This window comes from Lepus europaeus, chromosome 10 (genome assembly GCF_033115175.1).
Source record: "Lepus europaeus isolate LE1 chromosome 10, mLepTim1.pri, whole genome shotgun sequence".
NCBI classification, from domain to species: Eukaryota; Metazoa; Chordata; class Mammalia; order Lagomorpha; family Leporidae; genus Lepus; species Lepus europaeus.
The window spans coordinates 56,524,131-56,651,642 of NC_084836.1; the positions used below are offsets into that span (position 1 = coordinate 56,524,131).

Genomic DNA, 127,512 nt, shown 5'->3' on the forward strand with positions numbered 1-127,512 from the left:
GGATTAGCCTATTGAGCCGCGGCGCCAGCCAAACCTATCTATTTTCTATAATTTACAACAGAGGCAACAATGGTATCCTTCCTGATCCCTTCTCCACACAAACACCCTGAACTGGTCCCAAGAGCCATGTTCCAGCCTGTCACTAGAAGAGGCCTCTGGTCACTGTTTCCATGAAGCAACACTGACATCTAGTGGTCAAGAAAATTCATCACATCCAGGATAACTTCCCAGGTCTTTTCAACTTCTCTTGGTATTTCTTATCCAACCAAACCTGATGGGAATTGTCTGGGAAACATCAAAAGTCCATAAAATAGAGAATTATTAAAGTGATACATGCAATCCTCACAAAACACTTTAACCTAGCTCATGCATCTATCATTGGTTGGTACACAGCCAGGATTTCTTTTCTGAATGTAGATGCTGCATCAGTCAAGCCATTAAATCTCATCTACAATGTCCAGTGTTCATCTAAATGAGTGAGAACCTCAAGACACTTGTGAAATAAGATTTCCTCCACTGACTTTTATGATTTTCCCCTCTGATTGTTGTCTCTCTCACCTTGTGTTCAATGGCATTTTTTCTTAGTAACCCAGCTTTATTGAGTCTTTCAAAAGCTTTCATCTTAGATTTTATAGAAACTTCAACTAGAGACGAAACCTTCTCTTTGTACTCATATTTTATCTCGTTATGAAATACTGATCAAACACAAATGCTCTGAACATAAACTGGAACAAACGAAATGGAAAGATGAGAATCAGGAAAAGCTTACCTACATTCATTTTCTTCCTAAGCTGGGGGAGGAAGCAGGAGGTGTTTTTTTTTAAGATTTTTTATTTATTTATTTGAGAGGTAGAATTACAGACAGTCAGGGGGAGAGACAGAGAGAAAGGTCTTCCGTCCACTGGTTCACTCCCCAGGTGGCCACAACAGCTGGAGCTGCGCCGATCTGAAGCCAGGAGCCAGGTGTTTCTTCCCGGTCTCCCACGTGGGTGCAGGGGCCCAAGGGCTTGGACCATTTTCCACGGCTTTCCCAGGCCACAGCAGAGAGCTGAATCGGAAGAGGAGCAGCCAGGACTAGAACCAGTGCCTATACGGGATGTCGGTGCCACAGGCAGAGGATTAACCCACTGTGCTACACTGCCAGCCCGCAAGCAGGAATTTTCAAAGATCCCTATTTAATACATAAAATACATATGTTTTACACCAGCATTATTAAATATGTTTTAAAATCCTATCTCCTTGTACAGTTTGGCACACGCTCCTTCCGACTTACCCCTAAGGGTAAAGCTAAAAATTTGACATGCAACTCCAAATCCCATTGAATTGCCTGGTACCAATGCCATCTTACTAATTAAAGGGATCAGTTTAAGTTCATAACTGATCATAAAAATAGGATTAAGTATCAAAAGGATCACATAAATAAGACCAGTGTATGCTAATAATAATTGACAGAATTAAAAAGGAGAAAACGAGCCAATATGGGAAGCTGGCCACACAGCAGACTCATAGAATGACAAATGTCCTAAACACTCTGGCCCTAGAATCAGCCCTTAAGGCATTCAGATCTGGCTAAAAAGCCCATGAGAGTATCTCAGGCACTGGAAGCCAAGACACTGTTGCAAAAAATGACCTAAATTAAAGATCTCTGTGAGTGACATCCCTGTGGAAAGAACGGGCCATCAAAGGAGGTAACTTTCTCTGAAGGGAGGAGAGAACTTCCACTTTGATTATGGCCTTGTCTAAATAAGGTCGGAGTTTGTGGACTCAAGAGGCTTCCATAGCCTTGGCAGCTCATGACAAGAGCCTCGGGTGATCACTGACATCATAAATAAGAGTGTCAAGGCCGGCACCGCAGCTCACTCCGCCTGTGGTGCTGGCACCCTGGATTCTAGTCCTGGTTGGGGCGCTGGATTCTGTCCCGGTTGCTCCTCTTCCTGTCCAGCTCTCTGCTATGGCCCAGGAAGGCAGTGGAGGATGACCCAAGTGCTTGGGCCCTGCACCCGCATGAGAGATCAGGAAGAAGCACTTGGCTCCTGGCTTTGGATCAGAACAGTGCACCGGCCATAGCGGCCATTTGTGGGGTGAATCAACAGAAAGACCTTTCTCTCTCTGCCTGTTAAAAAATAAATAAGAATGTCAATTGTTAAATCAACAGGAGTCACTGTGCACTTGCTCCCCTTGTAGGACTTCTGTCTTTAATGTGTTTACTGTCTTTAACAGTAAAACTAGTCTTCAAACAGTACTTTATACTTTGTGTGTCTGTGTGGGTGCAAACTGTTGAAATCTTTACTCAGTATAGAGTTGATCTCCTGTATATAAAGATAATTAAAAATAAATCTTAATGAAGAATGGGATGGGAGAGGGAGTAGGAGATGGGATGGTTTGCATGTGGGAGGGTGGTTATGGGGGGAAGACCCGCTATAATCCAAAAATGTACTTTTGAAATATATATTTATTATATAAAAGTTTTATATTAAAAAATCCTATCTCTTGGGGGCTGGCACGGTGGTGCACTAGGTTAAGCCTCTGCCTGTGGCACCAGCGTCCCATATGGGCACCGGTTCATGTCTCAGCTGCTCTTCTTCCAATCCAGCTCTCTGCTATGGCCTGGGAAAGCAGTGGAAGAAGGCCCAATTGCCTCTGCTACACCTACATGGGAGACCCAGAAGAAGTTCCCGGCTCCTGGCTTCAGATCGGCCCAGCTCCAGCCATTTCAGTCATTTGGGGAGTGAACCAGCAGATGGAAGATCTCTCTCTCTCTCTCTCACCCTCTCTGTCTGCAATTCTGCCTCTCAAATAAAAATAAATCTTTAAAAAATCCTATCTCTTGGAAAGCAGATACTTAGTTTAGCAACTGAGATGCCTGCATCCCATACTGAAGTACCTGAGTTCAAATTCCTGGCCCCACCTCCTGACTCCAGCTTCCTGCCAATAGACCCTGGGAGCAGCGGTGATGGCTCCAGGAATTAGGCTCCTGCCACCCACATGGGAGACCTGGATTGTGTTTCTGGCTCCCAGCTTTGGCCCTGACCCAGCCCCATCCTTTATGGGCATGTGTGAAATGATTCTACAGATGGGATCTCTTTGTCTATCTCTCTGCCTCTCAAATAATTTTTTTTTTTATTTTTAAGGGTTCTATTTAAATATGCGCTCCCACTGTATTCACAATGCCCTTTGTCTCCTTCACCAACAGCACAGGCTTTTGTCTCCTCTTGAACTGGGCAAATTCCTCCACACTCCCTTCTCGACTCACGGCACCTTCCCACAGTGTCTTCCCAACATGCCTATTTCTTCAACCTCCCCTCTTATCTTAAAGAAGTGAAGCTCCAAAATATGCACTAAGCACATGGCATCTGTCTTTTGTCCATACCTCCCTCCTTGCCACACTCTGAGCTCCTGCAGGAATGGATCTGACTTCACTGATGGAAGAAACCCTGCCGGCTTGACCAGCCTGAGAGGGTTGTTCTTGGGGTGAGGAGAACTCTGACAGCACCAAGGAGAACCTTACAAGCTCCTGGAGACCACATGCTGTCACGCACCCTGAGGAGCCAGAAATGTGCTGTCCAACTTCAAGTCAGAGTTTTGGGAACTCAGCTGTAACAAGGTGCTCCAACCCCTAACTATCCTCTCCACCCTGCCACCTCCCATCACGTGGCAGAGCACAGTGCATTCACTCAGGAAGCCAAAAGAGAACACCTCGGAGGTCTCCTCTCATCTTTCCTCTGACAGTCTGCTGCACCCACACACCAATCCAGACCCCCGACCTGCAAGAGCAGCCTGACACCTTCAGAGAACCGAGGCTACCAAATTTTGCATGTAGTTAGGGAAGTCAGGTGCCTTTCACCGGGCCACCAAGTGCTACCAGAGAGAAGGACAAGGCAATAAAAGAGCCATTACAAAGCAGTGGGTTAAGGCAACAGGAGAAATAGAATGACATTATGCCAGTATATGCAAGTGAACAACCATTTAAGTTGAATCAACCTCCCGGAGGTAAGAGCTGATCCCTGGTTTGGAAGAAGAGGGTGTTTAAGCTTTACTGCCCTCCTAGTCAAATTCAAATCTGCAGGAGTCTCCAAGGCCTCTTTAGTATTTGCTTATGAATGTCCCTCAACACACCACTGTCACTTTTCCCTCATATTGAAAACACACTTGAGGCCAGCGCCCTGGCTCACTTGGTTAATCCTCCGCCTGCGGCACCGGCATCCCATATGGGCGCCAGGTTCTAGTCCCAGCTGCTCTTCTTTCAGTCCAGCTCTCTGCTATGGCCCACCAGGGCAGTGGAAGATGACCCAGGTGCTTGGGCCCCTGCACCCGCATGGGAGACCAGGAAGAAACTCCTGGCTTCTGGCTTCGGATCGGCATAGTTCCAGCAGTGGCAGCCATTCGGGGGGTGAACCAACAGAAGGAAGACCTTTCTCTCTCTCTCCCTCTCACTGTCTAACTCTGTCAAATTAAATAATAAATAAATAAACAGAAACATACTTGACTTCTCTTTAGACAAAAGGTGCCATTATTCTGAGGTCCTTTTCAGGTCTTCCCAAGAGGCAACCCTGTTGTTAGTAAAATATTACCAAGAAGTCAGGTGACCAAACGGCCCAGTCACAAGCGTCAGCTCCACCCCCACCCTAACGGGATCTGCTGCTCCCACGTCCTTCCCTCTGCAGAGCTATAGAAGACCTGCTCTCCCAGTACAGGCTGCTGTTCTCTGTGCAAGGGGATGCAACCTGTCAGGCTTCTCCCACCCAACAACAGACCTCCTCCCTTACTCTGGTGTTTGGTGTGTTTTGTGCTGACCTCTCATTGATGCCAAAACCCGGGACTGGGCTCTCTCGTCAACCTTGCTCTCCCCTCAGAGGTGTGTGCTGCTTCGAGATCCTGGACTTCCGCCAACCACAAAACCTACCCCTGGCCCTCCTCCTGCACCACCAAATGCTCTGCAATCTCCATCCACACACCAGCCCTCCAAAATTCTGAGGTAAGAGAGGGAATGGGGAATTCTTTCACGGCGACCTCTACTACGTGTTGTGGTTCCGCTCTGCGTCATCTCAAAATCCTGGTACCAGGCACCTCAACCTCCCATGGGCTTCATGCCTTCCATGGGCTCTATGCCTTCCAAGGGCTCTACACCTTTCCACAGGCTCCTATGCCTTCCGTGGGCTTTAGGCCTCAGGCTCCAGTGGGTGCATGGACGATGACCCCACTCTCTGTTCCTGTACCCTCCCAATATCAGCCAGTCTGACTCCATGGGTCACCATGGGAGCTTCCTTGTCCCATATCTGTCCAACCCTCCTCTCAGTTGTCTCCTACCTTAAAGAGCCATCCAAATGGCTGCTTAACAGCACGTTGACCCTGATCTCTGAGTGTTCTGCAAAGTGGAAGATTCCCTATGTCTACGCTTTCTCCTATCTCAGCTCTAAACCTCTCTGGCTCAAGTGCTCTTAACGTCCTAAACTCTCTAAAAAGCCAAAACCCCTTTCTTCCACGTTCACTGCTCCAGCTCTCACTGTCTCAAGTCACTGTACCTCCCCCTCTCACTTGCCATATCACAAATTCTCTGCTCATCCTTTCCTCAAAACCATACCCTGCCATGTCTACTCCTCCCGTCAACACCTTTTGCCTTATCACAAACCCAATCTTCATTCTAACCTTTGCCCTCTCCTGCTCCCCTGAACAGACATTCCATCCCCACCCTGTCACCACTGCCTCAAGCCCTTCCCCTCCCTTCTGGGCACATCGACCCCCTAGACCTGTCTGGCAGCTGCCTGAACTTTTTGTTTCAGCTGATTGTTGACTAGGGCATCATTGGCCAAAGGTATTCTTTGGGTTAAAAAAAAAAAAAAAAACTAGACTCCTATTCAATTAAAATCTAAAAAGATGACTTTGCTTTGGTAAATAGCAATCTCCTGCATGAAAATTTGGTTCAGCTGTAGCTGGACATTGGGTTTAAAGGAATTTCTCTCTTTTGAATCTAGAAAGACCACTGCCTTTAAAAATATTGCTCTGTAACTTGCCAAACTTATTTTATGATTTGTTTCAACAGGTTTTTGATGATATAGCTATGGGTAATCAGTACTCATGGAGAATTTCAGGAATGGAAAGCCAGGACACTCTGGCAAAAAAAAAAAAAAAGGAAGATCTCTGTGAGTGAAATCCCAGCAGAAAGAACAGGCCATCAAAGAAGGAGGTACCTTTCTCTGAAGGGAGGAGAGAATTCCACTTTGACTATGACCTTGTCTAAATAAGATCAGAGTCGGCGAACTCAAAAGGCTTCCATAGCCTTGGCAACTTATGACAAGAGCCTCAGGTGGTTACTGATGTCATAAACAAGAGTGTCAATTGTTAAATCAACAGGAATCACTGTGCACCTAACTCCCCATGTAGGATCTCTGTCCTTAATGTGTTGTACTATGTGAATTAACGGTATAACTAGTACTCAAACAGTACTTTACACTTTGTGTTTCTGTGTGGGTGCAAACTGTTGAAATCTTTACTTAATATATACTAAACTGATCTTCTGTATATAAAGATAATTGAAAATGAATCTTGATGTGAATGGGATGGGAGAGGGAGCAGGAGATGGGAGGGTTGAGGTGGGAGGGAAGTTATGGGGTGGGGGAGCCACTGTAATCCAAAAGCCGTACTTTGGAAATTTATATTTATTAAATAAAAGTTAAAAAAAATCAGTACTCATGAAAGCTTCTAAGGTGGCTTTTGCATCTCTGGTTTAATGTCACTGATTTATAGTTAGAGTTTTATAAAAAGAAGTAAATTTCCATATAAATGCAATTTTGACCTTAATTCAGAAAGAGGTATAATATAATATCAGCACCTTCAATCATCTAGGTGTAATTGCTAAATGTAAACTGGATAAAGCAAATTATATAAATGTGTCTAAATGTAAACTTCAGTACTCTTAGCACCTTATATTCTATGGAAAAACTATCTGTGTTTGCTAACATGTTTTCATAAATTGTCCATATGAAAATAGTTCAACACCACTTGAAAGTAACTAAGATTGAATTTTGATGTGTTATCTTATTTAGAAAATTTTGTCTTAATTTGGAGATTTCTAAAGGGTTATTTCAAAATGTAAATCAAGGAAATTAGCAGATGGAAAGAAAAGCTATTAGTCTACTTCACATAGAACAAGAATCTGACCCTCTGTTAAAGCAATGAGGTTTTTACAATGCATATATGTTAGTAAATATTTTAAAAGTCTTAAAAATCTGTTTAAAATTTGCAGCATCTCTTCTTTAATAGTTTTGTTTAATTGGCGACTCTGTCAGTTTTCTAGCCAGCTCCAGGAATCTATTTTCTCTTCCCTAGTTCTGACTCTTAAAATTGTTGTAAGCCATGGGATAATTCCATGTGCTAACTAATTTAAGTTTTAATTGGTGATTTTTGGGATGATCAAAGAGACAGATTTTATGTTCTGTTGAAGTGATCTATTGTGTTCTCTTAATGTCTCTGTTAAGTTCTGATTGTTTAAAACAGTTAAGCTTTTATTAAGAATTACGGTTTAAATATATGCTTATTCTAAAGACTCTTCACCAAAAGCTATTCTCCCCACTCCAGCCAAATCCAGCTCCAGAAACTTGAAGAAATAGAAAAAAAAGTATGCTCAAAGTTATCAAAGATCAGAGCTGAGAGAATGAAATAAAGACTAGAAAAGCAATAGAAAAATCAACAAAAGAATTGGCTTTTTTTTTTTTTTTTTTTTTTTTGACAGGCAGAGTGGATAGTGAGAGAGAGAGAGAGAAAGGTCTTCCTTTTTGCCGTTGGTTCACACTCCAATGGCCACTGCGGCCGGCGCATCGCGCTGATCCGAAGCCAGGAGCCAGGTGCTTCTCCTGGTCTCCCATGGGGTGCAGGGCCCAAGCACTTGGGCCATCCTCCACTGCACTCCTGGGGCCACAGCAGAGAGCTGGCCTGGAAGAGGGGCAACTGGGATAGAATCCGGTGCCCCAACCAGGACTAGAACCCGGTGTGCTGGCGCCGCAAGGCGGAGGATTAGCCTGTTAAGCCACGGCGCCAGCAAAAAGAATTGGCTTTCTAAGAGGATATAATCAACAGACTGAAAAAGAGAGAGAAGACTCAATAAGTAATTAAGGAAGATACATTATAACTAATACTACAAGCATGAAAAGTATCATAAGAGATTACTATGAACAATTATATGCCAAAAAACTGGAGAACCTGAAGAAATGGATAAATTCCTACACATACACAATCTACCAAGATGGAAATGTGAAGAAATAGGAAATCTGAACAGTTCAATTAGCCTATTGAGCCGCAGTGTCGGCCCTAAATAAAAATATTTTAAAACTATAGGCATGTTTGCAAGTCTAAAGATAACTGACAAAATGAGGAAAATATCATACCTTATATTGCAGGCAAGGATGGTTTTCTCAATGCTTAAATACCTCACAAATCAATAAGAAAAAAGGTAAGAAGGGGGCATTGTAGCACAGGAGGTTAAGCTGCCATTTGGGACACCCACATCCTATTTGAAGTGTTCAAGTCCTGGCTCCTCCATTTTTGTTTTGTGTGTGTGTGTGTTTTGACAGGCAGAGTGGACAGTGAGAGAGAGAGACAGAAAGATCTTCCTTTTGCCATTGGTTTACCCTCCATTGGCCGCCGCGGCCAGCGCGCTGCGGCCGGCGCATCACGCTGATCCAAAGCCAGGAGCCAGGTGCTTCTCCTGGTCTCCCATGCAGGTGCAAGGCCCAAGCACTTGGGCTATCCTCCACTGCACTCCCGGGCCACAGCAGAGAGCTGGCCTGAAAGAGGGGCAACTGGGACAGAATCCAGCACCCCAACTGGGACTAGAACCCAGTGTGCCGGCGCAGCAGGCGGAGGATTAGCCTATTGAGCCGCGGCACCGGCCCCTCCACTTTCCATTCAGCTCCCTGCTAATGCACCTGGGAAGGTAGCAGATGACAGTCCAAGTGTTTGGTTTCCTGCCACTCATGTAGGAGATCCGGATGGAGTTCCCAGCTCCCAGCTTTGGCCTGGTCTAGCCTCAGATACGGCAGGCATTTGGGGAGTAAATCAGCAGATGGAAGATAGACCTCTTGCCCTGTCTGTCACACTTTCAATAATAAATCTTCCTAAGCAACCAAAAATACATGTCAACCTCATGCATATTTCAGAATATACATTAAACACTTGTCCAATCAGAAAAGATCAGAAAGTTTGATAAGACACTGAGTAATGGGAGGGTAGGATAAATTGGATACTTACTTACATCACCAGTGGAAATAAAAATCTATAGATCATACTTGGAGAGTAATTTGGCAATATTCATCAAAATTTTAAATGCTCATTCTTGACAAGTAATTTTGTATCTTGGAACTTACCCTGCAGCTAAAGTTGCTTGTGGGCAATAAAACAGCAAGCGATAAGATACATGTATTTATAGATGTGGGATTGGAAGCAAACACATTGTGCACGGACTTCAGCTGGAGCTCCACAGTGGAAATCCATGCAGCAGTAAGAGTGAGACAGCTCCACAGGCACCGCTGTGGGATAATCTCTGTGAAATGCTAGGTAAATGAAGAACGGCTCAGAGGCTATTATGCTACGAACTAGGAAAACATGTGCCTATATGAATGTGCTTGGATACGCATAAGTTATCTCTGGAAACATACAAAAGAACACACTAACCATGGCTTTCTGTTGGTAGGGAAATTGGAGAACTGGTGGAGAAGCTTTAGGGGGGACCTAGTTATCATATGTGGTTTTATTTATTTATTTTTTGACAGGCAGAGTGGACAGTGAGAGAGAGAGACAGAGAGAAAGGTCTTCCTTTTTGCCATTGGTACACCCTCCAATGGCCGCCGCAGTAGGCGCGCTGCAGCCGGCGCACCACGCTGATCTGAAGGCAGGAGCCAGGTGCTTCTCCTGGTCTCCCATGGGGTGCAGGGCCCAAGCACTTGGGCCATCCTCCACTGCACTCCCTGGCCACAGCAGAGAGCTGGCCTGGAAGAGGGGCAACTGGGACAGGATCGGTGCCCCGACTGGGACTAGAACCCGGTGTGCTGGTGCCGCAAGGCGGAAGATTAGCCTAGTGAGCCGTGGCGCCGGCCATATGTGGTTTTGGGTGTGCTTTTTAATTAATTAACTGAAAGAGTGATAGAGGGAGAGACAAGGAGATCTTTCATCTTCTGGTTCAGTCCCCAAGTAGCCACAAATGCCAGGGTTGGGCCAAGTCGATGCCAGGTGCCAGGAACATCATTTGAGTCTCCCACATGGGTAACAGGGGCCCAAGTACTTGGGCCATCTTCCACTGCCTTCCCAGACAGATCACCAGGGAGCTGGATCAGAAGCAGAGCAGTCAGGACTTGAATTAGTAGCACTAATTAGTAGTAGCACATGGGATGCTAGCCTCACAACAGCAGCTTAACCCACCGTGCCACAATGCCATCCCCTTGTGTACATTATGTATTTTCATCATGTTCAAATATTATTTAAGTAATCAGTTTTGTAAATTTCTCATTGCTTAAAAAACAGTGAAAACCAGAGTCACATGGTCTCTGGGTCTGACATTTGGTGATTTTCGCTATTCCAATAGAAACACTTCTTATTAAATAACCCCATGGGGCTGGCACCGCAGCTCAATAGGCTAATCCTCCACCTTGCAGCGCCAGCACACCGGGTTCTAGCCCTGGCCGGGGCGCCAGATTCTGTCCCGGTTGCTCCTCTTCCAGTCCAGCTCTCTGCTGTGTAGTGGAGGATGGGCCAAGTGTTTGGGCCCTGCACGCGCATGGGAGACCAGGAGAAGCACCTGGCTCCTGGCTTCAGATCAGCGTGATGCACTGGCTGCAGTGCGCCAGCCACAGCGGCCACTGGAGGGTGAACCAACGGCAAAGGAAGACCTTTCTCTCTCTCTCTCTCACTGTCCACTCTGCCTGTCAAAATAAATAAATAAATAACCCCATGGGTCTGTGATTTCTCACTTGAAAAACTGCACTAGAGGCCGGCGCCGTGGCTCAACAGGCTAATCCTCTGCCTTGCGGCGCCGGCACACCGGGTTCTAGTCCCGGTTGCTCCTCTTCCAGGCCAGCTCTCTGCTGTGGCCCGGGAGTGCAGTGGAGGATGGCCCAAGTGCTTGGGCCCTGCACCTGCATGGGAGACCAAGAGAAGCACCTGGCTCCTGCCTTGGGATCAGCGCGGTGCGCTGGCCGCAGCGCACCGGCCGCGGCAGCCAATGGAGGGTGAACCAACGGCAAAGGAAGACCTTTTTCTCGGTCTTTCTCTCACTGTCCACTCTGTAAAAAAAAAAAAAAAAAAAAAAAAAAAAACTGCACTAGAAATGTTTCTCTGTGGCTGGCCACATGGTGAAACCTTCAAGCTCTTCTCCACCTGCTACGTTCTGAGGCAAGTGCCCTTGCAGGGTTTGTTGCGTCTGTCGTGTGTACTCCAACCTTCCCCAGACCTCAGCGATGTTTCAGTGCAGCAGGGTCCCTGCAGCGGCAGTAACGCCAAACAGTGTCCTCGCAGACAGCATATCTTCAAACAGGACCCATGAAGTCCTCCCTTCTCCTTAATCCAGAGCAAGGTTTCCTTGAAGTCCTCAAGGGGAGCCTCTCACGTGTCCCCAGACAAGCACGCTCCCAGTGGGTGCTGCCACGGCTCTGCTGAACACTGCTGGTCCCCAGGGAGGAGGCCCATCAGCCTCCCTGCAGACCCCATTGGAGACAGGCCAGAGCCTTCCAGTGAGGAAGTTGTGAGGCTGGCAGGGGTACAGAGAATGCTCCTCTCTATCTCCATGACCCTCGTGAGGAGAATCCCACAAAGGTGCTGCCTGGGCTCCCAACCTTTGTGACGCTGGCGAAACGGCCCTTTGTGTTTTGTCTGCAGTCACTGCTCTCCACGGTCCTCAGACAGAAGTGCAGATGGGACCGGAGCGGTAGACAAACCTGGCAAAAGCCAGTGTTGTACTCAGAACCACTTCTCCTGCGACAAGTTGGACAAAGAAGGCTCAAAGGGCTTGAGAGCCCTTCTCATAAAACAAGAGGCCACCTCCCTGCACTGCCTGTTCCACACGAGGAGGACAGAGCTAAGAAACAGGAGAGAGCATCTCAGGAGAGTCTGAGTTACCGTCACCATGGTCTTTGCTATTCACTCACTCTGCCCATTATTCTGCCTTTGTCATCTGTAACCTTTATAACACCACTGTTCCAAAGTAAGGCTTTCACAATACGGAATCAAACAGGCAAAACACAAACACTGGAATGTTAGTTGGTGAAATCAATGGTATAGAGATGTGTCAGCTTCAGGTATGGTTGCATCCAGGGCTCACATGCCATGACAAGGTGCCTGGTTTCTCAGTGTTTTAGCTGCTTACTCAGTGCTGATCCTTCTCCAACAAACTCTCTCTCCTCATGGTTATCAGATGACTGCTAGCAGCAACTCCTGGGTTTTTCCCTCCAGGTTCAAATCCAGTGGAAATAAGTCAGCTTGCTTCCCTGAGAGTTCAAAACAGGAGATCAAGACTTGAACTTCTTTGCCCATGTGCTCATCCATGGCTCACATAGCATGGCCAGGAGAAGAGAAAATACTGAAAGGCTCAGTCAGCCCTGTGCTCCACAACCATCAAGCTTACCAGAACATAGACAGAGGCGGGGCAGGGTAGATCCTCAAGAAAAGTCAGTGCATTGTTGCCAAAGAAAGGCAAGTTTCTGACCCCAAGGAGCACATGTCGACTACAAACCCTATGCAACTGAAATTATCATCCTCCTTATAAAGGAGTGTTTGGCATAGCAGTTGATATGCTGCTTGAGATGCCTGCAACCCACATCAGAATGCCTGGGTTTGGGTACTGGCTTTGCTTCTAATTCCAGCTTCTGCTAATGCAGACACTGGAAGGTAGCTGGTGATGACTCAAGTAGCTGGGTCCCTGCCACCCAACTAGGAAACCTGGATTGAATTCCCAGCTCTAGGCTTCAGCCAGGCTCAGCTCCAACTATTGCAGGCAACTGGGCAGTGAACCAGCAGATTGGAGATCTCTGATTTTCAAATAGATAAATACAGAAGGTCCCAGGTGTTAAGGGATTTGTCTCAAATCCCACAAGTAGAATATGGCATAGATTGGATTTAACGCCATTTGTGTGGGTAACATAAAGGATGAGTAGTTGTTTCCCTGGCAGCTGGAGCTGGGAGCACAAAGCAGAGATTAATGAATACACAGAGGCACTTAGGTACTGGGGGAGTGGGAAGCCTTTGGGAATTTCAAGTCATGTGCCAGGATATAAGACCGGGTACCCAACAAAGAGTTCAGGTTCTTGTGTTGGACAGTTCCAGACTCTGCTATCTACCAGCAAGGTCCAGTGGTCAAGGACATAACTGCACACTCACTTTTATCACCCATGAGAACATGTTCCAGGGGAGGAGGGAGGCTTGGGTAGAAGACATGAGACTAGCTTAGTGTCTAGCACCCAGGAGCTCACCAAATGGCTGCTGTGACTGTGCCAATGACAAGATATCATAGATAACAATGAATGAGGAGTATGGTGGGAGAATAAGATGGAAAGTCAACCGTGGACCCCCATCAAGCTGAGATGAGGATTTGAGCCCTGATTCTCCACAAAAGCATGCGTATGCAATAAATGTTGATGGGAGGGGTGGTCTGATTGATGCTTGGCTTCAGCTTTCTACACCACGGTTGCAATGTGTAGGCACAGCTGCAGAGAGAGGTGGGGTGGGGGAAAAGTCCAAGGTGGATGGCAGGAAGATAGAAGACCACTCAAACAAGTTAGAGGTGCCAAACCCAATACAAGGTCAGAATTACCAAGGGAGGGTTTTGTTTTGTGATTGCTTTTTTTCTGGAGTTAGCACAGATTCCAGGGTTCTTAGGGACTGGAGATGTGTGGGTTGAGGTATGAGCTGATTTCCTCTCAGAAAGTTATGGGCCCCTTAAGGGACTTGGTCCATCTCCCTCCCAGTGATCAGCACTGCCTAAAGGAAAACTAGAATTTTTACAGCAGGAATGCCAATATTTAAAAAAAAAAAAAGAATCAACGTTCTGGTTTTTAAAATCAAAATTTAAAAGTCCTGAAGTTCTTGAGGTGCAGGGTGGAGCAATCAAGTTAGGGTTGCTGGGCTGAAGGAATGAAGAGATGGAGCATGACCTTGTAGGAGGTTGATCAGTGCCTCTCTCCCTCTCTCTCTCCCCTTCCAGATTCCCACCAGCTGTGAGGATGTCACAAGAATGTGGTCATCTGCAAACCTCCCTCACCAGACACCAACCTTGCCAACACCTTGATCTTGGACTTTCCAGCTTCTGGAACAATGAGAAAGCAAGCTCTGTTCCTTTAGCCACTGGTCTACTACATTTTGTTACAGCAGCACAGCTCAGACCCTCAACATGAGGAGAGGCCAGGCAGGGACTACATGGAAGCTGATCCAACACCCAAGTCTAACAGCCCCCATTCAGTCCCCCATTCGTGTAAACACAGGCTGCCTTTGTGGAAAAGCCACGTGCACAGATCTGCCTTCGGCCCCCAGCCAGTAAGCGGCCTCCGTCCACAGCTGTGTCCTGGAGGCTCTGGGACTCCAGGCCTTGCTGACTTAAATCAGAACTGCTGGTGTGAACAAGGGTAACTCCATTTCAGTGCCCACACACTCGTGGGTCATTACATTTCCATCCTGTGAATGAACTATAATTCACTCAACCATTTCCCCCATTCTCAGAGGTTTACATGTTCCAAATTTCACTAGTAAATTCAACCCTTTGATGACCACTTTACGATAAAACTTTTGCTGCTATCACTTCCCACTCTAAAATATCTAACATTCTTTGATGAAACTTGGTAATAGTCACTTTCTTGCATTTAAGATACCATGTCTCAAGGGTGCAATTGGAGCTTTTTGACAAAATTCCACATCTGTTGATAATTTTAAAAACCTCTTACTAGGAATAAAAGGTGCTTTCCTTAATCTGATAAAAGTACCTATCAGAAACTCCAACAAACATCTTACTTAACGGTTCCATTAAAAGACAGGAATGAGATAAGAATGACTGTCATCACTGCCTCTCTCAACCCCTTAATCAACATTTCCACACCAGAAGTTCCACAAAGAAAGAACAAAAAGGAGAAAAACCGCTGCTTCTTCCAGGGTATGGAGAAACATATTCCCATTCACTACTGGTATAATGAATTCATCTCTTAAGGACAGCAATTGGAAGAGAAAAGTGATCTCTAAAGTAGACATATTTCCTGGCTCTGCAACTACAGCTCTAGGAACGTATCTTAAAAATAAGGAAGGCTGGGGCTGGCGCTGTGGCAGAGTCGGTAAGGTTGACACCTGCGACACTGGCATCTAGTAATGGGCACCAGTTTGTGTCCTGGCTGCCCCACTTCCAATCCAACTCCCTGCTAATGGCCTGGGAAAAGCAGCAGAAGTTGGCCCAAGTGCTTGGGCCTATTCCACCCCTGTGGGAGACCCAGAGGAAGCTCCTGGCTGCGGCCCAGCCCAGCCTTGGCTGTTGCAGCCATCTGGAGAGTGAACCAGAGCGTGGAAGACCTCTCTGTCTGCTGCTCCCTCTCTTTGTGTAGCTCTGACTTTCTAATAATTTTTTTTAAAAAATAAGAAAATAATAAAGGCTACACACAAAAATGGAATAAGTACTCACTTGCTCTCTTCAGTCCTAGCTACAATCAGAGACCACCTATGGAACAAGGAACTAGTTATATTATTCTAGTACAAACACAGGATGAAATACTAGTCACTGGAGACAGTGCCAGTGAGGAGTGTTGACTGGAGAGCTTAGTGTGTTCAACAACCGTTTAAGAAGGTTAACAGTGTATGCACACATGTACACGTACACGCACACAGGAAAGACATGCACCAGATTGTCAGTGATTCCTTGGGCTCTGTGGTTTTCCACATTTTCTACATTATGCATTGCTTAGACATAATATATTTAAAATGCTGCTTCCAATGATGGCTGTAGGCAGCAAAGTAGCTTAGAAACCATGTGGAGAGAGATTTTACAAGTGGAGATGGTAGCAACTGTGTGCTTGATCACAGCACGCTATTCATCCACAATCCCAAAACCAGGAAACTGTATTCTTATTTTATTAAAATGGTAGATCCAAAGTTTAATTTTGCGAATGCAAGTGCACGCACACACTTTATGTAAACTCTACTTACTTACACTCATTGCTATTCTGTCACGTTGAAGGCAGGTCATTAGTCACTTTGCAACTCAGTGATCAGACAGGGGTAGATCGAGCTTTGGGGGCTGTTTTGCTGGTTCATGTGACCAAAGAGGGACAGAAGAAGGGGGTCAGGAAGTAGAAAGAAAAGTGACGGCGAGGGCAATGTGACCACAGTTTTCCGTGCACACACTCAGATAGAAAATGGCACAACAGATTCAGTGAGAATCTTTATGCATATATCTGTGTGATCAGAACAATTCTTCAGAACAACAGCGAGACAAAAAGGGAATACAATGTTCCAAACAGTTATAGCCCGGAGGTGGACATTACAAACCAGGGGGAGATCTGGAGGCTTTTGTGAGAGGACTGAGGTGCAGTCCCCTCCCAACCAAAGTGCTCGGAGGGTACCCGCACATTTACAATGAACAGCTACTTGTTTAAGTACTTCTGGTGTTTGCATACGGTGTCCAAGACATAGGGAAGAGAGCAAGTCCGTGGTGGTCTCTGTACATGCTGTATGGTAGAGGCTACTGAAGATTTCTTTGTTTTCTAAAGTAGGCAAGGCTCATAAGTTGACCAATTCACGTTGTGAATATTTGGTACAATGCATGCACATAATTGGTAGAGTGCTTTTCACAGGAATCTGCTGGGTTTTTAAAAATGTGACAAGGTGATTTGGTCTCTCAAATGAACATTATTCAATCAATCAACAAATACTTTTCCCAAACCACGGACCATCTTGGCAGTTCCCTTCTCAAGTCCAGGGAACAGGTGAGGAGAAATGCCTGCAGTGCACAGCATGTGCTACCAACACGGAGACAGCTGCCAGACGGCTCCACCTCGCTGCCCACCCCAATCCCAGACCCTAGGTGAGCTAGTGAGCTGACTCGAGAGAGGAGGGAACAATGTTCCATTCAACCAGACATCCTTCAGGGGAGCTGACCACTCTGATTCACTGGGGATGGGGGAGAAGAAGAAACTGTGAGGTGGAAATATACTTCTGTCAAGTTCAGTAGGTGTAAAGAAATCATGTCATTTACCTAAATTTGAAAAATGCAGTGGGTCTCGTCTCCTGCGGGTGGTACACAAAGTGAGCTCAGCTCTCCACCTACACCTTTCCCAAGAAACAGGCTGTGGTATGGCTGATTTTAAGAAGCTCTATGCTAACTTCACATGGCACAGAACTCCAGACTGGAACTGCTGTGACTTCTTAGTCATATTTTCCATCTTCGGTTTCTTAGGGTTGGTAAAAATACCATGAAGGGAATAAAATAGCTTTACTCGCTGTGGGTGTCATCCTTGCGTTTGCTGTTCAAAAAAGCCCACACAACCACAGCCTCTATTTGATTATAAAATGAGTGCCTCTCACAGCAAAAGCCCTCTCTAAAACAGCGGCTTTGGCTTCAGAATTAGCCATCCAGTGATCCTCAAATTAATAGTGATTGTATCAACACTATTCCTGGCAGCACCGCCGCAGTCTTCCAGGGACAGACAGAGATGCGGATCCACTCTTCCAACGGGGGTGGGCAGGAGGAGACTGATGAGTGAGCTTTTCATTCAGCCAAATGGCAGGTGCGTGCAGCATGTTTAAAGAAGCTACTCTTTCAGGATAAAGAGGGCAGAGCTGGCTTTGTGGATCATTGTCACAGGGCTCTGTGCCATTTGGAGAAAGGTCATTTGAGTCAGGAGGGGGCGTAGTGAGCGGCTTCCCAGGCTTGGTTTGTACCCTGTCTGTAGCCAGGGCATCTGTGCACAAAGAATGTTGAGCTCGCCTATGGTACTAGAGAAAATGTGTCTAAGTCATGTGGAATACCAGAAGTATATACCATGAGTACCATGAGTACCTCTGGGTGGCTCAGAGTTCCCAACTGCATAGTGGAGACAAGAGGTGCTTTCTCTGACCTGCTGGGACCAGGGCAGGAGTTGACAGGGTGAGAAAGAGCTAGAAAGCACTGGGGCCTTCTCTAGAAAAAGGCAGTGTTCAAGTAACAAAGTACTCCATGAAGTACTCCAATCAAAAAAGCACAAAATTCAAGTAACAGAGTCGCAGGTACTGTGTTCTGGCTTCTGAGCAGAGGCCTGGAATGTGGGCTGTGCAGAGCTGGTGGGTTAGTTAGCTGCATGGTTGAGGATGCACAAGCTCCTTGCTGAGCCCATCAGGGCACCTGTACTAGTGAAGACCAAAGGAGAAAACGAACCTGGGGCAAAGCCTAGTGAATTAGCAAGCAGTTCAGAGCAATTGCTTAATGCAGATCCCGTTTGTGTTGTCTGAGTAAGATCTTTAAATTGGTAATCAACCTAAATTTCAACAGATTAAAGGTTGTCTTCATTTCACAGATAGAAAGTGAAAAAAAGGCTGTTGAGCTCTTCCTGCTATGCTTTAGCATAAGAACAAAAAATAATTTTGGAACTCTTACTGAGGGAAAAGTCAAAACACACAAATAACCCCCTGACAGAGCATGGAGAGAAAAATTAGAACTTTTTTTTTTTTTTTTTTTTTTTTTTTGCAACTAAGAAACTCAGTTTCTTTTATAGTTTCTGTTCTAGAAGCTGGTGTGTGCATGCTTACGTATTAGTAACACCCAGGGAACTGGCAGGTTTGGGGGTGTTGTCACAAGGACCCTGAAAAGCCCTCAGCGCAGGAGGGCAGAACCAGGGCTAACAGTCTAGATATAGAGTCTGCTCTAGAAAGTTCATGATGAAAAACTAGAGAGACGTCACCCTTTATAACCACAGCATCTACTCTGCCATCAGTCATCCAGTGGTTGGAGAAACATCCCTATGTTAGCTCCCTTGATAAAACCTGTGGTTCCGTGTTGATGGACTGCTCCCCGTCTCTCTGTTCCTTTACAGTGGACAAACAACTCTCCCGGAGCCATTCAGCTGGAACCCCTGCCACCAGCAGGCCCAGGGGAGTCCCACGCAGAACGTCTGGGAGACATCACCGTTTCTTAGAGCCGCTGGTGCCGCCGCCAGGTCTGCTGAAGCTCCTGCTCATCTGAGGGAAGTGCACGGTTGGGGTTCTTTCTGTGGGGCCGTACAATCCCAAATTCCTGGCCGTGGCTGATTTCCGCAGCGGCTTGACACTGGGAAAAGGGCTAAAGATAGGGGTTTTCGAGTTGCTACGTTGAAGAGGTTTGCTGGTGGCTTTGTTCTCTCCAGGGGCATCAGGCGGTTCTGGGTAATGCCGCTGGCGGGGCAGGGGCACCCGGGGCTCAGCATCCGCCGCAGCATCACTTGCGTCCAGGTCCAAGGCTTCCAACTTCACCTGCACTGCAGACACACCCACCTCGGCGGCGTCCCCAAACACTGGCTCCGGAGAATGCCCTTCGATCGTCCTCCGAGAGCCGCCCTCAGAGCTGCTGCCTTCTCTCCCAGCTGCTGCGGCGCAGCTGGCGGGAAGCTCCTGGGCTGCTCCCCGGCTGCTGGGCTTGCAGCCCTCGGCCTGCTCCTCGATCAGCCCTACGGTGTCCCCGCAGCCAGGGTGACTCTTGGTCCTCGGCACGTTCTTTTTGTGGACTCGGATGTGCGTCCGCCACGGGGAGTTGAGCTTCGTCTTAAGGTCTTCATAGGGGACGGGAGATATTTTGCCTCCTGTGTGACCGGGAATGTGGATGACGGCATTTTTGGCAGCCCTGTTGGTCATTTTCATCTTTTTTCCTAAAAGGAGGTGGTTTATAACTGGAGAACTGTTTACCTGAGATGGGAGAATGCTGGTCACTGGCCCTTTGTCTGAAAGAAATATTGAAAGGTTGTGTGAAATGGACCACAAAGAAACAAACACACCCATCAGGCAGAGCCAACATGGAAGGCAGAGTCATGTGACTGAAGGCAGCACAAACTGAATTCCACCCTACAGCCTGGACTCCAATTCTCTCCTCTCCAGAGAGAAGATAGCAGGCTAGAGAGAGAAGGACAAAAAAAACACACACACACACACACACACACACAAAGGGGCAAGTGTTGCTACACATTGGGGCATTCCAACTGAGCATGTTACAGTCCCAGATCCTCCACTTCCGATCCAGCTTCCTGCTAACGGCATGGGAAAGCAGCAGCAGAGGGCCCCAGGCGCTTGCGTCCTTGCCACCCACACGGGAGACCCAGATGTATTTCTATGCTCCTAGCTTTGGCCCGACCCAGCCGTAACTGTTGAGGCCATTTAGGAAGCGAACCAGTAGAGAGCAGATATTTCTTTCTCTCTCAATCTTTCATCTCCCTTCCTCTCTTTAATGCTGCCTTTAAAATAAATATTTTTAAAATAATAAAACAAAACTCAGAGACTCTGATTCCCTATTACTAATTAAAGCCATGACTCATAATTTTAAAAAAAATTTTTTTTTAATTTGAAAGGGAGACAGAATGAGATAGAGAGAGATCTCTCATTTGCTGTTCACTCCCCAAATGCCCACAATGGCCCTGGGTCAGGCCAAGTGCCAAAACCAAGAACTGGGAACTCAGTCCAGGTCTCCCACATGGGTGGCAGAGATGCAACTACTTGAGCCATCGCCACTGCCTCCAGAGTCCAGGAGTGGAGGTTGGGGATCGAACCCATACACTAAGTAGCTTAAGTGCTGCTAACTGCATTCCCCGCTCCCACTAATGTTTTTTTACAGTTTTTGTCTCTGCGTAGCAACCTCAGAGGTCTTTAAAATGCATTAAAGTTTTTTTAAATACCATGGCAAATATGATGACCCCTGGATTATCAGCTGTTAGCTCTGAGAGGCTAGGAAAGAACACACTGCATATTATGAAGTGAGAAAGGGCAGACAAGAAGCACAAGAAGGTAGTGAAAATGCAAAGTAAGACCCAGTGGCCCTAAGTCTGGAGGATCAATCCTGAGTCCTCACTGGACTTTGAAAGTCAGCTGACCTTGTCCTATCAAGGAACAGCTTACTATTTTATTCTTTTTACTATTTTCTTTTTCTACTTAATATCATTGGTTGAACTCTTTCCTTAACACAGAATTATTCATAGGTGTTTAAATCCAATTGAAAATTGATCCCTGTTAAAAATAAGAGTGGGAATAAGAGAGGGAGGAGATGTACAGTTTGGCACGTGCTCCTTCAGACTTACCCCTAAGGATAAAGTTAAAAACTTGACATGCAACTCCAAATCCCATTGAGTTGGCTGGTACCAATGCCATCTTACTAGTTAAAGGGATCAGTTTAAGTTTATAACTGATCATAAAGATAGGATTAAGTGTCAAAAGGATCACATAAATAAGACCAGTGTATGCTAATAATAATTGACAGAATTAAAAAGGAGAAAACAAGCCAACATGGGAAGCTGGCCACACAGCAGACTCATGGAATGACGAATGCCCTAAACAGCACTCTGGCCTCAGAATCAGCCCTTAAAGCATTCAGATCTGGTTAAAAAAGCCCATGAGAGCATTTAAGGCATGGAAATCCAAGGCACTGTGGCAAAAAAGGACCTACATGAAAGATCTATGTGAAGGATATACCAATGGAAAGAAGGGGCCATCAAAGGAGGAGGTACCTTTCTCTGAAGGGAAGAAAGAACTTCCACTTTGATTATGGCCTGGTCTAAATAAGGTCAGAGCTTGTGAACTCAAGAGGCTTCCACAGCCTTGGTAGCTCATGACAAGAGCCTCGGGTGATCACTGACATCATAAATAAGAGTGTCAGTTGTTAAATCAACAACAAGAGTCACTGTGCACTTGCTCCCCATGTAGGATCTCTGTCCTTAATGTGTTGCACTATGAGAATTAACAGTAAAACTAGTCTTCAAACAGTACTTTATACTTTGTGTGTCTGTGTGGGTGCAAACTGTTGAAATCTTTACTTAGTATAGAGTTGATCTTCTGTATATAAAGATGATTAAAAATGAACCTTAATGAAGAATGGGATGGGAGAGGGAGTAGGAGGTAGGATGGTTTGGGGGTGGGAGGGCGGGTATGGAAGGAACTGCTATAATCTAGAAGTTGTACTTATGAAGTTTATATTTATTTAAAAAAAGCTTTATATAAAAAAAAGAAAGTAGGCTGAAAATTGGCAAGCACCAGAAGTAGTTTTCTCCTGGGGTGCACCATGGACAATGACAGCTTCCCATCTGGTGGCCACAACCAGCCCCCCCATCTAATGCAACATTAAGTACACATGACTCACGGTATGATGGCAACACCCAAAATAAGTGGGGAGAAGGCCCTCAATAATGTGATGGACACCCTTTCCCTTTGATGTCCATGGAACCTGGTGGAACTTTCTCCTACCCTTCCCTACCGCTGCCATCTCCCTTAGTCATACCTCAGTCTTTACTGAAAACTTTGGCAACTGCCTCCCATTTGGACCATACTGAACAGAAGGTTACTTTACCACTTCTAGGCTGGTCCACCCAGTAACCTATTCTCTTAGCTCCTCAGCCTTCCCAGCTCCACCTTAAACCCTATCACTCAACTCTTCCTTATGTGAAAAATATTTCATCCCACTGTTCCCCACTCTGACTCTACTAGCTCTGAGGCTCTTGCTCTAAATGCACCTGGTACTGAGCCACAGAGACGTTGGGTCCCTTGATCTCTCAGCCTCCTCAGAACTTCCCATCTCTCTTTGGCTCACTTACTCTCCCCCTCCCTACTGTATACATGGCCAATCACTTAGGCCACTGCCTCAGCGGTAACTACACAGCACGGGCACCTCTGTAACTCTGTCACATACTCCTTGCAAAACCCAAACCCTGCATCTACAATTTACATTCTCTTTTCTAAAACCAAGTCTTTCAATTTCATGACTTTCTATTTTGCTGGGCCCTCAATCTTGCAAAAAATCTTTTCCTTTCCCTCTCTGCCTTTTCCAATGACCACCCACCTTACCATTGCTTTCTCCTATCCAAGTATGAACCAAGCCTGATCCTGCTTAGCTTCCAAGATCAGACAAGATCGGTGCGTTCTGGGTGGTATGACTGTAGATAACTGCTTTCTTTAAGCTCACACTGACTCTCAATTCCCAACTTACTTCCAACAAATAACTTTTCCCCTAATTTTTCAACAAAAGCAGAAGCTATCAGGTCTGAAAGGCCTCAATTTTTCTGTCCTGCCCAACATAGGAAGCTGGTACCTCAATCACCATCCTCGCCAGTTTCCATTAAGTCTCAGAAGCTGGAGATTTTGCCTCTAGTTCAAGTTCAACATCTCCACTTTTGCTGCTAGTCCGATCCTATATCATTTCTTATAAAACCATGTTTTGCCTAGTGTGGTCCCCATGCAACAGCCCCCAGGAGCTTGTCAGAAACACATAATCTCAGTCCCGCCCCAAGCTGCTGAAACAGATTCTGCATTTTAGCAGCTCCCCAAAGGATCTGAATGTACACTAAAGTCTGACAACCCATACTCTAGAACATTGCCTTTCAGCAATAATCTCTCCCTGAAGAGAACCACATAAACAATGATCCAGAGCAGGGCCAGCAAACTTTTCCTGTAAAGGATCACATTGCAAATATTTTAACCATTATAGTATGAAAGCTGCCTTACACAATAAGTAACAAATAGGTGGGCCTATGCTTCAATAAAACTTTATTTATTTATAAAAATAGACAGTGGGCAGGATTTGGCCTGTAAACCACAGTTTTTTGACCTGTGGCTAGAGTATAAGTCACCAGCCTGATTCAGTGCCCACGTGGCAGCTGTTCACCATCCCAGCACTAGGTAGCTGAAAAAGGACTATTGACAGAATCAGACACCTGGGCTCTAGCCCTGGCCTGTCCATTCACTGTAGCTGTACACCAGGCACAATCACTAAGTCATCCTGAACCACCATTTCCATCACAAAGGAGCTAAGTCCATCTGTCCTAGCCTTTCTCATAGGCTTGTTTTAAGAACAAAATGAGGGAACGTAATGCCACTATTTTGAAAATTAAAGTGCTGTCATCTTTAGTTTCTTTTGTGATTACTTCCTTTATGATTCAGGGCAAAGTAAGAATCTTCAAGCTGCCTGCTCCTGAGCAGTGGAAGGTATAATGGATTGAACAGGTGCACTGGGCTCCCCAAACTCATGAAGATGCATAAGCCTCAAAGTCTTAATGTTAGTAGTTAATGGATTAATGTTAATGGTTGATGGATTCAAGTGGATGTTTGATCCAATTATGGGATCTTTGGGAAGTGATGGGATTGAAATAGACAGCTATGGTGGGATTCCACAGAGGGTAAAAGAGGAGTGTGTTCCCCATGCCTGTCACTCCCAGGCTCACTACGTGGTCTTTTGGCACACTCTCCACCAGGCTAATGGGGCTGCCCCATGTTGAACTGTGAACCTCCTTGCTGTCAGCCAAAATACGCTTTTTTTTTCTTCCCAAGAAGATCATCTCAGGCATTTTAAAGTTACGAAAAGTCAACTAACACAGAAGGTAAATTCAGTTTTTCTGCAAAATCAGTCACATACTCCAAACCACTTGGTACACATTAAATTTATATCTTGGTTAATTCTGAGCAGAAATCGCTTTGATTGGGACATTCACTTACAAGAAAACCCAACTCCCAAATCAGCATATATTAAATAATAAAGCAGATTCTTCATTGGGATTTTTGGAATTTAAAAAGAAATCAGCAGCTTGACAATCCTTGGAAAAGAGTATTTCCATCTGCATTAAAATTGTGTTCTTCTTAGTATATACTTCCACAATATTTCTATCCCATTGGTGAGCCACAGGCTATTTAATTTTTGTTTCCATTTTCTCTGGTCACAACATCTGTTATCTCACTACCTAAATAACTAGTGTTTAGCTCAATTTACTAGAGCACAGTTGATGAAATTCTATTTGCAAACGCAAGAAATTTTCAAAATTTCTCAAGTCCAAGGATTGCATGGCTTTGCAACAATCTAATCATTTACCAAATCCCTCTGCAAGCACACAGAGTAAAGACACATTAAATACCATTGATTGCCTGGTCCTTGGGACCTAAAAAGAACCCATGGTCTTTTTCTTCTTTAGAGCCTGATAAGATAAAATTTAAGAGTGAGTTGCTGGGGCCAGAATTGTTGCGCCGTGGGTTAAACTGCTACCTGCAACAACAAAATCCCATATGGGCTTTTGAGTTTGAGTCCTGGCTTCTCCATTTCTGATTCAGCTTCCTGCTAGTGTGACTAGGAAGACAGTGGAAAATGGTCCAAGAACTTGGGCCAGTGCACCCACGTGGGAGGCCTAGATGGAGTTCAGGGCTCCTGGCTATCTGTCTGAGTGTGTGTGTGTGTGTGTATGTCTCTTTGTCTCTCTCTTTGTAACTCTGCCTTTCAAATAAATAAACCTTTTTAGAAAAAATAGAATGAATTGCTAAACATGCTACTATCTTATGCCAACTGTGCCTTTGGATGCTGAGTGACAGTCACTCCAATACCATCCTAGGGTTCTTTATTTTGCAAGTTGAGACAGAGTTGAAATTGATTCAAACAAAGAAGCACATTACCTGCTTTGATGTACACCTGGTGAACCTGCTGTTGCTGCTTCTTTTTAATTCGAGAATACTGCCGCTTCAGCGCATTGATGTCTGTGGTCATGCGTTCCATCATCATACTGTTAAAAGCTGCATGGTATTCACTGCGACAGGAATTGATTGCTCCCGGACTCAGCTCTGCAATGTTATTCGATTTCAGACTCTGCTCCTCATTCGGCTCTGAACCCACCAGAAGAAGAGACACAACGACATGGTCAGTGGAAAGGAAGAGGATTAAATGGTAATTGATTACATGATAATCCAGTAAATGGTCTTAATCTCCAGGAAATTCTAAATCATGAAAAAAATGTACATCACTGGCAAGTGCTGGGCCTAGCAATTAAGATGCTAGGTACTACACAGCCCACATGGGAATATCTGGGTTTGATCCCTGGCTCCAGTTTCTGACTCCAGTTTCATGGAAATGCAGACCCTGGAAGTCAGCAGTGATGGCTCAAGTAACTGGGTCCCCACTACACACAAGGGAGACCAGAATTGAATTCCCCATTTCAGACATTTGGAGAGTGAACCAGAAGATGGGATCCCTCCTTTTTATCTCCCCAACAAGTAAACAAAATAATTTTTAGACAATTTTTAGCTGTTAACTAGAACTTGCCTAGTGCTTGTTTTGATTCGCTCCTGAAAATATTTTTGCCTAAGTGTGTGTGTCTGAAATGAGCTTTGTGGGTTCACTGCTTAAGTTTGTACCATTCAATCTGTTATGCAAATACACAATCAATTGTTTCCAGGTATAAACTATTGCTGTCTTCTAAAATTCCCATAGAAAAACATAGCTATAGACATCAAAAGTTACTGAACAGATTTTCATTTTATTACACAAGGAGTTATATGAGGTTGTCTTTAGAGTTTAGACAGTCATTTCAAGTGTTTTCCTTTAAAAAAGTAGCATATCTTATACAATTATAAAGACTTCTGATCACTGTATCACTAGAAATTAATTATTTTGTTCATTTAATGAGGATTTCCTGTCTCTTGTGCCTAATGTGATTTGTACTCCTGTGATACTTACAACTGTCACATTTGCCCTTTAAGTAAAATGGGAGGGTGGGACTTTGGCTTAGTGGTTAAGACACCACTTGGGGGACCAGCATTATGGCACAGCAGGTAAAGCCTCCACCTACATCGCATCCCACTTCTGATCCAGCTCCCTGCCAACAGCCAGGGAAAACCAGCAGAAGATGGCCTACGTACTTGGGTCCCTGCCACCCACATGGGAGACCTGGATGAAGCTCCAGCTCCTGGCTTCAGCCCAGCCCAGTGCTGGCCATTGCAGCCATCTGGGGAATGAACCAGTAGATGAAAGATCTCTTTCTCTCTCCTTCTCTTTAATTCTTTCAAACAAAATAAATAAATCTTAAAACAAAAAGACACCTCTCACGATGCCTGCATTCCATATCAGAGTGCCTGGTTCAAGTCCTGGCTCCTCCACTTCAATCCAGCTTCCTGCTAATGCACACCCTGAGAAGCAGCAGATGATGGCTCGAGGACTTGGGTCCCTGCCACCCACATGGGAGACACAGAATGAATTACAGGCTCCTGGCTTCCGCCTTGGCTGCTGTGGGCATTTGAAAAATGTACCAGCAAATAGAAGACTTCTGTCTCTTTCTCTCCCTGCCTTATAAATAAATAAATAAGAATGTTAAAAATGTTTAATGAAATTACATCCAAGAAAGAAAAATAATTACCACAGTGGGACTTTACTCAAAGTCTGTAGACATTGAAAAGAAAAAGCACAAGGCTTCTCTAGTACAAAGGGCAAAATTGACATGGAGTTAATTAAAATACAACTGAGAGATTTAAACTACCCTAACTTCTGCTGAATCTGTTATTCAGATGAAAGTTAAATATTCCATAAAGTTACTTTCTTTTTTAACTGAAATCCCTACTCTATGACAAAAATTAAGAAGGGAACTACTTAACTGAATAAAATCAATAGGATTCATTGATGAAATTTTAGAGAAAGAGGTCATGTCATCCTGAAGCACATAATTATACACAAAGAAACACAAGGTGGCCGGTGCTGTGGCTTAACAGGCTAATCCTCTGCCTTGCGGCGCCGGCACACCGGGTTCTAGTCCCGGTTGGGGCACCGGCTTCTGTCCCGGTTGCCCCTCTTCCAGGCCAGCTCTCTGCTGTGGCCCGGGAGTGCAGTAGAGGATGGCCCAAGTCCTTGGGCCCTACACCCCATGGGAGACCAGGAGAGGCACCTGGCTCTTGGCTTCGGATCAGCGTGATGCGCTGGCCACAGTGCGCCGGCCGCAGTGGCCATTGGAAGGTGAACCAACGGCAAAAAGGAAGACCTTTCTCTCTGTCTCTCTCTCACTATCCACTCTGCCTGTCACAAAAAAAAAAAAAAAAAAAAAAAAAGAAAAGAAATACAAGGCAAAAGTCGACCCTGACAAAAGAAATGCAGACTTAAAACCTGTAACATCGAAGCACACATGATCTCATGGCTCCACACCAGAAGCTGAAATTCAAGCAACAAGAAAGGAGACAGAGGGCATTACAGACATAAAGAGGATTCCTGTTGAGTTCATATTTTTAAGAGCACAAAACAAGGGCCTATACACAAAAAAAAGAAGGAACCCAGCCATTGAGTAGGTGAAAAATCAAGACAAGCTTAGGCTTGGGGAAAATGCTCAAAACTACTGAATGGGAGAGGGAGAGGGAGGAGGAGAGGGAGGAGGAAAGGGGGAAGAAAGAGAAGGAGACAGGGAGGGGGAGGGAGGGAGAAAAAGAGGGAAGGAGGGAAGAGTGAGGAAGGTTTGAGGGAAGGAGGCAGAGGGAGAGAGAGAGAAATGGAAACACAGCACCAGTCACCACTGCTACCACTACCTCTGCAAAAGAACAAAGAGAAAATGCAAAGCAGCCCCATGACCGCAAGGAGGGAGCACAAAAATAGCAGACGGCAAAGAGAAAGCACAGGAGCCTGGCGTCTGTCTTATTTCTGTCCTCTTGTAGTACGTACCTGTCACTCTGAACAGGGAATGGCCCTCAAGCCAAGAGGCAGATTCAATATCCTAAAAGAAGACTGCCCACTCAAGATGGGAAAGGGCGGCTGGCTCTAGTGGCTCACTAGGCTAATCCGCCGCCTGTGGTGCCGGCACCCCAGGTTCTAGTCCCACTCAGGGCGCCGGATTCTGTCCCGGTTGCTCCTCTTCCAATCCAGCTCTCTGCTGTGGCCTGGGAGTGCAGTGGAGGATGGCCCAAATGCTTGGGCCCTGCACCCGCATGGGAGACCAGGAGAAGCACCTGGCTCCTGCCTTCGGATCAGCACGATGCACCGGCCACAGCGCACTGTCCGCGGTGGCCATTGGAGGTTGAACTAACGGCAAAAGGAAGACCTTTCTCTCTGTCTCTCTCTCTCACTGTCCACTCTGCCTGTCAAATAAATAAATAAATAATGAAAAAAAAAAAAAGATGGGAAAGGGCAAAGGGGAAAATCATAAGCTGCTTCCAAGGAGTTCATTATATGGGTAAAGTCTAGACCACAGGAAACCTATTCTGTGTAGGGAAAAGAATAATAAAGCATGGCATTTAATTTGGAGCACTGTATTTTTAAAAGGACCATTACCAAGTTACAGAACACATGTAGAACTGACTAGAATATCAAAACATCTGGAAGATACAGCTTATGAGAAACAAAGAGATCCTGATCTTGGATCACAGAGAAACCTCTGTGAGTATGATAACTGTTCTCAAAGATTTGAACAGATGTCAGACAGAAAAGGGCCTAGACTTGTTCTTATTTTCGTTCCAAAGAGAAGAACTACTAGTGAAACTGGTAGGTTGTCTCTTTGCAACAAGAAACCACGATCCAAGGAGAAGAATCTAGCACAGTGGCTTGTAAAACGAGTTTCTTGTCACTCAAGAAATTTAAGGAGTAGCAGTCTGGCCTAAAGGGAAGGCACCAGTTAGGATGTCTGCATCCCATATTGGGGCACCTGGGTTCAAGTTTCAGCTCTGCTCCTGATTCTAGCTTCCTGCTAATGTGGACCCCAGAAGCGAGCAATACCTGGGTCCCTGCCACCAACATGAAGACCTGGATTGAGTTCACAGCCCCTGACTTCAGCCTTATTGAGGCCCAGGGGCTGCAGGCATTTGGGGAGTGAAACAAGTAGATGGCAGTGCGCTTGCACACTCTCTCTTTTTCTCTCTCTTCTTCCCTTTTTCTCCCCGTTCTCACCGTGGTCTCTCAGATAAGTAAATTTTAAAAAGAAATTCAAATAGCAGCTACCATAATATTTTGTATTTAAAGGTTAATCCAATAGAGGAGGAGGAGTTGGCAGAATCAATATTATTAAACTCAGATTGTATTAGACATCTACTATATGCTAGGTTCTGTGCTAAGGAACTGAGCATACGAGGTTGAAAAACATGAAGGGGAAGCAAAGCTTACAAGAAAGAAGAAGAGCTGTGTCTTACACATGCAATACATCCTACTGAGAGGTCCTACTCAGTGACACAGTAGCAGAGAAGGTATTTTTGACATGGACTTCCATAGTGGTGACCAGTCCAGGGCATTCCTGAGGTACCCATGAGACATAATAATGATACCCTTGATACAGTGAACCAACACCCGGTGACCACCTAAATGGAGAGCCACCTCTTTACCTTTCATCTGCTTTTGGAACTTCTGTAGTTCAGGGACAAGCAGCCCACTGAAAGGTCCAAGACATCCCACTGCGTTAACAACAGCATCTTCATCATCTGGGTCATTCTCCTCGTCACTGTCTCTGACCTTCCCATGTCGTCTTCAAGAACACAAAAGAAAATAAATACTCACAAAGAAATAGTGGCATTTAAAAAAAAGTACCAGAGCCACAAGATTTAGATGCCATAAATATAATCCATACAAAATTACGTAAGTTATAAAAAGCCTCCCCTCTCATCCCTGGATAACTTCTGCCAGTTTTTGTCCCATCGAATTCCCACAGGTGACCACTGCTACTCATTTTTCTTTTTTTGTATTCTTGTTTCTCTACACATAGACAAGAAAATGTCCCTATCATTTTCTTCTCTTTTCCATGTTTTTTAGTTTTGATGAATATGTGATGGTTTTACATGTTTATGGGGTTCAGTGTGGTGTTCCATACCTGTGTATGGTATGAAAATCAGGTAATTAGCATTTCCACCTCTCTATCGTTAGTTTATATTTGGAGATTTTGAGCTGCTCTCTCCCATTTCTTCATAAAATATATGTGATTGTGAACTGTAGGCCCCCCACTGTGCTGTAGAACACTAATTATTCCTTCTATCTAATTGCACTCTGGTATATATCCAAAAAGAATGAAATCTTTGTATCAAAGAGATACTTCCACTCTCATGTCTACTACAGCACTATTCACAATAGCCAAGATATGGAATAATTTTCTCTTCTTTTTAAAAGAGTCATTTACTTGAAAGGCAGAGCTACAGAGAGAAAAAGACAGAAAGACAGAGACAAACGGGGTGGGGGGAGAGGGAGGGAGACAGATCTATCTATCTGCTGGCTCACTACCCAGTTGGCTACAACAGCCAAGTCTGAGCCAGGCTGAGGCTAGGAGCCTGGGACTCCATCCAGGTCTCTCATTGTGGCTGGCAGGGGCCCAAGCAACCACCTTCCATTGCCTTCCCAGGTGGATTATCAGGAAGCTGGATTGGAAGCAGAGCCATCAGGATTCAAACTTGCACCCTTCAATTGTAAAATAAACAACAGGAGTCCCTGTGCACTTGCTCCCCATGTAGGACCTCTGTCCTTAACATGCTGTACTATGAGAATTAACATTAAACTAGTCTTCAAACAGTACTTTATACTTTGGGTGTCTGTGTGGGTACAAACTGTTGAAATCTTTACTTAGTATAGAGGTGATCTTCTGTATATAAAGATGATTAAAAATGAAGCTTAATGAAGAATGGGATGGGAGAGGGAGTAGGAGGTGGGATGGTTTGGGGGTGGGAGGGCAGGTAGGGCAGGAAGAACCACTATAATCTAGAAGTTGTACTTATGAAATTTATATTTATTAAATAAAATCTTTCCATAAAAAAACTGGCACTGTAGATATGGGATGCTGGCATTGTAAATAGCAGCTTACACTGCACCACACAGCCAGCCCAAATTCTCTCCTCTTTTTGTATAAATATGAGCATATGATCTATACTTTGCTGCACCTTGCTTCTAATAATATAAGAAATCTTTCCATATTCATACATAGTTTCCTTATCTATTAATTTGGCTGCATTGAATGTACAAGTAGCCCATGTTACAGAATCAGGCTATTAATAGTGCTCTCTTGAGTAGTTTCCAATATTTTACTATTAAAAACAATACTGCAATAAATAACCTTGTACAGTCAACCCTCTGTATCAACAGGTTCTACATCTGCTGATTCAACCAACCACAACTTGAAAATGTTTTAAATTGTATCTGTACTGAATATGTTCAGACTTTTTTGTCACTATTCCCTAAGCAATATATTATGACAGCTCTTTATATGGCATTTACAGTGTGTTAGGTATTATAGATAGTGAAAGATGATTTAAAGTATATGGGAGGATGTATGTAGGTTCCATACCAATACTACAAGGGCTTGGGCATCTATGGATTCTGGTGACTGGGGAGGTCTGTGGAACAGTCCCCACAGTTACTGAGAGATGACTGTACTGTTCTTTGCATGCATACAAATATATCTGTGAGGTAATGCACAATGGTAGAATTGCTGATTCAAAGGATATAGACATTAGTAATTTTGGCAAATAGAGCCAAACTGTTTACCTCCCACCAGTAATATCTAACAGCATTTTTCCCTACAGCCTTATCAACAGAATACATTATCAAGCTTTGGAACTTCTGCCAATCTGATAGGTTAAAAAAAAAATCTCAATCTTCAGATTAGATCTTACTGGCCCATCATCATTTACTAAATAGTATGTCTTTTCACCACTGATTTAATATGCCAGTTTTTCATTTGCCAAATTATTGTATAAAAATTTGTTAGCCTCTGATCTTTAGTATGTTTTAAATTAGCTCATGTATGTATCTGTGTACCAGCTCCAGGCTATTTTAATTACTGAGATTTTTTAAATTAATTATTTAGTTGAGAGAAAGGAATACAGACAGAATTCTCATCTGCTCACTTACTCCCCAAATACTTGCAACAGCTCTTGACTGAGGACAAATTTAAGAGCTGGAAACTCAATCCAGGTTACGACCTATGCTGGCAGTGGGAACCCAATTTACTTGAATTCAATATCTCCACTTTCTCCCAGGGTCTTCATTAGCAGGAGTCTTGAATCAGGAGCCAGAGATGGAACTTGGACAAAGCCACTCCAGTATGGAACATAAACATCTTAGTCTCTACTTCCAATTCAGCATCCCTCTGATGCACACCCTGTAAGCTGATGGTTCACGTACTTAAGTGCCTTCCACCCAAGTGGGAAGCCTATATAGAATCCCAGGCTCCTGGGCTTTGGCCTGGCCCAGTTCCAGCTGTTGCAGACATTTGGAGAGTGAACTAGAGTTTAAAAGATCTCTCTCTCATCTTTCTCCCTCCCTCTTCCTTTCCCTCTTTCTCTTGCTCTGCCTTTTCAAGTACATACATACCTACATGAGCTAGAACTTAAAACCTGTGGGAAAGAGGCATTCACATTTTAAGTACTAAATTGCCTTGAATATATTTGTAATCCTTAATAAATATTAATTTAATAGCAAATTAAGGTATTAAGTCTTCCATCTCAAAAAATAAACAAACAAACAAACAACAACAACAACAACAAAAAACCTTACCCAGAAACTGAGGTGGGTTTGACCGTGGCTGGGAATGGTGTGATATTGTAGGTGTATTTTTCCCTCAACTCAGCGAGTTGTGGAAAAGGGAACGGAGCCATAGAATAAACAGTCTGAAAAACAAGAGCAAAATGCACACCTGAGATGGTGGCCTTAACTAACTCTCATCAGTCCTGGAAAGGAAGTAAAGTTTTGTGAAGTGGAATGAGAAGAGGCAGATACTACTCCTTATGCAGCAGGTAGAAGAGATTCCACTTCAATATCCACTTCAGAGGAAGACAAATACTACAGCGTGAGCAACCCTAATGTGAAAACCTGAAATCCAAAATACTCCAAAATGCACTTACATGATGCCATAAGTTGAAAATTCCACACTGATATCATGAACAGGTCACAGTCAAAACATAGCAGCACCAAAAACATTGTAAAAATTACCTTCAGACTACAAGTACAAGACATACAGGAAACAGAAAGGAATTTCACATTTAGACTTGGGTCTCACCCCTGAGATTTCTCATTATGTGTATGCAAATATTCCAAAACCTGAAATATTTCTGGTCCCAAGCATTACAAAGAAAAAAAGGAATACTCATACTGATAAACCATGACTCCTCAAATCAACCCAGCTGCAACTGGCCATTCCAACAGGTGAACATGGCTGGGTAAATGCAAGGCAGCTGACTTCTTCCTGTGTTTAACAGATGGGTTAACTCAGAAATCCACAGTTTCCAGTCACTTCTGCAACCAAGAGCCCATAGACACTCTTCCTATTTAGTGCTCATATTTTAAGGCTTTCTCTTATGATTTTTATAGATATTTAATGTCTATAAATTTATCCAGCCTTCTGGATAAAATTAAGTCTAGTGTATAATCTTATGATCAACTGTTAGGTTTTTTCCAAAGATAGCACCTTTTCAAATGTCTGTGAATGAGTTCTAAGTGAAAATTGTATCTGTTATTCTTAAAGGAAAAAAGATAACAGGGTGCAAAGCACAAGCTGTTAAAAAGTCTATAAATAAAAATAGAGGAAAGTATGTGCATTTACAACAAAATTTCTAAATCATACATCATTCTATCAGCAAGAGGAAGATAGTCTTGTTTGTCCTCCTTTTATTAAAATTTGCCAAACATATTTCTTCCATCCTTCATGTTCTTATTCACCAGAAAATGCATATATTAATCACACTTTCATTTCTCCTAGGATGTCAATCAAATATCCTAATGATGCTTTCTAGGACAACACTTGAAAGCAGAATTTTTCATTTCAACAGGATTGCCATTCTGAAGGCTTAAGAGAGGTCTAATATTTGTGTGGCTTGGAAAAGGCAGGCTTCACCTGTAGCTTGGCATCACCTGTGCAATTTTGGCCCTAACAGCCTGCACATATGACTGTCCCCAAACTCCATGGTATCCACTTATTTAAACTGTACCAACCCAAGACTCCAAACAGGTAAATGTCAGCCACAATTCCTTCCCTTTAATGCTCCGTGTTTATTGTGCAAAGCTACACAGTTTACAGGAATCTTAAAAGTCATCTCTATCTCATCGTATCACATATGCTATGTACTTGATTATACCCAAAAGCTGAAAAGCAGTAAATTGTGCCTCCCCAGGAAGAAGCATAAGGCATCTCACAGCAGCTCCCATCAGCCATCAGACCAGCTGCCAACATTTTTGAGTTTCCTTTTACCTTGTCTGAAAGCGACAAGCTTGAAATTCAGGATCATGCTTACTTCTAAGGGCAAAGCAGGTGGTGAGGTCAGGGAGATGTGTGGAGAGGTTCACCCTCACCTTTGCTGTTAATATTTTATTTCCTAAATTGGGTGGTGAGTAGGTAGCTTTTGTTATATCATTTTGAATGCATTCTGGATGCTTGAAATATGTCATGTGATCTTATTAATAATGTGGTCAGAGAGAACGCTCATGTTCTTTGATCCTACAAAGCCATCCAACAGCTGTCCTACCACCACTGCAGAACTGTTCCCTCCTGACTCTTAGCACCCTGTCTTAGCTCCACATAACCTCTTAAAGGAAAAGGAGAGATATGAAATCCTCTCCCCAGCATACTAAGATCCCGAGCGCAGTGCCCCACCTTGTGCCTCAGCAGAACCAGCATCCACCTATCTAACAGCACACACTAAATGGGGATGAGAGTCACTCACTCAACTGATTCTCTTTCCTTAGCAATGTAGACACTTGGTTCAGACATTCAACAAAACCCATATCAATTAAATTCAACTTTAAAAGATGAGATTACAGGGCCAGTGTGGTGGCACAGCGGGCTGTCACTTGCGATGCCGGCATCCTATCTAGGAGCACAGATTGAACGGAGTCCCAGCTGTCCCACTTCTGATCCAGCTCCTGCTACTGTGCCTGGGAGAACAGTGGAAGATGGCTCAAGTGCTTGGGCTCCTGCTACCCATGTGGGAGACCTGGATGGGGTTTGGGCTCCAAGCTTTGGCCTGGACCAGCCCCAGTTATTGAGGCCATTTGGGGAGTGAATCAGTGAAAGATACCCCCTTCCTCCAGCCACCCCTCTCTGCCTTTCAAATAATAAATAAATCCTTAACAAAAAAAATAATAAAAGATGAGATTACTAACATGAGGTATTTTGAAATTTCTTACAGGTGAATTAAGATGTCTCATGGAAGACAATGGAATGATGATCTGAAGATCCACCTGTGCTTCATTCATTCGAGTTTTGGAACAAGGTACAGGATGAGCATCTTAATCTGAAATCTAAAATGCCCCAAACTCCAAAACTTTGGGTGTCAATGACACAAGTGAAGAATTCCATACCATAAAACTTCATTTTGTTTATGAAATTATCTAAAATATTATACAGAGTTATCTTCAAGTTATGGGCATATAGTGTATATGAAACAAAACAGAATATCATGTTTAGGTTGGAGCCCATCCCCAAGATACCTAATCATTTTAATGCAAATATTTCAAAATCTGAAAAAATCCAAAACACTTCTGGTCCCAAGCCTTTTGGATAAGGGATACTCAATCTACAGCAGAAAATTTCCCCTGTTCAATCTTGTAAAACAAGTTTATAAGCAAGGCATAGGAAGTATCTCCTGCCCCTACTTTACCATCCTGCCCCAGGACAAAAAGCTTGGGTTCCTAGCAAGTTCTTTCAGGGAGCATTCAGCTAAAGACACTTGACCCAAACTTGACCCAAAGGAAAACTGGCTCCATGGAGTTTTCAGCTTCTAATTCAGGTCTTTCTCTATCACTTGCTTTGAAATAGTCCTTTATTTCTGAAATAGTCCAAGGTTCCTCAAACAAGCTTGCTTCCAAATAGGGCCCTGGCACAACTCCACAGCACTCAGGGTACCTGAAAACCAAAATTCCAAGAAAGACAGTTTACCAACCATCTTAGAGCCCAAGTGTGGCATGCCATGGACTCTTAGGCTTAAAAAGGAAGTTAAACACAATTTGGTTGAGCCTCCCTCCCTCCCAGCCCAGAGCCCCTTTCAGATCCTTTCCAACAGATGGTCACAATGGCACTGCTCAAACACTTCCCAATACAGTCATACACTCTCCTGCAAGCAGATGGTTTCAAATGTTGACAGAAGTAACACCTCAAACGTTCTCTCTTGAACAATCAACAATACCCTTGTAATTTCCACCACATCTCTGATGGAAGAAAGGCAACACTGGAGGTCAGAAGGCATTTTGTGCCTGTGTCATACCAGAGCTGATTCCAGATCACAGTAAACCATTTGCACTTTGGGCTAGGTTTTTCGAGAATCTATTAACCCTTCTATTAACAGCATCTGTGTTTCCTCTTAAATTGCCCTAAAGGGATTTACCAGAGACTATCAATCAAAAGTCCTGCTGAGACCTGAATATACTGTTCCACCAGCATTCTCCCAGCTTCTATACTCAACACTATCAAAAAGATATTAAAATGACCATTTCTAATAAGAAGAGTTATGTGATATCCAGGGAGGGATGGATAAGGGTAGGGCATTTAGAATGGAAAGAAATGGGAAAGGCCCAAAAGGGTCCTTTAGCTCAGAAATAAAGACTTTAAAATAAGAACATTTCTCATCTGGACCATTTCAAGCTTGCTGATGGATTTATGGTCTACCACAGTCAGATCAGAGTCACTGAATTATCTTTTTAAAAAGGTGAACACAGAGACAAGAGTGGCTTGAAATGGCATGCGCCATCCCTTCCTTAGCATTCTTTGATGTCAAGGAAACACGTCTGTTCACTGCCTTCACTACCAGCATACCCTTACACAGACGTTTATATTTAGCCATGGCAGAAAAGGAATTCAATTTCCTTTTTCATTATTGACATGCTTTACCAAAAAAAGAGAAAACAGAAGTTGTAAAAAAAAAAAAAAAAATGAGGTTGAGTTCATCTTCACCCAGATGCTCCCTTGTTAGGAGAAACACTACCACCATGGAATCTAATCAGCCAACCTGCAGCCTGCAGTGCCCCCTCCAGGATCCTCTTAAGAGCAGTGTAAAGAAGTAGTTCTTTCTCCTGCTACCTAAGGTTGGAAACTCCTAGAGGACAAAGACGGTATGAAGGGTCTTCACAAAGTTCACGGAAAATATGTATCATGAAAAAACTATACATGGATTTCCAAAATTTTTTACACAAAAATAAACTTAGATTTTTAACCTTTTTTATTTATTTTCACTTTATCTGAAAGGTAGAAAGAGTTGGTCAGAGATCTTCCATCCATTGGATCACTCCCTAAATATCCTAAATAGCCAGGGTTGGACTAGGGCCAAAGCCAGAAGCCCGTAACTCAATCCACATCTCCCACATGGGTGGCAGGCATCCAGGTACTTGGGCCACCATCTGCTGCCTTCCAGAGTACACATTAGCAGGAAGCTGCATCAGAAGTAAAGGAGCCAGGACTTGAACCAGGCACATTATGGAATGCAAGCATCCCAAGCAGCAGCTTAACCACTGTACCAAATCTCTGCCCCCAACTTATCTTTTAATTTACCCATGAACTAGCTTTTTTGAAAGTTCCCTGGTAGCTCCCATTCCTTCTGGAAAAATTTCCAGAGGGTAGGGAACATCCTGCCCACAGGCCATATAAGGCCTGCAAATCATTTGTGATCTGGCCCTGCCAAGGCAACGCAGGCAGGACTCAAAATTCAATACCTCTATAGCAGGCTAATTTTTATACTGATAATTTTGTATGGCCTGCAAATGATGTTATAAATCTCCACGTGGCCTTAGGTTTCCTCACCCTTAAGTGGAATAAGATGCTGCCTTATCCTTCTGAAGAGGATTTCAGTCTTTACAAAGAGTCTTTTCTGCAAGGTAGAAGCAGTGTGCTGGGTGGTGGGGGAAAGCATGAGGCCAGGAGTCATGAACACGGCTCTCAGACCTGGGTGTCACTAGACAACCTAAGAAGCTGGAAAGGTACTCCCTCACCAAGCCCTCGTTTCCTCTCTGTAAAGCTTCTTTTAAGTGTTTATTTTAGTGTTGTCTAAAACCACCCACCTGTGTCAGAATCACCCATAGCCCAAATATCTGTACTTTTTAAAAATAAATTTATCCAACTCCATTTTTCCACGAACTTTAAAAATGTTTGTTTGTTTGTTTTATTTGAAAAGGCAGAGAGACACAGATATTACCCATCTTCTTGTTCATTCTCCAAATACCCACAACGGCCACATCTGGGCCAGGCCAACACTAGGAGTCTAGAATGCCACCCAGGTCTCTCACACGGGTGGCAGAGGCCCAACTTCTTGAGGCATCACCTGCTGCTTCCCAGGGTGCATATATCAGGAAGCTGGATTTGGAAGTGGAGCTAGAACCCAAGCCCAGGATCTCCAATATGGGTTGTGGTCATTCCAAGCTATATCTTAAATGCTATACCAAATGCTCATCCCAAATATGTATATCTTAACATGTTCCTGAGAGTTTTCACAGTCAGGTTTGAAAACCTCTACCCCAAGACCTAATGCTCTGTCATTCATTGTATGCAGTGAGCAACCATTTCTGTTCTTAGCTCTATGCTAGGTGTCACGAAGACAGTAACCTATTGTTAAGGCATTCGATACCTCCTCAGAGAAAGCAGAGAACATACTTGAAAACCTCTCATACAGCACCAAATAACTTGTAATTAGCATTAAATCAATTGTTGGAAAACTTTATTACTGAAGGAGTAAAGAGGAGGCAGCATCACTGACAGCTAACAAAGGCTGTGCAAGGGTAGGAGAGAGGGGACTGAGCAGGGCCCGGAGGAGCACACAGGATTTTTCACAGGGGTATTAGGGGGAACCGTGACCCACAGACACCTGGGCGGCACCAAAGCTGGGGCCAGCACAAAAGTTTCTGGTTGCAAAGTGGAAAGGAATGCCTAGGGTAGTGTTATGGCTTGACTCCCCCCCCCCCCCAGCTCATGCAGGCATGTAAGACCAAAAGTGGTATGTTAAGTTGGTAAATTAATGTTAGTGTGGCCTCTGCATGCAATCCCCATTGCCAGCCTTCATCAGATGCCACACTAATGGAGCTGCCTAATCTTAGACTGTGAACCTCCAAAACTACAAGCCAAAATAAACCTTCTTCCTGCATAAGTAGCACCTCTCAGGTATTTTAAAGTAATGAAAAAGTGATTAATACAGACAGGAAAGGACAGCTAAAGTACACCCTCAATGCGATCTGCCCAAAAACAAACTCACCCTCTTCCTCCTAAATCAGAAACTTGTGAATTGTCCTTGTCTACCCCATTTCTTTCTCCCTCATCCCTGTATTCGGTTTATATGGCCAAGGCCAGCTGACCTCACCTCCTAAGTATCGTCTCTGTCCAGTTCTTTTCTCTGCCCTTCACTGACTCCTCAAAGGCCTCCCACTATCAGAGATGACCCTTTCTAATCCCTCCTTCACAGACCTGTCCAGGTAGTTAATATAAAGCACAACCCAAACTATGTTCCTCCTCTCCTTAAAATCACATCCACAGCCCTTCTCCTCCCATTTCCAAGGGTGCACAGAATCCCTAGAATGTCAGTAAGCATCCTTTCACAACTGCTGACCCAAGACAGAGAGTCTGGGTAGTGGGCTTCCATGCCTCAGTCCCTGAATAGCAAACTCCTTGTGGTTTCCCTCACATGTCACACAGTATTTCATCATCACGGCTTTGTTCACACCTCTCCCTCAACCACCAACTACCCCTCAGCTCTGCACCACTGCCTCCCCTCCACACACATCCTCATGTGTGTATGCACCTCTGAACACACACACACACACACACACAGCTTAGCCAACTCTTCTTCATCTTCAAAGGTAAAACTAGGCACTCATTCCTTCAGCTAGACATTCAATTATTCAATTCCTCAAGAAAGTTTTTCTTGACTTCCTCTCCTTTATCTTACCCCTTCCCTACTCCCTACTCCAACGCTGGCTTAGGCCCTGTTTTTCACTCAGCCCCCAGACCCTATGCACACCTCTCTTGGCCCACTCCCCACATTGTATCATAGGAGAAAATAAGCTCCCTCAGAATAGACCCATGTTTTATTCTCTGTTGTATCCTTAGCACCTGCCACAGTGCCTGGCATTCAGAGATGCTCAGTAAATCACTGTAGAAGCTAACACAGAGCCTAGAAGACAAGGTGGAGTTAGTAATAAGGAAGCACACAAGGCTTTAGTGTGGAACAATGAAATGACTAAACTTCTAGTTGTGGACAATTGTTCTGGCAGCAAAATGCTGACTGTATCAGAGCAGAGGGCACCTAGAAGGAGCTCAGAGTTTTGTTTAATCCAGAAAATATTTATTGCTTTAAAAAGGCAGAAAACCATAGATTCTTGATAAATGATTAATTAATGAATTAATAAATTTATTGAGCAATTCTAAATAAAAGGCATAGTGCTAAGTAATGTCCTTGTCCCCAGGAAACTTATAACATGATTGAGGAAACAAGACACAGTCTTAAGTCAAGGCAGAATATGATGGCAAACACAAGAGAAGAACAAATGAAATAAATGGCAACTCAAAGAAATGGGAGGTGACTTGAGTTGAGACCATCAGAGGCTGTGTTATAAAGGAGACAGCATCTGAACCAAAACCTTCAAGAAGAAGGTACGTGTAGGGAAGGAGCAGAGAAAGGCTGCACAGTGTAAGCAAAGGTATGCAGAAGGCAGATGTCCAGGCATTTCTAGGTATGTAGGACAGCTTGAGTAGATGAGAACAGGACAAGGTACAAAAAGGAACTACGGCTGAAAACATAGGCTAATGTAAAGAGAACTGGGTAACAAGTTAAGAAATCCTTGCTTTGTTTTGTAAGCAGTGAATGGCCATGGAAGCTTTAAGCAGGAGGGAGAAGAGGTTATATCTCATAATCCTGCTTAGAGTTTTATGAATCTGGCCATTCTACAGGATTTAAGGGAGGGACTTGGAACACACAACAATGCTCAAAAAAAAAAAAAAAAGGCACTTCCCTCCATGACAGAATGAGCAATGAAGCAATAGCCTGGAATCTGGGAGAAAAATTAGAACCAGAACATAAATGTCAGGGTCAGATAGAACACGTCCTCCTTTGAGAATGAAGAGCTGAGTATGCAAAAAAATGCTTAGGTAGTCAATATTCTCCATAAATCAGTTGGCTGTCCACTAACAGTAAGGCATTTTGCTAAGGAAGTGGGGGTACAGGAAAGCAGCAAAAGAATGAAGCTCCTCTCTTCTCAAGACCTGAGTCTTGTTTTTGAGTCTCTGGTCTGGGCCCCAGAACCCAAAAGTGATGTGGGGCATGGAACCCAACACAATGGTGAAAGTTGAAACAAAGAAAAAGGAGAGAGAAATCACAGAGAAAGAAAGGAGGAAGGCCCAAGGACAACCGTGAACATCACTCACAGTTGGTCAGTGGCAAGAGGAAGCAGCAGCAAGAGGAGAGGAGAATGAATGAAGAGCATGAAGAAGAAGAAGAGAATGAATCATTGGAAGAGAATGAAGATAAATTGTGCTGCTGAGAGAGCATTAACAAATCATCCATCTTGCCCACACTGTCAGGTTTAATGACTTCATGAACATGATACTGGGAGACAGAAGCATGCCAGAAAATAGCCATATCCTTTGCGTTTTTCACTTTGAAATTCATGGTTTATACGTAACAGCCCAAGTTGAAAATGTCAACAAAACAAACCAAGTCACTGATTCATCTCCTCTTTTATTCTGAATTATTCCACTCCTAAAATAATTATTTTACCCCACAAGTCCCCTTTTAAAAAGGTGAATAATTGGATTCAGAGTATCTGGTGATTTTGTTCCATTTTTATTTTTCCAGCTTATTTTTATATTACACCTACTGATCTTCCAGCAACACAGTTTGAATGGAAGCCACAACAAATACCCATTATTCATTTCCTCCTTTCTCTGGTGACACAGATTCTCATCAAGATATATATAGGCTTTTAGTCAGTTGAACCACTACATCTGAGGGCTAGCCAATGACATTTCCCAAGCACGCTGCTCTGACACCAGTTCTTCCCACAGCCCTGGGGTTGTCTGAGCCAAGGCAGGGCCATGCTGCCCACCTACCTGCATGAGTTCATGGCTTTGCAGAAGATCATTGTCCAGCATCTCCTGAGTCAGGCGCCCCATGGTGCTGTAGAACTCGTCTGCTGTTTCACAGCATTCTATCTGCCTGCACGAAGAGAGGACAGACAAAAGGACTTGAGGACACCGATGCTGTACAACAGGCGGTGCATGTACAGGGTACATACCGTCCCTTGCCATCAAGTCAATCAAATTGGCAATCAACAAAAATCAATTCCTGGGCTACACTCACAGTGCAGCTGCTCTGTGTAGAGAAAAGATAAAAAGTACCACAGGAGGCCAGTGCTGCAGCGTAGTGGGTTAAGCCTCCACCTGCAGTGCCAGCATCCCATATGGGTGCCTGCTCATGTCCTGGCTGTTTCATTTCTGATCTAGCTCTCTGGCCTGCAAAAGCAGTATAAAATGGCCCAAGTGCTTGGGCCCCTGCACCCATGTGGGAGAAGCTCCTGGCTTCAGAACGGCCCAGCTCCAACCATTGCAGCCATTTGGGGAATGAACTAGAGGATGGAAGATATTCTCTCTCCCTCTCTCCCTCTCCTTCTCTCCATCCCTCCGTCCCTCTCTCCCTCCCACTCTCTCCCTCCCTCCCTCCCTCTTTCCGTCTACCTCTCTGTAACTCTGCCTTTCAAATAAATAAATATATCTTCAAAGAAAAGATTTGTTCATTTGAAAGGCAGAGTTATAGAAGGAGGGAAAGAGAGAGACAGATCTTCTATATGCTACTTTACTCTCCAAATGACTACTACAGCCAGGTCTGGGCCAAGCTGAAGCCAGGAGCCTGGAATTCCATCCTAGTCTCCCATGTGGGTAACAGGGACACAAGTACTCAGACCACCTTCCACTGTATTCCCATGACCAGGGAGCTGGAACAGAAATAGAGCAGCTGGGACTTAATGGGTGCTCATATGGGATGGCAGTGTTACAGCGGGTGGCTTAACTCTTCGGGCCACAATGCTGATCACAAGATACAATTCATTCCATAGAAAGTTCCTCTACGTTAGTTTCCTTTAGTACTTTTTAAAGATTTATTTTAGAGGCAGAGTTAGAGATGGAGAGACAGAGTAATCTTAGTATACAAACAACATCATGATAGGTGAAATGGAAATAACTGGTGCTCTTTGCTTTGGATATCTCCCCCTTTCCCTTTCTGTGGAAGAAAGACTAAGTCTAACCTGCCTCACAGGTTGCGGGTGACAGATTCTTTATCTACGTACTGAGCTGGATGCAAGAAGCAGGATGTAATCTCCACCAAGCAACAGGGCCCTGAGAACGCAGGAAGTTCTACTTGTGAAACATCCTATAGACTGATGACTATAGACGGACATGAGAGGACTTCAACATGTCCATGGAAAAATGAAATTAAAAGGTAAATTTAGAACAAAAAATGAAATCCATGCAAAAAGTTCATGAAAGATATGTATTATGAAAAATTTGTACCTGGATTTCCAAAACATTTTGCATCAAAATAATTCCATTTCCTACAAACCTCTGAAGTGCTCTCATACAAAGCTTCTATGTTATTCAGGTGTACATAAACTGAAGACTTACACTATGCTGTTTATGGGAAGATCCAGGTTTAAGAACCATTTTTGCTATCAGGAGCTGTGTGACCATGAACCAGCTGACCACTTCCCTGGAGTAGTTTTCTCACTTGAAAAGACAGGGAGATCAATCCTGCCCACTTCTCAGGATTACCGGGAGAAGTGCATATGACAATGTGCTTCCCCTGCCTAACAGAATGATGGACACTGCCGGCACGTGATGATGCATGATGGTGGCTGTCCCTTCCCCATGACAAGCTGCATGCTCAAAACACGTATAACTACCATGAGCAAGAGCTCTGAAACATTCAAGATTCTGTCTAATGCATGCTGTCCCTAAATGTCACACACAGTAGCCAGTTACTTTCATCAAATTCACATCTTTAGAAGCACAGGTTCTAGAGCCAGGATGCCTGGATTCAAAATCAGGCCCTTCCACTTCCTAACGGGGTAACTGACTGAGCTTCTGTGCCTCAGTTCTCCTATTTGTAAAATGGAAATAATAGTGCACACCTCATAGGATGGTGTAGAATAAATGAGTTAATACACCCAGAGTGCTTACCCCAGCGCCAGTCACTACAAACACTCAGTGAACACTGGCTCTTATTTACAGTTATGATGATTTTAATAATGTGACATCCCTGGCAAGACTACAGGAATAAATTCTAATCCTTCAGAAAATGAATAGATGGGAACAAAACCAAGACCACATCTTTTCCTCTTGATCCATTATTACTAACACAGGATGCACATTTGGCCTAGCAGTCGAGACCTGATTTAAGAGGCCCCCATCCCATATCAGAGTGCCTGGGTTCCATTCGTTTCTCCAGCTCCAACACATTAATGATTTTTTTAATACCTGAATGAGTAATTAGTGCATCTTTGTAGTTTCTTTGCAAATAGTTAAAAAATACTGGAAGTCTCCCAGGAATCAAGTCATCATAAAGAAAAAGGTAGCTTAAAAAAAGGCTTTCTACGGGTTGGTGCTGTGGCGCAGCGGGTTAACACCCTGGCCTGAAGCACCAGCATCCCATATGGGAGCCGGTTCTAGTCCCAGCTGCTCCTCTTCCCATCCAGCTCTCTGCTGTGGCCTGGGAAAGCAGTAGAAGATGGCCCAAGTCCTTGGGCCCCTACACCCATGTGGAAGATCCAGAAGAAGCTCCTGGCTCCTGGCTTCAGATTGGCACAGCTCTGGCCGTTGCGGCCAATTGGCGAGTGAACCAGCAGATATAAGACCTCTCTCTCTGTGTCTCTTCTTCTCTGTGTAACTCTTTCAAATAAATAAATAAATCTTAAAAAAAAAAAAAAGGCTTTCTAAACAAAACATTGCCAATGATTTATTAGCTTTCTGACATGTTGTAATTCACAGCTCTAATAAAGAAATACTTAAATTTTCTCTGCTTTTTTTGTTTGTTTGTTTATTTGAGAAACAGAGCACTCCCATGTGCTGGTTCACTCCATAAATGCCCATGACAGCCAGGGCTGAGCCAAGGCTGAAGCCAGGAGCCTATAACTCAATCAAGGTCTCCCTCAAAGACCCAATCATTTAGTCATCACTGTCTCGTAGGCATTAGCAGGAAGCTGGAGTCCAGAGCCAAAGTATCAAACCCAGGCACTCCAATATGGAACTCAGGCATGCCAATGGGTGTCTTAATCATTAGGCCAAATGCCTACCCCACTTCTTTGCTTCTTACATTACCCAAAAGGTAAAATTTTAATGTAACAATCATAAAATAGTAGAAATGATTGAAGAAAGTCTATGTTTTTCACCTCTGCTACTAACAAAGATGCGAGAAAAATCTACTTGGCAATATGCATTGGCAGTGCCAGATTTCAGCACAGAATTAAGTCTTGATAAAAGGAAAGCAGTTTCACAAGTTCTACTACTGTGTGCCAAGCACCGTGTTTATCTCATTTAATTTTATCACAGCCCTGAAAAGCAGAATAAAAAACGTAACAAAAATGCATAAATAATCCAAATGGAGTTACTAATAAATAACCTACTCGTCTCCAGCTCTTCCACCTAAGTTCCTCTCTGTCTTCCCAGACAATGTCCTGAGAGTGAACCAGCCAGAATGAGCACAAGGGTGTGGTGGGAGGGTTGGAGGTGGAGGAAGAGAGGAGAAGCTCCCAACCTGAGGAAGCCACATCCACACACTCCGTCTGATCTAAGGATGTGCCAGCTGACACCCCAGAAAGCTACAGCAACTGAACAAAGTTCACAACTTTCTCTTTTCCTCCTGCTTAACTACCACTGCTTTACCCGTTCCAGTGCATTAGTGCTTACGGCTCTTAACACCACAGTGCAGAACAAGACAGAAGAGAATGGAGCGGGGAAATCACTTACTCTCCCAATTTTGCCCAAATAGCCAGCGACACCCTTAGGATGATTTCTGACCCTTCAAAGAAGACTGAATCCCAAATCTTTAACACTGTGTGGTTAGGTAGGCACGTGGCAAAGAGAGTCAGAAACCACTGCATCGTGAAGACATTCGTAAGTGGGGGCTCATATCCACCTGAAATAAAACACACACACATGATTCCCTCGACATGCATGGTCTGCTACATAAACACCCTCTTTCAGTTTCCCAAGTCCATCTAAATATGCCAAGCTTCCTAACTGATCTCATCACCCTTCTAAATGCTCGCCCTTTCCTCCCCCATCTGTTTCTGGAAGAATATATGTGTGCAGAATAAAAATCTCAATGACACGAACTTCACAAATTCTTCATGGTTTCAAAAATCTTAACCTACTTACTCTTAATTAAACTTTCTTTGGATCTACATTTTGTAGGGTGTTGAAAATTAAGGTTTTCCTCACCAAAAACAGAATTAAAAGAAAAGATTTTACTTTCTCAAAAACAAAAACCAGGTCAGTGCTATGGTGCAGTGGATTAAAGCCCTGGCCTGCATCGCTGACATCCCATATGGGTGCCAGTTCAAGTCTCAGCTGCTCCACTTCTGATCCAGCTCCCTGCTTTTGTGCCTGGAAAAGCAATGGAGGATGGCCCAAGTCCTTGGGCCCCTGCACTCACATGGGTGAGCCGGAAGAAGCTCCTGGCTCCTGGCTTCAGATCAGCTCAGCCTTGGCTATTGCAGCCATTTGGGGAGTGAACTAGTGGATGGAAGACCTCTTTCTCTGTCTCTGCCTCTCTCTGTAACTCTGCCTTTCAAATAAATAAATCTTTATAAAAATATTTTAAAAAGCAAAAGCCAAAAAATTTTACATATTAATAAAAATTTTTCAATTAAAATAAGGGGCAGACATTTGGCAGAGCAATTAAGTTGCTACTTGGGATGCCCGCACCCCATATCAGAGTACCTGGATTTGAGTCATGCCTCTACTTCCAAACCAGCTTCTTGCTACTGCACATCCTGGGAGGGAGTAGTGATGGTTCAAGTGATGGCACCTATATGGAAGGCCAGGATTCCAGGTTTCTGGCTTCAGCCTGGCGCAGCCTGGCTGTTACAGGCATTTGGGAAATGAACAGGCAGATAGAAGCTCTATCTCTCTATCTCTGTCTCTATCTCTCTCTCTGTATATGTGGGTGTCTGCTTTTCAAATTAACTTTTTTTTTTTTTTTTGACAGGCAGAGTGGACAGTGAAAGAGAGAGAGACAGAGAGAAAGGTCTTCCTTTTGTCATTGGTTCACCTTCCAATGGCCGCCGCGGCCGGCACGCTGTGGCCAGAGTACTGCGCTGATCCGAAGCCAGGAGCCAGGTGCTTCTCCTGGTATCCCATGCAGGTGCAGGGCCCAAGCACTTGGGCCATCCTCCACTGCACTCCTGGGCAATAGCAGAGAGCTGGCCTGGAAGAGGGGCAACCGGGACAGAATCCAGTGCCCAGACCAGGACTAGAACCCAGTGTGCCGGTGCCACAGGCAGAGGATTAGCATATTGAGCCACGGCGCTGGCCCCTGCCTACATCTTAAACTATGCATAAGTACCAGGTCACAATGGAATTAAACTAGAAATCATGGATAGGTAGCTGGAAAATTCAGAAATATTTAGAGACTGTACAACAATTAAGTTTTAAAAGACTTTGAACTAAATTATACACTGTTTAAAAATCTGGGACCCAGCCTATTTTGAAATTTTTGATTTCACTAAAAAACATAGCACACTCTCTCACTTTTTTTTTTTCTTCCTTTTTTTTTTTTTTTTTTTTGACAGGCAGAGTGGACAGTGAGAGAGAGAGACAGAGAGAAAGGTCTTCCTTTTGCCGTTGGTTCACCCTCCAATGGCCGCTGCGGTAGGCGGGCTGCGGCCGGCGCACCGCGCCGATCCGATGGCAGGAGCCAGGTACTTATCCTGGTCTCCCATGGGGTGCAGGGCCCAAGGACTTGGGCCATCCTCCACTGCACTCCCTGGCCACAGCAGAGAGCTGGCCTGGAAGAGGGGCAACCGGGACAGGATCGGTGCCCCGACCGGGACTAGAACCCGGTGTGCCGGCGCCGCAAGGCGGAGGATTAGCCTAGTGAGCCGCGGCGCCGGCCTTACTCTCTCACTTTTTAAGATGACATAAGTATGCATTATAATGAAATAAAAATTTAGATAATTAGACTGATCATCCTTCCAAATTACAGTCAGGAAAAACAATCACCCAAATCTCTTTGCTTAGAGATTAGGATATAAGATCATTCTCATGGCCAAGTGCAAAGTGCATAGGGAAAACCACATAGCTCAATGAAGTGTGTCTGACATGGGACAGGCAAGGTTGGTCTTCCTGGAAGGAAGCATCATAATACCCATGCAGGTACACAGTTATGCTGCACACCAGACCAAATGAGAAGATTGTTGGCTCAGAAGGAAATGCTTAGAGACATCTATGTGCAGATTATATCCTCAAAAGTCTTTAATACATTTCCAGATTTAACAGTGTGAGGTCAGAGTTGGCTGGGAATGCACTCTCCACAACAGGATCCAGCAATCATTTACAAGAAACACAAGCACTTTTTACATTATTTTATTTACTTGAGAGGCAGAGAGTGAGCAACAGACATACAGATAGAGCTCCCATCTTCTGGTTCACCTCTCAAATGCCCACAATAGTGCATATGAACCAGATGAAATAATGAACCAGGAATTCAATCCAAGTCTCCAACGTGAGTGGCAGGGGCCCAACTACTTGAGCCATTACCTGTTCTTTCCAAGGGTGAGCGTTAGCAGGAAGCTGAAATCAGAAACAGAGCTAGGACTCAAACCCAAGCACTGCAATATAGAATTTTTTAAAGATTTATTTATTTATTTGAAAGTCATAGTTACAGAGAAAAAGAGGGAGATACAGAGAGAGAGATCTTCCATCTACTGGTTCACTCCCCCCAGATGGCTGCAACAGCCAGAATTGGGCCAAGCCGAAGCCAGGAGCAAGGAATTTCTTCCAGGTCTCCCACATGGGTGCAGGGGCCCAAGCGTTTGTGCCATCCTCTGCTGCTCTCCCAGGTCCTTAGCAGGGAGCTGTATTGGAACTGGAGCATCCAGGACTCTAGCTGGCATCAATATGGGATGCCAGCTTCATGGGTAGCAGCTTTACCCACTATGCCACAGAACCGGCCCCCCAGCTTGAGGGGTCTTAACAAGTAGGCCAAATGTCCACCCCAGGAAACAAAGGAACTTCTGACAATTGTTTCTGGTATCCTGAACACAACCAAGGGAGTACAAGCAGCGGGTATATTTAGGGCTGCTAGCTTAGGTTCTTCTGATAACTGAATAACACCCACCAGACACAGTGATCCCCCACTCATCCAGAGCTACTGTCCCATAATCTAAGTAGTTCACAAAAAATCATGTTTGTGCTAACCTGTATGTGTAGCTCAGCTTTAGTGAATCCTTGAGAGTTTGGTGCCAGCTTAGAGTGACTTAGCTAGCTGTTAAGAGAGTACACTATTTGGCCGGCGCCATGGCTCAATAGGCTAATCCTCCACCTATGGCGCCAACACCCTGGGTTCTAGTCCCGGCTGGGGCGCCAGTTCTGTCCCAGTTGCTCCTCTTCCAGTCCAGCTCTCTGCTGTGGCCCGGGAGGGCAGTGGAGGATGGCCCAAGTGCTTGGGTCCTGCACCTGCATGGGAGACCAGGAGGAAGCACCTGGCTCCTGGCTTCAGATAGGCGCAGTGTGCCCGCCCTAGCGGCCATTTGGGGGGTGAGCCAATGGAAGGAAGACCTTTCTCTCTGTCTGTCTAACTCTGCCTGTCAAAGAGAGAGAGAGAGTGAGAGAGAGAGAGAGAGAGAGAACACTATTCATCACCTAGAATACAATATATCATTTCAGTGTTGATCTGGTGCCAGTGAAGTGTTAGGCTCTTGGTTCCATGTGTGACCTTACGTTTTTTCAGTTTTGTATTGCTTTTATTTTCTAGAAATCTATCTCACTGCACCAAACTCTTACCAGCAGAAATACCTGGAAACCTGCCTTTCCATTTAAGGTTTAGGCTCATCTCTACAGTGAAAGGGAGAGGTCAGAGGTTTTCAGAGGAGGAATAGTACTGAGTCATCCACTACCTCCACTTTCTTTGTTTGCAGTTCTCTGAAGCATATCCAGGTGCTGAGATAATTCTGGGAGCTTCAATCTCAAGAGGTCTCTGAAGACAGCCATATCCACAGACAATGCCCGGAGATTATTGACAAAATAGCTTTCAGGAAGTACCTTATCAATAAGGTAAATCATGATCTGAAGAAAAATATAAAGAACAAGACTGTTTTGTACAAATCAGGAGTCCAACACATCCTAAATAGAAATAACATATTCAAATAGAGAAAATGCCATTAGCCAAAGCACACCATGCTTTACGTGTGTTGGTACCAAATGTTCTGGATTTTCAAGGCTCACCTACACCCTGAGAGGGGAAGGAGCAGGATGATTATCCCAGTAACTCAGACCCACAGTCTACTATCTGGAATTTAGAAGGACCTGAGTCCCCCAATATGTGGCTGTGGCTGCTCAGCCTCACTCTAAGAAATGACAAAGCATTCAGCAGCCTGCAAGAGCTCAGTAATGGCTCCTTGAGATCAGAGCAGTTTGGCAAGCTCCATATGGAAACCAAGAGCTGGCCCATCACAAAGCAGCCCCTGAGGCAGGCCTCGAAAGTCACTTCCCATCAACAAGAGTGATTGGAGCAACTGATGTTGGCTTTTCACCCACTTTCCTCTCTTGGGAGAACACAACTAGGTTTTGTTTGAACAAATGATATTTTGCTAAATATATATTTCTTTCATGACACTGTCACATAAATCTTCCAAATTACTATTTTCATTCTGATTCTTCTATTTGTATTACCTTTTCTAAAATGTCAAGAACCACAAAAATGATCCAGGAAAGCACACACAACATTTTGGACATCCATCCCAGTCCTTCCTCCGTCTCGTGCTTGCTCTATGTATAATTGGCTCTGGAAAAGACCAGCTCACTCCCCAGAGCACCAGAAAAACAAAATTAAGGCCAAATCATAGCTATCTCTGTATGTTGATACCGAAATAGCTGTCTCACATCTTTTATTGTCTGGATACTTCAAAATTCTATTTTCAAAAAAAAATTATCTTCCAGTTCTGCCAAGGCCCAATTTGTCTCTCATCCCTGGCTTATAATTTCAACTTTCAGGGTCATAGCTTTCAATGAGCCAATATGGATGAGTACATACTCTTGAAAGAGCCCTCCTGAGATCTCTCTTAGTGGGCAGGTCCAGGGAACCTCACTAAGATTTCTGTTGTTAAGATAGAACTTTCCAGGGAGGGCCAGGCATTGGGCTTCTGATTGAGATGCCTCTGATTCTGCCTCCAGCTTCCTGCTAACGCAGATCCTGAGGAGCAAAAGTAATGGCTCAAGTAATTGGGTTCCTGTCACCCTCATGGGAGACCTGGATTGTGCTCCTGACTCACAGCTTTGGCCTCAGCCCAGCACCTGCCATTATGGACAACTGGGAAGTCAACTAGCGAATGGGAGTGCTGAAAGCCAGAACTCAGCAACAGGAAAAGAAATATGAGGGGCTCTTCAAAAACTTCATGGAAAATGTGCATTATGAAAAAAACCACACATGGGCATGCTGGACCAAATTGATTTATCTTTTCATCCCACTGTTCCACAAACTTTTTCAAGTATTCTTATTCAGCCTGTGTGGAGGGAGGAGGTCCCAGGTAGGAAAGCATAGATTTCCAGCAGGGGTAGGGTGCCTTGGTGAGGACCTAGCACTCCACGTTCAGAAGAGGGTTTTTCAGGAACATGAGGCAAATTTTAAGGAAACAGTCTGTCATTTGATGTACTTTACATCTGAAGACAAGTTATATAGTTATACAAGAAAAATAGTCATGTTTTTATTAAGAACTTATGATCCTTCAAAATTATTTGAAAATAAGAAAAACAAAAATAACCTAGTTAGCCTTGTAATTTTTGTGACACAATGAAATTCTCTGACATCATCTCAAATTCTAGTGTTAACAGAGAACATCAAGGGCCGGCACTATGGCATGGGCCAAGCCTCTGCCCTCAGCGCTGGCATCCCATATGAGCGTGGTTCATGTCCCGGTTGCTCCTCTTCTGATCCAGCTCTCTGCTTATGGCCTGGGAAAGCAGCAGAGGATGGCCCAAGTGCTTAGGCCCCTGCATCTGCATTGGAAATCCAGAAGAAGCTCCTGGCTCCTGGTTCTGGATTGGCTCAGCTCCAGCCGTTGCAGGCATTTGTGTCATGAACCAGCAGATAGACGACTTTTCTCTCTGTCTCTCCCTCTCTGTCTATAACTCTACCTCTCAAATAAATAATAAATTAAAACCTTTTTAAAAATTAGAGAACAGTCAGCTCACTCACTCTACTCACTCCTACATTTCAAAGGCCAAACATTATATCTTTTAAAATAGATTAATACAAAACAGCACTCTGGCCTCAGAAATAGCCCTTAAAGCATTCAGATCTGGCTAAAAAGCCCTTGAGAGCATTTCAGGCATGGAAAGCCAAGACACTCTGAAAAAAAAAAAAAAAAAGACCTAAATGAAAGATCTCTGTGAGTGAAATTCCAGCAGAAAGAACAGGCCATCAAAGAAGGAGGTACCTTTCTCTGCAGGGAGGAGAGAACTTCCACTTTGACTATGGCCTTGTCTAAATAAGATCGGAGTCAAAAAACTCAAAAGGCTTCCATAGCCTTGGCAACTCATGACAAGAGCCTCAGGTGATCACTGACGTCATAAATAAAAGTGTCAATTGTTAAATCAATAACAGGAGTCACTGTGCATTTAATCCCCACATAGGACCTCTGTCCTTAATGTGTGTACTATGAGAATTAATGGTAAAACTAATGTGGGTGCAAACTGTTGAAATCTTTACTTAGTATAGGGTTGATCTTCTATATATAAAGATAATTAAAAATCTTAATAAAGAATGGTATGAGAGAGGGAGTAGGAGGTGGGATGGTTTGGGGATGGTTGGACAGGTATTGAGGAAGAACTGCTAAAATCCAAAAGTTGTACTTATGGAATTTATATTTATTAAATAAAAGCTTTCTATAAAAAATAAATAAAATAGATTAGGACAAATAATGGGAGAGCTTCAAATTTTAACAGTTAACAATAAAATAATTACTAAGAAAAAGCAGTAAGTGCTGAAGAGCAGAGAAAATTGCTCACCTACCCATAATAAACCACATGCAAAGTAGTAATTATGATTTGCAGAGACCAAAAAGCTGGTGGAAAAACACTAGGACTCCATATTTTACTCAGCATCAGAAGGGTTTCCTCATGAACTTGACCTTCCTCTGCATATTAAATGTCTAACCACAAGTTCTACACATTCCCAAGTGATGATGTCATCTCATCACATGGGGCTTATTTTCTTGGGGCAGAAATAAAAATACTTTCTCAGCTTTACCTAATATTTCCTTATGTGAATTTTTAGCTTCCCAAGTATCCCTGAGCTCTTTCATGCTTTGATTGGCATGTCTGCCCTCTTCCCCAAACTTCCCCAACCCACCCCAATCGGAATCACTTATTCCAACGTTTCAACAGAACAGATCCCATTTTATAGTCGTACAAGTCACATCTGAAGGGGGAAAATGACTAAAGCTGATAGACTGAACAAACAAAATTGCTTAATAAAAATTGTCTCAAAGTCATGTATTTGATCTGTCACTACCTTCCCTCCATTTGATGAATAAAGAGCTTCAAAACAGTTTCCTCAAGTACATGAATGGAAAAAGTGAGAGGGTAAATGCAGACTTAGATCACGTCAGGCTAGTTTTATTGTTAAGTACATTGGGGTATATGAAACCAGGAGGAGCACCTGTTTATTTTTCCATACCGCATTAGTCAGTGATTGAGAACAGCACCAAGGCATTCACCTAGTCAAACACAGAGTTGGGCAAGGGGAGGTTCTGACTACAAAGGGTAACCATGCACCTTGTCTATCACAAAGCATTGCAATCAACAGTGGCTTAAAAGCTCAGATATGATTTGGCAACCTGAGGTTGCAAATACAACAGCGGCCATCTCCACATTTAAAGGACTATTTCTGGTGACTCATTGAGTCATATTCAGATCTTTAAGATTAAATAGCTGTTTTCCCACCTCAAAATGTTTATGGATTTTTTTTAACTAAACAAGATCCTAAGGCTTTGAAGATTAAAAGATTATACTTCATTTCCATTACATTTCTCCATGCAAACACCTTCCACAGACCCTCACCATAAGCCCACTTCCTCCATAGCTTGTCTCAAAAGTATGGCCCAGAGGACAACCCAACCAGAATTAAGTACAACTGGTGTGGTTGGTGATTTCTAATGAGACCCCCAGGAATCCCCACTCCCTGGTAGTCACATCCTTGTATGAGCCCTTCCCCTTGGAAATGAGCTTCTCATGAACAGACTATGGATAAACAATGAGATGTCACTTCTGAGATGTGGCTACAAATCTGTAACTTCAACTCTCTGCCTGGCTTGCCCTCTTCTATTCTTGCTCACTCTGAGGGATGGCAGCCACCAGGTTGTGAGATGGAAGAGCCCACGTATCAGGTAACGAAAGGAGGCCTTCAGGAACCAGCACTCCAAAAACTAGGACCCTCTGCCTGTGAGGAATTAAACCTTGTCAACAGTCATAGGAACAAACCTGGAAACAAAGGCCCCCTGCCTCAAGTCAACCCGTCAGACAAGACCACAACCTCAGCCAATAGTTTGAATGACACAGTGATGTGACCTTGAGCCAGCTGACTCAAACTGTAAAGTCATACAAGTTTGCTGTCTTAAGCAGAAAATTTCCTATATAGCAATGGACAATACAACTAATATTTAACATATGATGTCTTACATTAGTGGGACTAAAAACCCAATCATTCTCCTCACAGTTGGCAGCTACAGGAAGGAGTCTGTCAACTGATATGGCTTTAACCTGGGGGAAACGCTATCACAGGTAACTACAAAGGTGTGGCAAACATCACAGAGTAGGGTGGGGCATCAAAGAAAAAAAGACTTCTAATCTCTGACTCTCAGAAGAATTTCAGTTGCCTTCGTCAGAGCCTGACACTCACTTTCAGTGCATCGCCTTCGTTGCCTTCCATCACCTCCAGAATCAGCGCAGCCAGGATGTTAAAGCCTTGGCAGTATCCAACATTTTTGTTCCACCGGGCATAGGCCAGCAGCACCCGCTTCAGTACAACCCTGTCCTGCTCTGCCTCCTGGCCACAGTAAGAACTACAGCCTGTGCGGTGAAGATCCTAAAGTGAAGGAAAACAATATTGTGAATATAACTCTTAATCCACCCTCTGAAAACAAGTACTTTTAGACACTTCTTTGTCCCATCATTAAATAGAGTAAAATTATCCACATGCATTTAGGGGCTGGTGCTGTGGTATAGTGGGTATAAAGCCACCATCTGTGGTACCAGCATATTGGCATCGGTTGGAGTCCCAGCTGCTTCACTTCAAGTTCAGCTCCCTGCCATGGCCGAAGAAAGCAGTGAAGGATGGTGCAAGTACTGGGGCCCCTGCACACACATGGGAGACCTGGAAGAAGCTCCTGGATCCTGGCTTTGGATCAGCCCAGCTCCAATTGATTCAGCTATTTGGGGAGATTCTCTCTCCATCTTCCAAATAAAAAATCTTTTTTAGGAAAAAGTCTCATTATATCCTTATAATTGTATCTATGAAATATGTGAAGTCTATACTCTTTGTATTAATAAAAAAGTATTTAAAAGAATTTCAAATTGATGGTAAAACTTGTCTTCAAACAGTACTTTATAATTTGTGGGTCTGTGTAGGTGCAAACTGTTGAAATCTTTACTTAGTATAGAGTTTGTCTTCTGTATATAAAGATAATTAAAGAGGCTGGAGCTGTGGCATAGCAGGTAAAGCTGCCGCCTGCAGTGCCACCATCCCCTATGAGCGCTCTTTCGAGGCCCGGCTGCTCCACTTCTGATCCAGCTCTCTGCTACGGCCTGGGAAAGCAGAAGATGGTCTGAGTCCTAGAGCCCCTACACCTGTGTGAGAGACCTGGAAGAAGCTCCTGGCTCCTGGCTTCGGATCGGCACAGCTGTGGCCATTGCAGCCAATTGGGGAGTGAACCAGCTGATGGAAGACCTCTCTCTCTCTGCCTCTCCTTTTCTCTGTTTAACTCTGACTTCCAAATAAATAAATAAATCTTTTTTTAAAAGATAATTAAAAATGAATCTTAAGAATGGGATGGGAGAGGAAGTAGGAGGAGGGACAGGAGTAGGGGTGAGAGGACGGGTATGGGGGGAAGAACCACTATATTCCAAAAGCTATACCTATGAAATTATATTTATTAAATAAAAGCTTTCTTAAAAAAACCATTTCAGTAAACCTAAATAATTTTTAAATAAGTATATACAGCTTATATCCATAAACATTTTTCCATTTGCTTTTTCCTAATGTTTTACATTATGCTTTTTTAATAAGATTTATTTATTTATTTGAACAAGAGGGAAAGAGAATCTTTCATACACTGGTTCACTCCCTAGAAGGCCCCAAGGACCGGAGCTGAGCCAGGCCAAAGCCAAGAGCTTCTTCTGGGTCCAAGCACTTAGACCATCTTCCACTGCTTTCCCAGGCATATTTGCAGAGAGCTGGATCAGAAGTGGAACAGTCAGGACACAAAGCAGTGCCCAGTGCTGCAGGTCCTGACTTTAACCTGCTGAGCCATAGTGCCGGCCCCCAATATGCTTTCTAAGAGAGACTGTCAAGTAGAATCTCAGTGAGACAAGTTTTCTCTGAAAGTGGTTCCAGAATGCTATGATGTGGTTTAAATATAGCACACCTTCCCAAACTCACAGAGCAGCTTCAACTCCAAAGTCCTCTGTTAATGGTACTAAGGGAATGGAAACTTAATGCAGCTACACAGGGCCTCTCGGAAGTGAAGACTGCCTTAGGTCATTAGGGTGCAGCCCCCATGATTGAACTGTGGTGGCTTTAGAGGAAACCATGTAGACAAAGATCATGGTACTCCTTGTCTCTGCCATGGAATGCTCTAGCATCATCTTGGTACCCTGTTAGCAAGACTGCCACCAACCACAGGCTGAGCCAACTGGGCCCAACCCTGCACTGAACAGGGCATCTCCAGGCCCATGAGCCAAAATAAGCCTCATATCATTTAAATCAGGCTGCCTCAAGTATTTCATTACAGCAAGACATAACTGACTCATAAATAGAATTCAAAAAGTGATTCAATTACAAAATTACTTTATAATTTCATACAAATTGATGATTTGTCTCAGATAAAACAACAGTCATTTCAACACATAATAATAGAATCTAACATTATGCCTTTCTACAAAACACAACTTAGCCATCAAAACCTTAAACAATATAAAATATCAAATACAATTTGTAAGTTAGAAATACATAAAAATCATTTGTCTAAGACCAAAAAAATCCACCTTTCCAAATTGTTTTATAACTATTTTAAATTTATAATTGTGTGTGACAATGACAAAAACAAGGGCAGGCCTTTCGTACAACTTGTTAAGATGCTGCTTGAGGCCGGCGCTGCAGCTCACTTGGCTAATCCTCCTGCGGCGCCGGCACCCCGGGTTCTAGTCCCGGTCGGGGCACCGGATTCTGTCCCGGTTGCCCCTCTTCCAGGCCAGCTCTCTGCTATGGCCCGGGAGTGCAGTGGAGGATGGCCCAGGTGCTTGGGCCCTGCACCCACATGGGAGACCAGGAGAAGCACCTGGCTCCTGGCTTCGGATCAGCGCAGTGCGCCCACTGCAGCACGCCGGCCACAGCGGCCATTGGGGGGTGAACCAATAGAAAAGGAAGATCTTTCTCTCTCTCTCTCTCTCTCTCTCACTGTCCACTCTGTCAAAAAAAAAAAAAAAAAAAAAAAAAGCTGCTTGGAACACCCACATCCCATTCAGAGTGCCTGAACATCCCATTCAGAGTGCCTGAATTCAAGTCCTAGCTCTATTTCAGATTCCAGTTTCCTAATGGGAGGAAGCACTTCACCCCCTGACAACTAAGTAGGAGACCAAGACTGAAACCCAGGATCCTGGCTTCATCTTGACCCACCCCCAGGTATTGCTGGTCCTTTGGGAGTAAACCAGTGATTGGGAGCTCTTTCTGTGTGTCTGTCTCTCTCTGCCTTTCAAATAAAAAATGAAAATAAAGATTTTTTATGACAAAAACATTTGCCATACTTTCATATTTAATGAAGGTAATTTCTACAACTTAATTACCAAGAAGAAATTACAATTTTCAGGAGTTGAAGCCATTTTACTGGCAAAGCATTCATGTCAATGAGAAAATAAATGATCCTCTTAATAACATGATTGTTACAAAATGTGTATCACATCAATTCAAAAGTAAAACAGAAAGAAAATATTTCAAATATGAAATATTTTGTGAAACATTCTGCAATTCCAAATAGCTGAAACATGGAAAATGCAAAGGCTCTTTAGTACATAATGTAAAATTTCAATTTTTTTCTTTTACCATTTGTCTGAAACAGACCAAATTAGATGAGAAAGTAGCTCATTTTATTTAGTACTTCCTCCTTAAAAAAAAAACTTCAAATATGCCAACAAACATTAGCCATTTTGTGATGGCCAAAATTTGGATGAAACAACTTTGTTTCTAAAATTCCATCTGGGAGTGGGTGTTTAGCCTAGCAATTGAGATATCCACATCCCACATTATAGAGTGCCTGGGTTTGATTCTCAGCTCCAGCTTGCCACCAATACAGACCCTGGGAGACAGCAACGATGGTTCAAGTAATTGGGTTCCTGCCACCCAATGGAAGACCTGTATTAAACTCCAGGCTCCTGGCTCTGGACCCAGTCCAGCCTTGGCCATTGCAAGCTCTACCAGTGAATGAGAGCACTCATGATCACATTGCACACATGCTTGCTTGCTCTCCATTTTTCTTTCTGTTTTTCTGCCTCTCAACATAGAACTCTAGCTTAGCATCACATTTTCATGTATTTATCTAAAAACATGTGCTGGAGCCTTACATAAGAGTATAATACTCGGATCAAATGGAATTAGCATCCCCAGCTTTTAGCACCAGGCTCTAATCAACTGTAATATTCTGGGCAGGTAAACTATAGCTGCCTTCATAGCTGGCTTGAACCCTCAACAATCTGGTTTAAAGCAGAGTCTATACAGGTAAGAAACTATCAAATACAAAACTTAGTATAGTTAAGAAAATATCATGGACCAGTGCTGTGGCATAGAAGATTAAGCCTCTGCCTACAATGCTGGCATCCCACTTCCAATCCAGCTCCCTGCTAGTGCACCTGGGAAAGCAGCAGAAGATCCAAGTTCTTGGGCCCCTGCACCCACATGGGAGACCCAGATAAAACTTCTGGCTCCTGGTTTTAGCCTGGCCCACTGCAGCCATCTGAGGATGGAAGATCTCTCTTTCTTTCTCTCTTTCTCTCTCTCTCTCTCTCCCCCCTCCCTTCCTCCCTCCCCTCCTCTCCCCTTCCCTTCCTTCCCTTCCTTCCATCTTTCCTTTCTCTCTCTCTCTTTCTCAATATTTCTGCCTTTCAAATAAATAAATATTTTTTTAAAAAATCAGACAAAACTAAATATAGTTAAGAAAATATCAAAGACCCTAATAACAGCCAAATGATTCTAGCACAAAGTATACTTTGAATTTCCCAATTAGTGACTTATGTAAAAATTAAATTGGCAGAACTGACCCAAGCTAAGGGGAAAAAAAGAAATCTCCTATCATGTGAAGAAGATAAATAAATTGAACATTAATGGAAACCCATTCACATTTTCATCTTATTGGCAACATTTAAATTTATGAAGAGAAGCCATAGTCAAGGTTTCCCATAAACAACTGTTAACGGGGCCAGTGCTGTGGCAAAGCAGGTAGAGCCGCCACCTGCAATGCCAGTATCCCATGTGGGAGCTGGTTGATGCCCTGGCTGCTCCATTTCTGATCCAGCTCCCTGCTAATGCCCTGGGAAAGGAGCAGAGGAAGAAGGCCCAAGTGCTTGGGCCCCTGCACCCACATGGAAGACCTGGATCAAGCTCCTGGCTTCAGTATACCCCAGCCCAAGCCACTGCATCCATTTAGGGAGAGAACCAGTAGATGAAGATATTCTCCCTCTACCTCTCCTTCTCCCTCCCCCCTCCCCCTTCTTCCTCCCCTCCTTTCCTCTCTCTCCCCCCCTCTCCCCTCCCACCTTTCTCTCTGCCTTTCAAATAAATAAATCTTCTTTTAAAAAATTGCTAATTAATGAACTGCTGTAGAAAATACCATAACATTCATATCACAATGTAGAAATCATTTGATCCCCTGCCCAGAAAACACAAGGCTCTTAGACTGCTCCTTCTATGCAAGGACCACAGGCAAAGCTCAGTGACATTACCTTGACTATCTGAATTCCCATCGAGTCATCATCAGGATTACTCCTCTCATTGAAAGTGAAACGCATGGTTTTGTCCCAGTCGATGGCTATACTGTGCAAATAATGATCCGCCAAGGTCAGCCAAACCTAAAACATTACATAAAGAAGAATGCTAAAATAGAACACATAATTTCACTTTTATTAGAAAATATTTATTGTATCTAACAAAAAATGGGAACTGTTTCTAGTCCAGACATAACTTATACAGAGAAATCTACAAAGAGTCTCATTGAAATTTGTGCTGTACTGGATTGTAGCATTTAGGGCATTTATTCTTGCAATATATATTTGTCAATTACTGATACTCTGCACCAAGCAACAATTTAGGCATTAGGGATACTATTAAGAAAACAAACCAGGGGCTACTGTTGTAGTGTAGTGGGTAGAGCTGCTGCCTGAGAAGCCGGCAATGCATATGGGCACCAGTTCGAGTTATAGCTGCTCCACTTCCCATCCAACTCCCTGCAAATGCACCTTAGAAAGCAGCAGAAGATGGCCCAAGTAGTTGGGCCCCTGCACCCAAGTGGGAGAGCCAGAAGAAATTCTTGGCTTCAGACTAGACCAGTTCTGGCTATTGCAGCCATTTGGAGAGTGATCCAGCAAATAGAAAATATCTCTCCCCCTCCCTCCCTCCTTCCCTCACTCTCTCTCTCCCCCTCTTCCCCTCTTCCCCCTCAACCCACCCACTTTCCCCTCCCTGTAACTGTGTAACTCTAAATAAATAAATCTTTAAAAAGAAAAAAACAAAAAGATTTTCAAATTTTATTTCGGTCCATTGAATTAGTTGTATACTTTTACAAGCTTGTTTAACTACTTTCTATGCTTGCTCAAGAGCCACCTGGTCACTCTAGGCAAATAGGTCCTTTTTGTTCATAGAGTCTGCCTTTAGTCACCTCTCTCTCACACATACACACCAAACTAACAGATGGGCTCCCATAATGAATAACTTCTTGGAAAGAATCACTGAATATTTTTACTCCTTGATAATCTTATCCAGACATATTTCAAAATGCCATTTTAATGTATGCTTTGAGGAACCCTCAATGCTAAATTTCCAGGAGTATTGAGACTAGGTATACAAAGTAATAACCTAGGAACAAATTTCAGGTTCTGGTATTTGAACATACCAAAAGTATGCAAAAGTAACACCAATTACTATCTCCTGCCAGACTTCTCTCCCAAGCATCAGAATCATCTCTCCAAATGCTTTGATACTATCAACGTAAACATCTAATAGGCATCTCAACCTGAACAGATCCAGACCTAATCATCTGATGCACCACCACCCCAACTACACATACGTACAAACACGCAAACACACATACTGCCCCTCCCATCTGAGCAAACAGTAACTCTGCCCTTCCTGTCACCCAGGCCAACATCTTGAAGTCATTCTTGACACCCCTCTCAACCTTCATATTCAGTTCAATTACAGTCCACAAGGACCTACATAACCTGCTACCTCCTACCCCACACATTTCCTCTATGGCCCCATCTCCTACTGCTTCCCCCTTTGCTCACCATGCCCCAGCTCCCCGGCCTCTTGATTTTGCCTGAATACTCCCAAGATCTCCCACCTTAGGGCATCTGTCCCAGCTGTTCCATCTGTCTGTAATGTCTCCCCTCGAGTAGCCACACAGCTGACTTCTCATGTTCTTCAAGGCCCTACTCAAATGTTACCTTGCTATTTAAATCCCACTTCCTTACCCTCATTCTCCCACACCCTCCCTATTCTTTCTCTGCTTTGTTTCTATCCTCAACACTTATCACCATCTGACATACTTCATATTTTATTCATTGTAAGTTCCATGAAGACAAGAACGTCGATCTGTTTTGTTGTGTTTTTTTTTTTTCCACTGCTGTATCCCCAGTACCTAGGACAAGACTTGGTACAGCAGAGATAGTCAATAAATACCTTCTGCATGAACAAATAATGAAGAGACAGATTCCTAATTACTAAATCTAAAACATACTTTTGACATTGCAGATGCTTTAAAGAGAGCGTGGCGACCCTACTGTATTTCAGCCTTATAAGTCCTTCTTACCTTTCTCCTCCACTCCTTGGGTATTCCAGTCGATAGCCTGGCAACTGCCTTGAGAGCATCATACCACTAGGAACATAGAAGGAATGTCAGGGATGTGATAATACAGACCAAGATAAGCCCTTTTCAATGTTCTTCCCATCTTGACATCCATAGAGTATGGAACAATTTGTACAGCACACTGGAGTAAACAGTCAAATCTCTCATCCACAAAGTGAAGATCCATCTGGGAGCTATGACTGTCCTTCGACACCATTACCACAGCTGTGACCCATTTTCAGCACATGCACAATGCTTGGGAAGCTCTGGTTCAGAAACCAAAACATATATTGATGGGTTCAGAATAATAGGTTTTAAAATTGCTCACACTTTTACCATTAATAGAAAGTGCAACATTTTTCATTGCAAGCATATATTCAGGACAATTTTAGCTTCATGTTATTTTATCTGAAACTGGAAAAAGAAACCTGACTCATCATCTTACACATATCAAAGTAGATAATAACTTTCCCACCTTGAAAATATATCTCAATGTACACTGTTGGCACCCCAAAGAATGTTTTCAAAATCGAAAGTAAAGTTACCTGCTGAAAACCATTTTGACCTAAAGATGGCTCAAGAGTAAATTTCAATTTTGTATCAACCCCTGAAAGAAAAATAAGTAAATAATTATTATTTTTGGAGACTATAACAAATTACATCAAAAACAAATGGTTGATTCTACTGAATCAACATAAAATTTTTTCAAACATGTATTTTCACTATATTTCAGTCAATTTTGTTCAAGGGAAAAGCAAATATATTGATGACCAAAACAGGAAAATATCCTACAGCAATAGAATGGAACTTATCATAGGATGGAAATTTTCACAGCTGCCTGAAGATATGAAAAAGCAAAATCAAAGACACAAACTTGGTGTCACAATCCCTCCACTCAACTTTGGTTCCCAGACTTGAACAAATTGTTTCACCTGTCTCAGTCTCATTCCTGTATCTTTAAAATGAGGACAATAATGCCTAACTCAGAAGATTGTTGTGATGATTAACTGAACATGGTGTAATTAACAATTGTGAAACTTAAGAAGAGAATTCCCAACTCACAGAGTTCATTTTTCTAGGACACTTGCATGAAATAAGACTACTAAGGAAACTTCAGTGAAGTATCAAAAGCTATAAAACAACATTGTTTTCACTCATGTGGAATGACACATTATAACCACTCCATTTGGAAATTTTCATGTATTTTTAAATATGTGTATTCACTAAAGATAAAACAGTGTGTTGTAAAATTATAGACCACAAGCTAAAAAACAGAACTGAATTCTAATCCCCAAGTAATCTATAACTTTAAACTTCTCTGACTTGAATCCCAAATCTATGAAATACAAGTAAATAGGAAAATATATAGACTATATGTTTAATACTTACGTTGGGCTTTTATTCAGAATATCAGATTCATGTGCTATTATTGAAGTAAATTACATGACAATTATTATTCCCATTTAAATTCTATAAAAATATAATTACATTTGAAATTGCTATAGATCCTTTTTCTACAATTTCAAAATCAATGAGATGAGATTTTAAGTCATTTTTTAAAAGACTTATGGCTTAAAAGTTCAAGTACCAAGAAATACTCAAAATTACAATAATATTCAGTTTCACACATCACAAAAATGATATTTTTGCTTCAAAGATGTAATTGCAGATTAGATATATTGTAAATCTCTCCACCAGTTCCACTGAGGAGTGGGTATGAGTAGCAACAATCTCCAGAATTGGTAGAATAATAATATCAATAATAGACTGGTCTTTTTAAAAACATATAGATATGGTTATAGACAGTCAAGAAGCCGGAATGCCACGTATCTTATTTGTCCATGACCATACCAATATGCAGATGCCCTTCCTGCATCCCTGGAGGAGTGCTGTGAATGCACGAACTGAGTTCTAGATGTCTTAAATCAAGCCGTGTGACAGAATCCCAGGCATCCAATCGATGCCTTGATAGTTCTTTTCAAAGCTTCAAGGTCAAAACCACACTTTGTCTAGAGACTCGGAGATAAGATTTTCTTCCCCGAAGGAATATTAAGCACACCCACGGATTCCCATCTCTCAGGGAAGGTTTAAATGAAGTCCTGCCCCCGTGGAGTGCGACGATACAAGGGCTACAAGAGTGCCTCCAGCTCCAGGCGTGATTTAAGGCACTTATGAAACAGATGTCGGGAGGCTGCTGTCCACACTCAGGGTGCTGAATGCAGCAGCGCACGTGACGTCTGCGTGGTGATAACAAAGACCAGAAAATTTGGCCCTGCGCTGTTTGACTCCTGCCCGCCCTAGAAGCTTTGGACTCCCGTGTGTGTGACTAAATACGCTCCCTTTGACTTTTTCAAAGCACCTGCTGGGCGTCTTGCCGATTGCCTGTCTGCCTACCCGTGCTGAGATACAGCTGGGCTTAGTTAGCCAAAACCACAACTATCTCCTCATGATCAAAAATGTGTCAGAGGATTTAACTGGAATTGATCATTCGCCCCCTGCTGCAAAAGCTTAAATCAGGTCATTTTCACCCCCCCCCCTTTTCTTTTAATTGAATAAGGGAGGGGGAGGGTTTAGGTTTCATCTGATAATCACAGCTGTTCAGGGTTCAGAAATATAAATCACCCACTTTGAACGTGGGAAGGAGATTTTTTTTTAAAGAGGGTAAAGGAAGACGGTGAATAAATACTACAATCTCTGAAACTAGACACTTCCGTGGGGAGAAAAACAAAGAAACCACGAGGTTGGAAACAGCACCAACGCATTCCACGCTATGGGACCCGGCTCGCCCAGCGAACCTCCTGCAGCTCCCTGACAGCAAGTCCCTGAAGGCGGCCCCGTTCGCCGCAGGTGGGGACGGCAAACTCAGCCCAGCGGGTGCCACTCCAGGGACAACTAAGCGCAGAGCACCGGTGTGAGGACAGCCACTCTTTGCCTGAAGCCTCCGTGCCCAGGCGCCAGGCCCGCGCTCTTGGAAGCCTGGGTGGGGAAGCCGACGCGGAGTTGTGCAACCCAGAGAAGCAGGGCCATGTAAACACAGACCGACGGCACCAGGGCCGAGGCTAAAGCGACCAAGCGCACTCTCGGACCTCACCTAGAGAACGGTTCTCCCCTGCCTGCTCCCTAGCGCCACAGGGCGAGCAGACCCGGAAAACCACGGCGCCACTGCCTCCCCCTCCGACCTCCAGGGTCAAACCTCTGCCTTTCTCCGCCCTACACAGCACTTTCAAGGTCTGCTTCCTGGGAGCCGAGAGCACAATAGGTGGCGCGGCCTCTGACGGCTGGGGCAGCCGCCCGCACCTCCCCACCACCCGGCGAAGGCCTCGCTCGGAGGCTGCGGTTGCGCGGGAGGCGGGAGAGCATCGCGCGTTCCCGGTGCCCCGGCCCAGGCCCTCTCCCGAGCTCCGCCCTGCCAGTCCGACCCGAGCCGCGCGCCAGGGTCCCGCGGGCGTGGTGGAGTACGGCGGCGGTGCGAACGGCTGCAGCGCGCCCGCCGCTGTCGCGGGTCCTCACCCGGCTCCAGGGTGCAGAGCAGCCGGGGCGCGGTCCGGGAGATGCAGCTGCGCTTCTTGAGCACATTGCTCAGGATGGTGCCCACGCCACCACCGCCGCCTCCGCCGCCGCCGCCCTGCCGCTTCGGGCATCTTCCCCCGCGCCTCAGGGAGCCGCTCAGCTTGTCCTGCCGCATCCGAGAGCGCCCCGGGCTCCTGCGCGGCCACCGTCCGCCTTCCGCCCCACCGCCCAGCCGGCGCAGAGGCTCTGCGTGCGGGGTTCGGTGCGTCGGCTGCGGTGAGGGGCTCTCGGGAACGGCGAGCGCGCGGCCGGCGCCCCGGGACCGAGGGGACGTGCGGGGCAGCGCGGGAGCCGCGGAGCACTAGGAGACCAGCGGGCATCTGCAGTGCGGAGCCTGCACGGAGGAGGCAGGAGAGGGCTTGGGGCGGGGAGGAGGGCGGGAGCAAGCGAGCGAGCGCGCGGGAGACGGAGGCGGCGCTCCCTCCCGCCCCCCATCCCGGCCTGGGCGCGCGCCGGGGGAGAGGCCTGCGCGCCCGAGGGGCGGCGGAGCCAGGGGCGAGGGGAGACCAGCAGCGACTATGCGCTTTTCCCCGGAAAGGAGCTGAAGGGGGGCACGCCCGGGCTCAGGACGCCAGCGAGACCGGGTGTGCGCCTCACCCCGCAGCCAGCCAAGGAGGGGGCCGGCCCCAGGGCCAACCAGGCAGCTCGGCGCAGAAGCTGGCAGATGGTGAAGAGCAAAGGCTCATCCCAAATTGCCCTGAAGTCTCTCCTGGCAGCTGAGAGAGGCGTGGGAAGATGAGGGGAGAAAATTGTAATGGCTGTTGCTCTTGGAAAAATGGGCTTGGAGAAAAAGTGTTCATTAATTTAAAAGCATATTTTCAAAGAAGTGTTTCCTTATGTCTCCAGTCTGAGACTTCATTAGTTTTAAACTAGTATTAGCCATCAATATTCTTTATATAATTCGTGGGGCGGGCATTCGGCACAGCGGGGTTAACAGTGTCGCTTGGGAAGTCTGCGTCTCGCAGTGCCTGGATCTAGTCCCAGCTCCTCTGCTGCTGAGCCAGCTGCCTACCAATGCACACTCTGAGAGGCAGCAGGTGGTAGCTCAATTACTTGGGTTCCTGCCGCCCACGTGGGGAACTCTGGTGAAGCTGCTGCTTCCAGCCTTTGACCTAGCCCAGCCCTAGTTGTGGCCCGCATTTTGAGAATGAACCAGCCGACCAGCGGATGGAAGATCTATCTCTACCTCTCTATATATTTCTACTTCCTCTTCCAGCCCTATCTTTCCCTGTCCCTGCCTTTCAAATTAGAGAGAGAGAGAGCATAAAAAACGTAAGACTTAGAGTACAGAGGGATATAAAGACACTTGTAGTTGTTGATCTTTAAAAAAAAGAAACACCAGATACATAAACCAAAACATAATACAATTTATGGAGAAGAGTGGAGACAGCAGTGGGAAACTGAGACTTCTCTACCTTACATGCATAATTCTGACTCGGGAATAATATGCCATATGAATAATTTTGATAAATACATTTTTTTTTCTTTCTTTCTTTTTTTTTTTTTTTTTTTTTTGACAGGCAGAGTGGACAGTGAGAGAGAGACAGAGAGAAAGGTCTTCCTTTGCCGTTGGTTCACCCTCTAATGGCCGCCGCGGTAGCGCACTGCGGCCGGCGCACCGCGCTGTTCCGATGGCAGGAGCCAGGTGCTTCTCCTGGTCTCCCATGGGGTGCAGAGCCCAAACACTTGGGCCATCCTCCGCTGCACTCCCTGGCCACAGCAGAGAGCTGGCCTGGAAGAGGGGCAACCGGAACAGGATCGGTGCCCCGACCGGGACTAGAACCCGGTGTGCCGGCGCCGCAAGGCGGAGGATTAGCCTGTTGAGCCACACATTTTTAAAGATAATACTAAAAACTGAAAAATGAATGACAACAAATGAACCCAGCCAATATCCTGCAGATAGTATTAGAACACAGAAAAAATAAGTTGACATGGAGCACAATGTTATGGCTGTGCTTCAACAATGGTGTACATGGATCTTCAAAAAGCTCATGAAAATACACGATATGAAAAAGCTATGCATGGACTTCAACTTTTTGTACCAAAACAATTTTATCTTTTAATTCCATTTTTCCATGAGCTTTATGAAGTACCCTTGTATATTTCAAGGGCAACTAGTTACAAAGATATCTTAAATTTCATTTGGTAATATAATGATTAATAATACTGGTATTTTGGCCGGCGCCGTGGCTTAACAGGCTAATCCTCTGCCTTGTGGCACCGGCACACCAGGTTCTAGTCCCGGTTGGGGCGCCGGATTCTATCCCGGTCACCCCTCTTCCAGGCCAGCTCTTTGCTATGGCCCGGGAAGGCAGTGGAGGATGGCCCAAGTCCTTGGGCCCTGCACCCGCATGGGAGACCAGGAGAAGCACCTGGCTCCTGGCTTCAGATCAGCACGATGCACTGGCCACAGCGGCCATTGGAGGGTGAATCAATGGCAAAAAGGGAAGACCTTTCTCTCTGTCTCTCTCTCTCACTATCCACTCTGCCTGTTAAAAAAAAAAAATTTTTTAAATATAAAAAAATAATACTTGTATTTTAAACTCATGCACTACTACCAAATAAGGCAAATCATTATGTTTATGTAAAAGGAGCCAAGATGTTTTCGGTGTAACATAAAACACTATATAATCAAGATAATTAAATTTTCTTTAACATACTATATTTAAATTATAAATACTACTATAAACTCTAAACTCTTTTTTTTTCTTTTCAAGAAAGATATCTACAGACACTGAATAGGTTTGGAAATAAGGACAATTCAGCAATAATGAACACTCCCTGCACCCAGGATGTGGCCTCTGAAACTCATTCCCCTACAAAAGAAACAAAAGTTCCTTTGAGGAGTGACTGATTCCAGCGCTGGGGGAGAAAAAGTGGATGAGCCTGTAACATCTTTATGAACTCAGAAAGGAAGTGCTCCAAAATGAATCGGGCCATGTCAAAAGGAAACAACTATGTAAACAGACTCCTATTGGTAAAAGGTGAACCCATTTGAACATCAAAAATGACTGATATTGACTGAAAAAAAATAGTTTTTTTTTTAATATTTTGGACAAGCCAGAAAAAGAAGTTGTTTCTATGACTCTGGCATGTTTATTTTATAATCAGTAAATTCTGAGCTTGGTAAAGTATACCCAGAATACAAGGACAAAGGCAGATGTGGTACAACTCTAAGCATGAAATGTGTAAGAATCTGTTAAAATGAGATGAGCCATCTCCAAAAGTAAACCAGGCTAATAAGCCTGTGTAAGCGATTCAGTTTCAGCTGCTTGCCAGGAGTAAAGAAAAAAGGCATCACTTCAGAAGACAGGGTCATTGTTTAACCTGGTCATGATGGAGGGTTTGGCTTAGATTTTCCAATCTTTCACACCAAGCTTAGGTACAAAAATCTATCCTTCGTCAGCCCAGCGCTTTTACAGCTTTGGTACGTGTTTGTTATCCTTTAGTTTTTTATTTTAATGAGACATCTACTGACTGACCAGAGAATAATAGAAAGAGGTGTGATGCTTGCCTTTGGCCAATATTTTAGATGGCACAACATGCGAAGATGTGGTGAACACCCAAAATCAAAGTGAGAGAACTGGCAGGAGAAGGGAAACAAGCTCTCATCTTCAGAGCCTTCATCTCAAACCAGAGAGGCCATGGGGCAGGCGCTGTGGCGTAGCAGATAAAGCCACCACCTGCAGTGCCAGCATTCCATATGGGCGCTGGTTCGAGACCCGGCTGCTCCACTTCCAATCCAGCTATCTGCTATGGCCTAGGAAAGCAGCAGAAGATGGCCCAAGTGCTTGGGCCCCTGCACCTATGTGGGAGACCTGGAAGAAGCTCCTGGCTCCTGGCCTTGGATCTACCCAGCTCTGGCTATTGCAGCCATTTGGAGAGTGAAGCAGCAGGTGGAAGACCCCCCCTCCTTGCTCTCTGCCTCTCTGTAACTCTGAAAATAAATAAAACTCTATAAATAAATCTTTTAAAAGCAGGAGGGGATAGCCCATGCATTCTGTTTCTAGCTGGGCCAGCAGGAGAGACAGTCTCATCAGTCAAGAGGATAGCAATGGGCTCTTTCTACAGCACTGTTCCTGTGGTGGAGACCATCAGCTCCTCAAGGGCCAGTGTGACACATGCCACTGAAGCCATCCTGCTCCCTTTGGCTCTGAGGCCATGCTCACCAAATAAATCTACAATTGTTCGTTGTGAGGAACCGCAGGCTGGCCACCTGTGAGAACCTCCTCATCTACATAGTTTGCAGCAATCGGTCGACCACAAGTCCTACGAAAACAGCCAGGTGAAACAGATGAAACAGAATGGACTCTGCATAAACAACTAGGAAGAACCAGGTGAAACAGATGAACTTTCGACCTGAGGCTATATGCGCCCTTTTATCTGATTGGACGATATCAGCATAAAGGGACATTGGGATCTGGGCGGGCTGGCGCGGCCGCCCCTCCTCTTCTTTTCTCCTCTCCCCACTTTCCTTCTGCCCCCACAAGTGAAAGTTCCTTGAGAACTGATGAACAGTGACCGTGTTGTGACTACGTTGGACCCTCGCTGGCAAGGGTCCGACAGTTCGTTGGTGTTCATACAGAGTTTGTTGCAGAAGAAAGAATCCACTAGCCAGTGAAAGCAGTCAGTGCCTCTGAGTTCATTCAGAATTCAGGGAGCTGAAAGCATTAAATTTCTGGACTGCCAAGGCTGATGACTAGACCTGGAATGGTCAACACCTCCCCCCCACCCCCTACAAGATGTTTCACAACAGACAACAAAAGACCTCTCTTATTGTTCATTAGTTACAACACTTTCCCTACTACTACTGACAGGAGCTTGATTACTTTTAAAATGAACATTCAATTTCACCTCCTTTAGATGCATTACAAGGAAGGGTCTAGGGCCGGCGCTGTGGCGCAGTGGGTTAATGCCCTGGCCTGACATGCCGGCACCCCATATGGGCACCAGTTCTAATCCTGGCTACTCCTCTTCCCATCCAGCTCTCTGCTATGGCCTGGGAAAGCAGTAGAAGATGGCCCAAGTCCTTGGGCCTCCGCACCTGTGTGGGAGACCCAGAAGAAGCTCCTGGCTCTTGGCTTCGGATTGGTGCAGCTCCGGCCATTGCAGCCAATTGGGGAGTGAACCAGTGGATAGAAGACCCCCCTCCCTCTCTCTCTCTGCCTCTCTGTCTCTCTCTCCCCACCCCTTCACTCTGTAACTCTGCCTTTTAAATATAAATATTTTTAAAAATATATATTACAAGGAAAATCTGTTTAAAAAAGAAAGAATGCTTCCCTGAAAACTTCCCATTCTAAAACCAAATAGAAGTTGAAACCAGCAAAAAAAAAAAAAAAAAAGAAATGAAAGTTTCCACTATTATGGCAATAAGCAGTGAAGGGATTAAACAGTATCATTTTGTTTACATTGGAGAGGAAAGCCAGGACTGCCAACTTTTATAGCAAACAGATAATTAACCGAGTACTAAAATACAATACTCTAGCAGCAGCCATGGCACAAGCCTAGTATTATATTTATTGTGTGACTCACAGTTTATTCCATGTCTGGGATACTGTTTTCCAAAAGCAAAAGATGTCATCTGAAGTCAACTTACAGAGGAAACAAGCTGGCGAGGTCTTTCCCTGAGGGCCTCAGCAGCTGGGCTCTTGACTGAGTGAACTTTATCAGATAAGATCAGTGAATTCACATTTGGGCAGATCACCCCTTGGCACAATCCAGAACAGCTGGGATTTAAGCTGAATTCAGGAAAAAGACGACTCAAAGTCAACTTCACATTGGCTAAGAAACTGTTACTTGAATTGCTAAAGAAAACAAGGGCTTTGTAGAAATACCCTGAATGTCTCAGACTCCAATACCCGGGGATGCTGCTCCCAGAGGTGCAGGCTCCCATGCTGAAACAGGGAGTGAAGAACCATTCGGACTTCCCTCTCTCTTCAGGGTGATGTGCTGGGAGGGAGGTTCCTTTGAGAGCAAGCATTCCCTTTGATGAGACAAGGGGGAAGAGGTCAAAAGGAAAAGAAAACCCAACACAAGGAGTAAAAGCTGTCTCAGTGGGTTTCCAGAGGGAATCAGGTCTGAGACTTTTCCCATTGCTGCTATTTTTGTTTAACAGTAAAACCTTAAAATAAAAAGGGCCTACGTGCTCATCTGCAGGGACTGAACAGGACTGATGGTGGCAATTACCGAGAGAAAAAGCCCCAGAAGCCTGCTGCCGGGAGAGAGGAAAGCCCCGGGGGAGTCTGGCTGCTCTGGGGAAGTGGGCCTGGGGCTCACCCTTACAGCTGCAGAGTTCCCTGGTGGCACACAAGCCTCTGAGGGTCAGCGATCTTGCCACATCCCCACATCCAAGGCCATCTCCCTTTGGGCGGGAGCTGGGCATGTTTTCCACTCATGCTCATTAAAAGGGTGGGGTACTCGGAGGCAGCAGTGATGGTTCAAGTGATTGAGCTCCTGGCACCCATAAGGGACACCTGGATTGAGTTCCTGGCTCCTGACTTTGTCCCAGCTCAGCCATGCCATCGTGGGTATTTGAGGAGTGAACCACCAGATAGGAAGTGCTTGCTCGCTCGCTCGCTCACTCTCAAATAAATTAAAAGGATAGCAGTCTGGTGACATAAACACTGCTATTTCCAGGGCAGGCGGTCAAGACACCAGTTATATATCATGGTACAAGGGTTCAAGTACCAGCTCTGCTGCTAACTCCAGCAAATGCTGACACTGGGAGGCAGCAGTAATGACTCAAGTGTTCGGTCCCTGCCACCCATGCGGGAGACACGGATTCAATTCCTGGCTTCCAATTTGGGGCCCAGCCAGGAGCCATTGTAGATACTGGGGAGTGAACTAGCAGATGGGAACATATTCTCATTCATTCGTTCATTCATTCTCTCTCTCTCCCTCCCTCCCTCTCTGCCTCACAAATAATTTTTAAGTTACTATTTCCTTCTCTGTCTGCCCACAGTTTCTGAAGGTTTTGGAACACCTCCTGAATAGCAAGTCTGCTGAAGGTATGGGCCTGTGATCAGTTCTGTAAGAAGTTAATATTCGGCTCAGACCTACATAGAAGTAAGGCCTTACTAAGTAGTTCCTTGAACTCATTATCCAGGACGGTGCCCACACACGATGAGCTCATGGAGCTAAGCAGTGTAAGCATTTTGCCCCTCCTAAAGGAGACACAGAGGCAGGGCCGCAAAAGAAAAAATTGAGGGGGAGGAAAAAGCTTGATAATTATCTGACACATCACATCATGGACATGGAATTTTCATTTCTCCTTCTATGATCTTCTCCTCTTAGTCACACAAATGATTTCTCTATATAAATATGAGCATCCTTTAAGATAATTGGGAATAGCTTTTGTATTTTGTTCAGAGAAGACTCTAGGATGGAATACAGAAGCCTTGAAATTCCAACTCCGAAGTCCACTCAGGACCACTCTTCTACCTCTAAGTGTCCCTGTTCATGCCTTCTCAGGACCATTCCTTTTATTTTTTTAAGATTTTGTTTATTTATTTATTTGAGTGGCCAAGTTAGAGAGAGAGAGAAACAGAGAGATCTTCCCTCTACTGATTCACTCCCCAAATGGCCACAGTGGCTGGAGCTGTGCCGATCCAAAGCCAGGAGCTTCTTCCAGGTCTCCCACATGGATGCAGGGCTCCAAGCACTTGGGCCATCTTCCACTGCTTTCCCAGGCCATCAGTAGGGAGCTAGATCAGAAGATGAGCAGCCAGGACATGAACCGGCATCCATATGGGATGCCTGCACCAAAGACTGAGGCTTAGCCCACTATACCATAGCACCGACCCCAGGACCATTCCTTTTAAAAAGATATTTTCAAAAACAAACACTGTCAACATTCTCCCCAAGCACAAATATTTTAGATAAAGAATTTTTTTAGAAAATCAGTGGTATTTTTAGACCAGAAAACTTCAAAATTAAAACCATATCTGACATTATAATTTACTTTACAGCTGGAGTGAAAATCCCACTTTGGGGTGACACACTAGAAACCTACCCCAAAGCTGTGCAGCCAGATCCAAGGGAGCTCAGCCCCATAACTAACCAGAGATTTTTGAAATTACCATATTATTGTTCTTAGCATGTTATTTGCTATGCATTATTTCCTTGCTTCAAAATTACTGAAATTGGGGCCAGTGTTGTGGTGCAGCAACTTAAGCCACCACCTGCAATGCTGGCATCCCATATCAGAGCATCGGTTCAAGTCCTGGCAACTCCATTTCCATTCCAGCACCCTGCTAATAAGCCTGGAAAAACAACAGAAGATGGCCCAAGTGCTTGGGCCCTGCTACCCATGTGAGAGACCCAGATGAAGCTCCTGGCCACCGCAGCCATTTGGGGACTGACTGTAAGGTGTCCAGCGCATAACAGATCTTCCCAGGCAAATGAATCGATTGGTTCACAGGCTTTTATTGGGGTTCCGCTCCCGGGCGAGGTTCCCTGATCCCAACAGAGCAACAGAGCGGGGGGGGGGGGGGGGAGTCCCCATCAGAGATTGGGAGAGCTCCTTTTATAGATTCAGGGCATGGGGGTTAAAGGTTGAGGCGGCTCTGATCCTCATTGGTTGACCTTCAGGCACCCGCAGGGACCTTGACAAGGACTTTCTTCCCTGGAAGTAGGCCTCTCCATTCCCGCAAGTGTAGGCCTTCCCTCGTTGCGGATCCCAAAGCTACCATCCCGACCTTTTGATGATAGGAAAGGGGGCGACGATGAGTCTCTCTAGCTACTTCCTGCTGACTGGGGACGTCATCTACAGGGGCCCGCTGGGGGTATCTTTGGGTTCCGCAGGGACAGGCATGTATGGATGGAGAAGCACCTCGTTGACTGCCTGGTTGCTGAAGGCCTTGGTTCATTCCATTATCACCTGCTGTAAACACTTAAACAGACACTGTAGTATACAAGTCAGGATGAGAATAGCAACCAATGATCCTAAGAGTGGATTAACCAGGTAATAAAAGGATTTCATAGAGGAGAGGAAATGGGGTGGGGGGGTGTCTCTGGACCCTTGTGAGGATTGTTTGATGGATGTGGTTTAAATCTGATCCCAGCCAAGACCAGGAGAAAGGCCACTCAGCTTTTGCAGGTAGAGGGGTTTGTCTGTAGAGAAATTCTGAATAATCATGCAAATTAAGTGGAGGAGAGGACCATCAATATACATAGGTTGGGAGTAGAGTCAACTAAGTTTTCTGATTGAGAGGCAAATAGAACCTGACAGAAGGGGCTTGATGATAATCTGGTGGGCTTTTGGCCTTGTAAGTTAAAGAGGCCCAGATCTGTCTGTCTCTTCACATTGGGTACATCCTAAGGGAGGTGTGAACCTCCTTGGGGAAGGAACCCTGTTGACTTCCATTACCTAGCTGGTCTGGGAGGAGAGTTGGCCAGGTAAAGGCAGGTGGCATCTCTAACAGGAAATTACCAGTTCTGCCTGTAATGTTGCTGACCCTACTTGGCCATCTCCTCTCAGCAGCAGTGGTCACCTTGGAAGCTGGGCTTCCAAGCTGGAAGTGAAGGGCTTTTCAGTTTAGAGCCAATAAGATCTGTGGCTCTGACCTGAAGTCCTTCAACTCCAGGGCAGGTCCATTTCCAGTGATCCAACTTGGCTGGCAGAGCTGCCAGGGCTCTTCAAAGCTGATTTCTGCTGAAGCCCAGGCTTACCACACTGAAAGCCACTGCAGTGGACTGGCCTGTTGGGTCTCCTTGAGGGCAGATCACTGTACAGAACAGCCAGTAATAGGCCTGCCACCCATCTTTACTTTTTTATTTATTTATTTATTTATTTTTTACAGGCAGAGTGGATAGTGAGAGAGAGAGAGAGAAAGGTCTTCCTTTTTGCCGTTGGTTCACCCTCCAATGGCTGATGCAGCCGGCGCATCTCGCTGATCCGAAGCCAGGAGCCAGGTGCTTCTCCTGGTCTCCCATGCGGGTGCAGGGCCCAAGCACTTGGGCCATCCTCCACTGCACTCCCGGGCCATAGCAGAGAGCTGGCCTGGAAGAGGGGCAACCGGGATAGAATCCAGCGCCCCAACCGGGACTAGAACCCGGTGTGCCGGCGCCACAAGGCGGAGGATTAGCCTGTTAAGCCACGGCACCGGCCCATCTTTACATTTCTGATGCCTAGCTTTCTCTTCCTCCTGGTTTTTGTTAAAGCAGACCAGAGGATGCAAGTCAAGGGGGTGCTCAAGTCCCAGATCACTGACTGACAATAGTAATATCAAATGAAAATTTAAAAAGCAGTTTCAATCATTAGATAACAAATAAAGCAGTTTCTATTAAACTTTAACTGTTTTTTAATTTACCAATTGATTCAAGTTACTTTCTGCTCTTAGTAACCTCAGCTAACCATACTTTCAGTTGGTCATTTCCATTCCAGTCTAGAGTAAACTAGTCATCAGGATGAAATCAATCTTACAAACTTTGTCCTTTCTTTATTCAAAATAACTCTTTCCTTTTAACCTTCCTTACCACATGCACATTTCTATAACATTTTTAACACAAATTTAACATGCTGAGTCTACAAGAGTTTACATTTAGACACATTACCTCATTTGCCTTTACCCAATTTAAATTAGCAGTTACACCTAAATGACTTAAGATGCTGATATATCTTTACTTGAATTCAATTAAAATTAAATTTGCATTCATCTAAAACAAGTACTAATTACCCATTGTTGTTTCATTGAGTACTGATTACCAAGAAACCTGTTAAAATAAATTGCAAAATAAGTTCAGCAAGTTACAAAGCAATATTTTCAAAGGAACAGGTCCTTTTAAAACTTTGCCAGAAGGCGGCCAGGGAAGCAGGAGCAGCGAATCCCATTAGGATGGGGGTGGGGAGCTTGACACTGGTGGTTGGGCCATGTGGCTACCTGGCTTCCAGCAATGAAGAATGCGCATATGGGGGCTAGCCGTGGGTCCCCAGGAACTCAGGAGGGTCCGAAAAGGTGGAGGTTGGAGAGTTTGGCAGTAACACAGAAGAGGCGTCCTTAGGAGGTGGGGGCCCAATCTTGGCCAGCAAGACCTAGGCTGTGGAGCAGGCAGAGAGGAAAGTAAGGGAGAAGGGAGAAGGGATGGGAGCGATGGTAGCTTTGGGATCCGCAAGGAGGGAAGGCCTACACTTCCGGGAATGGAAAGTTCCTACCTGTACTTCCAGGGAAGAAAGTCCTTGTCAAGGTCCCTGCGGGTGCCTGAAGGTCAACCAATGAGGATCAGAGCCGCCTCAACCTTTAACCCCCATGCCCTGAATCTATAAAAGGAGCTCTCCCAATCTCTGATGCGCGACTTCCCCGCGCCGCCCCCCCCCCCCCACTCTGTTGGGACCAGGGAACCTCGCCCGGGAGCGGAACCCCTATAAAAGCCTGTGAACCAATCGATTCATTTGCCTGGGAAGATCTGTATGCACCGGACACCTTACACTGACCAGTAGATGGAAGATCTCCCTCTCTCTGTGTGTGTCTCTAGCTCTGTCTCTCCCTGTCTCTGTAACTCTGCCATTCAAACAATAAATATTTTTTTAAAAATCACTGAAATCGATTCAATATTACTTGAGCTAGTCAATACTATAGTTTTATGTTGAACATATGAATATACAGTAATCTTCCTTTATTCATTCATTCACAAAACAAGCATTTGTTGAATTAGCACCTATGGAAAGGCACTGTGCTAGGATCTGTGAGCATGGCATATGCTCCACACTCGAGGAGCTTACAGCTCACTGAGTGAGTAGTGATAAAGGCACTGTGGAAGTTCTTTTAAAGTACCATGGGCAGATCTGCATTGTGGCATAGTAGGTTAAGCCCCTGCCTGCGATGTAGCCATCCCATTTGGACACTGGCTCCTGTCCCAGCTGCTCCACTGGCAATCCAGCTTCCTGCTAGTGTGCCTGGGAAGGCAACAGAGGATGGCCCGGTGGCTTGGGCCCCTCCACGCACATGAAAAACCTGGAGGAAGCTCCTAGCTCCTGGCTTTGACCCAGTGAAGCCCCCACCCATCTGGGGATGGAAGATCTCTCTCTCTGTTTCTCCCTCTTTCTCTGTTGCTCTGCCTTTCAAATAAACAAATAAATCTTTAAAAATAAATAAAGTACTATGGAAACACTTGGAGAGGTTCCATTATCTCTTCCTCTTACATATTGTATATTAGTGTTTTCCCGTAACTTTGTTTCACAGAGCTATTAAATTTCACCTGAAAACAGCCAAGAACAGAGCTCATCCATGATCTTTTTCATAATTGTGGTCTTCAGCACTTTACTTTCACACCAGGATTAGAACTGGAAGACTTAGAAGACATAATCACTGTTTAACTTGATCATCTTAACTGTTCAGCTTAGAGTTCCCAACCAAGGTGTTCTATTATACCAAGGTGTTCTAAGGTTCTTTTGACCCAGTTGAAGGACACAAGAAAGAAGTTTCTCACACCTACTGATGCAGATTAGCTGTGCTTAGAATACATCCATAAACAGGAATAGGGTGATACCTCTAAAAGTAATAGGAGTGTGCTCAGCTGTAACTTTAAGATTTATTTATTTATTTGAGAGGCAGAGTTACAGATACAGAGAAGAACACAGAGAAAGAGAGGTCTTCCATCCACTGGTTCACTCTCCAAATGGCCACAATGGCCAAAGCTAGGCCAACCCACAGCCAGGAGCCAGGTGTACTTGGGCCATCTTCTGCTTTCCCAGGCCATTAGCAGAGAACTGGATTGGAAGTGGAGCAGCCAGGGCTCAAACCGGCGTCCATATGGGATGCCAGTGCTGCAGGCAGAGGTTTAACCCACTACGCCACAGTGCTAGCCCCATGTGTGCTCAGTTTTGACAATGAGAAGAGAGAGGTGTCAGGTAGAGGAGAGACTGGAATCACAGTCATGTTGGCGGCAGACCTGGAAGTCTTAGATCACCAAGCTTAGTTCACTCAGAAGAAATAATGGAGTTGGCACGGACTGATGAGGGAACATGCAAAGGTCCACAGATCACCACCTCAGGAAGCAATGCAGTGTCAGAAAAGTGCTGGCTGTGGCAGACCAAGGTCCGAATCCCAATACTACTAGTCACTGGAGCTATATCCTTGGGAAAGTTACTCAATTTATAGTTTGTTTCTTCACCTTTAATATGAACAAGATCTGAGTTTTTTGATCATTAAATGGTATAGCCAGAGTCAAGAGTCTAGCACAGTGCCTAGCACAACACAGACGCTCCATACAGTTACGTGTTCGTATTGTTGTTTTAGTGATTGTTGTAGCTGTAAAGAATATCGGCTAAAACCACTGTGTGAGCAGTCCATCCAGAAGTCTGCCCAGCCCAGGACCCAGGACCTGGCCCATGGAACAAATCTGCCTGGCTAGAGCACCCCACTGAGGTCCTTGCTAAACATTCCTATTTTATTTTCTTACCTTGGTACTCTTACTCACTGAGAGAAATACTGAGATGAGTTTTGTGTTCTTAAATCAAACTGCTAAGTGGGAGTTGTATAGAGGTAGACATCAGAAGAATTAAAGAATGCTCTAAGTAGGGAGATGGTTAAGACACACCAATGGTGTAGCGGGTAAAGCCACCACCTGCAGTGCTGGCATCCCATATGGGCGCTGGTTCAAGCCCCGACTGCTCCACTTCTGATCCAGCTCTCTGCTATGGCCTGAGAAAGCAGCAGAAGATGGCCCAAGTCCTTGGGCCTCTGCACCTGCATGGGAGACCCAGAAGAAGCTCCTGGCTCCTGGCTTCAGATCAGCACAGCTCTGGCTATTGTGGCCTTCTGGAGAGCGAACCAGCAGATGGAAGACCTATCTCTCTCTCTCTGCCTCTCTGTAACTCTCCCTTTCAAATAAATAAATAGAAATAATTAAATAAATCTTAACAAAAGACACACATCATGTCCCATTTCTAACACCTTGGGTTTGATTCCCAGTTCTAGTTCCTGATTCCAGCTTCCTGTTAATGCAGACTCTGGGAGGCAGTGGTAATAATTCAAGTAGTTGGGTCCCTGCCACCCACGTGGGAGACCTAGATTGAGTTCCTGGCTTTGGCCCAGGCCAAAGCTGTTGCACATATTTGAGGAGTAAACTAACAAATGAGAGTGCACTCTCTTGCACTCTCTCTCTCTCTCTCTGCCTCTCAAATACATTTTTTTAATTAAAAAAATACTCTAACTATAATAAACCAACCTCAGGGGATTCTAAGTGTCCTCCCTGTTTGCATTCTCAGGCAAAGGTTGCAAGCCCAGCAGGCAGAGGTGCCTTGAAGGAACACTTAAAATGAGGGGTGCTTGAGCTTTCAGTATCAGCAAAATAAATAGCTTTCAACCCTATAATTTTCTGAGATCAATTCAACTGGTATTCAGAATGTCTATTACTCTACTAGAGTCCCTCAGTCCAACATAAACATTGGCCAATGGAAACACTTGGAGAATATTGTTTGAGTTGTCATATTTTCCAGGAAACTGAAATTTAAACAATAAAATACCTTTTAGCATCAAAAATTTCTAAAAAGGTATTGTACTTTGACTTAAAAATAGTATTCTGAATAAATCAAATTTCTATATATTTATTAGGAATCTTTTATTATCTTCAGAAAATTATTCTCATCATATGAGTCCATGACAGGTATTAGAAGTTCAAGCAATTAAGCTGAGCCCAATCAATGAATCAAAATATGAAGGTTAAAAAATACTTCTGTGGGGCTGGCATTGTGGTATATCAGATTAAACCTAAAATGTCGGCTTCCCATGTCAGAGCATGGATTCGAGTCCTGGTTGCTCTGCTTCAGATCAGGCTCCCTGCTAATGTGCCTGGGAAAGCAGCAAACGATGGCCTAAGAACTTGGGACCCTGCCTCCCCTGTGGGAGACCCAGATGGAGTTCCTGGCTCCTGGCTCTTGGGTCCTGGATTTGGCCTGGCCCAGCCCTGGCTGATGCAGCCATTTAGAGAGTGAGCAAGCAATTTTTTGAGATCTTTTTCAGTCTCTCTCTCTCTCTCTCTCTCTCTCATTCACTCTGCCTTTCAAATAAATAAATCTTAAAAAAAAAACTTTCAAATGTATTTGTGCATTATTCTTTATGTAGGCATAAAAATTAAATGCTCTGGGGCTGCTGTTGTGGCACAGCAGAGTAAGCTGCTACCTGCATCCCATATGGGCATAGTTGCTCCACATCCCAGATGCTCCACGTCCAATCTAGCTCCCTGCTAATGTGCCTAGGAAGGCAGTGGAAGATGGCCCAAGTACTCGGGCCACTGTAATCCACATGGGAGACCAAGATGGAGTTCCAGGCTCCTAGCTTCAGCCTGGCCCAGCTCCAGCCATTGGTTGTGGCCATTTGGAAAGTGAATCACAGATCGAAGATCTCTCTCTTGCTAACTCTCCCTTTAAAATAAATCTTTAAAAAAAAAAAAAAAAAGAACTAAATGCTCTGTAAATGTTTCATGAATGTTGCCTTGTCCTTTTTCATTGGTTACATTTGTTGAATTCCATGAGATACTGCTACTGTCAGTCTAACTTTGAAATCAATTTAAAATTTAATTTTAAAAACAGTACGGACCTGGGGCCAGTGCTGTGATGTAGTGGGTAAAAGCCACGGTCTGCAGTGCTGCCATCCCATATGGGTACCTGTTTCAGCCCTGGCTGCTCCACTTCTGATCCAGCTCCATGCTCCATGCTAATGTGCCTAGGAAAGCAGTGGAAGATGGCCCAAGTCCTTGGGCCCCTGCACACAGATGGGAGACCTGGCGGAAGCTTCTGGCTCCTGGCTTTGAATTGGCCCAGCTCTGTTGGTTGCGGCCATCCAGGGAGTGATCAGTGCATGGAAGACCTTGCTCACTATCTCTCCTTCCCTCTTTCTTCCTTTCCCTCTCCCCTAGACCTGCCCCATAATTCTGCCTTTCAAATAAAATAAATAAATCTTTAAAAAAAATAGTGGGGACCCATGATTCTTAGCAAAACTTCATTTCGGAAAAAAAATCTCTTTTCATTTCGGAAAAAATATCTTTTCATAGTTCAACTTCATAATTCCTGACCCATCTATGTAACTTTTCTGATACCGTGTTATCTAGAAACATAATAAAGCAGCTGGGAACGTTTTCCTTCAAATGGTGCTGTTTTCAAAGCAGTTCAGAGAAAAGGCAGAAAAACAATGTTGGACAAAAACTTCAACTAAGCCAGAGTTACTTCCACAAATATAACCTGGACCTATAAAAAGAATCTGCATAGTATTTCAGAAGTCAACGTTAAAAGACTCAAAAGAAACATTTAACAAAAATGATAATCTTTCTTTACTATGTTTTAAGGACAAAAAATTAACAGAACACTCAGATGTGGGTAAATTGCATGGGGAGTAAAATTAAATGAACTTCAAATTATGTTAGAAACTATATTAAAAGGAAGGTATTAGGGGCAGGCTTTTGGTTTAATGGTTAAGCCACCACTTGAGATGCCTGCATATCAGAGTGCATGGGTTTGAATCCAGGTTCTACTACTGATCACAGCTTGCTGTTAATATGTACCCTGGGAGGCAGCAGGTGATGGTTCAAGTACTTGAGCCCTTGCCACCTATGTGGAAGACCTGGATGGAGTTTCTGGCTCCAGGCTCCAGCCTAGCAGGCATTTAGGGAGTGAACCAGAGACACTCTTATACCCATGCTCTTGTGCACGCTCTTACTATATATATATATATATATCTCTCTCCTTGTCTCCCTGCCTCTCTGATTAATTAATTTTTGAATTCTAAAAAAATAAAAATAAAAACAAAGAAATGTTTCCTGGCAGATACTTGGGGGCAATAAGAACTTTATGATATGTCAGTCAGTTCTGGCCTCAGCATTTCAAAGTGCATTTTCTGTAGTGATTTACATTCCCTTTTCTCTTTACCACCATAAAGATGCAGGAATCACCAGGGCATTGTTGGAAATGGCCATGCTCATGTTCTTGTGTTTGAAAATTGCCCTAGAGTTGTGGTAATACAGGAAAACTCCTAAGGCAGCAGACAGCTCTTAATAAAAACACTGTCATGTTCTCCTTCTCTTCCAGAAGCAGGACCAGTGTGGCTGATGATTCTCATGTACTTAATAGAGCAGCACTGGCACCTGTAATTATCACTGTCTCGCGTCCCCACTTACAACAGTGTCTTTTGACCATGCATCAGTCTGGCACAATGCCAGCATCCATCAGCGCCTAGAGAGAGAATAGATTGTGTCTGAAATAATTGCCTCTGGTTTCTCTAAACCATTTTGTAAACCTTCCTGATATTTGAAAACTAAGCACAAGTTGAGTAGCCTTTATCTGAAATGCTAGGGACCAGATTTGGGATTTCTTTCAGATTTTGGAATGTTTCTATCTTGAGGCTAGGCCCCAAGTCTAAATAGGAACTTTATTTGTATTTCAGAGACCTTAAACGCACAGCCTGAAGGCAGTTTCACATAATATTTTGAACGGTTTTATGCACGAAACAAAGTTTCATAGTGTAGAATTTTCCATTTATGGAAAACTCAAAAAGTACTCAAAAAAGTACTCAAAAAGTTTCATATTTGGGGGCATTTTGGATTTCAGATTTTTGAATTAGGGATTCTCAACATGGACTTAAGTAATCTTTGGGAAAATTCAAAATAATTGTGCAGAACAAGGACTGAAACATAGTAAGCACTCGGTAAGTATTTTTTCTAATTGTATCCTAGGCACAACAAGAATATGAGATTAGGAACCTGCTGATTTGATATTTTAAGATGGAACCTGCCTTAACACCTGTATTCCATATGCTCTTTGCAATAGGCCATACGCCTCCCACCCCCACACCTCATGTTTCCATGCTCTTGTATTATTTATAGGCAGACTATCTCCTCTCAATAGATCATGAGCTCCTTTGAGTACAGGGACTGAATCTTGCTCATTGTTGCCTCTCTCTCCTCCCCTGCCTGCAGCACACAGAGGCTTCTGTTCACTCTTGGCACTTAGTATATGAAAGCCAAAAAGAAATAAAATCATAAGCTCCTCACATCAAGAAAGCCAGACCGTCCCACTCATTAAAAAGGAATTTTTTTATTCAACAACAAGAGAAATAGGCAGATGAGTTTACAAGAAGTTATTTTGACTAACATTTGTGCAATCTACAAAGAAAATCCACAAACATCACTTTTAGTCTCCCTGACAAGTTTCCAAAATATGTGATGCTCACGTCTCACATATTTTCTCAACTCATTAGGGGAAAGTAGCCTAGAAATTCTCAATGTAGAAGCAGTCTACTCAGGGCAGCAGATAAAATGGGAAGACTCTAGAACATGCTGCCTGGGTCTGAAGCCCAGTTCCACCACTGACGTTTCATATACCTGCATCAGTTAACTGTGTCAGTTTCCTCAATGGAACCGCTCAAGCTTGCATTTCATAGGGGATATTCTAAGGAGCAAATAATACAGATACAGCATTTACCCTCATGCTTGGCACACAGAAAGCTCTCTGCATAAACATTACCTGTTCTATAATTAATATGAGGGTACTTCCAAAACTTCATGAAAAAATGAAATGCAAGGATAAGTTCAGTTTGTATAAAAATAATTTCAAAATCCATGCACAATTTTTCATACTACACATTTTCCATGAATTTGTGAACATCCCTATATGTATGGGTTTCACATTTTTTTATAACAAAATGAACTTATCTTTTCATTCCATTTTACATGAATTTTTTAAAGATACCTTCATATGTAATTTGAAGGCACTTAGGAATTTTTTTTTTTTTTTACTTGAGAGACAATGAGACAGAAATAGACAGCTAGACAAACAGACAAAGAGAGCTCTCATCCACTAGTTTATTCCCCAAGTGCCTGCATAACCAGGGCTGAGCCAGAAACTCAATGTGGGTCTCCCACATGGATGGCAAGGACCCAAAATCTTGAGTCATCACCTGCTGCCTCCCAGGGTGCACATAAACAGGAAGCTGGAATCAGAAGTGGAGTTGGGACTTCAACCCAGGCACTCCAAAATGGGATGCAGGTGTCCCAAATGGAATCTTAATCACTGCACCAAATGCCTGAGCCTAGAGTATTTTTCAAAGTCACTCTAATTGTGAAACACTGTCATGAATTAACAACAATAGCCTTGGGTCACTGGAGCTTCTTTGCTCTTTACTTATCTTTTCACCTAATATGACCCAGAGATTTAGTGCAAAACCACTCTGGGAAGCCCATGAAAAGAGACAGTCGTTTAAATTAATAAATTGCTCACAATTTTCATAATCTTGATTTTTCTTCACATGTGACTTGAGGAGAATGTGCTACAGTGTACAACGCAGACAAGCCAATGCTTTCTTGCTCTGCATAAATTAACAAAGTCCAAGCATTAACTATCCAATAGCCATTGGCTCTGCGAGATCATTGCAAGCAGGAAATCAATCTTTCATAGCAGAGTTTTAGTGAGCAATTTTCTTCTCAATCTTTCTCTTCCTCCAATATTATACCTTTTTGAATAATGCAAGCAATTTTCTAAAATTTGATTTAACCATTTATTTTTTAACATTTATCAAATGCAGTCTATCATTTATTAGAAGGTTCTGGTCTCTGAATACACTTTCATTATTTGGAATATAAATGAATTTTATGATCTGTTCTTCATTTGTATATGTATTAACACCAATTTCTTGAGTCAGGAGTTTCAAGTACATCCTAGGATTAGAAACAGTTTGTCAAAAACAATGGGATTGGACGGCACCGCGGCTCAATAGGCTAATCCTCTGCCTGCAGCGCCGGCACACTGGGTTCTAGTCCTGGTCGGGGCGCCGGATTCTGTCCTGGTTACCCCACTTCCAGTCCAGCTCTCTGCTGTGGCCCAGGAGTGCAGTGGAGGATGGCCCAAGTGCTTGGGCCCTGCACCCCCATGGGAGACCAGGAGGGGCACCTGGCTCCGGATCAGCGCTGTGTGCTGGCCACAGCGCGCCAGCCGCAGTGGCCATTGGGGGGGTGAACCAATGGAAAAAGGAAGACCTTTCTCTCTGTCTCTTTCTCACTGTCCACTCTGCTGTCAAAAAAAAGGGATTGGTTGATGAGAGAGATGGAGATCTCCCATTCACTGGTTCACTTCCCAAATGCCTGCAAAAAGCCAAGCCTAGGGGCCGGTGTTGTAGTGTAGTGGGTAAAGCTACCACCTGACATGCTGGCATCCCATATAGGTGCTGGTTTGAGTCCCGGCTGCTCCACTTCCAATCCAGCTCTGTGCAATGGCCTGGGAAAGCAGTAGAAGATGGCCCAAGTCCTTGGGTTCCTGCACTCGCGTGAGAGACCTGGAAGAAGCTCCTGGCTCCTGGCTTTAGATCGGCCCAGCTCTGGCCATTGCAGCCATTTGGGGAGAGAACCAGTGGATGGAATACTTCTTTCTCTGCCTCTGCCTCTGCCTCTGCCTCTCTGTAACTCTGCCTTTCAAATAAATAAATATAAAAAAAAAAAAAAAAAAAAAAAGCCAAACCTGGGCCAGGCCATAGCCAGGAGCCTGGAATTCAATCTGGGTCTCCAATGTGGATGACAGGGACCATGTGTCTGAGATATCATCTCTTGCCTCCCAGGGTGCGTAGTAGCAGAAAGTTGAATAGCAAGTGGAATAGCTGGGACTCAAACCAGGCATCTTGATACGGAACGTGAGCGTCCCAAATGCCAACTTTACTGCTATACCAAATACCTGCCCCCAAAATACTATTTTTAGAAACACTTGAGGCCGGCGCCGTGGCTTAACAGGCTAATCCTCTGCCTTGCGGCACCGGCACACCGGGTTCTAGTCCCGGTTGGGGCGCTGGATTCTATCCCAGTTGCCCCTCTTCCAGGCCAGCTCTCTGCTGTGGCCTGGGAAGGCAGTGGAGGATGGCCCAAGTCCTTGGGCCCTGCACCCGCATGGGAGACCAGGAGAAGCACCTGGCTCCTGGCTTTGGGTCAGCGAGATGCGCCGGCCACAGCGGCCATTGGAGGGTGAACCAATGGCAAAAAGGAAGACCTTTCTCTCTGTCTCTCTCTCTCACTGTCCCCTCTGCCTGTCAAAAAGAAAAAAAAGAAACACTTGAGAAGCTAAAGGTACTGCAAGTGGAATTGGAACCTCTGGCTTAAGGTTGGTCCTGGTTCTCCAGTATTAAAAAACAGGGAGATCAGGTCTGCACAATGAAGAAATCTGACCGTGTAGGACAACGGACTGCTTAACCTATCCTCCTGGGTTCTCCCAAGACAACAAATACTCCTATGCAGAAATGCTTCAGCATGCTCACCACCTAGCAACTGCATCAGGTCCTCCAAGAATTGCTGCAATTTCAACTCTCCTGCCACCTGTTACCCCTCAGACACTCCTTGAGAAGAAGAACTCCATCCATGAGCCATAAAGCCTCCAAACACTTATGCTGTTTAGAATCCAGACTCACCATTGCCTTTTCCTTATATATTTTTTTAGTTATAAAAGGAAAGATTCATGAAAAGAAGGAATGAACCAACAAATGAAGGAGTTAAATAACTTTCCCAAGGTCATACAACTAATAAGTGGTAGAGCTGGGATTTGAATTCCTGTCTGTCTCACTCTATCCACTATCTCACTCTATCCAATAAATCAGTAAAATCGAGATAACCAGGTATTTTAATGTGAGCAGGGTCAAAACATTTTGGAAGTTCTGACAGTGTAATTGCTCATAGCCCCATGCATATCACCAACTGAATGAAATGTCCATCATTTTTGCAAACTTCCCAGATATTATTTAGCAAGGTACTGACAGAAATAACAAAACAACAGCTTCAACAAGGTCAGTTTCACACTGTCAATTAACCAAAAATCCCCCCAATACCAGAGTAAACAAGGGAAGTTCTTGGGTGAGGAGACTGGCTGTGTGTTCTGAGTCCACCGCAGGGCAAGCAGATCGATCAGGACACAGAGGGAAGGGGCTGGGTAGGCACCTCCTCGGGTGCTCCTGTCTGGACCAACCTGCTCTATGGTTCCTCCATGAGAAATCTGGGCCACCCTGGAGTTCCCTCAAGAAACTACAGAAATGATTTGTCTCCAAAAATAGTTTGCCAAATGTGAGAAAGGAAAGAGGAAAGCGCTTAGTTAGCTGAGAAAGCAACAACCCAAAGAACTTCTCCATCGAGAGAAAATGTTAAATGATGCAGACTTGGAATCAGCCTTGAATAATTTTTGTGTCAGGGCTGTACTCCTTCTTGTGCAGAGAGCAGCTGCTGTAATCAGTCTCAGAGTTAAGATAACTTTCAAGATGATTCAAACAAAATTGCCCAGAGTTTTTAAGAGTGCTTAAAAATGCTTACACCATGAAACACTCGCTAGGAAAAAAATATCACTAGCCACTCACTGATGTTGAAGCTTTGATAGAGTGAGTCAACATTTCAGACATTCTCTTGGCATATGTCCGACATTTGCATTTCAAAATTTGGTGTCACAAATGATCCCAAATGAACTATAGCCAAAGAGAAATGTTTGAAATGCATCCACCTCCCTGGTGGACTTTATCCAGGTCAGCTGGAACTACACAAAGGGACCTATTCTATGGCTGACTCATCTGTGCGGAAAAAAAATTAGACCAGTGATAACCGGTTTGCTGTGTAGGCTCAGAAGCCTTCTCAGTTACTCACAGTAATGATGACTGAGTTATCAAATACATCAGTAGAGCCTACAGCAAGATAGGGGTGCCTGGGTTCAAGTCCCCGCTCTGCTCTGTGCTAGCTTCCTGTCAATGTATACCCCAGGAGGCAGCAGGTGATGGCTGAACTAGTGGGTCTCTGCCACCGCTGTGGAAGACCCAGACTGAGTTCCCAGCCCAATCCAGCCCAGCTATTGTGAGCATTTGGAGAGTGAATCAATGAATGGAAGATCTGTCTCTTTCTGCCTTTCAAATATAAATAAACAAATAAATATATGCCCGTATGCTTTTAAATAAAGCAAGATATTACTAGGGAGGAATGCCCAGGGAAAGAAACAATATTACCTAAGATCCTACTCAATGCTTAGCTTTCCTGTTTTGTTCCTTGTTATAGATTCCTGCCAGGTTACCCTGAAACCTTTAGTAAATGTGTTACACAGCCTCATATCAATGGTCTTTGAAACAGGTGTGAAGTAAAGTGGAGCAATGAGAAAAGATGGTACTCTTAGGAAAGATGAAACAGAGAATACATGCATGGAAAAACAGGGAGGCCCAGCTGTGAGCCTCCCCCCTCCAAATCCGCCACTGTGCACTGTTAGATGTGGGGCCCAAGGCTTGCTATTGCTGAGCTATTACAAGAAGTCACCTTCCACTTCCCCAAGGCCTTGAGATCACGGGAGATGGTGTGGGTGGAGGGTAAGGCAGGAGGACTTCATGCTGAACAGAGCACGGGAGGGTGGCTATTGATGGGAGGAGTCGGAAGTGGAAGACACAGGTCTGATGGAGAGGAAAAACTGAAGGAAGAAGAGGAGGAGGAACACATTCTATCAAGAGTCTCAAACTCCATGAGGCATAGGAATAAATCGTGGGACAAGACCTGAACCATTATTAATGTAAAGCCACAAACGAGGGGAAGGCATGAATCATGCATACAGAGGGAAGCTGGAGAGAGTTTAAGTAAGAAGCACAACTCATAATAGTAAAACTGGGAAGAATGGAACAGGCCATAAAGCAGATGGTTCAGGATGGAGCATGTACAGGAATCCATGTTATTACAGGTGCGTGGTCTGTGTGGCACTGGATGGATAGCAAGAGGGTTGCCATGTTTTAAAAACCAGAACCACAGTCACATTCACGGCAGCTTTATTCACAATAGCCAATAGGTAGAAACAGCCTTTGACAGATGAATGGATGAACAAAGTGTGGTATAAACATACAACAGGATATCATTCAGGCTTAAAAAGGAACTCAGACTTTAAAATCCATATTGAAGGGGCCAGCGTTGTGGCACAGTGTCACATACAGGCACTATTGGTGCCAGTTTATGTCCCAGCTGCTCTCTTTCCAACCCAGCTCCCTGCTATTGGCCTAGGAAAAGCAGTGAAAGGTGGCCCAAGTATTTGGGTCCCTGCACCTACGTAGGAGACCTGGATGAAGCTCTCAACTCCTAGCTTCAGCCTGGCCCTCCCTCCCCCTCCCTCTCCCCCTCCCTCTCTGAAACTCTTTCAAAATAAATAAATTTTTTTTAAAAAAATCCATATTGAAGCCTGGATATTGCTATGGTTCGAATGTTCCTTCCAAAACTCATGTTGGACTTCAATTGCCACTGTAACAGTAATAAGAGGTGGGACCTTGAATACGTGGCTAGTTCTTGAGGGCTCTGCTCTCACAAAAGTGGACTGAGGTTGTTACTGTGGGAGTGGGTTAGCTATCACGGGGTGGGTTCCTGAGACAAAGAATGAGTTTGGCCAGGTTTCCTCTCTCTGTGTTGGGTGTGTTCACTTGCCCTTCTACCTTGTTGTGACACAGTAAGAAAGACCCTTGTCATGTGCCAGCGCCTCACTCTGGGACGTCCTAGCCTCCAGAACCATGAGGCAAACAAACTCCTATTGTCTGTAAGTTACTCAGTCTGTGGCAATCTGTTAGAGTAGCAGAAAATGACTAAGACAGATGTTATACTATCCATGCTGTAACATCAGTGAACCCTGAAGACTCTGTTAAGAGAATTATGCCCATCACACAGGGACAGAGACTGAATGATGGCTGGCAAGAGCTGAGAGCAGGGAATGGGGAGTTACTAATGAATGGGTAGAGAGTTTCAGTTTGGCATCCCCAGAGAGTTCCGGGGATGGACGGTAGTGATGACTGCACAACATGATCACTCTTTAAAAAAAATATTTTTAAAAAAGATTTATTTATTTATTTATTTATTTTTATTTATTTGAAAGTCAGAGTTACACAGAGAGAGAAGGAGAGACAGACAGAGAGAGAAGTCCTCCATCTGCTGGTTCACTCCCCAAATGGCCACAACGACCAGAGCTGTGCCGATTCGAAGCCAGGAGCCAGGAGCTTTCCCTCCAGTCTCCCATGTGGGTGAAGGGGCCCAAGGACCCTTCACTGCTTTCACAGGTCATAGAAGAGAGCTAGATCAGAAGTGGGACAGCCAGGATTTGAACCAGCACCCATATGGGATGCCAGTGCTGCAGGTGGCAGCTTAACCTGCAGGCCACAGCACCAGACCCAACATGATCATTCTTAATGCCACTGAACTGTATGCTTCAATGGCTAAGATGGTGAATTTTCTATCACAATTAAAAAAATAAGAGGGACAGGCATTTAGTGCAGCAGTTAAGACACTGTGGGAGGCTCACATCCCATAATGGAGTGCATGGGTTCAAATCTTGGCTCTGCTTCTGATTCTAGTTTCCTGCTAATGAGAACCTGGCTCAAGTACTTGGATCTCTGACACCCACATGGGAGTTCAGAATTGAGTTCCAGGCTCCTGACTTGGGCCTGGCCCAGCCTCAGCTGTTGTAGGATTTGGGGAGCAAGCCAGTGGATAATGAATCTCAATCTCAATCTCTTACTCTCTTTAGTAAATCAAAATAAATTAATAATAATTTCTTTAAAAAATAAGATACCCTTAAAAAGAAAAAAAGCCAGAAAGTTGCAAATCAATATATGGAGCCGGGCAATTGATACAGTTATCTTGTGGCAAACAATTTTTGTGCAAGCAATGTGCTAGACACTGAGAACACTGAGACTGGGAAGGCACAATCAGCAGAAAATGTCGACCAGAAAACACTTTCGGCCGGCGCCGCGGCTCAATGGGCTAATCCTCCACCTTGTGGCACCAGCACACTGGGTTCTAGTCCCGGTCGGGGCGCCGGATTCTATCCCGGTTGCCCCTCTTCCAGGCCAGCTCTCTGCTGTGGCCCGGGAGTGCAGTGGAGGATGGCCCAAGTGCTTGGGCCCTGCACCCGCATGGGAGACCAGGAGAAACACCTGGCTCCTGGCTTTGGATCAGCGCGGTGCGCCGGCCGCAGCAGCCATTGGAGGGTGAACCAACGGCAAAGGAAGACCTTTCTCTCTCTCTCTCTCACTGTCCACTCTGTCAAAAAAAAAAAAAAAAAAAAAAAAAAGCAACAACAGAAAACACTTTCATGCCAGGAGGACCCTGAAAGTAGTAAGCTCCTAATCCGTGATTGATCTTATAGAAAGATCGCTGCAAATGGCATATTAGGAAAAGCACAGGATGGGGAGCTGAGGGAAAATGCAGCACCAACTACTCATGTGGCTTAAGTCATCTCTTTCTAAAACTGCTGAAATATACATAACATAAAGTTACCACCTGAACCACATTTACAGGTTCAGTTAGGTCGTGTTAAGTACATTTGCACTTCTGTGCAACCAACCTCCAGAACTCTTCATCTTGCAAAATGGAAACACTACACCTGCTAAACAATAACTCCCTATTCTTCTTTCGTGAACCTAGCTACTCTAGTTGGATCTCATAAGTGGAATAACAGTATTTGTTCTTTTGTGACTGATTTATTTCACTCAGCATCATGTCCTCTAGTTCATCTATGTTGTAGAGTATCAGCATCTCCTCCTTTTCTGAAGCTGAGTAGTATTTCATTGTGTATATACACCTCACTTTGTTCATTCACCCACCAATGGGCACCTGGGTTGCTTCCACCTTTTGACCACTATGAAAATGCTGCTGTGAACATGGTTGTACAAATACATCTTCAAAACCCTGCTTTTGTGTTGTGGCACAGCAGGTAAAGCCACCACCTGTGATGCTGACATCCCACATGGGTGCTGGTTCGAGTCCCAGATATTCCACTTCTGACCCACCTCCCTGCTAATGGCCTGGGAAAGCAGCAGAAAATGGCTGAACTGCCTGGGCCCCTGCCACACACATGGAAGACCTAGAAGAAGCTCCTGGCTGCTGGCTTTGGCCTGGCCCAGTGCTGGCCATTATGGCCATATGGGGAATGAATTAGCGGAGGGAAGACCTCTCTCTCTCTCTCTCTGTATAATTCTGTCAAAATAAACAAATAAAGCTTTTTTTAAAAAAAAAATCCTTCTTTTAATTCTTTTGTGTAGACAACACAGAAATAGAATTGTTGGATCATACAGAAATTCCATTGTTATTTTTTGAGTAGCCACCATACTATTTTCCATAGCAGCTGCACCATTGACACTGCACAGGGTTGTAATTTTTTTTCTCACCAGCACGTGTTATTCTGTTTATTTGATAGCAGCCACCCTAATGGGTGCACAGTGGTTATAAGCCTCTTACTGAACTCTCGGACCCTTTGATTTCCTCACATGTAAAATGAGCAAGTTGGATTAGATGATCCCTGAGGATCTCAAATTCCATTGCTTATAAATTGAGAGGAGAATGCGGTCCATTTACTGGGAAAACTCGAGTCACTTAATCACGCTGAGCTTACATTTCCTCACAATATTCACAGCATTGCCATGTCACCCTCTGGGTGTGGTTTCCAGTTAAAACACGGCTTGAAATGCAAGTGCAAGGAATGCTAATTACTGGGAAGGTTCAAGAGAACTTGACCAATGCCATCTGTGAGAGGACGTGGCCATCCCTGGCTATCAGAGCTGGCTCCGCACAGGTGGAGCCAGCTTCCCGTCTCACAGACCTTTACCTGGGTAGGGCTGGTTATTAGCAATGACTACACAGAGACAGTTTCTACTCACTGCTCAACTTTCACTCTTATAAACAGACACATTTCAGCTAACCATTCTGTAAATGGTAAGGCTGAACTGGCAGGAGAAATGGTCATTTCCCCAGGAAATCTGTTGTTTTTGAATATAAGACTAATGCTTCCCACTCTCCAAAACAGTGGCTAAAACTTTTCTTTAAAAAAAAAATAAAGATTTGTTTATTGAAAAGGCAGAGTGACAGAGAGAGGGAGAGAGACAGAAAGAAAGAAATTTTTTATCTGCAGGTTCACTCACCAAATGGCCACAATAGCCAGGCCTGGGCCTAGCAAAAGCTAGGAGCCAGGAACTCCATCTTGGTCTCCCACACAGGTGGCAAGGACCCAGATGTTTGAGCCATTATCTGCTGCCTCCCAGGAGCATTGACAGAGAGCTGGATCAGAAGCAGACAAAGTACCCGATCCTAGGATTCCAATATGGGATGCAGACACCCCAAGCAGCAGATTAACTTGCTACACCACAACATCCACTATATGGCTCAAACTTTAAAACAGGAAAAGCATTTTCTCAATGAGACCCACTAGAAGGGAATCATCAGTAAGTTCCCAGGAAGACTACTGTTTTACAAACAGATAAATAGGGGCCAGTGTTGTGGCATAGCAGATAAAGCCACCACCTGTCATATGAGTCCCAGCTGCTCCAATTCCAATCCAGCACCCTGTTAATGTGCCTGGGAAAGCAGCAGAAGATGGCCCAAGTGCTTGGGCCCCTGCCACCCATGTGGGAGACCTGGGAGAAGCTCCTGGCTCTTGGCTTTCAGCTGGCCCAGACCCAGGCATTGTGGCTAACTGGGGGGTGAACCAGCAGATGGAAGATCTCTGTCTCTCCCTCTCTGTAACTCTGACTTTCAAAGAAATAAATAAATCTTTAAAACCAAAAACAGGTAAATAAAGGCAAGCAGGATGGTATGCAGGAAAAAAAAAAAAAAAACAGCACTAGGGTTCCTGAACTCACAGTCCCATACTGCTCACAAATTTAGCTCCTCCTGTAACAGGAATGATACTTATTATTACATTGCCCAAAGAACAACAAAAAATGTACTCATATGGATATAGATGGACTGTTTATCCCCACTAAAGTCTCGTGTCCTTTAGACCTCACTGTGGGAACCAATCATGAGACCCTCTGTCCAAGACTACAGCCCTCCACACACTGCAGGGGTCCAAGGCTGAGCCCCTTGTACCCTCCGGGTGGGGGGCTCATAGGAAAACTAGGGCAGAAAATGCTCAGAGAGGGACATCCGTGTGCACTGGAAAAGACCTGCCCCAGAAGACTCAAGGTGGCAGGGTGGGGAACTCCAGCCCCTGGGCAGTTTAAGGCTTGCAAAATCATTTGGTCTGGCCCTGCCAAGACAACCACAGGTGGGACTCAAAATTCAATGGAATAGCAGCAGATTAATTTTTAGGTTGGTAATTTTGTATGGTCCCCAAATGGTGTTACAAGTATCTAAATGGCCCTTGGAAGAAAAAGGATCCCCATCCTTATGAGAGAAAACAGGTAAATACATTTTGTAACCATTTTCTACTAATTTTTAATTAAATTATTGATTCTTGAAATTGTGTGACCTGACAAATCAGAAAACTGGTGAAGATCAGAGACAGGAGAGAGTCCAAGAAAAAGGAGCCAGTCTGCCCTCTACTGGCTATTCTGGGTAGTGGCAGCAAGAGGAGGATATTTTTCCTGGAGGACCAGGAGGCACCCCCCACCCCAAAAAAAGGCACTCAGCTACAGCAACGTTCACACGTGATGGAAAGATCACAGGCCAAACGAAAAACTTGACAGCCTTACTGATCGTGTTCTGGAACATCTCTTTCTGTAAATGGTGTCAGGAAGACAATACTAGATAGAACCAAAAAAAGAGCTCAAATAGGCTAGGCATAAGATGTGACATGCATTCATTAGACTATCCTTTTCCAATCTATGATATCAAAATATATTTCTACAGAGAGCCCACTTTTTTTTTTTGACAGGCAGAGTTAGACAGTGAGAGAGAGAGACAGACAGAGAGAAAGGTCTTCCTTTTTCCGTTGGTTCACCCCCCAAATGGCCGCTACGGCCAGCACGCTGTGCCAATCCGAAGCCAGGAGCCAGGTGCTTCTCCTGGTCTCCCATGCGGTTGCAGGGCCCAAGGACTTGGGCCATCCTCCACTGCACTCCCAGGCCACAGCAGAGAGCTGGACTGGAAGAGGGGTAACCAGGACAGAATCCAGCACCCCAACCGGGTCTAGAACCCGGGGTGCAGGCACCGTAGGCGGAGGATTAGCTTAGCGAGCCACAGCGCTGGCCTACAGAGAGCCCATTACAAACACATTTCCATTTGCTCATGCCATCACAAGAAAAAAAAAGACATTGTTATTACTCGATAGCATATGGTCAACGGAAAGTCAAAATGACACCAAAAATGCCATGAAACAAGTGAGGAAAGACCTCTTGCATTTTAGGAAGGGAGATGCAGGGAGCGAGATACGCATTTAGAACTGAGCAGGCAGAATTTCACAATGCCGGGGTATTCATTTGGGGAGGACGTCCACATCCCTCGTTAGACTACCTGGGTTACAGTCACAGCTCTAGCTGCCTACTCCAGCTTCCTGCTGATGCACACCCTAGGAAGAAGCAGGTGATGGCTCAAATGGTTGGGTTCCTGCCACCAAGTGGGAGGCCTGGATTGAGTTATGGTTTCCTGGCTTTAGCCTGGCCCATTCCTGATGACTGCAGGCATTTGGGCAGTGAACCAGCAGATAGGAAATCTTGAGTTCTCTCTCTCTCCCTCCCTTATGACACTAAGTATGCTCTGCTGCTTCTGGGTTCTGAGCCATTCCTGGCCTCTCTTACATGTATGACTGAGTCACCTGCTTCACATGTGTGTACACACACGCACGCACACACACACACAGCAACTCTAATCCAATCTCAATTTATCCAGATGCCCTTATATCCAAGTATCTAATGCATACTCAAGGAGCCCCACAGTAATGCCAAGCTTTGCAATAAATGCTGAGCAGGAAAGGGTGAATGACATAGCCCCTTCCTCAGACCTTTGTCTAATGAGCAGGGGAAGTAAACAGATGCATAAAGAAATAAATCAAAATGTTATTGGTGCTCCACTAGAAGTAAGTATAGAAAATTATGAAGTTCTGAAGAGGAAAGATTAATCAATTCTAACCAATGGAGGGCAGTATAGGCTCTGTACAAGGAATGTAGAGCAAGCCTGGTTCTACTCCCATCTCATCTCGTCACTAAAAACCCTCAGAATGACTATAACACCCTTGCTATCAACAACCTTGACTACCCACTCACAAGAGGCTGATTTCCATCCCCACCACTTGACTGAAAAAAGAAACTCCTCTTACGTTGTTGTAAAAACACCAGAGTCCAGTGCCCTTTTCAATCCTCTTCCTAATAAACTTCTCTATATAATTCTATGACAGGACTTCAAAAAGGTCATGGAAAATGGAAGTAAAAGGTAAGTTTATTCTATGGTGGAAAAAAAATAGTGTAATCCATGCATAGCTTTTTTCCTAACACGTATTTCCCATGAGCTTTTGGAAGACTCCTCATGTGTGCTGTGTTCTGGAGAGCTGTTATTTGCCAGCTAAACCTGCAAGACTGGTGCTTGGTGCAACAGTTTTAAGACACCATGTTCGGGGTTGGCACTGTGGCATAGCAGGTATAGCCACTGCCTGTAGTGCCAGCATCCCATATGAGTGCCGGTTCAGGTCCCGGCTGCTCCTCGTCCAATCCAGCTCTCTGCTATGGCCTGGGAAAGCAGTAGAAGATGGCCCAAGTCCTTGGGTTCCTGTACCTATGTGGGAGACCCCAAAAAAGCTCCTGGCTCCTGGCTTCGAATTGGCTCAGCTCTGGCTGTTGTGGCCTTCTGGGGAGTGAACAAGTGGATGGAAGACCTCTCTCTTTCTGCCTCTGCCTCTCTGTAACTCTTTCAAATAATTAATAAATAAATAAAGTAAATAAATCTTTAAAAAAAAAAAAGATACCATGTGAAGGGCCAGCACTGTGGCGTAGCAGGTAAAGCCGCCACCTGCAATGCCAGCATCCCATACAGGCACCAGTTCGAGACCTGGCTGCTCCATTTCCAACCCAGCTCTCTGCTATGACCCAGGAAAGCAGAAGATGGTCCAAGCGCTTGGTCCCCTGAAGCCATGTGGGAGACCTGGAAAAAGCTCCTGACTCCTGGCTTCAGATCAGCATAGCTCCAAGCATTGCAGCCTTCTGGGGAGTGAACCAGCGGGTAGAAAACCTCTCTCTCTCTCTCTCTCTCTCTCTCTCTCTCTCTCTCTCTGCCTTTGCCTCTCTGTAACTCTAAATACATCTTTAAAATAATAAAAAAGACACCATGTGAGATGCCCACATCAAGGTGCCTGGCTCAAGTTCTGGCTCAGGCACTTCTGATCCAGCTTTCTGTAATGCACACCCTAAGATGGTTTAAGTACTGGGGTCCCTGCTACCCATATAGAAGACATAGGTTGAGTTCTAGGCTCCTGGCTTTGGCCTGGCCCAGCTCTGGCTATTGAAGGCATTTGGGAAGAAAAATAGTAGATGAAACCTTAATATCTCTCCCCTCCCCACCCCCACATTTCAAATAAAATGAAAAATAAATTAACATTCAAATTAAAAAATAAAAAGGAAGCTAAAGCATTATCCTTGAAACTCTGCCCCTGGCCTCCAGCAGCTTCTGAGGAACGGCCCTCCCTGTTGGTGCTTCTGTCCCCTGCAGCCTGTCCAGCAGCCCCACAACCTGTCCAGAGAATCTGCCCCTGGTGAGAGCCTCCCACGCCCTCCCCAAGTCCTCGGCCCTGCTCCTTCCCACCCTCCCTCCAAGTGTCTCCCTGCCTCCCCTCTACTCCATCAAGGGCCTGTCAGCTCCAAGGGCCTGGTGCACAGGCTTCTGCCTGATGCTCCTCACGTGCACTGCTCCTCTCTAACCAGTGCACAATGTTGCCAAAATGACCTGCGAAACATGAGCACCACCCTCGTGCCACCCTTGTGCTCTGTGCTGAAGGACATCCCCTCCACCCCAGCCTCTAATCCTGCATCCAGCAACAGCACCCCGAAATGTCTGCTGCCACCCAGCCCTTGTGCCGTGATCTCTGCCTGGAGGAGGGGTCCTCCACCCCTCCTGTCCGTCCACATGGCACATTTCTGTCAATCCTTCCTGATGCTACTTCTTTGGAAGAGTCCCTGGTGCTTCACAAATTGGGTGGTCCTCACCTTTGCCCCTCTTACCCTTTGGACATACAGGGCCTACTTTCAGATGTAACGAGAATTCCCAAAACACGTTCACGAATCATATGCTCCACAGAAACACGTAAAGTAAGAACAATCTCCTTGCACGTTACTGGAGAAGAGCAAGGAATCTTTTGCCAATGAGCTTAAAAGCTATGAAATCCTTAATGATGGTATTCAACATCTCATCTTCAAAATAATTCCATCTCATGAATTTTTTAAAGGTTCTTATATACATGTATGTATGTATTTAAAAAGGAGGGTGTTGGAGAGAGAGATCTCCCATCTGCTGGTTCACTCCCCAAATGGCAATAACAGCTGGGGCTGAGTCAGGCTGCAGCCAGGAGCCAGGAACTCCATCCAGGTCTCCCATATGGGTGGCAGAGACTCAAGCACTCAGGCCATTATCTGCTACCTCCCAAGAGCATCAGTAGGAAGCTGGATTGGAAGCAGAGCAGCCAGGACTCAAATCCGCACTCTGATACGAAATAACAGGCATCCCAAGTGGTGGCTTAACCTGATGCACCACAACACCCACTCCTCAGCAAGTTTTTTTTTCACTTTTTTTTTTTTAATTTATTTGACAGAGTTAGACAGTGAGAGAGACAGAGAGAAAGGTCTTCCTTCCTTTGGTTCACCCCCCAAATGACTGCTATGGCCAGCGCGCTGCGCCAATCCGAAGCCAGGAGCCAGGTGCTTCCTCCTGGTCTCCCACGCGGTTGCAGGGCACAAGCACTTGGGCCATCCTCCACTGCCTTCCCAGGCCATAGCAGAGAGCTGGAATGGAAGAGGAACTGGAAGAGGAGCAACCAGGACTAGAACCTGGCGCTCATATGGAATGCAGGCACCACAGGCAGAGGATTAACCAAGTGAGCCACAGCACTGGCCCTAGCAAGTTTTTTTTTTAATGTGAGAAAAACACAGCAGTCTTTATGATTGTCTTAAATAGGCAAATATACAAATGCTGATGGAAAAGGTAGCCTCTAAACCTCCATGCGGCAAGAATCATGGCAATTATAGGAAATAACATGGCCAAACAGCATTCTAAACATTTAAATACTTAACTTGGTTCTCATAATGACCCTATGAAGTGACAATTACCATTATCCCCATTTCACGGACAAGAAAACTGAAACACAGGGGGCTAAGGAACCCGCATGAGCCCACACATCTGCTGAGTGGAGAACGCAGCTCCAAGCCCACGTGAGAAGGTTGCAGAATCTACATCTTTAATCAATCAACCCCCCTCGGGCCCCATCCGCGCTCCAAGGGCAGTCCTGCCCCAGAAGCCCAGACTTTTCTCCCAAATGTTTACCCTTCCTCTCTTCCTTCTCCAGGGGGAGGTGCCTAAAGCCAGACTCTAGCGTGACAGATGCAGGGGCCTGAAAAGTGGTGCCAAAGAAAGGAGATCAAGCAGAGAAGGAGGAGTGTAGGCACCAGTGCAGCAGCTAAGACACCCTTGGAACACTCACATCCCATACCAGAGTGTCTGGGCTGGAGTCTGGGCTCCACATTCCAATTGCCTGCTAATGTGCATCCCTGGAGGCAACAATGATGGCTCAAGTAGTTGGGTCCTTACCACTCACCTGGCAGACCTGGATTGAGTTCCACACTCCTGGCTTCGGCCTGGCCCAGCCGCGGCTGTTATAGGTAGTTGAAGAGTGAATCACCAGACAGATCTCTATCTCTCTGCCTCTCAATAAATAAAATTCTTAAGGATGTTTTTTAAAACAAAGAGGAACTGTATATACAGAGATTATTTGGGGGTCTGGTTCCATCTTGACCATTAATCCACAAAATAACTCTTAGATAATTCAGCAAACTTTTTTTTAAGAGATTTTTTTTTAATTTACAGGCAGAGTGGATAGTGAGAGAGAGAGACAGAGAGAAAGGTCTTCCTTTTTGCCGTTGGTTCACCCTCCAATGGCCGCTGCGGCCGGCGCATCTCGCAGATCCGAAGCCAGGAGCCAGGTGCTTATCCTGGTCTCCCATGCAGGTGCAGGGCCCAAGCTCTTGGGCCATCCTTCACTGCCTTCCCAGGCCATAGCAGAGAGCTGGCCTGGAAGAAGGGCAACCGGGATAGAATCCGGTGCCCTGACCGGGACTAGAACCTGGTGTGCCAGCGCCGCAAGGCGGAGGATTAGCCTGTTAAGCCACGGCACCAGCCTTCTTTTTAAGATTTTATTTATTTATTTGACAGGTAGAGTTACTGACAGAGAGAAGGAGAGATGGAAAGGTTTTCCATCCACTGATTCATCCTTCAAACGGCCACAACAGCAGAGCTGGGCCATCCCAGAGCCAGAAGCCAGGAGCTTCTTCCAGGTCTCCCATGGGGGTACAGGGGCCCAAGGACTTGGGTCACCTTCTACTGCTTTCCCAGGCCATAGCAGAGAACTGTATGGGAAGTGGAGCAGCTGGGACATGAACTGGTGCCCATATGGGATGCCAGCACCACAGGCAGAGGCTTAGTCTACTATGCCACAGCACCAACCCCGCAGCAAACTTCTTGAGATTTTTTTGTTTTGTTTTTCCACAGTAGAAGGACCTTCAGACAACCTAATGTACTCAAACTTGCCCTTCTCAAGAATATCAGATCAACTTTGACTTGTCTAAAACTCCATGTATCAGAAACACCTTCTCCTAAGCATCCCCCTGACAAATTTCACAAACATGCACAATTTTATCTGGAAACACTGAAACTCACTGGAAGTTCAGGCCAAAACATAGTACACTTGAAAACCACCATTTGTTAGCTGATCATATTGGAAATTCAGATTTGGAATACTTCAGAGTATTAACACATAATGTATAAAGATGAGAGTTATCCACTATTAGAGTAATAACTATACTGTAAACTTTTTTGTTTCTCTGACTTCATTTTTCTGAAAACTCACCAAGGAAACTGTGTATTTCCATCTTTGTATCCCAGCATACAGAAAGTACCCAACACAGAACTTTTAATTTTACAATGAAAGAAGCTGGCGCAACGGCTCACTAGGTTAATCCTCCGCCTGCGGTTCCGGCACACCGGGTTCTAGTCCCGGTTGGGGCGCCAGATTCTGTCCCAGTTGCTCCTCTTTCAGTCCAGCTCTCTGCTGTGGCCAGGAGTGCAGTGGAGGATGGCCCAAGTGCTTGGGCCCCTGCACCCCATGGGAGACCAGGAGGAAGTACCTAACTCCTGGCTTGGGTTCGGCACAGCGCGCCGGCCACAACACGCCAGCCGTAGCGGCCACTTGGGGGATGAACCAACGGAAGGAAGACCTGTCTCTCTCTCTCACTGTCTAACGCTGTCTGTCCAAAAAAAAAAAAACTAAACAAATATACACACACACACACACCAAGGTACTGCAAGAAGTTTGTGGGGAAACGTAATTACATTTATGCAGCTTTTTTCACAAAATGTATTTTCCATGAACTTTTTAAAGACCCTTCCCACAGATACAGATTTAACATTCCAAAGGACTTTTACTTTCATCTTCAAAACATTCCAGAGATAGGTAGGGACAATATTATTGCCCACTTGGTGAGCAAATAAGCAAAGCAAAGCACGGTGGTAGCTGAGTAGATGTGTGAGTCTCCAGTGTTTGGTTTAAATGAAAGACAAAACAGTGTGTACACGCAGATTGAAAGACCCAGTAGAGATGGAACAACTGATGAAGGGACATCAAGCGTGGTGAGTCCTTGAGTAGGGAAGAGAAGGTGAGTCCCATGTTTCCAAGGGCAATGGGACAGTCCCACGTTAGTCCCCGGAGGAAGGCACCGAGCACAGACAGGAGGATGCGCACATTCTCCGGACTGCTTACATTTCAGTTCAGATACAAAGCGAACACAGCAGCTGAGGGTGAGATAAGAGAACAGGATGCGAAAAGGGAGAGCGAGCGTGTGAACACACTGTGGAAACAGCAGGTGGCGGGCAGCCCCATTGGGTGTCCACGAGGCTGGCAGTCACCCGCTTCAGCAGGGAGTGGTCAGCATGGTATGTGTGTCTCTGGCTGCAGTCAGCTTTGTAGGTGCAGACACGGGAGGAGTAGAGATTTGGGTATTCTGTCAGGAGGGGATGGTAAATGGAGAGCAGCACGAATGAGTGGAGTGAGTCATCCCAATGATGAACCAACTCCAGACAGAACTAGCCAGGAGCCAAGCAATGGATCTTTGCTGATCACTGCTAGGTCAACTGTTCCATACGAGGTGAGAGAATAGGGATGCAATAGGCCTAAGCCATCATCCTTGACTTCAGGGAGCTGTCAACATTAAGCACTACCCCAGCAGTCACACTGCTTTTCTGCTCATTACCATAGCCCCATAAGCTTAAAAAAATCCCAATGTTCAGATCATGGTCTATGCCATTCATGCCAGAATGGCTGTGAGTGAGACACAGGCAGTAACTTTTCAAAGATCCTCAAGGAATTGCAAGACCAGGAATACTGTAACTGTGTATTTCCTTACAGTGGAAAATGACATTTGAAGGTTTAAATAAAATTCCCAAAAGTAAGCATTCAGTGTAAGCTAAGATTATATAAAAATATAAAATTATATTATAATATTGTGTTTTGCTGTTGATTAGAGATCTGGCATTTAAAAATGCAGTCAATTGTCCTATAAAATAAGACAGTCGGCCGGCGCCGCGGCTCACTAGGCTAATCCTCCGCCTTGTGGCGCCGGCACACCGGGTTCTAGTCCCAGTCAGGGCACCGATCCTGTCCCGGTTGCCCCTCTTCCAGGCCAGCTCTCTGCTGTGGCCAGGGAGTGCAGTGGAGGATGGCCCAAGTCCTTGGGCCCTGCACCCCATGGGAGACCAGGAGAGGCACCTGGCTCCTGCCATCGGATCGGCGCAGTGCACCGGCCGCAGCGCGCCTACCGCAGCAGCCATTGGAGGGTGAACCAACGGCAAAAGGAAGACCTTTCTCTCTGTCTCTCTCTCATCGTCCACTCTGCCTGTCAAAAATTAAAAAAAAAAAAAAAGACAGTCAATTCCTTTGGGGGAAAAATACTTCAATTAATCTTGCATTTATACTTAGGATAAAAAACACTTCAAATTGGGAGGTGTCAATCTCGATAGGTTCTTCATCACTGTGTTCCCAGCACCTACAGCACACCCGGTAAATTGTGGATGCAGAATAATTATTTATGGACTGAATACTACTTCTGAAACATACAGTCTGGAAAAAATGGCTTCATGGAGCGATCTCTTTTTGAAAACATAAAATGATTAAAATCTCCCACTTTTGGAAGTATTCTCTCATAGCTAAATACAAAAATGGTCATAATATATGTATATAAGATTTTTCTGAAAAGGGCCCATGTATTAATTTTGTATGCTGTCCATCCTAGTTTGTATCATTTTTAGTTTAACAGGCTGTCTTATTTGATGAGCTGAGACACAGAGACAGAGAGACACTGAGAGAGCTTCTATCAGCTCTCTCCAAATGCTTGAAAAAGCAGGACAGAGCCAGGAACTGGGAGCCAGGAACTCTGCTTAGGTCTCCAACATCAGTGGCAAGGACCCAACTTCTTGAGCCCTCACCTGCTGCCTCGAGGGTCCACATTAGCAGGAAGCTAGAATCAAGAACAGAGCCTACACTGTACCCCTGGTACTCCAGTATGAAACACGGAGCATCTTAACTACTAGGCCAGACACCCTACCCTACACAGAGAACATAAACAAACGTCAATACAGTTCTAATGAAAACTTAGGAGAGAAATCACCCCCTCTGACCAGCTGAGCTTGACAGATGCTCTTCATTCTCCCACGCCCCACCTGTGTGTAAATAGAAACCATCTTTATTTCTCTGCTAGATCTCAATTATCATGACTACGATTCAGAAATTATTTTTCTAAAAATGAGTTCCCTTCATAATGAGGTCACCAGAAAGATCATTTTTTTCAAAGTCACAAGAATTTGTAAGAAATATAAGGTTTAAAAACTATTTTGAGATATTATACAAATTTACAGTATATATAAGAATAAATAATGACAAAATGAAAAAAATTACAGCTATAAGATGCTAAAGAGTTAATGAGAATAAACTTTGTTAAAAATAAGTTGTAAGGAATTTTAATCAATCATTACATGTGGTCATATTCTTACCAAGTTACTTCAGGGTAGACAAACCTGCTAATTACATGAAAAATATACCTGAGGGGCCGCCACTGTGGCACAGCGGGTAAAGTAACCGCCTGCAGTGCTGGCATCCCATACGGGCGCTGGTTCAAGTCCCAGCTGTTCCACTTCTGATCCAGCTCTCTGCTATGGCCTGGGAAGGCAGTGGAGGATGGCCCAAGTCCTTGGGTCCCTGCACCCATGTGGGAAACCCAGGAGAAGCTCCTGGCTCTTGGCTTCTGATCGGCACAGGTCCAGCTGTTGTGGCCATCTAGGAAGTGAACCAGCAGATGGAAGACCTCTCTCTCTCTCTCTTTCTGCCTCTGCCTCTGCCTCTGCCTCTGCCTCTCTGTAATTCTGCCTTTCAAATAAATAAATAAATCTTAAAAAAAAAAAAAAAACCTGAGAGACCAGACATTCCAGCAAAGAAGTTAAGATGCCTGCATCCCACATCGGAGTGCTTGGGTTCAATTCTTGGCTCTGGAACTTGACTCCAACTTCCTGAAATCACAGCTGCCCCCCAGGGTCTGCAAAGATGCAAATCCATCTATTTTGGTTCCCACCAAATACCACACTAAAAATAAAGTAGTGAGTTTTTTCCCCCCAATCTAACCCAAGAGGACCAGGGGATGAAAAAAAACTGCAGCAGCAGCAGGGAGAACAGCAATGGATTTTTTGCAGCTGACAAAGCACAGACAAGTGGAAATGGATTCAGCAAATCCTAGAAAGCCAAATCTCAAACAGAGGAAAATGAAAATCCAACCCAGCCAGCGCCACGGCTCACTTGGCTAATCCTCCGCCTGTGGCACCGGCACCCCGGGTTCTAGTCCCGGTTGGGGCGCCGGATTCTGTCCTGGTTGCTCCTCTTCCAGTCCAGCTCTCTGCTGTGGCCCAGGAGTGCAGCGGAGGATGGCCCAGGTGCTTGAGCCCTGCACCCGCATGGGAGACCAGGAGGAAGCACCTGGCTCCCGGCTTCAGCTTCGGATCAGTGCAGCGCGCGGGCCACAATGCACCAGCCATAGCAGCCACTTGGAGGATGAACCAACGGAAAAAGCAAGACCTTTCTCTCTGTCTCTCTCTCTCTCTCTCACTGTCTCTGTCAAAAACATTAAAATAAATAAATAAATAAATAAAAGAAAATCCAACCCATTTTACAGCACACATTCCACAAAAGACCCAGAACTGGGAGAAAGGGGAGAAAGCCATGGAGGAGTACTCAGATCCTGCCTCTTCTCTCCACCTTGATGAGGCTGAGAACCACACTTCCACTCCTGCAAAATGGTCAGCGTTAAAGCAGAGGCCTGGACAACCTGCTGAGAGTGCGGCTGTGACATGATGAGACGCGTAGTTTGGGTTTTGTCCAGACTTCCTGGCTTCAGTGAGATGGAGGTTACAGGCAGTCTTCTGTTACAATGTTGGGGGGCTTCAGGGCTCAGAAGGCGAAGTCTCTGCCTGTCTTCTGCACTCGCTTCCCCTGCTCTGTGTGCTCCCCAAGGAAGGTCCTGGGGACTAAAAATACACTCTACTCTCCCCCTACCTTCCTGTCTTGAAGCTGGCCATACAGAAATGACCTTGTCTCAGAGCAGATAAGACCCCATTTCAGAAAAGGTCCTGCCTCGGACCAGGGAGGAAGGACATTGCACAGAGAGGCCAAGAAGAATCTGGACAGACAGGCCTTACATGCTGCTCTGCTCAAACTATTAGCACTGGACACAGGGCCAGCACTGTGGTGCAGCAGGTAAAGCAACACTGGCATCCCATATAGGGCACAGGTTCAAGCCCCAGCTAGTCTGGTTCCCAGCCAGTTCCCTTCTAATTTGCTTGGGAAAGCAGCAGAAGATAGTCCAAGGACTTGGGCCCCCATCACCCACATGGGAGACCAGGATGGCTCCTGGCTAGGCCTGGCTCAGCCCTGGCCATTGTGGCCATTTGGGGAATGAACTGGTGGATGGAAGATCTCTTTCTCTCTGTCACTCTGCCTTCCAAATAAATAAAAATAATTATTTTTAAAAAGGCATGGGATTGTACACATTTTGTCCATTCACTTTTTTTTTTTTTTTTTTTTTTTTTTTTAAGGAGAGAGAAAGACAGAAAGAGAGATCTCTCATCCACTGGTTCACTTTCCTAATGGCCACAGCAGTTGGGGCTTGGCCAGGTTGAAGCTTGGAGCCAGGAAATCAGTCCATGTAAATGGCAGGAACCCAACTACATGAGCCATCACCGGCTGTTTCCCAGGGTGTGGATTAGCAGGAAGCTGGAATTGGGAGTGGATCCAAGACTTGAACCCAGGTACCAAGTGGCATTTTAACCACTGTGCCAAACACCTACCCCTCACGTTTCTATACAACTAGTCATGCTTCAATCATGCTTAAATAATGAAGTCTCTATATTAAAAAAAAAAAAAAAAAAGTAAGGTTTCAGGGGCCAGCACCATGTAGTAGGCACGGTGGGTAAAACCTCTGCCTGCAGCACCGGCATCCCATATGGGTGCTGGTTCAAGTTTCAGCTGCTCCACTTCCTATCCAGCTCTCTGCTATGGCCTGGGAAAGCAGAGGAGAAAGACAGCACAAGTACTTGAGCCGCTGAACCCATGTGAGAGACACAAAAGAAGCTCTTGGCTCCTGGTTTCCGACTGGCCCAGCTTCGGCCATTACGTTCATTTGGGGAGTGAACCAGCAGATGAAGAACCCTCTCTCTCTTCTCTCTGTCTCTGTCTCTCTCCCTCTCTCTCTCCCTCCCTCTATCTGTAACTCTGCCTCTCACATAAATAAATAAATCTTTTTTAAAAAAATCATTTGAATAATATGAAGGGATTATCTTTAGAAAAATATTTTTATCTTCATGCTTCTGTATTTTCCCAAATTTCTATGAATATATTACACTTTAATAGTTTCATTAAAATATAATTCACCTACCATAAAATACTATATATAAATGATTTTAGTGTATTCACAAAATTGTGAGCCACCACTAATTCTGTAATATTTCCATCACTCCAATATGCCACTGGCATATGCCACTCCAATCTAGGCCACTGGCTGTCACTCTCCATTCCTCTACTTCCAGCCCTTGGCAACCATTCATCTAACATTCTGTCTTATGGATTTGCAAGGGACATTTCCCTTTTTTTTAAGATTTTATTTATTTATTTGAGAGGTAGTGTTACAGACAGTGAGAGAGAGAGACAGAGAGAAAGGTCTTCCTTTTGTTGGTTCACTCCCCAAATGGCGTCAATGGCCGGAGCTGTGCCAATCCGAGGCCAGGAGCCAGGAGCTTTCTCTGGGTCTCCCACGTGGGTGCAGGGGCCCAAGCACTTGGGCCATCCTCCACTGCTCTCACAGGCCATTGCAGAGAGCTGGATCGGAAGAGGAGCAGCCAGGACTAGAACTGGTGCCTATATAGGATACCAGCACCTCAGGCCAGGGCTTTAACCTGCTGTGCCACAGCACCGGCCACATTTGGACATTTCTAATAGAATCATACAATATATGGAGCTTTGGGCCTGGCTGCTTTCCCTATAATTAACATTTTCGTGGTTTAGCCATTTTGAAACATGAATCAATACTTCACTCCTTTTTAAGGCTGAATAACGTTCCATTGTATGGATAGTACCATAATCTGGTTATCCACTCAGCCCCTGGTAGACAGCTGGATTGTTTTAGTTATCATGAATAACACTTCTATAAGCATTCATGTCCAAGTATTTCTAGGAATACTTTCTTCAATTACCTTGGATAAATATCCAGGAGTGGAATTGCTGGTTGGGTATATTACTGTTATAATTTAAAAAGAACCACACAAGGAGCAGGCATTTGGCACAGTGGTTACAACAGCACTCGGAAGCCTGCATCCTATATCAGAGTGCCTGGTTTGAATCCCAATTCCACATCTGATCCAGCTTCCTGTCAGTGCATACCTTAAGAAACAGCAGATGATGGCTTAGATACTTGGGTCCTTGCTACCATTGTGAGAGACCCAGACTGAGTTCAGAGCTCCTGACTTTGGCCTAGCCGAGCCCTGGATATTGAGGGTATTTGGGCAATGAAGCAGCAGACAGAAGATCTCCATCTGTTGTCTGTGTGTGTGTGTTTCTCTCTCTCTCTCTCTGTGTTTTGGTATTTTTCAAATAAAATGGAAAGCAAGGAAAGGAGGGAAGGAGGGAGGGAGGGAGGGAGAGAGGGAAAGAGGGAGGAAGGGAGGGAGGGAGAAAGGAAAGTGCTTTAAAAATACACACACAGGGCCAGTGCTGTGGTGTAGTAGGTTAAGCATCCGCCTGCAGGGCCAGTATCCCACATGGACACCGATGGCTCCATTTCTGAGCCAGCTCCCTGCTGATGGCCTGGGAAAGCAGTGGAAGATGGCCCAAGTGCTACAGGCTCCTGCACCTACATGGGAGACCCAGAAGTTGTTCCTGGCTCCTGGCTTCAGATCAGCTCAGCTTCAGCCATTGCGGCCATTTGGGGAGTGAACTAGCGGACGGACGACCTCTCTCTCTCTCTCTGGCTCTCCCTCTCTCTGTAACTATGCCTCTCAAGTAAATAAATAAATCTTTAAAAAAAAAATACACGTACACAGGGTTGATGCAGCATGGCAGGTAAAGCCACTGCCTGCGATGCCAGCATCCCATATGGGTACATATGGGTGCTGGTTCCTGTACCAGCTGCTCCACTTCAGATCTGGCTGCCTGCCAATGGCCTAGGAAAAGCAGCAGAAGACAGCCCAAATACTTGGGCCCCTGCCACCCACGTGGCAGCTCCTAGCCACCTGGCTTCAGACTGGCCCAGTCGTGGCCATTGCAGCCATCTAGGGAACGAACCAGAGGATAGACTCTCTCTGTATCTCTCCCTCACTCTCTCTGTACTCTTTCAAATAAATAAATAAATCTTTAAAACACACACACACACACACACACAGAACTGGCTTGTGGTGGGAAATGTTGAGCTTCAGTGCTACAAACTTAAGGCCACTCAGATTCCTTTCCCTGCCACTGAGGACAAAGTTCTGTTGTAGATAAGTCAGCCACAGAATGTAGAAAATGAAGATCACGCAGCCATTTGTTAAAGATCGATCACTGCCAGGCATTTACGACAGAAAGTGAGATTTAATCACATCACTGTCAGGTGCCAGGGTGAACATACAACAAAATGAGGCCACAGGCTGTCTACAACATCTGTGCTCACTATCAAGGCTGACATAAAGACAATACTCCCAACACTCCCATAGATACACACATTGTGTTCATGTTTTCTCTCCCCACACTTGTCAGTGACAACCAATTCTATTCATTATGTAATCCATAATTTCACAAACTCAATCAGCATAAACATTTACTACATCAGTGCAAGAGACTGCACAACTCCGCAATGATAACAATTAACATGAACTCCTCTCTCCCGTCAGGAAAAACAGATTGAGCAAAACACATAAAAATCTTAATATCAGGATCAGTCTCTTGACCAAATATCCTTTGTATTTTTCTTGTTGTTTTGAAAATTTTAAGCGGGTTTTCCTGCAAATCAAGCTATAGTTGTTCAAAAATCCACTTGGCCAAGAAAAGATAAAATAATTCATATGCAAACTATGTTGAAGCAGGACAGTCTAATAAACCTGAAACACCATTTTATGTCCTTTGTAAATTATAGATTTCTTATTACTCAGGTGTATCCCAATAATATTACATAGCTATCTATGTCATTGCTCTGAAAAAGTAAGACTCTCTTATATGACAGTTTATGGTAACAGAGTGGACTTTTGAGAAACGTATCATCTTCAAATTCCATCTCAACCACTTATCAGCTGTGTGACCTAAAGGAAATTACTTAACTTTCTGAATCTCAGTGTCCTGATAAAATTTGCCTAAAAATTTTCAGCATTGCCATAAAACATAAAAGCAACAATTTGGTATAAAGCATGTACTCAATGCAAGGGTAACAGCTCTGTTATTTTTACTAGCTTTTATTTTAACATTAGTAACAAATTGGTTATACCGTGGATATCCTAGGATGAATGATTAAATAGAAGGAGGGAAATATGCTCTTCTATTAAAAAAAATTAACCCCCCTTTTCTTTTTCCCATCCCAATGTTAACACTGAGAGACACTAACAGAAGAAGGCTTGGTATAGCATACCATAAAGTCTAAGCAGTTATATCATCTGCATTAGAAATGAAAATGATCTAGTCATTTTGGTTCATAATCCATACTTAAGCTTCTTATTTCTAAACTATTATCTTTGGCAAATTAACAAGAAACAACTATTTTAATAAAAAACTAGAACAGTTCTATTCTACAGTGTGTTATGAAGAAAAGAAGTCACTTATGCAAAGAATTACAAGCATTGAATCCAGAGAGGCAAAAGGGAGACTATCTGGACTTTTGCATATTAAACACAAACAAATCAACACATTCTCTGTGAATACATCACTGAGAACCACTACTGCAATGAAAGTTCAGTTACTCAGTGTGACACAGATCTCAACTCTTCAGAGCTCTAATAAAATGTATTTACTGTGAGTTGACTTTAAGGAAAGAAGCAAACATGATACTACAGGAATCAAACACTTAGTCATAAAGTATCTCACCTCTGGACTTCTACAATGGATATACAACCATTCAGACAAATTTTAACACTGTCTACGCCTCACACAGCACAGTATCACATGATGAGAATAATGATTCTCATGCAGTTATGGCAACCAAAAAATTCTCTTCCCTTTCATAGAGTCCAATTACTGAGGTGAGAACTGAACTCGCAAGAAAAGAGGCCAGACAACTCCATGTTCTCTGCAGTGCAAACCCTTGGCTGGAACTAGAGAGACAACTCACAGATTCACAAATTAATCCAGATATTATGGGCACACTCTTCTTAAAGATGTAGGTTGCCAGTCCTTCTGTCAATCAAGTAAACCAATCTAAATAATTACCAGTCTCTAGTGACTACCAATGGAATCCACCAAGCAAGACCCCATCCAGCCTGGTATCTCCTCTGTCTCCAGATATCTGCTCCATCCCTTCTCTTCTATTTCTCCATACATGGAAACTCTATGCTTTTACCATTGTGTGTGCTTCACTTCTACTAAAAACAGTAATAACGGGCAGATAAAAAGTAATTGAAAGAAGAAAAAAATAAAAGTATCTCTTGATAGAATGGGGAAAGTAATATTAATTTTACCTGACACTTTTGAATCGATCAAAGTCCATGAAAACTGTCAAGTACTTTTAATACATGCCAACCTTTTGTAAATAGATATCATAGATATGGACACACACACACTCTTATTAATTCTCCAGCTATTTCAGACAAATGCCTGGCTCTGGAGAAAATCCTGTTCAAAGCCAGCCTACTCAATCACATCCCTCCTTATTACAGATCATAATGACATCATTATGAGACTCAAACAGAATTCTGCTAAATACACACTAGGTGAAAATGTCTTTCATAAACAGCATGGATAATAGTTTGGGGATAACAAGCAGCAATATAATAAAAGAGGAATCAAAGATACAGGAATTTCATTTAATAACCGACATAGAAATGGAAAATTAAACCATTCATTTTATTACTTGAAATTAATCAAGCCCTGAAAACTGGTTCATGAAAACAAGCACACCTCAAGTTAGAATTTAAAAAATAAAAATACTTTAGGAAGTGATACTTCACACAGAAAATATGATAGAGTAAAGGAACAAGAAAAGGCAACTTTCACATGCACCTGAAAAGTTGCCCCAGACATTTTATGAAAATGCATCACTTGTGCCAGTCTTGACCATACCTGAACATACTGTTCTGCCATGCTGCATGTTAACAGAGAATGCAAAAAAAAGTAGGGAAATGTTAGCAGAATAAAATGCAAAACTATTGCATGGAGAAGTATAAAATTAGTGCACAAGCTCTTATATCTAGTACTTAACATACACCAGTAATTTAACATTCTTTCCATTTTCTTAAGCTTTTTGTAAAAATAACTAGTTTTAACTCCATTAACAAGCTGAGCAGTTCTTAGTTATGAGTGGGTTACTCAGAGAAGGAGTTCAGTCATTAAACTATTTTGCTCCTTTCAGACTTCAGAGTAAATCGTAAGGTCCTGTTAATAAGGTCTCCTTTTCAAGTCAATCATTTAATTCCCTCATGAGAGCAACACCAAGAACAAGCAAACAGGGACATGCCTTTTAGATTACATCTATTTCATCCTGTTTCAAAAATAAAGATCTGAGTCATTATTTAGCATAAATAAATAAATATTTGGGTAAAAACAATCATTATCAAAGTGAAGTACTATCTCTAATCTACAACAGGACTAAGGTTGTAACACAAAACATGAAATACACACTTTAACCAAAAACAGGAAGTTGTCTAACTTGTTCATAGTTCTGAGTTCTGAAAGCAAAAACATCCGTGTAGAACTTTTCACAATACCAGCTGAGCATCCCTTATCTGAAATGCTTGGGACCAGAAGTGTTTCTAATTTCAAAGTTTTTCACTTCTTGAAATATTTGCATAGATTTTTACCAGTTGAGCATCCCTAGTCGGAAAATCCCATATCCAAAAATTTCAAACATTTTGAGCATTTTGTCATCATTCAAAAAATTTTGCGTTCTGAAACATTTTGGATTTTGGATTTTTGGAACCGGGATGCTCAGTCTGTATTCAAAACACAGTAACTGCCTCAGCTTCACCAACATTCCAGTCGTATGTGGCCCAAGGACTAACGCGCAGCCGTACTTACTTCTCTTCTGTGACACGGCCTGCAAGCAAGCAGTCACAATATCACAGTTCCTCTGCACTTTGTGCAGAAGCCTGTCTCTCTGCTTCAGCTGCCGAAGTAACTTCGCCGACTGTACACCGACTCTGTGTGTGAGCTCTTGAAGGATCATCCTCAGCTCACTGGTGTCTATCAGCAAACAAAAAAATAAGACAGTAAGTACTTTGAAAGAATACGAGGGCATTTTAAGAAATTTATGGAACATATTTTGAAATCCATGCGGTTTTTGCACAATACACATTAACTTTTTGAAAATCTCTATACACATGGATTTCAAAAATTTTGTACTCAATCATCTTTTTAAAAATTATTTATTTATTTATTTATTTTATTTGAGAAGAATAAAAAGAAAACTTCCATCTGCTGGTTTACTTCGAAAATGCCCACCACAGCTAGGGCTGTATCAGGCTAAAACCAGGCTCAGCTACTGGAGCCATCACTTGCTGCCTCCCAGGCTACACATTAGCAGGAACCTGCAATCTAGAGCAGAAACAGGAACTCATGCACTCTGATATGAGGCAGAGCCATCTAAAGCCGAAGCTGGACTAATCCAAAGCCAGGAGCCAGGAGCTTCTTCCCGGTCTCCCATGCAGGCAGGTGCCCAAGCCCAAGGACTTGGATAGCTAGATCAGAAGTGGAGCAGCTGGGACTCAAACCGGTGCCCTTATGGGATGCCAGCACTGCAGGCAGCAGCTTTACCCACTATGCCACAACACCAGGCCCCTGTGTGTGGTTTAGATCTGTCATTTTTAAAGGAGTCTGGAGAAACTAGAGAGAATCAGAAGAAAGCAAAAGCCATGTTCAAAGAGTAATAGCCTGATGAGTGTAGCCAAGAGTTGCAGGGAATGATGTAACACTCATATGTGACCATACGGTGCAAAATGCATTTGACCTTGAGTTAAAAAGAACTGTTTTTAGATCTGCCAACTATTAAGTGATCTTAGGCACGGTAGTGCTCCAAGTCTCAAGTTGTGCCCAGGACACAAAATAATGCTGAGAAACCAAAGTGCACAGTCTTTACAATGATTACTATACATACCACCTAAAGGAAGAATAAGGAATTACCCAGAAGAAGAAAGGGCCAGTGCTTCCTCTCTAAGTTCAAACCTTGTGGGATATAAGGAGAAGCAATGGCACCCTGAGGTTAAAAGAAAACCTTTGGGTTCGAAGGATGATCAAATATAACACAAGCTGCAAGAGGAGACCTGAGGCTCCTCATTCACAGGCTGCTTCAGATAAAGCAAATATCTTTCTTTGAATGTTCAAGTAATTTTCTTTCCAGCAATAAAAGAGGTAGTAATTGCCTGGCATTTTAATTATGCTTTTGCTCCACCAGAGTTATTACATTATCTTATTTTCAGTGACTCTTAAGGTACCTGTAACTCTTGGAATCATATGCATTGCTTAGCGTGGGAAAATATTTTGGAGTTGAGTGTAGAAATGTCTCCTACAGCAGTGTCTGTGGGTTTATAAGCATCGTGGGGACAGAGACAGGTCTCTTTCATTTTTTTATGTCCTGTGGCATTGGCCAAAGCCCCTGTCACAGTGTCTACTAATTGAGGAAAAATGAGGAGACTCAACTGACGACCTAGGACCAATGTTCACTCTAAGGAATTCCAGGATATATAATAAAAATATGTAACATTGAGCACTTTACACACATTAACATATGTAATTTCCTCCATAGTTCTCTGAGGTAGGAATAATTATTACCCCTATGTATAGCCACAGAGAGGTTAAACTGCTTGCCCAAGGTTCCACAGCTAGTGAGGAAGAGTGGCAGAATATCAGCCCAGGAGCATGACCCCGAAGTTCCTGCCCTTAACCATGGATACACCAAAAAGACAGTCCAGATTTGATTTCCCAAGGAACCAGCCTCACCTACACAAAGGAGCTGCACAAGGTAAACATCTAAATATAGGTGCTGTTGGTGCTACAGTAAAATCCCTGACAGTGAGAGGACAGAAGTCATACACAGGCTACCTGCAATAAACAAGACTTTTCAGCAATGAAGACTAGCAATGTTACAGGGGATTGTTCTGACCCTGAAAAACAACCGAAGAACCTAATAAACAGTGTTGTGTAGGCAGACTACTATATCCATCACCTGATTCTTTAACCAGAGCACTCTGATGATGTTTATCAACAAAGAGGTGTGTTGTGGATGTGTGAACAGGGCTATTATAACACAGCAGCTTGCTCATCCCCATAGGGTTTATGAACAAGGAAAGAAAGAGTTAGCAGGCAACTAGCTGTGCAACAAGACTTGGGCAAAACAGACTCTTACAGGGCTCACGAATGATTAATAGAGTGAGCGGTCACTCAGATGAAATCCATGTGCAGAGCTATAGTGCTACTTTTTTTTATCCCTAACTCCATCATTAGCTACTTCTTCATCCTATTATTTTTTTTTAAGATTTATTTATTTATTTCAAACTAGAGAGAGAGAGGAAGGGAGGGAGGGAGGGAGGGAGGGAGGGAAAAAATCTTCCATCCACTGGTTCACTCCCCAAATGGCCTCAATGACCAGTGCTGGGCCGATCTGAACCCAGGAGCTTCATCCAGGTCTCCCACGTAGGTGCAGGGGCCTGAGCATTTGGGCCATCTTCCACTGTTCCCCGGGTGCATTAGGAGGGAGCTGGATCAAAAGTGGAGCAGCTGGGACTCAAACTGGTGCCCATATGGGATGCTGGAGACACAGGCATTGGCTTTACCCACTACACCACAGCGCTGGCCTCTGTGACCTTCTTTATTTTTTATTTATTTTTTTTTTACACTGCAAAAAGGTCATCTATTTACATGAGTGATTTAAAGACATTATGGTTTTCTTTACAAACAGATGTAGGAACAGGAATTGTCCACTTTTTAAAACTCTACATTTCAACCCTCCACTCTTAGAATCCACTGAATTGCGGCGTATCAAAGGCTATTTTCTGTTTCTTCCCGTTTGATGCTCCAAATGAATTTCCATCATTTCTCCATCATCTATGGCCCTGGCTCTCCTGAAAAGTCTCTGGGCACAAATCATATGGGCAGGTTTTTGACCTGCAATTAAAATACCCGAGAACGAACCCCTCCCCATGCCGTGTCCCCCGTCTGTGTGGTTCAGTCGTCACTGTCCGACAGTGCTCTGTGACCTTCTTTAAACTTTAGCTTACCAATTCTTCTCTTACAAAAGGAAAGTTCTAATCTCCCAAACCCCTTAAACAAAAGTGAATTGTGTGGTAAAAAGAGCGCCAAATCACAATTCTTCAAAACCGATTATTTATTATTAGAGTCTGACATACCTATGACCCCATGGAACTTTTGACAGAAACACTTGGAGAACAGCCAAATAACCGTATACAACGAAATGGCCAAATAGTGGGGCCAGTGTTGTGGGGTAGTAGGTAGTCTCCACCTGCAAAGTCCCCATCCCATACAGGCCCAAGTCCAAGTCCCTGCTGCTCCACTTCTGATTCAGCTCCCTGTTAATGTCCCTAGGAAAGCAGCAGAAGATGGCCTCAGTCTTTGGGCCCCTACACCCAAGATGGAGACCCGGAAGAAGTTCCTGGCTCCCAGCTCCAGTCTGGCCCAGCCCTGGCCATTGCAGCCATTTGGGGGAATGAACCAGCAAATGGAGGTTCACTCACTTTCTCTCTCTCCCTCTCCTTCTCTCTGAAACTCTGCCTTTCAAATAAACAAAATACATCTTTAGCAAAAAAAAAAAAAAAAAAAAAAAATCAGGCACAATTCCAGTCATAGTCCCACACCCTGGGAGGAAGGTGGAAGCCATTTAGAACAATCAACTGGGAAAAAAATTCCTCTCTATGAAGTCGGAAGAGGAAGTTGAAAGCTGTTTTCATAGATCTGAGAAAGCAGACGATTTATTATTCTTCTGGTGTGTGTTTTCCTTTCCTGGAGCCAGCTGGACTGACTCTACCACGAGGAGATGGAAGACCACGATGCCTCCCCTCGTGTTGTAGCACAAGGACCTTACTTTCAAGAAACCTGCGGTGCCTGCGTGTGTTTTCCACGGCTGACTTCATTTTACACACGGAGCTCCTGATCCGTGCATACAAACGACAACTGAAATACCTGTTAGCGCCTGAAAGGGTAGCTGTTACCAACGAGTGAGGAAAATCTCTCGGTGATCATGGACAGGAGCATCAGAGTTTATCACGAAGCAAACTCCAAACTAGCCTCTCCCTCTGAAAGCCAAGGCAGTTCTCCGATCGACCTCTCCACGCCGGCTGAAGGAACCAGCAGGAGCCAAGGCGCTCGGGCTCTCGGCGAAGCCGACACCAGGAAGAAAAGACGCGAACCGAACAGCCGGTGAGCTGCTCGGAACCCTGCGTGCTGCCAGAAACCGCGTTCACACGCTCGGCTTTGAAACCGCACGAACGAATTACTCGGCCTCACTAGTTAAACACTATCCAGGAGGCGTGGCCATCAAGGCGGACTTGAGAGGAAAAAATAAATAAATAAAAGCCTGCTCTGCCGGCACCCTGTAGGTAGATTAGAAACTCCAAGCCTGTCCTAACAGCTGTGCAGGTCTTGGGCCTCCGCACCACGCCAGCCCCTGGTCTCACCCACCCGAGAAGGGGTGGGCCGGGCGGGGGCGTTAAGGACTGGGTGCGCTCATGAACCTGTGAGTGCGTGGCCTCTCGGGCCCGGCGCGCACAAGGTGAGCACCAGAGCGCGGGCACACGGGGCGGGGACCCCCCTCCCAAGGCCTCACCTTTCCGCTGCAGGTACCGCCTCTGGTGCTGCTGGCTCGGCCGCTCCTGCAGCTCCTGCAGCACGCGGGAGTCACAGGCGGCCCCGCGGCAGCCCAAGAACACGTCGGAGCCCGAGGCCTCGGTGGAGCTGTCGAGGCTGTCGCGACGCGGCCGCCGGGCCCCGAGCCCCGGGCCCGAAACCGCCGCCTCCTCCTCTTCGGTGCAGCTGTAGAGTTCGGTGAGCAGCCCGCTCACCAGGGACGCCGTGCGGCTCGTGCGGCCGCCGAGCTCCGGCTCCTCCTCGCCCTCCCACGAGCCGCGGGAGCCCCTCAGCCGCTCGGCCGCCCCCTGTCGAGGCGGAGCTTCGGCCCCTCCGGGGACAGATCCCCGCTCTGCCTCTCCCAGCCCCGCTTCGCCGCCGGGCAACTCGAGCTCCGCGCGCGCCGTCCGGCCCCCGCCCGCGGGCAGCACCTCCATGGCCCCCGCGCGCCGCCGCCGCCGCCGCTCTGTCCGCCGGGCCCCGCCAGCCAGTTCCGGGAGGAGGCGCGGCCTCGGCCGGGCCCGGGGAGCCTGCGGCGGGGCGCGGCGCCAACGGGCTCCCGACTTGCCGGATCTTCACCTCAGCCGCTGCGCTAGGCGCCCGGCCGGGAGAGCCAGGGGGATGGCCACGCCGCCGCGCTACCTGGGCACACCTGCTGCCGGCTAGGCCGGACTTGGCCCGGGAGCGCTCTCGGATGCAGGAGAAGGACGCGGCCAGAACGCGCTCAGGAGGAACCCGTCAGCCCGGAGCGGGGGGAGGGCGCTCCCGCCGCTGCCGCCTTCACCTGTGAAGCACGTGATTGAACCCAAAAGGAGGGCAACTCCGGCGTCCTGTTCAACCACCAGTAAACTGGCCGAGACCAGGAGTCCCTTTGCACACGCGGGGCACTTTGCCCGGCCCTTCTCACCTTCCCACCTGGTCCGGGCGCCCGGGCTTAGCGTCCCACAATGACCTTTCTAGCGCGCTGAGCACCTGGCACAGGCTTGGGACCTAAAAGCGCGGTGCACTTGATTCCTGCAGTGAACACAGTGCCAGATTAAGACCAGCTCGTTCCCTGACACTACACAAAACGCCGAGTGTTCCTGAGACAACCCAAGTAATAAATTGATGGAGCTGGCTTTGATGGTAAAACCAAAGGCTCGCCAGAGACCCTGAGAGATACATCTTTGCCCTGCGCCCCAGCAGAACTTTGAGGGGCCCCCAGAAGACAGTTTTGTGGATTTAATAACTGTCTACACTTCTAGTGCTTTTTGCTCGCCAGACGCTGGTTTGCATGAGGTATGCATTTAATCCTCACTTTACAGAGCAGGTAAGCGCTGTTTTATTCTCGCTTTTCGGATGAAGGAGCTGAGGCACAGAGAGATGAAATAATATGTTCGATTAGAGAATAAAGGGAACTTTTCTCTAAAAGGTGTCTGGTTTTCATGGTGTATGAATGCATTTCAGTGTAATGCTATAAAAACCCACCACCTGTGCTTCTCAAGGAGGCAACAGTGCACCTGGGACCACAGTGGTGCTCGGTGTTTGTTCACACATTTTATGTATTTATTTTTTAGGGTGTATTTACTTGAAAGAGCAACAAAGAGAATCTTCCATCCACTGGGTCGCTCCCCAAATGGCCTCAACAGCTGTGGGCCAGGCCAAACCCAGGAGCCAGGGACTCCGTTCTGCTCTCCCACATAGATGACAGGGCCCCAATACCTGGGCCGTCATCCACTGCCTTTGCAGGTGCATGAGCAGAAAACTGGATTGGAGGTGGAGTAGCAGCACTACAGAATGGAACGCAGGTGTAGCAAACAGCAGCTTAACCTGCTGGGCCACAACACTGGCCCCCACTTTTTATTTTTTTTTTCAAAGATTTATTTTATTTACTTGAAAAAGTTAAAAAGAGGGGTAGAGATAGAGAGAGGTCCTCCATCTGCTGGTTCACTCCCCAGATGGCTGCAACAGCCAGAGCTGCGCCGATCCGAAGTCAGTAGCCAGGAGCCTCCTCCGGGTCTCCCACATGCAGGGGCCCAAAGACTCGGGCCATTCTCCACTGCTTTCCCAGGCCATGGCAGAGAGCTGGAGTGGAAGTGGAGCAGCGCCGGCCCCCCCCCCCACTTTTTATTTTCTAAGGCACTTTCTTAAGAGCGCCTGACCCTGAAGTGAAAACCTAGTGTCCCTTGACACCACCACAATAAAGAGGACCTTATCTGAATTTGGAGTTAATACAAACAAAAGTAGTATAACTTTCCCATAGGTATCTAGAATTTAAAACTATACTGGAAATATTCTTTCAGGTTTTAAACTGCATTAATGACTACAACTACCTTTTAGTGTTAAATGTATGAAATGGAAGGAGTAGAATTATGTACTGTGTTGCTGTTGTATGTCTTTTGACTTTTTCCCCCCTATTGTTCGTGGCATTGAATGAGTACTGAGAGACTTCCTTCAAATGCCAAACTTTGCAACAAGCAAGACTTTCAGAGGGGCAAACTCGGAAACTGGATCTCTTTTCTTAGTTAACTTCGCAGCCTTTCCTATCTCCATCCACTAAGAAAAGATGTGGTAACTTCTAATGCTCGGCACTGTTCTCTTTTAGGGTATCTCTACCAGAAACTGTAGATAAATCCAAAGTGGGCTGAAGAGGTGAAGAAAGAGGCCCAGAAAACAACAGGCCATTGACATTCAACATGTCTAAATCCATCAGAACCTCAGAAGGGCTTACCGTTCTCCATCACTGCCGAATCACCATAGGAGGGGAATTTGGCAAACTAGACACTAACAAGGAAGGCTCATAGGAATGATCTTCCCCAGGTATCCACATAACTCTTCTCTTGCCAAGCCACGTCTCTGCTTTCATGTCTGAGGAACCTCCCAATCAGCCTCTTTGAAATTGTTCCTCCCCACCCCCACTGTTCCCTTATTTCCTTTCCTTGTTCTTTTTCCCTCAGCGCTCCCCATCTTCTCACACAGTCTACTGATTTATTATCTGTCTTCTGCCATGACAATGTAAGCTTCTGAGGGCAGGAATGGTTGTCTGTTTTGCTCATGGATATACACCTCCCACCTGGAACAGTCCTTGGCTCCTTACAGGTGCTCAATAACTGCTGAATGAAATTGATTGAATCAACATATGAAAACTAGAGAAAGACCAGCGAATTATCTGCTTCCCTAAGAAAAGTGAGTTGCAAAAAAGAAAACAGGGGTGGCGTTTAACCTAGCAGTTAAGACACCTTCATCCCCCACTTGAGTACCTGGTTTTGATTCCCAGCTCTGGCTCCTGACTCCAGCTTCCTGCTAATGCAGACCCCCAGGAAGCAGCAGTGATGACTCAAGTAATTGGATTCCTGTCAACCACGTGGGAAACCTGAATTAAATTTCCTGCTCCTGACTCCAGCCCCAGGCCTCTCAAATAAATAAATGGTTGTTTAAAAGAAAGGAAGAGGGGCTAGCATTGTGGCTCAGCAAGTTAGGCTTCAGCCTGCAATGCCAGCATCCCATATGAACACCAATTCAAGCCCTGGTCTCTCCACTTTTGATCCAGCTCCCTGCGAATGCTCCAGGGAAAGCATAGAACAGCCCAAGTGCTTGGGCCTCTGCAGCCATGTGCGAGATCTGGATGGAGTTTCAGCCTCCTGGCTTACTTCCCAGCCCTTTGGGGGAGTGAAACAACAGATGGAATATCTTTCTTTCCCTCTCTCTCCTTCTTTCCCTCCCTCGCTGTCTCTGTAACTCTCTTTCAAATAAATGCTTAAAAAAAAAAATTGAGTTCCATTGGCCAGGATCTTAGAAGTGTCGTTGACAAAGAGCTGTGCCTTTGCCACACAACACTGCAGGTGACTGGAAGGCCTGGGCAGGTTCTCTGGAGTTCCCAATGTAAGAGAGCACGCCTGGTCTAACAAAACATGACTGTCAGATTGGTCATGATAAAGAAAAATGGCTAAAATAAAATTTATTAAGAGTAATTATGCTGTCCATAATAATTGTTTTAATTTGGGCATTTAGTTTTAGTATCTAAATAATTATATTAGTAATTTCTCTTTTTTTTTTTTTTTTTTTTTTTTTTTGGACAGGCAGAGTGGACAGTGAGAGAGAGAGACAGAGAGAAAGGTCTTCCTTTGCTGTTGGTTCACCCTCCAATGGCCGCCATGACCGTCATGCTGTGGCTGGTGCACCGCACTGATCCGAACCAAGGAGCAAGGTGCTTCTCCTGGTCTCCCATGCAGGTGCAGGGCCCAAGCACTTGGGCCATCCTCCACTGCACTCCCGGGCCATAGCAGAGAGCTGGCCTGGAAGAGGGGCAACCGGGACTAGAACCCGGGTTGCCAGCACCGCAGGCGGAGGATTAGCCTAGTGAGCCGTGGCACCAGCTATACTAATAATTTCATACCAAATATGACTCAGAGACAAGGTCCAGTTCTGCATAATAATTATAAGCAGCTAACAAGCATCTGTCTCTGGCCACCATTTACTAGAACACAATTTGTGTAAATCTAGTGTATAGTCTACAGACGTGACCATTTGAATTTTTCCCAAACCTGCAACAAAATCTTGCAAATAACCTTCTGACACCCATCACTGAAAACTACTGTAACAAGGAGGAAGGGTGGGAAGTATCACTGTGTTCCTAAATCTGTATAGGTGAAATACATGAGATCTGTATACCTTAAATAAAATTTTTTAAAATGTACTTTAACAAGACTCTCAACATTTTAATGCTTTGTAACTTTTTAGCATGAGCAGAAACCTAAAGACTGAGTTGCTTTGATGAAAGCTCTGGTTATTCTTGGCATGGAAGCTTTCTAAAACCTAGCAGCTAACCTTTAACTCTAATCTTTCAGGGATTACTCATTCCTGGAGTCACAAGAGAAACGCGAAAGGTCATTGCTGGGTCTCAGCTTGTCCTCATGGCAACTCAATTTTGCTCTTTGATTTTGCTGTTTGCAATTTACTTACATGTTTGGAATACAACACTTCTGTGTTTTCAGTTTCATAAGTATGTGTGAAGAAGACTCTTAAATTTGTCAATCAAAAATTGGGATGAGTGATACAAAGGGGATTTTAGAATGCTTTTATTTATTTATTTACTTATGACAGGCAGAGTGGACAGTGAGAGAGAGAGATTCAGAGAGAACGGTCTTCCTTTGCCATTGGTTCACCCTCCAATGGCCGCCGCGGCCGGCGCACCACGCTGATCCCAAGGCAGGAGCCAGGTGCTTATCCTGGTCTCCCATGGGGTGCAGGGCCCAAGCACTTGGGCCATCCTCCACTGCACTCCCGGGCCATAGCAGAGAGCTGGCCTGGAAGAGGGGCAACTGGGACAGAATCCGGCGCCCTGACCGGGACTAGAACCCGGTGTGCTGGCGCCACAAGGCAGAGGATTAGCCTGTTGAGCCACAGCGCTGGCTTTAGAATGCTTTTAAAACCCATCAAACCTTAGACAGATCTTAGGAAATTCAGATCACTACATAGTAATCATCAAGAAGAGTTATCAGTGTTGAGTAGTCATAAACTTTGATGCTTGTAGGAACTTGAGGCCTCTACTTTGGCTACTACTTATTTAATGCTATTCTACTAAATTTCAAAGTGACATCTAATCTTTCCTTTGCAATAGCAGAAAGACTGTGATTGCTCAATGTGTATTCACTGAAAATTAAATCTCTGACCTCTTGATAAAGTGATCATTAAAGTATAAATGATTTTGAAAGCATTAAAATGACATGTTTTAAGATGAAATGCTGTGCCTTTGATACCAGCAGTTTCGTAGCCACTGACAAAGGCTGACTGACATCAATGAGTTAATCCATTTTGTCTAATTGGCCATTTAGTGCCTGTTGCATAGTGAGTGCCCCCCAGTGAACACGGACATGTGACACAGATCTTCACACTTTGTCTATTCCTATGTGTCCAGCCATGTTTCACTCTCCCAGACCTCCCTGCCTGCAGCCTTCCAACCTTTTTCTTTCCATGCTTGTGACCAGCCAGCTGAGGGCTGCCAATGTGTGTGTGTTGGGGGTGGTGGTGGTGTATTTTTTCTAACTTCAGCCCACTTCTCCTTCCATTCGAATTGAATGGTCACTGCACCACTCAATGTTCTTAACTATTAGGATGCTTTATTCACATCACTGTCATTCAAGGCCAATGCTGAGTAAAGCTGTAATATAACTACTGTCCATTTCTATCTAGCATCCACATTTGAATATTCTATCATAAACCAAACTCGAGCATTTCCTCCTGATTCAGCTGGTCATACAGGACTCTAGGTGTAAGCTGAGAAAGGGGCACTGGTGTGACCCTGATGAGTCACAACTCTATGATGTGGTGAATCCAAAAGGAACCAGCTCGGGAATCACGGTCACTTAGTGCTTCCTGGTTAAGAGTTTCACTGCAGAGCAGGCATTGTGGAATAGAAGGTTGAGTGACCACTTGGGTTACCACAACCCATATTGAATTGCCAGTTACAGTCCCGGTCCCAGCTCCTCTGCTTCCAATGCAGCTTCATACTAGTGCACCTGGGAAGGCAGCAGCAGGTGGCCTGTGTGTTTGGGTTCCTGCCATCCATGTGGAAGACTTAGATGGAGTTCTGTATGACCTGGCTTTGGCTTGCCCCAGCCCTGATTGTTGTGGTCATTTGGGGAGTGAAGCAGCAGATGGAAGATCCCCCCCCCACCTCTGCCACTCTGCCTTTTGACAAAAATAAATCTTTAATAATAGTAACAGTTCCATCTCTTCTAGAGCTTAATATATTAGGAGCTATTTTTCCCAGTATGTAATTTCTGCTATAATGACTTGACACTGTTCCACAACCCTATGGGACTGCCTTGTGATTTTCCTATTGGGACTTGTCCCACACCGACACATGGAATACCATAGGGACTGCCAGACTGTATGGCGCAAGCAAAGGGGCTACTTGTTCCACAGGTTGGATCTGGGGCCAGGACAGCTCTCCTGTGCGTGCGATCTCTGCACAGATTTCTACACAAGATCTCTTCCATCTCAGAAGGTCCCCAACACTAGGCTTAATGCTCATTGTCACCATGTTGAAATTATTAACAATTCTCTGTCTTAATTTTATTTTTTAAATTTGTTTGAAAGGTAGAGTTACAGAGAGGCAGAGGGAGGGAAAGCCAGGTCTTCCATCCACTGGTTCACTCTCCAAAATGGCTGCAACGGCCAGAGCTGGGCCAGTCCAAAGCCAGGAGCTTCTTCTGGGTTTTCCATGTGGTTGCAGGGGCCCAAGGACTTGGGCCATCTTTTACTGCTTTCCCAGGCCATAGCAGAGAGCTGGATCAGAAGAGGAGCAGCCAGGACTTGAACAGGTACCCATATGGGATATCAGCACTGCAGCTGGTGGCTTTACCCAGTACAGCACAGCACTGGCCCCAACAATTCTGTGTTTAAACTTGTATTTTGTAAGTGAGGTTAAGTGGAACATATGCATGAGCAGCAGAGATAAGCCAGGCCAAGAGGCACAGCAGGCAGTGCCAGGCACCAAGCAGTTGTCATAGATGTATACCTCAGAGCCCCAGTGTGGTCACAGGAACACAAGCCCCAGCTGGTGGCAGTGACAGCAGAGAAAGCATGGAGAAGCAGCAACAGTGGTGGCAATGGTGACAGCAGCAGGACAGAAAAAGGGCTTTGCACAGGGCCAGTGCTGGGACCTGCTGTGAGAGTCTAGCATTTCTAGCTATTCCCCAAATCCCATCTCTGCAGCACTGGCACAAATAATAACCCATAGGTCCAAGGGCTGGGATAGGAACAGGCAGAGCTCAGGCAGTAAGTATTGTCAATAAATCATTACAAAGTAAGAACACACATGGACATTGTAATGAAGCATAGCACATACCTATTAGAATTCTTCCAAAAGTTCAGAATCTCTGACTCTACAGAAATTCCACAACATAGCAAACCAAACATCCATAGCCTTTGAAATGCAAACCTAAAGACAGTCACAGTAGACACAATACTATCTGTATCTGAAGCTTCAAAAAAACTTTTAATTTTTCCTTGTAACTGAAGACACCATTATAGAATGCACATTGAATTATATAAAAGCTTGAAGTCACTTGTGATATTTCAAATGACC

General features: G+C 44.8%; 1 protein-coding gene across 2 annotated transcripts; it reads right to left on the reverse strand.

Moving 5' to 3' along the window:
- Positions 1-16,130: 16,130 nt before the first annotated feature.
- Positions 16,131-119,878, reverse strand: TBC1D30 (TBC1 domain family member 30). Of its 2 annotated transcripts, XM_062203294.1 has the most exons (13): positions 119,422-119,878; positions 114,666-114,830; positions 63,949-64,010; positions 63,368-63,433; positions 61,284-61,409; positions 55,975-56,160; positions 50,975-51,143; positions 46,824-46,992; positions 42,918-43,023; positions 33,398-33,510; positions 30,247-30,386; positions 25,585-25,791; positions 16,131-19,898 (listed from the first exon to the last, which is right to left on the reverse strand). In XM_062203294.1, the coding sequence occupies exons 1-13, from the start codon at positions 119,876-119,878 to the stop codon at positions 19,108-19,110; spliced, it is 2,757 nt and encodes a 918-aa protein (XP_062059278.1). In that variant the 3' UTR covers positions 16,131-19,107. The 2 variants fall into 2 exon arrangements, with proteins under 2 accessions (XP_062059278.1, XP_062059279.1); XM_062203295.1 differs by lacking the exons at positions 114,666-114,830; positions 119,422-119,878 and adding an exon at positions 66,914-67,088 and having other exon boundaries at positions 16,133-19,898.
- Between the last annotated feature and the right edge of the window lie 7,634 nt (positions 119,879-127,512).

Excerpts from the sequence above, each read along its gene's own strand:
- TBC1D30 (XM_062203294.1), bottom strand. The coding sequence starts at position 119,878 with ATGGAGGTGCTGCCCGCGGGCGGGGGCCGGACGGCGCGCGCGGAGCTC. Across the intron at positions 114,831-119,421 it reads GCGGTACCTGCAGCGGAAAG|ACACCAGTGAGCTGAGGATG; the intron begins GTGAGGCCTTGG and ends GTTTGCTGATAG. Across the intron at positions 33,511-42,917 it reads AAAGCCATGAACTCATGCAG|ACTGTTTATTCTATGGCTCC; the intron begins GTAGGTGGGCAG and ends CTTGTTTTTCAG.